Here is a 144,179-nt window from a genome sequence, read left to right as displayed (position 1 = left end):
GTGTTGCGTTTATATTTTTGTTGAGTGTATTATGGACTGTAGATGATGGAATTCCTAAATTTCTTGCAATTGAACTTTGAGAAACACTGGACTATTTTTTCATGCAGTTGTTCACAAAGTGGTGATCCTCGCCCCATGTTTGCTTGTGAATGGCTGGGCCTTTTGGGGAAGCTCCTTTATACCTAATCATGACACTTAACTGTTTCCGATCAACCTGTTCACCTGTGAAATGTTCCAAACAGGTGTTCTTTGAGCAGTGGTAAACATACCACTGTCCCAGCTTTTTTGAAACATGTTGCAGTCATCCATTTCAAAATGAGCAAATATTTGCACAAAACAATAACGTTTATCAGTTTGAACATTAAATATCTCGTCTTTGTGGTGTATTCGATTGAATACAGGTTGAAGAGGATTTGCAAATCATTGTATTGTTTTTATTTACATTTTACACAACATCCCAACTTCACTAGAATTGGGGTTGTACTTTAGTGTTAGAATATGTCTGTCTCTTCACGGTGAGATTGTGAGAAACGTCTTTTGATTCCTTTCTGATACATCTGAAGAAATTGACAATAAAGCTGACTTTGAATTTGAAGTTGTTGAGAGATACAGTATCTTGATCAAGTACGCTCTGATATGCAGTGGATTTGGGAATTGATCCAACAACCTTTTGTGTAAGAGACAGCCTGTTCTCTCACTTGAATCTCTGTCACCACACAAATAGGGACTAAGCATTCAAAATTCCATTTATCCAGCCATTAATTGACAAGGTGGGACTGGACCCTATGCAGTGTACAAATTATAAACGTACTGTAAATGTAATTATTTATTAAACACAAATGAATTTAAAAAAAAATACCATAAAATAGGATTTACATAAAGAAATTTTACTGTTAGGTGCTTTTCTCAGGATTCGTAGGATGAAACAGATGAGAGTCTATAACTCCTCCTGGATGAGATGCCAGTCCATCACAGGTTACGTCCCCAGGCAAAACATTCAAACCTGGATCTACATATTGGTCACCAAACTCCATATCCAATGAGTTACCTGGTGATAGAACAGGTTGTCCATAAACTAAAAGGTTGTTGGATTAATCCCGGTTATCCTGTATAATAATTTCTCCAAGAGCAAGACAATAAACAAATTACTCATGGTCCCAACACAGAGCTTCAGGGGGCGGATGAGCTTAAAGCAGTTGCATTTTTTTTTAGACTACGCAGTATCATAATGTTTTTTCTTTTTCAAGCAAACTTGTTACTTTAAATACAATGAATTTGAGACAGTGAATTGCACTGGACAGGAATTTTTAAATTTAGCAAATGAACATAATTACTTTGAGGAAACTTGTAATCCTTAGTTAACATAATTAATGTTCTTAACTTGATTAAATTAAAAAATTTGTACATCTTCTCAGTGTCTTCTTTTTACAGCATAGCTTAAGGACCATCATGGCCACATTTGGATGGTCGAAGATTATTAAGCAACCAGCGCGGTGTGCCCGCCACAGGAAAAACACCTCCGTTGGAAGCCTTAAGGACAAGTTGGAACATGCCCTGTTGTTAAACAATTTCTCAGATACTCAACTGAAAGCCACCAAAAGCCGCCTGGATTTTACAAATGGTTATCAACACGGAGGTGTTTTTCCTGTGGCGGGTGTGCCGCGCCCCCTGCGAGCCGACGCGCCAATCCGGCCGCACGTCTTTCATTAAAAAATTCTCCTTTAACAGTGGAATGTCCAGATAAACTGCTGATTCCGACCTCTTCTGAAAGTTCTCTGTTCTCTCTGTTGTGAAAGTGTAGGAACACGGACCCACAACAGGGGGCGCAAATGAACGGACAATGGAGGAATCAAATGACACTGTTTTTACTGTTGTGAAAACAGGCACAACAACACAGCCGATTACAATATTGAGACTGAGTCCAATAACAACGGTGTCGTGTGGGCAGGCTCGACGATAGGAGACGTCTGTCCAAGTCGAACCGGAACCAACCCGATTTCCTCTGCCACCGAACCCCGGGAATACTGGAGCCGCCAAGTCCCGAATCCCCAGGTGGCCACTGCCTCCGCTTGTCGGATCCGGTACTGCTGGCAAGGAACAAAAACAGTCAGGTGTGGATGCGGCTGCACCCAGTAACACGGAGGGTGGAGAGTCCACCTCCACCTCTCGTTAACAACGATACAGGAGTGTAGGAAGGTGAGTACTTATCCAAAAGTTGTTCAGTAGTCAGCTGTCCTACAAATGCTCCACAAGAAATACAACAATGGTTAGTTATATGTATGGGCAGAGATTGTTACCTCTTTGGTCAGGCGATATCTCGGCAAATGAGGTGGAGATGCCGTCCTGCTGATATACCTCCGTGTTGATTGGGATCAGCTGTCTCCAGTGATGGATGACAGCTGTCGTCCTGGCTGCTCCCGTAAGGCGGCAGCGCCCTCCGGTGCCTGGAGCCCGCACTCCAGGCAGGGCGCCCTCTAGTGGTGGTGGGCCAGCAGTACCTCCTCTTCAGCGGCCCACACAACAGGACCCCCCCCTCAACGGGCGCCTCCTGGCGCACGACCGGGTTTGTCAGGGTGGCGACGGTAGAAGTCGGCCAGGAGGGCCGGGTCCAGGATGAAGCCCTTCTTCACCCAGGAGCGTTCTTCGGGGCCGTACCCCTCCCAGTCCACCAGATACTGAAAACCCCGGCCCATTCGTCGGACGTCGAGGAGCCGGCGCACGGTCCAAGCCGGCTCTCCGTCGATGATCCGGGCAGGAGGTGGTGCCGGACCCGGAGTGCAGAGGGGTGAGGTGTGATGGGGTTTAATCCTGGAGACGTGGAATACTGGATGAATCCGCAGTGAGGCCGGAAGCTGGAGCCTCACTGCGGCGGGATTGATGACCTTGAGTATCTTGTAAGGGCCGATGTATCGTTCTTGCAGTTTTGGGGAGTCCACTTGAAGGGGGAATGTCCTTGGTGGACAACCACACTTCCTGCCAGGACGATACGTGGGAGCCGGGGCCCGCCGCCGGTCTGCATGGTTCTTCGCCCTCGTCCGGGCCTTTAACAAAGCAGAACGGGCGGCACGCCACACCCGACGGCACTTCCGTAGGTGGGCCTGGACCGAGGGCACACCGACCTCCCCCTCAACCACCGGAAACAACAGGTGGTTGATACCCCAAGCACACCTCGAAAGGGGAGAGGCCGGTGGCTGACGACACTTGACTGTTGTGGGCGTACTCGATCCAGGCCAGGTGGGTACTCCAGGCCGTCGGGTGCGCAGCTGTCACACAGCGTAGGGTCTGCTCCATCTCCTGGTTGGCCCGTTCTGCTTGTCCGTTGGTCTGGGGGTGATACCCAGACGAGAGACTGACCGTGGCCCCCAGTTCACGGCAAAAGCTCCTCCAAACATGCGAGGAGAACTGGGGACCGCGATTGGAGACGATGTCTGATGGTATCCCATGCAGACGGACGACGTGGAGGACTAGGAGGTCCGCTGTCTCCTGGGCCGTTGGTAGCTTCGGGAGGGCCACGAAGTGGGCCGCCTTGGAGAATCGGTCCACTATCGTGAGAATGACGGTGTTTCCCTGGGACGGCGGGAGACCCGTGACAAAATCCAGGCCGATGTGAGACCAGGGGCGATGAGGCACGGGCAGCGGCTGTAGCAATCCCGATGTCTTGCGGTGGTCGGCCTTGCCCCTGGCGCAGGTGGTACAGGCCTGGATGTAACCCCGGACGTCGGCCTCCAGGGACGCCCACCAGAAGCGCTGCCGGACGACTGCCACGGTTCTTCGCACCCCAGGATAACAGGAGAGCTTAGAACCGTGACAGAAGTCCAGAACTGCAGCCCTGGCTTCTGGTGGGACGTAGAGTTTGTTCTTCAGTCCGGTTCCGGGGTCCGGGTCTCGTGTCAGAGCCTCCCGGACGGTCTTCTCCACGTCCCAGGTGAGGGCGGCCACGATAGCGGACTCCGGGATGATGGGATCCGGGGGATCCGACGACTCCGTTTTGACCTCATCTTCATGTACCCGGGACAAAGCATCCGATCTTTGGTTTTTGGTCCCGGGACGGTAGGTGATCTGGAAGTCAAAACGGCCGAAGAACAGTGACCAGCGGGCTTGCCTGGGATTCAGCCGCTTGGCGGTCCTGATATACTCCAGGTTCCGGTGGTCAGTGAAAACCGTGAATGGCACAGACGTTCCCTCCAACAGATGTCTCCACTCCTCAAGAGCCTCTTTCACCGCAAGGAGCTCTCGATTGCCGACGTCATAGTTCCGTTCGGCTGGGGTCAACCTGCAGGAAAAATAGGCACACGGGTGAAGGACCTTATCGGTCTTCCCGCTCTGGGACAGCACGGCTCCTATCCCTGAGTCCGAGGCGTCCACTTGAACCACTAACTGGCGACTAGGATCGGGCTGCACCAGAACAGGTGCAGACGAGAAGCGCCGTTTCAAACTCCTTGAATGCGGCATCGCACCGATCCGACCAGGTGAAGGGGACTTTTGGTGAGGTCAGGGGCTGTCAGGGGGCTAACTACCTGACTGTAGCCCTTAATGAACCTCCTGTAAAAATTAGCAAAGCCTAGGAACTGTTGCAACTTCCTACGGCTTGTGGGTTGGGGCCAGTCTCTCACCGCCGCAACCTTGGCCGGATCAGGAGCGACGGAGTTGGAGGAGATAATGAACCCCAAGAAGGACAAAGACGTGCGGTGGAACTCACACTTCTCGCCCTTCACAAACAGCCGGTTCTCCAACAACCGCTGCAGGACCTGACGTACATGCCGGACATGAGTCTCAGGATCCGGAGAAAAGATGAGTATATCGTCTAGATATACGAAGACGAACCGGTGCAGGAAATCCCGCAAGACATCATTAACTAATGCTTGGAACGTCGCGGGGGCATTTGTGAGGCCGAACGGCATGACCAGGTACTCAAAGTGACCTAAGGGGGTGTTAAATGCCGTTTTCCACTCGTCTCCCTTCCGGATCCAAACCAGATGATACGCATTCCTAAGATCGAGCTTGGTGAAGATTTGGGCTCCATGCAGGGGTGTGAACACCGAATCCAACAGGGGCAACGGGTATCGGTTGCGAACCGTGATTTCGTTCAGCCCCCTATAATCAATGCATGGACGAAGTCCGCCGTCTTTTTTACCACAAAAAGAAACCTGCGCCCATCGGGGAGGTGGAATTCCGGATCAACCCGGCAGCTAATGAGTCCCGATGTAGGTCTCCATTGATTCGCGCTCAGGCCGTGAGAGGTTGTACAGCCTACTGGACGGGAACTCACTGCCCGGAACCAAATCAATGGCACAATCATACGGACGGTGGGGGGGAAGTGTGAGAGCCAGATCCTTGCTGAACACGTCGACAAGGTCGTGGTACTCCACCGGCACCGTCCCCAGATTGGGCGGGACTCTGACCTCCTCCTTAGCTTGGGAGCCGGGAGGAACCGAGGAACCTAGACACACCCGATGGCAGGTCTCGCTCCACTGAACCACTACCCCGGACGGCCAATCGATCCGGGGATTGTGCTTCAACATCCAGGGAAATCCTAAAACCACACGGGAGGTGGCCTGAGTCACAAAAAACTCGATCACCTCCCGGTGATTTCCTAACACCACCAGAGTTACAGGTGGTGTCTTATGCGTGATCGGAGGGAGTAGGGAGCCATCTAGTGCCCCGAACCTGTACAGGCGAGGTAAGCGCCACCGAGGGAGCCCTATCTCCCTGGCCCATCTGCTGTCCAACAGATTCCCCTCAGAGCCCGTGTCCACCAGTGCTGGGGCCTTCAGGGTTGAGTCCTCATAAAGGATCGTAACTGGGAGTCGTGTGGCAATGTGGGTGTGTCCCACGTGAATGTCTCGGCCCACCCCTAGCCCAGTTTCTAGGGGGCGGGCGTTGGAGTTTAACCGCTCGGGGCAGTCTCTCATATGGTGCTCTATTGCACCACAAACAAAACAAGCTCCGTGGGCCCGTCTCCTCTGTGCAATCTGGTGCCCTAAATGTTGCCCTACTCGTGTCCATAGCTTCATCAGCAGGGGGAGCTGTGGCCCCACGGAGCGCAGGGGCCGTGGAGCATGGGGAAGGCGGAGCGCGGTCGGAACCGGAAGGGAGAGGGACGGCGCGTGCCCGGCCACGCCCTTCGTCTCGTTCCCGCCGACGTTCTTCTAACCGATTGTCTAACCGTATGACAAGATTGATGAGCTCATCTAAATCCCGCGGTTCGTCCTTAGCCACCAGGTGCTCCTTAAGAACCAAAGACAGTCCGTTTACAAAGGCGGCGCGGAGGGCAGTGCTATTCCAGCCGGACCTCGCAGCCGCAATGCGGAAGTCGACTGCATAGGCAGCTGCGCTCCGACGCCCCTGTCTCATTGACAGTAGCACGGTTGAAGCGGTTTCTCCTCTATTAGGGTGATCGAACACGGTTCTGAGCTCCCTTACAAACCCATCATATGTCAGAAGGAGCTGTGAATTCTGCTCCCAGAGCGCTGTAGCCCAAGCGCGTGCCTCACCGCGAAGCAGGTTTATTACATAAGCTACTTTGCTAGCATCAGTCGCGTACATGACGGGACGCTGTGCGAAGACGAGCGAGCACTGCATAAGAAAATCTGCGCACGTCTCCACACAGCCTCCGTACGGTTCTGGCGGGCTTATGTAAGCTTCAGGGGAAGGTGGGTGGGGTCGTTGAACGACCAGTGGAACATCGCTGTTACGCACAGGGTCGACGGGAGGGAGAGCCGCAGCGGCGCCCGGGGGGCGCGCTTCCACTTGTGCGGCGAGAGCCTCCACCCTGCGGTTCAGGAGGACGTTCTGCTCGGTCATTAAATCCATCCGAGTCGTGAAAGCGTGAGGATCCGCTGCAACTCACCGATCACCCCTCCCGAGGACGCCTGCGCGTCCTGTTCTTCCATTGGCCGTTCAACAGCCGGTTGACGCCCCTCGGGATCCATGACAATGGCCGAGATATCCTGTTGTGAAAGTGTAGGAACACGACCCACAACAGGGGGCGCAAATGAACGGACAATGGAGGAATCAATAACACTGTTTTTACTGTTGTGAAAACAGGCACAACAACACAGCCGATTACAATATTGAGACTGAGTCCAATAACAACGGTGTCGTGTGGGCAGGCTCGACGATAGGAGACGTCTGTCCAAGTCGAACCGAACCACCCGATTTCCTCTGCCACCGAACCCCGAGAATACTGGAGCCGCCAAGTCCCGAATCCCCAGGTGGCCACTGCCTCCGCTCGTCGGATCCGGTACTGCTGGCAAGGAACAGAAACAGTCAGGTGTGGATGCGGCTGCACCCAGTAACACGGAGGGTGGAGAGTCCACCTCCACCTCTCGTTAACAACGATACAGGAGTGTAGGAAGGTGAGTACTTATCCAAAAGTTGTTCAGTAGTCAGCTGTCCTACAAATGCTCCACAAGAAATACAACAATGGTTAGTTATATGTATGGGCAGAGATTGTTACCTCTTTGGTCAGGCGATATCTCGGCAAATGAGGTGGAGATGCCGTCCTGCTGATATACCTCCGTGTTGATTGGGATCAGCTGTCTCCAGTGATGGATGACAGCTGTCGTCCTGGCTGCTCCCGTAAGGCGGCAGCGCCCTCCGGTGCCTGGAGCCCGCACTCCAGGCAGGGCGCCCTCTAGTGGTGGTGGGCCAGCAGTACCTCCTCTTCAGCGGCCCACACAACACTCTCACGACGTCCTGGGTCAACAGAGGCTTAAATTTGGAGGTTTTCAGCTTGAAACAGGATGACGACGTCGCCTCGGAGCGCTGCGCGACGTCCTGCTCCGTGGGAAGTCCTTACAGCGATAGAAACAATCCAAAATCTCTCATCAGCCGTTAAAATTTTCACGGAAAACCAGCTGAATTTCTCGAATGGTATCCACTTGGATGTGCCTCACAGTTTCTGAAAAGATTTTGATGAAGCACAGCACCAGTCTCTCAGCAATTTCTCAGACAATGAAAATCCGACGAGGGGGCTGGACCACTCCTCCCACAAGGCTTGCTCACAGGCGAATGACGTCACCGAGAGGCGTGGAAAAACTCACGCATGCGCACAAAGGTTCAAGCTTGGCTGACGTAAAAACATATGAATCAAACCCATATAGTTTTTTAAAAAATAAAACGGTCGGTTTCTTTTCTAATAGACCTCGTATTTGAAGAGTTTCAGTCAGGTTTCAGAATTTATCATAGCACAGAAACAGCATTAGTGAAGGTTAAAAATGATGATCTTGTGGCCTCAGACAGTGGACTCATCTCTGTGCTTGTCCTGTTAGACCTCAGTGCAGCTTTTGATACTGTTGACCATAAAATTTTATTACAGAGATTAGAGCATGCCATAGGTATTAAAGGCACTGGGCTGCAGTGGTTTGAATCATATTTATCTAATAGATTACAATTTGTTCATGTAAATGGGGAGTCTTCTTCACAGACTAAGGTTAATTATGGAGTTCCACAAGGTTCTGTGCTAGGACCAATTTTATTCACTTTATACATGCTTCCCTTAGGCAGTATTATTAGAAATCATTGCTTAAATTTTCATTGTTACGCAGATGACACCCAGCTTTATCTGTCCATGAAGCCAGAGGACACACACCAATTAGTTAAACTGCAGGAATGTCTTTCAGACATAAAGACATGGATGACCTCTAATTTCCTGCTTTTAAATTCAGATAAAACTGAAGTTATTGTACTTGGCTCCACAAATCTTAGAAACATGGTGTCTAACCAGATCCTTACTCCAGTAATACTGTGAGAAATCTTGGAGTCATTTTTGATCAGGATATGTCCTTCAATGCGCATATTAAGCAAATATGTAGGACTGCTTTTTTACATTTGTGCAATATCTCTAAAATTAGAAAGGTCTTGTCTCAGAGTGATGCTGAAAAACTAATTCATGCATTTATTTCCTCTAGGATGGACTATTGTAATTCATTATTATGAGGTTGTCCTAAAAGTTCCCTGAAAAGCCTTCAGTTAATTCAAAATGCTGCAGCTAGAGTACTGACGGTGACTAGAAGGAGAGAGCATATTTCACCCATATTGACCTGTCTTCATTGGCTTCCTGTTAATTCTAGAATACAATTTAAAATTCTTCTTCTTACTTATAAGGTTTTGAATAATCAGGTCCCATCTTATCTTAGGGACCTCTTAGTACCATATCACCCCAATAGAGCGCTTCGCTCTCAGACTGCAGGCTTACTTGTAGTTCCTAGGGTTTTAAGAGTAGAATGGAAGGCAGAGCCTTCAGCTTTCAGGCTCCTCTCCTGTGGAACCAGCTCCCAATTCGGATCAGGGACACAGGCACCCTCTCTACTTTTAAGATTAGGCTTAAAACTTTCCTTTTTGCTAAAGCTTATAGTTAGGGCTGGATCAGGTGACCTTGAACCATCCCTTAGTTATGCTGCTATAGACTTAGACTGCTGGGGGGTTCTCGTGATGCACTGAGTGTTCCTTTCTCTTTTTGCTCTGTATGCACCACTCTGCATTTAATCATTAGTGATTGATCTCTGCTCCCCTCCACAGCATGTCCATCCATCCATCCATTTTCTTCCGCTTTATCCGGAGTCGGGTCGCGGGGGCAGCAGCTCAAGCAAAGCCGCCCAGACCTCCCGACCCACACACACCTCCTCCAGCTCCTCCGGGGGAACCCCAAGGCGTTCCCAAGCCAGCCGAGAGATGTAGTCCCTCCAGCGTGTCCTGGGTCTTCCCCGGGGCTTCCTCCCAGTGGGACGTGCCCGGAACACCTCTCCAGCGAGGCGTCCAGGGGCATCCGGAAAAGATGCCCGAGCCACCTCAACTGACTCCTTTCGACGTGGAGGAGCAGCGGCTCGACTCCGAGCTCCTCCTCCGAGCTCCTCCCCTCACCCTATCTCTAAGGGAGCGCCCAGCCACCCTGCGGAGGAAACTCATCTTGGCCGCTTGTACTCGCGATCTCGTTCTTTCGGTCATGAGCCAAATCTCATGACCATAGGTGAGGATCGTAACGTAGATCGATCGGTAAATCGAGAGCTTTGCCCCCCTACTCAGCTCTCTCTTCACCACGACGGTCCGATACAGCGACCGCATCACTGCAGATGCTGCACCGATCCGTCTATCGATCTCACGCTCCAGCCGTCCCTCACTCGTGAACAAGACCCTGAGATACTTAAACTCCTCCACTTGAGGCAAGGACACTCCACCGACCTCAAGAGGGAGCACCTTTGTCCGTCGAGAACCATGGCCTCAGATTTGGAGGTGCTGATTTTCATCCCGGACGCTTCACACTCGGCTGCAAACCGCCCCAGTGCATGCTGAAGGTCCTGATTTGATGAAGCCAACAGAACCACATCGTCCGCAAACAGCAGAGACGAGATTCTGTGGTTCCCAAACCAGACCCCCTCTACACCCTGGCTGCGTCTAGAAATTCTGTCCATAAAAATAATGAACAGAACCGGTGACAAAGGGCAGCCCTGGCGGAGGCCAACGTGCACTGGAAACAGGTTTGACTTACTACCGGCAATGCGAACCAAGCTCCTGCTGCGGTCGTACAGGGACCGGATAGCCCTTAGCAAAAGACCCTGGACCCCGTACTCCTGGAGCACTCCCCACAGGGTGCGCCGAGGGACACGGTCGAATGCCTTCTCCAGATCCACAAAACACATGTGGACTGGTTGGGCAAACTCCCATGAAGCCTCGAGCACCCGATGGAGCGTGTAGAGCTGGTCCAGTGTGCCGCGACCAGGACGAAAACCACACTGCTCCTCCTGAATCTGAGGTTCAACCATCGGTCGAATTCTCCTCTCCAGTACTCTGGAATAGACCTTACCGGGGAGGCTGAGGAGTGTGATCCCCCTATAGTTGGAACACACCCTCCGGTCCCCCTTCTTAAACAGAGGGACCACCACCCCGGTCTGCCAATCCAGAGGCACTGTCCCCGATCGCCACGCGATGTTGCAGAGGCATGTCAGCCAAGACAGCCCCACAACATCCAGAGACTTAAGGTACTCAGGACGGATTTCATCCACCCCAGGAGCCTTGCCACCGAGGAGCTTTCTAACCACCTCGGTGACTTCGGCCTGGGTAATGGATGAGTCCGCCTCCGAGTCCCCAGTCTCTGCTTCCTCTTCGGAAGATGTGACGATGGGATTGAGGAGATCCTCGAAGTACTCCTTCCACTGCCCTACAACATCCCCAGTCAGGGTCAACAGCTCCCCACCCGCACCGTAAACAGTGCTGGTGGAGAGCTGCTTCCGCCTCCTGAGGCGTAGGACGGTTTGCCAGAATCTCTTCGAGGCCGACCGATAGTCCTCCTCCATAGCCTCCCCGAACTCCTCCCAGACCCGAGTTTTTGCCTCTGCGACCGCACGGGCTGCGGCACGCTTGGCCTGCCGGTACCTGTCAGCTGCCTCTGGGGTCCCACCTACCAACAAAGATAAGTAGGACTCCTTCTTCAGCTTGATGGCATCCCTTACTTCCGGTGTCCACCACCGGGTTCGGGGACTGCCGCCGCGACAGGCACCAGAGACCTTGCGACCACAGTTACGAGCAGCCGCATCGACAATGGAGGTGGAGAACATGGTCCACTCGGACTGCATGTCTCCAACCTCCCCCGGGATCTGGGAGAAGCTCTCCCGGAGGTGGGAGTTGAAGACCTCGCTGACAGAGGGTTCCACCAGTCGTTCCCAGCAGACCCTCACGATACGTTTGGGCCTGCCAGGTCTTACCGCCTTCCTACCCTCCCAGCGGATCCAACTCACCACCAGGTGATGATCAGTCGACAGCTCTGCCCCTCTCTTCACTCGAGTGTCCGAGACACGTGGCCGAAGGTCAGATGATACGACTACAAAGTCGATCATCGACCTCCGGCTCAGGGTGTCCTGGTGCCACGTGCACTTATGGACACCCTTGTGCTCGAACATGGTGTTTGTGATGGACAAACTGTGACTAGCACAGAAGTCCAACAACTGAACACCACTCGGGTTCAGATCGGGGAGGCCGTGCTTCCCGATCACCCCCCTCCAGGTCTCACTGTCGCCGCCCACGTGGGCGTTGAAATCCAGCAGGAGAACAATGGAGTCCCCAGTCGGAGCGTTATCTAGTACCCCTCCCAGGGACTCCAGGAAGGTCAGGTACTCTGCACTGCTGCTCGGCCCGTAGGCCGAGACAACAGTGAGAGACCTGTCCCCGACCCGAAGGCGTAGGGACGCGACCCTCTCGTTCACCGGAGTGAACTCCAACATTTGGCGACTGAGCTGGGGAGCAATAAGCAATGCGACCCCAGCTCTCCGCCTCTCCCCGTGGGCGACGCCAGAAAAATGAAGCGTCCAGCCCCTCTCCAGGAGTTGGGTACCAGAGCCCAAGCTGTGCGTGGAGGTGAGCCCGACTATCTCTAGCCGGTATCTCTCAACCTCCTGCACAAGCTCAGGCTCCTTCCCCCCTAGCGAGGTGACATTCCACGTCCCAACAGCCAGGAGCTGTGAGCATGGACCGGGCCGCTGGGCCACCCGCCCTCGACCGCCACCCAATCCTCTCTGCACCCGACCCCCATGGCCCCCTCTGCAGGTGGTGAACCCACAGCATGTCTTTTCCTGATTCTTTCCCCTCAGCCCCAACCAGTCCCAGCAGAAGACTGCCCCTCCCTGAGCCTGGTTCTGCTGGAGGTTTCTTCCTGTTAAAAGGGAGTTTTTCCTTCCCACTGTCGCCAAGTGCTTGCTCATAGGGGGTCGTTTGGACCATCAGGGTTTTTCTGTAATTATTGTATGGATTTTGCCTTGCAATATAAAGCGCCTTGGGGCAACTGTTGTTGTGATTTGGCGCTATATAAATAAAATTGATTTGATTTGAACAACAGCTGTTTCAGAAATAGGGCTGCAGTACAGATGGGAAATCTTTCACCTTTCTTGGTTTTAATTTGTCCTGGAGATCGTACTGGCCAATGCCTTTGTAGCTGATTCCAAGCCACCATGGGATCCCTTGTTTGTCCTGTGGGAGGAGACAACAGGCATTAAAGAGTGACAAGTGCACAGTGATTTCACTTTAACCACAACAGAAAACTTACCTTAACTTCATAATAATGAACACCATATGTGGGCAACGATTCCACCAATGTCAAATACCTGCAATCAAAACATTCTTATTGAATACACCAGCTGTTTTTGTTTTATTGTTCACATGTACATATAGTTTATCTTACAACTTGATAACAGTCAGAATATGATCTCTGCCCAGATTGTACAAATGAAAAAACCTGGCAAAACTAAAAATTTCAAGGTAACGTATACCAATATATTTTTAAGTTTTAAACAAAACTCAAATTAAGTTTTTTGTGTCCTAAATACAATGGTAGGCTGAAAAGTTCTAAGGCTCACTATGATACAGTTAATCAGAATCAGAATCAGAAGAAGTTTATTGCCATTGCCAGTGAACAGGATTCACAGACTAGGAATTTGCTTCGGTACAATGGTGCAACATTAAGAAGAGATAAAATGCTAGGATAAAATAAAATATAACATATGTGTCAAAATAAGATAAAATCTAAGATTAAAAAAAAGAAATATGAAATATGAAAGGCTGTGTGCAACAGAAAAACAGAGAAACAGAAAAAACAGTGCAGTGGGAGGAGTGCAATTAAAAACCAAAGTACACTGTCTAAAGTGACCCGTGATAAGATGATAAAGTGACAGAGTTAAGCTTAAGGTGACTGAGTTATGAGGAGTTCATGAGTCTAATGGCAGAGGGGAAGAAACTGTTCTTATGGCGGGAGGTTCTGGTCCGGATGGACCGTAGCCTCCTGCCCGAGGGGAGTGATTTGAACAGACCGTGTGCAGGGTGAGAAGGGTCAGCTGTGATCCGACCTGCTCGGCCCAGAGTCCTGGAGATGTGTAGGTCGTGGAGAGATGGAAGGCTACAGCCGATAACCTTCTCAGCAGAGGCCACAATGCGCTGCAGTCTGTGTCTGTCCCTGGCTGTGGCCCCGGCGTACCACACCATGATGGAGGAGCAGAGGATGGACTCGATGATGGCCGTGTAGAACTGCACCATCAGCTGTACAGGCAGCTTGGCCTTCTTCAGCTGCCGCAGGAAGTACATCCTCTGCTGGGTCTTCTTGATGAGGGAGCTGATGGTTGACTCCCACTTGAGGTCCTGGGTGATGGTGGTGCCGAGGAAGCGGTGACAGACCACGGTGGTGATGGGGCTGTTGGTGAGGGCGAGGGAGGGCGGGGGGGCTGTGGCTTTCCTGAAGTCCACGATCATCTCCACTGTTTTCTGGGCGTTGAGCTCCAAGTTGTTGCTGCTGCACCAGGTCACCAGCCGGTCCACCTCCCTCCTGTAGGCAGACTCATCCCCATCCGAAATGAGTCCAATGAGGGTGGTGTTGTCCGCAAACTTGATGAGCTTTACAGAGTCATGGCTGGAGGTGCAGCAGTTAGTGTAGAGGGAGAAAAGCAGAGGGGAAAGGACGCAGCCCTGTGGAGATCCTGTGCTGAGAACCCGAGTGTTCGAGACATTTTTTCCCAGCCTCACACGCTGACTCCGGTCCGTCAGGAAGTCTGTGATCCACCTGCAGGTGGAGTTGGGCATGTGGAGCAGAGAAAGCTTGTCCTGGAGCAAAGCTGGAAGGATGGTGTTGAATGCAGAGCTGAAGTCCACAAACAGGATCCTAGCGTAGGTTCCTGGGGAGTCCAGGTGCTGCAGGATGGAGTGCAGGGCCAGGTTTATGGCGTCATCTACAGACCTGTTGGCTCTGTAGGCAAACTGCAGGGGGACCAGGAGGGGGTCGGTGATGGACTTCAGGTGGGATAAAACCAGGCGTTTGAAGGTCTTCATGACTACAGACGTGAGAGCCACAGGCCTGCAGTCATTAAGTCCAGTGATGCGTGGTTTCTTGGGGACTGGAACTGTGATTGAGGACTTGAAACAGACTGGAACATGGCATGACTCCAGGGAGGTGTTGAAGATCCCCGTGAAGACTGGGGCCAGCTCAGCAGCACAGTGTCTCAGGGTGGCAGGAGAGACACAGTGTGGGTCCGGGGCCTTACGTGGATTCAGCCTTTTGAAATGTCTCCTCATGTCCTCCTCTTGGACCGAGAGGGCAACAGGGGGAGTGGGTAGGGCAGCAGTGAGAGGGGGGAGGTCCAGAGTGTTTGAATATCCAGTTGTGTGGGGGGTGGGGAGGTGTGAGTCCTTGTCTTCAAACCGTGAATAGAAGACGTTCAGGTCGTTGGCCAGCTTGAGGTCGTCAATAGAACGAGGTGCTTTGGGCTAATTTATTAACTGCATCATAGTGAGCCTTAGAACTTTTCAGCCTATCCTCGGAAAGTATTGAATAAAGTACTGAGTTTAAGAAGTTTTACCAACAGCTGAACAGTCTGTTCAGATAACTTACTTTCATTCTTTGGACAAATTTTAAAGTTAGATATGCTAAATAGAAATTCTACATTTCTGAAATTGTTCAGTAAACTCGTAAAGTAAGTTAGAATTATTAACTTAAATTTCTAAGTTAAGGTTAGCGACACTTTAAATTACAACTCAAAGAAAGACAACACCAGTTTATAGCTGATTCATTATTATTCACACTCTAATTCATCCTCCAATTAAGGGTCACGGGGGGTTCTGGAGCCTACCCCAGCAGTCATAGGGCATGAGGCGGGGTGCACCCTGGACAGGACGCCAGTCTGTCGCAGGGCCACATAGAGACAAACACATTCACACCCGCTTGCACACCTACGGACAGTTTAAATTTTCCAATCCCCCTAACCTGCATGTCTTTGGATGTGTGAGGAAGCCGGAGCACCTGAAGGTAACCCACGCAATCACGGACAGAACATCTAAAGTCCACACAGAAAGGCCACAGGGACTTGATTCCATGACCTTCTTGCTGTGAGGCAACAGTGCTAACAATTAAGCCACCCATTATTCATTTATTTATTCATTTAACCCTGGGTCCAAGTGCAGGACAAGGTTTCCCCACGGGTGTGACCATCACAACAATGGCCACGCATGGGAAACCAATTTAGAAGATTAAAGTCCTGCAAATTTTATGTGGAAATCACATGTCAACCAACGCATCAAGGTGCAGAATGGATTTGTCCAGGCCGCACATGATGTACCTTTGTGCTCAAAAGTTTACATACCCTGGCAGAAGTATAGTTTTTCTTGGCTATTTTTCAGAGAATATGAATGATCACACAAAAACTTTGTTTCACTCATGGTTAGTGGTTGGGTGAAGCCATTTATTGTCAAACAACTGTTTACTCTTTTGAAATCATGACAACACAAACTACCCAAATGACCCTGATCAAAAGTTTACATACTCCTTTTCTTAATACCATGTATTAATAAAACATGCACACGTTTTCCTCGTTGTGATAATTCGTGCGCATGTTTTCCTGTAATTGGGCCCTTGAATTAATAAAACGTACGCACATTTTCCTTTAATTGAGCCCTCGAATTAATAAAACGGGCACACATTTTCGTTCAAAATGAACTCCATAGTATGACATAAACTGTCATACTCATGACGGGGAGACACCTTGCCCTCAGCATCCTTTTTAATGTGCTTAAACTCCAGATGATGCCATGCTGGGCAGCTTGTTCTCTATATGCCCTTGAGCAACCAAACCATGATATACTCTGACCAGATCCATTTGTAATGGGGAAATGTATTACACTGTCTCCTGGTTTGTTGACTAATAGCCAACATTTATGTGTCAAGACAATATTGAGTAATTGAGTGCACGTTTTACAAATTGTGGCCATGTTTAAGTAATGCTTAAAACGTGCGCACAATTTAATAAAATGAGCGCACAATATAATAAAATGAGCGCACAATATAATAAAACATGCACACAATATAATAAAATGAGCGCACAATTTAATAAAACCTGCACACATTCTCTCCACATGCAAAACATTTTGCGATGACACTTCCAGGGCTCTGTAGGAAAGTCATGCCAGAGAAAAAAAAAAGAGGGCTTATTGACATTAATTCTTGAATTACTGGTAATGAACGAACAAGCTCCAGCAAGTATAATTTTACATTCACTTTACTCACTGCACAATGGCCTGTCCTCGTGTGAATCCCTTCAGCTGTTTGTAATACTCAATCACTCGATCCTCACTAGAATATCCAATAAAAAAAAGAACATTAACACTATTTAAATAACTCCACATCATCATTTATGTACAATCTATCTTCTGTGGGTCAAGTCAACATGCTATAATTTCATTAAACATACCAATATGCAAGTGAAGGGTGTTCCTTTAGCACTTTGGTGGGAAGAGTTGGAAGTTTCTTCAAGTTAGCTCTTGTGTTTTCATCACTAAAAGAGGAAAATTGGTTAGTCAGAAGCACTGGTTTAAATTCTTGAGAAATATCAGTTATCGACCCCTTGAAACTGATGTGTTTTACTTTTAAATCTAGACTGCAGCATTGAGAGAGTGCATGTTGCTGCCAAGACTGAGCAATCTTCAATTTCCTTTCACCAATATTAACAATGTTATTGTCTGTGTGCAGCCTTATTTGTATTAACACAACACATTCATTAGAATCATCACAGTGTGCATTTATATTTAACCCCTTAACACCCAAATTTATATAGCTGTATATAAAAAAAATGTTTTGTGTGTGTTTTTGCCTTTAAGTAGATGGTAAATAATGTTGAGATTATTAATTTCACTTTTGCACAAAAACTAGATAGTAATATTGGGTATTCTGGTAATGACTTTATGTTATAATGTTATAATAATAATGATGGTATGTTGCAAATTTGCGACAACGGCATACAGGTCAATTTGGTAAGTTGCATATTTGAGTCAGAGATTGTAGCATATATGCGACGATGGGCGTTAAGGGGTTAATGGTAACAGAACTGAGTCTCCCCATGAGCCTAACAAAAGGCCTTAATTGCACAGTGTGATAGAAGAAGAACTCCTATATGTTGCTGTTATTAACCTCAGATTCTGTATCACGGGTTACTTCTCCAGTCAAAACCAGTACCCATTTACAGCTGGGTGGACTTGGACAATGCAGATGAAGTGCATCAACTGTTACCTATCACAAGGATGATCACCGCACAAAAATTATCCAAATCTATCCATTATTTTTGGAATGTCTTGCACACCAACACAAAAACTAGGCTGATTCCATACAGTAATCTTCTGCCATGGATGGTGATGTTAACAATGTTATGTTTGGCCAAATGCAGAAGACAATATTATAATTATTTTACTGCGCTGAACAAAGATGGCATGGTATTTATCCTAACCCAACTCCATCCACTAGGTGGTCAAAGTCAGGTGGTGAGAAGCACAAACAGCCGTCATTTGCCTTCTCTCAGCCCTGTGAGATTCATTAGCTTCTCAAGACTGGCAAACTTCTTAATACTCCTACTGATTTTTGTCTGAACAAATGGCCTGTTGAAAATCTTTGCCAGACATTCACTAACAGCTTGGGATGCTGCTATGAAGCACATCTTATATGGCAAACGAGATGCTCTTACCTGGTGTAGTCTCCCTTAGCCTCCTGGTGAAGAAAGCATAATACATATGACATGATTTTATATGAGTTCAGACACTGCACAATATTTATGCACATTTACATCAATATATATTTGGAAATTTAACAAATTTTGTTATTTTGGCAGTCTATCATAGCATAATAGAGTTTGAAGCAAATAAAAAACATGAGTTTTCCCTACTGCTGGGGTCCCCAGCAGTGAAGTATCTGTGTGCTGGATCAGAGATAACATTCCTTCACAGTGCAAGTAGTATAGTTCATCTTAGTCTCCCTTATGCAGCTCTCACACCTGGCTAAGTTTGGTGCTGAGTTTCCCTGAATCGTGCCACGGAAGAAGGGGTCTGGGAAGGTCCATTAAACTTTTACTAATTTTGAACAAGTTCAAAATTATCAGGAGCTCAGTCAGACACCTAACTTGTGCTCATCTTGGACTGGCAAAACTCAGCACCCAGTTTTTGCACCAAGCACAGAAACAGTTACCCCAAGCTTTTCAGAGGTGAGTATGAATTCACCGGGAGTAAACACTAACTTCGCCCGGACCTGCACCAAGTTGTGTGGGGATTATCCCAGGCTGTCCTGAGTTCAGTGTGGGTTGGTCCAATGTGTTTGTGAGTTTGACAGGGTTCTGGAAAAAAAGACTCCACGATTTGTCCCAAGCTGTGCCAGTTGTTGTTGTTGTTGTGCATGATCGGGTGGTACCATGCCAAATGCAACCAGGTGACAGTTACTTGGGGGAAATCAAGCCAAGTGTGCCAGCACAGTACAGTATGTAACAGTGATGTTCTCAGCCAGTTGTGAAAGTTGCTACAATTACAACTCCTCTGACACAAAGTCATTCCAAAGGTACCCAAGAATTGTCTGGTGAGACCTAATACTAAAGAACACAGTCACTCCCCTAAGTTACTGCTTAGATTCCAAGTCTCCCAACGACACATCTGATAATCTGGACACTGAAGACTTGGACCTCTAACCAGCAATCTCATGACTTCCACGTGGTCTTTCCAGGCATCTCTCAATCTCAAAGACCGGCCAAGATCCCAGAGACATGAATGTCACTTCTGAAGTAAGTGAATCTAACAGTTTTTATATTTTCACCACATGTAGATACATTTCTGACGACTGAGTCCAAGAAGTCATTGAAAGCCTTCATCTTCACTAACCCAGAAACTGTGACTCCTCACTTTTTGGTGTCAAGTGCTGCAGTCAGAGCATCATTTGATTCCACATAAATAACACAGCACTGTCTGCAAAGTCAAGATAAGCGAACCTTTCCTTACCAATAAAGGCACCTAAGTTGCTGGACTCAATGGCTTCACCCAACACCCAGTACATGCAGGCACTGAACCGAGTAGAAGCCAGAACAAAACCCCAATGAACACCCAAATTCACTGAGAAGAAGTCAGAGAGTCAGCCTCCACAGAGGCAGATCCACAGATTCCAACAATTCGCTGAGGATTCCTGTGAGTTTTCAAGATATATCCCATAAAGCAGACCAATCAAACGCTTTGTGAAAATCAACCAAGGCCATGAAGACACCCTGCCAATATTCACCGTTGCATTCATTGTGGTCGATGGTTGAATTCTCGGGTATGAAGCCAGATTGTTGTGATCACAGAGCAGCAAGCAGCTGCCACTGCATCCTAATGAGAAATACTCTCGCAAATACTGAAAGCAGTGCAATGCTCCTGTAGTTGAGGCAATCCAGGAGATCATCTTTTCATTTCCAAAGAAGGACAACAACTGTGGACAACCCCATGAGAGCTAAAATAACAAAATATTATAAATGTTCAAATACATATGGACCCAGCTTCATAATAAAAACACTAACCTGCAAAGCATTTGCAGCTAGTTTGAAGACATTGTCACTTTCCACTTCGATGACTCCCTGAGAAATGAAGCATTAACAAAACAATTAAAAATGTAACATGAGGAGAAACTTTCAAAACAAAATACTGGCTATGTTTTATCCTATAATAACTTCTGCTTATTCTATAAACCTGGCCTTGTTGAGTTTGTCTTATTTCTTTCCCTGACTGTCTCAAATTCCAGGCAGCAGAGTGGGAAAACTATGCCCTGGAGCAAATGTCTGCTGAGCTGAGGTGCAACAAGGGTCCAGAGACGATGAATCATCGAGGACTCTGAGCTGCTGAGAAACAATCAGATCCAAGAAAAACAAGAAACTCACACTGTACACTGCAGATTTTGCATTCAGGAAGAATAACTCCACCGTTATGATGTCCTTAAGCTGTGTGATATTTTCAACATAAAACCTGCAAAGGATAAAAACAGACATATGAGCAGCATGAGGTGTTGGGAACGGGGAAGGTGGATTTGAGAGAGGGACTGGAAACACTGACTGCATCAACAAACTGCTTTGGACGTATGTTTTCAGCTGAAATATATCATACTCTCGTTCAACATCCATGACTGCCCCCTGCTGGAGAGAGCATCTGTTTGGCATGATGAAGTGGAGCATTACCTGACCAGGAAGTTCAGGGCAATGGGTCCGTGCTTCTTTGAAAAGTTATGTTCAAGAACTCTGCGGTCCATCTGCAACCACTTACACTGACCACTGCAAAATAAAGCAGGTTGAATAGTTGAAAAGCACCCAGATTCACACACACACACACACACACACACACGTGTCAATATGTAAATACATACTTGTCATCAACAAATGACAGTCCAAAAAACTCCTTCTCTTTGAGGCTGAAATGGGAGGACACCAAGTCGAGGAGTTCATACGACAGGAGCTTCGGCTGTGAAAAAGTTTTCATATTTAGCATCGGCTTTAGTGCAAAAGGGCCCCTTCACACATAATTCGAATGTGGTCAAATTGTGTATGAAGCAGGTTGTATGCAATACGTGTAAAATCGTAGCTGTCTCGTACACCTGTTGGCACAACTATTTGCACACACCAGCGGCTGAAAGACAGCGTGTGCCCTATGAGAGCCCATCAAACCTTCTCACGGCAAGTGTCGGCCAAATTCCAGGTGACACGCACGAACATCTAACACCGCTCACTTGGCACTTAGAAAATGTGTGGCCATTCGCGCTGTCAACACGAAAACAGTAAGCAATCACGTTTGAGCTGGCGGTGAAATATGTCTAAGTGCCCCCACGAGTGTGGCTTTGCAAAACAGCAACACACGTGAGGTGCCAGAGTGTCGGCTCCCCCTGCACACACATGTGCCGTGCATGTGAATCGCGCATATGTTGCGCTTCTCCTGCCCCATCTGTAAACATGTGGTGTGCTGGGGTGGATCTACAGATGGTGCGTTGGTGTGTGCGCTGGACTGACAGGGGGTGTGTCCGCCAACAGCTGCAGTTGTTGAGATCTCTGGTTCTGGACGTCACAGCTGCAGAACATGTACTGTGTTTTGATGGACACGCATGTGTGTGTGTGCTTGGTGTCCTCACGTGGAAATACATAAAAACATATATCGCTTTTGCGACGGGCTGGAGAAACAGACCGTCAGTTCATGTATACATGCAGCAGGCGATGTGAATGTCACGTTTGTCTGACACGACACGTGCGCGGGCCCAGCCAGACATGCGTGTCCTGTGAGTGGCACAGGACTACAGTGGGGCAAAAAAGTATTTAGTCAGCCCCTGATTGTGCAAGTTCTCCGACTTAGAAAGATGAGAGAGGTCTGTAATTTTTATCATAGGTACACTTCAACTATGAGAGACAAAATGAGAAAAAAAAATCCAGGAAATCAAATTATAGGATTTTTAAAGAATTAATTTGTAAATTATGGTGGAAAATAAGTATTTGGTCACCCAAAAACAAGCAAGATTTCTGGCTCTCACAGACCTGTAACTTCTTCTTTAAGAAGCTCTTCTGTCCTCCACCTGTTACCTGTATTAATGGCACCTGTTGGAACTTGTTATCTGTATAAAAGACACCTGCCCACAGCCTCAAACAGTCAGACTCCAAACTCAACCATGGTCAAGACCAAAGAGCTGTTGAAGGACACCAGGAAGAAAATTGTAGACCTGCACAAGGCTGGGAAGAGTGAATCTACAATAGTCAAGCAGGTTGGTGTGAATAAATCAACTGTGGGAGCAATTGTAAGAAAATGGAAGACATACAAGACCATTGATAATCTCCCTCGATCTGGGGCTCCACGCAAGATCTCATCCCATGGGGTCAAAATTATCATGAGAACGGTGAGCAAAAATCCCAGAACTACACGGAGGGACCTGATGAATGACCTGCAGAGAGCTGGGACCAAAGTAACAAAGGGTACACAGTACTGTTTTTCTGCAAAGGGGACAGGATGTCTGATCTGTGTTAAGGGAAAAATGAACAGGGCCATGTATTGTGAGATTTTAAGCCAAAACCTCCTTCCATCAGTGAGAGCATTGAAGATGTAATGTGGCTGGGTCTTCATCATGACAATGATCCCAAACACACCGCTCGGCAACAAAGGAGTGGCTCCGTAAAAAGCATTTCAAGGTCCTGGAGGGGCCAAGCCAGTCTCCAGATGTCAACCCCATAGAAAATTTGTTGAGGGAGTTGAAAGTCCGTGTTGCCCAGCGACAGCCCCAAAACATCACTGCTCTAGAGATCTGCATGGAGGAATGGGCCAAAATACCAGCTACAGTGTGTGCAAACCTGGTGAAGACATACAGGAAACGTTTGACCTCTGTCATTGCCAACAAAGGATATGTTATGAAGTAATGAGTTGAACTTTTGTTATTGAACAAATACTTATTTTCCACCATATTTTACAAATAAATTCTTTAAAAATCCTACAATGTTATTTCCTAAATTTTTTTTCTCATTTTGTCTCTCATAGTTGAAGTGTACCTATGTTGAAAATTACAGACCTCTCTCATCTTTCTAAGTAGGAGAACTTGCACACTTAGGGACTGACTAAATACTTTTTACCCCACTGTATATGACAAGCTAACAGTGCAACAAATACGCCACTTTCAGTCATGTATCAGGAGAAACACGCCTTAGCAAACGCTGTTTGGTCAATTATCACAGTGTTCTTTTCTCTTTCTTAAAAAAAAAAAAAAATGAATCTCTTTGTTGATTTTAGCAATTTCACACTCCTGTTATAAGACAGTGATTTGAGTGCAGTGGTAAAGTTTTGTTCTGGTAATCAGAGCTTTTGTAAATTGCAGGTTCAAATCCCGTGAGTGGCATTTATTTTTTAATTAACCAGGGTTATTTAACCGCGGGGTTCTGTATTGCGTCCCCTTTTATTTATTATTCATTAGAGCCTAACTGATATGGATTTTTTTAGGCCCATGCCGATAACGATATTTGGATAAAAAAATGCCGATAATCGATAAATTGGCTTTTTTTTTTAAATGAATAAAATTTTCTTTTTTGGACCCTTAACAAAAAGGGTATGAGCTAAAAGCTGAAACTTTGTCCTCATATTGATTAACTTTATAACAGAGAAGAATTTTCAAGTTCAAAAAATGCAAAAATGCAATTGGAGCAGTTAGGGAGCTATTCAAATGGGCCAACTAGTAAGATATCACTCCTGAAAATGATCTTTGCCATATCACGTGAGGTAAATCTGCCCTACAATTGGATTTGGATTGGATTTTGGAAAACCATGTGACGGAGAACCAATTCTGATTGGACAATCACATTGCGCACGTCATCACACATCTTCTATGAGGAGTACCAAGATGGCCGATGGTGGATCGAAAGTCCACAGAGTTAACTTTTCAGAAAAAAAGAATAAGTTTCTATCTCATATCATTAAAAAGTTATTTAGAATTTAGTAAAGCTTGGTCCCAGCCATCGTATACGAAGGCATCGGCCCCAGAGGATTAATGGCAAACGGCAGTAATTCCCAGAACCCTTCCAGATGACCAGTGAATCTGAATGTTTCAACCTCTTAGCAGTAAACGAAAGCTTTTCATGCTAGAAATGAGGTCTATAAGTGGGCTTAATAAAAAGCGTGACCGACACAGTGAAGCACATTTGACACATTACCACATAAACTGAGTTAATCAAACTGAGTTGAACTGAAACGGGAGAAATGTGGGGTGAATGTAATCACAAAGTTATTACAAACAACATCCTTATAAACTTACTTGTATGCTTTTGTCAGCCGATCAGTGCAGTGTGATGGCAAACTACGGGGGCCAGTAATGAACACATTTAAGCAGGGGTGTAAGCAGCTCTCAGTTAAATGGAGTCAGAGCTCCATCTACTGGACAAACAGTGCAAGGACATTTTACATTGCCGACACAAACATTATTTCAGTATCTGTTCTGTTTATGAGAAATGATCAGTGTTCTACCGGCAAAATTTCGGCCGATAGTGAGTACTTTGAAAAGGGCTTATATCGGCCGATAATATCGGCCGGCCGATATATCAGTCGGGCTCTATTATTTATATCAACCCACTGATATTCACTCATTATACAGCTGATCTTTATTTTATTGTTCTCCACATCAGAGGCGTGATGTGGTGCAACACGTTCCAGATGCTGGCACTGTGTTCCTGCTTGCACGACACTGTTGCATGCACGACACCGGCACATGCGCGACACCGTCGCATGCACGACACCGGCACATGCACGACATCGTCACATGCACGACACCATCGCAGTGGGTTCGTTCATGCCTGCCCGTCAGCTCAATGTTTTCGTGGTTTGCTCATACGAGCTGTTCTGCCGTGATTCGCCCTGATTTGTATTTATTCGTACTATGTGTGAAGGGTCCCTTACATTTATTCAAGGGAACTACATAATCAATTTTTCAAAGTATATTCAACCAACCAGCATGAGAATCTGTAGAATGATCAGTCTCATCTAGAGGAACGACACCTTAAATTTAGGTGGTTATCATAATCCAAATGTGGATCCTTGAACAGGATCTCTTGTTTTAATACAGACTGACATTTTGAGACATTCCAATTAATTCTGTAATAAACTAGGACACATTAGAACCCAAGACCTGCATGACTGTCACAGCGAAGCCCTAGTTCAATAAGAAACAGCTTCAAAATATAACAACAATAATAAGCAGAATCATGTTAATCTTAATGCAAAATTGCATGTGGTCTGAATACCTGATACTGATCTTGAGGAAACTCTACGTTTCTGATATTTTTCAGACTGAACATTCATGAAAATAAATGACAGACAATAAAAACAATCTTCACTTGCTTCTAAGAAATGTTTGCATTAATTTTCCAGTGCATACAACTGCAGTATGTTTCCAGATGTTTTGAACGCCTCCTCCAGAAACATTCATACCTGAACCAGCAGCTCCAGCTTCCTGTCATCCAGCAGCAGCACTTGGCACAACCTTCCTTCTGTCATCTGGAGGAAGAAAAAGGGAAAGTTCAACACTTGTGACACACATTACATACTTTTCGTCATTGCTGCAGACAATCATCAAGTGGGTTGGGTTTTTTTGTTTTTTTTTTGTTCAAGATGGAGACAAGTGAGGGAAGCCACCGAGACGCCCATGACAGCGCTGAAAGAGTTACAGGCTTCTGTGGCTGTGATTGGTGCATCTGTGCATTGTGGAACTTTTGTGTGGCTTATCACCAACTACAGTTTCAAGATGGAGTGAAACAAAAGCATTTTCATACAAGGAAACAAATCAAACCTCAGCTCAAGAATTTCATGCATTCATGTTAAGAAAACCATTCTCTGTTCCAGTTTTTTTAAAATTTATTTTGTTGTGAAAAAAATGTATACAAGCTCAAGGTTTTTCAAACCTTTCATGCCACTATACACTATATAAGACTGGTTAAGTCTTTCTTTTTTTGACATTTAAAACACACACACACACACACACACACACACACACACACACACACACACACACACACACACACACACACACACACACACACACACACACACACACACACACACATCTTGTATCAATGAGAGGTCTATGATAAGATTTACTTATTAGCAAATGCAATAATCCTTCTTTAAAAAACCATGACATTGTTAACAACAATATATCCCCTGTCAAAAGGATTTTAAACAAAGCAGTTTTTATTTTTTTTCTTTGAAGCTCTTCAAGTCATTTTTTCAGTATTTGAGTAAATACTTCACAAATCTTTCACCAAACAGAGTAAAACATTCATGCACTGACTTCCCAGCAGAATAACTCAGCATTAGTTTCAGATAAAGCTCTGAATCCAGTTTTAACTGGAAGAGGCAAACATAAGTTTTCTCTCTTGCTATGACAAAATCACTGTGACCTACCAGGACACGGCAGATGCCCGTTCCAAGCGATAAATCAAATTTATTCAGCAGATGACGGATTCAGGTTACCTACAGCAAAATCTGGTTACAAGCTAAAGATCCATCAGGTAGATCCAAGAGTTTCCTTATGTGACAGAATGAGGCTGAACTTCTAACGGCTGGACTGAACTGAGCAGCTGCTGTACCTGATAAACCTCCTCAAAGAGAGAGCAGGTGTGGATGCATCCCTGGCCAGACCTCACATCCCAAAATAAAACCCTCTTCTTGCATTCAAAATCATAACTTTGCTTTGAGCAGCACCAGCTGATCAGGATTAAGCAGCAGCTTGTTCCAGCCGGGTTAGGTGGGTCCAGGACTGAACCATTTCAGAGACGGCGTGTGGCTCAGACTCTGAACTGTGGTAGAACGTTGTTATTATTACAACCCCAAAACAGAAAAAGTTGGGGTGGTATGGAAAGTGCAAATGTGAAATAACAAATAAAATAAAATAAATAAATAAATTTCATTAGTTAATTTACATTCGAGGTGGAACGATGATAACTGTATCATGCCGCCTGTATCAAATTGTATCCTGTATAAAAAACAAGTATCATGAAAAGTTTACAACTGCATGGAAGAAATAATGATCTGTTGCAGAAGGAACATAAATGATTTTTAAAATACAAAATAACAAATCGACAACATCAGGTATTACAATTGATACTTAAGAGCATTTATATAATGTTTAACACAAATAAATAAATAAATAAATATTGTGCACAGCAATGTAATTGGGTACAGTGATATGTGTCGAATCGCAACAGGTATGTTGTGATATGTATCAAATAATGGAGCAGTTGTATCATTACATCTGCTCCATTCCTGCATTTAAAGCCTGAAACATGTTCCAGAAAAAGTTGAGAAACTAAAACGTTTATCACTGAGGATGTTTAATATTATTATTATCGTCATTCGCATTATTATTATTATTATGATTAATTCACAGGATGAACGTATAAGTGACATTATGTACAAGTGTTGTTTAAGTTACACACACACACACACACACACACACACACACATATATATACTGCGTACATATACATACATACACACACACACACACACACACACATGCAGTTATTTTGAAGCCTACTTTTCATTTAGATACTGCAGTTTGAATCAGATTGGTTTTTTGTGATTTTTAGTATTTATGTATTTAATATTTGTTGTTTTGTATAAATAATAGTCATATCTGAAGAAAGTAAGTGTAACATATCAACGAGGCTGTCATTGTTTAATGAACTAATCTGCTTCATGAAGTACACGCCCTGTCACTTCTAAAAATTATACCACTTCTATCATTTTGACAGGCACTTTGTCAATTAAAGTCCCTGAATAATGGGTATTTGTGATTACCACAGCCATAATTTTTTTCTTGTGATCTAAATTAAAAGTGCACATTCAATAAATCCAATTAATTTTGAGTGTGTCTCTTTATGATAACCATAAAGAGTATAATTATATTGATTTAATTTTGATTTACTTATGACAGAATCATGGTGACACAATTATTTTCCAGTAATAAAGTGGCAGTATTCCATACTGACATGTTAAGGTTCTAACCAGTAGATGGTGCAATGATTTTTATGAGGAAAAGGATCATCGGGGGAAATGCAAGCACCACATTGCAATTTTCATAAGAAGTCATTAGCTCAACAAATCAGGATAAAGTCCAGATGAGATGACTTATCTTTATGCGATATGGATGAAGTGAGATAAAGGAGGAGCTGTGATTTTTCAGAATTTGCACCATTACTCATGTGAGAACTGCAATCACTTTTAGAAGTGCTATTTATATTTCACCAGACAGTCCAGATGTCCTGACTAACCCTCCGGCTTCTCAGTGGTAAAAACCAGATTTAAAAAAGTCTTGCTGCACAACCGGTGGAAGAACCAGCAATTACTTGCAGTAACTTATAATTCATCTGTCCATGTGTGTGCTTCTGTGGACATTATGCTATATCTGAAGAATCGCTGCTCAGATAGTCTTAACTTTGGGAGCAAAGTATTTGCAAGACACAGATTTTTGGCTATGATGGAACACTCAGAAACTGAAGCATATTTTCATCTACTACTTCGTGAGTAGAAGGAGCAGATTTTGGCCTTAAATTATCCAAAGACCCCAAGTTTTTCTTTGTTCTGACTGAACAGTTTTCCTGAAAATGACCAGAAATGCTGGTTTTGATCTTTGTCCCCAATTACCCCTTGTTGTATCCTAGTAACCATTACTTAGGGCCCCTTCACACATAACACAAAAGAGCCAGAAACTGGAAGAAAATCTGCAACCCAAACAAGAAATGGGGAACCACGAACATCCACCTGCTGTCATGAGGAATGCACGATCGCACAGGCACGCACAACACATCGGCAACGGTTTCGTGCACGCTAGAACACAAACACAGTGTGAGCAGCTGGAACGTGTTGCACCACATCGTGCCGATGATGTGGAGAAAAATAAAATAAAAAACAGCTGTATAATGAGTGAAAATCACTGGGTTGCTATCAATAATAAGTAAAAGGGGACACAATACAGAACCCTGCGGCTAAATAACCCTGGTTAAATAAAAAATGAATGCACTCATAGGACTCAAACCTGCAATTTACAAAAGCTTAGAATACCAGATGGGAACTTTACCACTGCACTACAATCACTGTCTTATAACAGGAGTGTAAAATCCCTAAAATCAACAAGAAGATGAACGTATTTTTGTAATAAAGAGAAAAAAGCACTGTAATAACTGACAAACTGACGTTTGTTACGGCGTATTTTTGGTGATACATGACTGAAAGTGGCATATTTGTGGCACTGTTGGTTTGTCATATTGTCTTAGACAAATTTTACAGCCAGCTCGAAAGTGATCGCCTGCTGTTTTCATGCTAACAGCGCAAATGGAAACACATTTTCTAAGTGCTTCTAAGTTGGATGTTCGTGTGTGTCACCTGGAATTTGGCTGACACCTGCTGCGAGAGGGATCAAATGAGCTCTCACAGTTCACACTCTGTCTTTCAGCCGCTGGTGTGTGAATAATTGTAGCGACAGGTGTATGAGGCGTTGGAGGCAACTCTGATTTTTCATGAATTGCATGCAATTCCTCCGTGCGCTAGTCGGCTTCAATTGTGTTATATGTGAAGGGGTCCTAAAGCCATACAGCAGGTTTTAAGTTTCAATCGCACAGACAAACTCTAAGTTGCTCCAATGAAAAATTGTTCTGAAAATTACTGTTAAGACCAGTGACCCAGATTAAATCATCCCTCATGGTTTTTCAGTAATCACTGAATCCAGAGAGCAGATTTGAAGCTTTCGTTACTCAGTGACCCCAAGATTTGATTCACCAATAAAACTTTTGTTTTCCTTAAAATAAGCAGCAATGCCTCTTTTGAACTTCTTCCCCAATTCTCCCAACTGCATATAGGAAAACTCGACCCAGAATGCACAGCACTGTCAGCATTGTCAATTATGCACTATCTTCACCACTTGCCATCATCGAGAAGTGTAAAAATTTCAGAAATTGACGGCACCATCAATGAAAAAAATGTTTCTCTGTAAGCGGTGTTCCCTGCAGTTTAAAACTACACCAGGAGCCTCGCGGACAAAACTGCACATCAGAGCAGCACCAGACAGCATAATGATATCTACATGGCTGTTGTGTGCAAACATGGAAGAAGTAAATCTGAGGGATGCAGCTATTTCAGGGTATGTATTTATTACTACAGTGTTTGTGGTTAGGGCAACACAGTGGATTAATGGTTAGCACTGTTGACTCACTACAAGAAAGTCATGGGATCGATTGCCTCCTTTGGTATGAAGTTTGCATGTTCTCCCCATGTTTGCGTCAGCTCCCTAGAGGTGCTCTGTGCTTCCTCCCAATGGCATGCAAATTTGGTGGATTGGAAATTTTAAATTGTGCATGCAGGTGTGAAAGTTGTTTGTCTATTTGTGGCCCTGCGACAGACTGGCGTCCTGTCCAGGGTGTACCCCGCCTCACACCCTATAACTGCTGAGATAGGCTCCAGTCCATGACCCTTAAATAGAGTAAGCGGTTGAAGATGTGTTTGTGGTTAGCAATTTTATTTACACATATTTGATGTTTGTTTTTTTTTTCTGAATACACTGGTTTCTGAATACACGGGTTACAAAGGAACCAGAGCTGGAAACACATTGGTCGGCCAACCTTGGAAAATTCAGGCATAAACAAATATTGCGCCTCCTATGGCAGTACGTAAGTACCTATATGCAGTCGAGGCAATTAAATCACCCTTTGCTGTAACCACTGAAGTTAAGAGACCTGAGTTTGATCTTAAATCACCCAAAGACCCTAAGGTTTCTATATGCTGAAATTTAAGATTTTTCTTGCAACTGAGTGGAAATTTCTGTTTTATTTTTTTGTTTGTTTTTACTTCTGACCCAGAATAAATTACTCCTCACTGTATTTCAATAACAGATCAACAAACCTGCACCTCTGAACATGATTGGAAAGAATCACAGTTGAACACCTATATTTTACTTTATGATGTCATAATTAAGAGAAATGATTTTGTGTGAATAATTTCGACTAAAATCAGGACTGTATAATCACGTCTTTCCTGACACAGAGCGGGTAGCTCAATGGACAAGGAGCTGGGCTACTAATCTGTAGACCTGGGCTTGAATCCTGCTCATGCTACCTCTCTGTATCCTTGAACAAGATGCTTAAGCTACAATGACTACGTTTACATGCCGTTAAAATTCGGGTTAAGGTCAACATTCCGGTTTCTGAATCATTAGGAATAACCCATTTACGAGGTCTGTTAGAAAAGAATCCGACCTTTTTATTTTTTTCAAAAACCATATGGATTTGAATCACGTGTGATTGCATCAGCCAAGCTTGAACCTTTGTGCTCATGCGTGAGTTTTTTCACGCCTGTCGGTTGCGTCATTCGCCTGTGAGCAGGCTTTGTGTGAGCAGTGGTCCACCCCTCTTGTCACATTTTTATTGCGAATAAATGTCTGAACGATTTGGAGCTTTGCTGCATCAAATTTTTCCAGAAACTGTGAGAGACCTCCAGCTGGACACCATTTGGAAAATTCAGATGGCTTTCAGGGACGATTTTATGGGGATTACACAGATTAAGGAGTGCTCCAGCCAGTTTAAAGACCGCCCACAGCTGCTGAGAGCGCGTCGCGCTCCGATCGACAGGTTGAATCAACCAGATCATTTCCAACGTGAAGGCTTTGTTGATCCGGGACGTCGTCTGACTTACACAAAAATGGCAGGAGACGTGGACATCAGTACTTTTTCGGCACATTCCACTGTTACAGGAGTTTTTTTCATGGAAAGAGAAGAGGAGGGATGCACCACCGTGCCGCTCATGGCGCGGCACAAAACCACCTCCGTGTTGGTATCACAGGACGGCTTTGAGATGGATTTCAGACGGCTTTCAGTGGTTTTTCAGTCGTGTGACTATCCGAGAAACTGTGGATGAGCCTGGACATGCCAGAACATGTCCTGTGAGGCTTCATCACGGCGTTGCTTTGCGCCATGCGGCACCGCCGTGACATGCGGAATTCCTCCGCTCCTCTTTCCATGACAAAAACTCCTGTAACAGTGGAATGTGCCGTTCATTTCCACACTGGACGCTGTGTTTTATCCTGGATGTCGTCTGACTAGCACAGGAATTGCGGAAGACGTGGACATCAGCACATCGGCACATTGCGACAGACGTGCGGCGGAATTCCGCGCGTCGCGGCGATGCCGCACGGCGCAAAGCAAAGCCGTGATGAAGCCTCACAGGACATGTTGTAGCATGTCCAGGCTCATCCACAATTTCTCAGATAGTCACATGACTGAAAAACCACCAAAAGCCGTCTGAAATCCATCTCAAAGCCGTCCTGTGAGACCAACACGGAGGTGGTTTTGTGCCGTGCCATGAGCGGCACGGTGGCGCATCCCTCCGCTTCTCTTTCCATGAAAAAAACTCCTGTAACAGTGGAATGTGCCGAAAAAGTACTGATGTCCACGTCTCCTGCCATTTTTGTGTAAGTCAGACGACGTCCCGGATCAACAAGGCCTTCACGTTGGAAATGATCTGGTTGATTCAGCCTGTCAATCGGCGCTCTCAGACGCTGTGGGCGGTCTTTAAACCGGCTGGAGCACTCCTTAATCTGTGTAATCCCCATAAAATGGTCCCTGAAAGCCATGTGAATTTTTCGAATGGTGTCCACCTGGAGGTCTCTCACAGTTTCTGGAAAAAATTGATGCAGCAAAGCTCCAAATCATTCAGACATGTTATTTGCAAAAAAAATCTGATGAGAGAGGTGGACCACTGCTCACACAAAGCCTGCTCACAGGCGAATGACGCAACCGACAGGCGTGAAAAAACTCACGCATGCGCACGAAGGTTCACGCTTGGCTGATGCAATCACACATGATTCAAATCCATATGGTTTTTGAAAAAATAAAAAGGTCGGATACCTTTCTAACAGACCTCGTACATGCTTAAGCAGACAGAGTTACTCCTGTATACATGGTCACTGGTATCATTTGGAATATCCCCATCTGAACAGCGATGCATGGACAGTGTCCAGACTAAAGCCCGACCTATGGGATTTTTTGAGGCTGAATGGCGATAACGATATTTGGATGAAAAAAATGCCGATAATCAATAAATCGGCTGCTTTGCCGATAGCCAATAAATCAGCCAATAGTGAATCTGAATGTTTCAACCTCTTAGCAGTAAACAAAAGTTAATCATGCTACAAATAAGGTCTACACAACGTGGGCTTATTAAAAGCATGACCGATGCAATGAAGCACATTTGACACATTACTACATAAACTGAGTTAATCAAACTGAGTTTGTGGGGTGAATGTAATCGCAAAGTTATTACCAACAACATCCTTATAAACTAACTTGTATGCTTTTGTCAGCCGATCAGTGCGGTGTGACGGCGAACTATGGGGGCCGGTGATGAACACATTTAAGCAGGGGTGTAAGCAGCTCTCAGTTGAATGGCATCAGAGCTCCATCTACTGGAGAAACGGTGCAAGGACATTTTACATAGCTGACACAAACATTATTTCAGTAACTGTTCTATTTATGAGAAATTATCGGCGTTCTATCTGCAAAATTTCGGCCGATAGTGAGTACTTTGAAAAGGACTTATATCGGCCGATAATATCGCCCGGCCGATATATCGGTCGGGCTCTAGTCCAGACGCACGGAGAACATCATGACGCAAATATGCATCATTTCCGTCAATAAAAGACATTATATTCATGTCTTTCATGATACTAATGAAGTATTTGGTTTCCTCCTCGCTCCAAAAGTGTGGTGCTGTGCTGCCGCATCTGGATTTCTCCATACTTGTTTACCTCTGCTTCTGTGGTGTCCTGTGGGTTGCGCGCGCCGCATACAAGTAGTCGCCGTACTCAAAAGACCAAGATTCCTTGCGGATAGGACATGCGCAGAACACAAAATAATGTTGCTTTCTATGGGGATATTCTGATCCGCGTTTATATGACCTGATATTCGGGTTAGAAAAGGAGTAGCCAGGGGTCATATTCGGGTTTTTTAAAAACTGGGATATGAGCATATTCGGGTTTTTGCGGGTGTTTACATGGCTGTGCGCAACCAGGTATTGCTAATATTCTGAAAGGGTTATTGGCTGCATGTAATCAATCAATCAACTTTTTTCTTATATAGCGCCAAATCACAACAAACAGTTGCCCCAAGGCGCTCCATATTGTAAGGCAGGCCATACAATAATTATGAAAAACCCCAACGGTCAAAACGGACCCCCTATGAGCAAGCACTTGGCCACAGTGGGAAGGAAAACTCCCTTTAACAGGAAGAAACCTCCAGCAGAACCAGGCTCAGGGAGGGGCAGTCTTCCGCTGAGACTGGTTGGGGCTGAGGGAAAGAACCAGGAAAAAGACATGCCGTGAAGGGGGGCAGAGATCGATCACTAATGATTAAATGCAGAGTGATGCATACGGAGCAAAAAGAGAAAGAAACAGTGCATCATGGGAACCCCCCACAGTCTACGTCTAAAGCAGCATAACCAAGGGATGGGTCCAGGGTCACCCAATCCGAGCTCTAACTATAAGCCTTAGCGAAAGGAAAGTTTTTAAGCCTAATCTTAAAAGTAGAGAGGGTATCTGTCTCCCTGATCTGAATTGGGAGCTGGTTCCACAGGAGAGGAGCCGGAAAGCTGAAGGCTCTGCCTCCCATTCTACCCTTACAAACCCTAGGAACTACAAGTAAGCCCGCAGTCTGAGAGCGAAGCGCTCTAATGGGGTAATATGGTACTACGAGGTCCCTAAGATAAGATGGGACCTGATTATTCAAAACCTTATAAGTAAGAAGAAGAATTTTAAATTCTATTCTAGAATTAACAGGAAGCCAATGAAGAGAGGCCAACACGGGTGAGATATGCTCTCTCCTGCTAGTCCCCGTCAGTACTCTAGCTGCAGCATTCTGAACCAACTGAAGGCTTTTTAGGGAACTTTTAGGACAACCTGATAATAATGAATTACAATAGTCAGCCTAGAGGGAAATAAATGCATGAATTAGTTTTTCAGCATCACTCTGAGACAAGACCTTTCTGATTTAGAGATATTGCGTAAATGCAAAAAGGCAGTCCTCCATATTTGTTTAATATGCGCTTGTGAATGACATATCCTGATCAAAAATGACTCCAAGATTTCTCACAGTATACTAGAGATCAGGGAAATGCCATCCAGAGTAACGATCTGGTTAGACACCATGCTTTCTAGGATTTGTGGGGCCCAAGTACAATAACTTCAGTTTTATCTGAGTTTAAAAGCAGGAATTAGAGGTCATCCATGTCTTTAGTCTGTAAGACAATCCTGCAGTTTAGCTAATTGGTGTGTATCCTCTGCCTTCATGGATAGATAAAGCTGGGTATCATCTGCGTACAATGAAAATTTAAGCAATACCGTCTAATAATACTGCCTAAGGGAAGCATGTATAAAGTGAATAAAATTGGTCCTAGCACAGAACCTTGTGGAACTCCATAATTAACTTTAGTCTGTGAAGAAGATTCCCCATTTACATGAACAAACTGTAATCTATTAGACAAATATGATTCAAACCACCGCAGCGCAGTGCCTTTAATACCTATGACATGCTCTAATCTCTGTAATAAAATTTTATGGTCAACAGTATCAAAAGCAGCACTGAGGTCCAACAGAACAAGCACAGAGATAAGTCCACTGTCCGAAGCCATAAGAAGATCATTTGTAACCTTCACTAATGCTGTTTCTGTACTATGATGAATTCTAAAACCTGACTGAAACTCTTCAAATAGACCATTCCTCTGCAGGTGATCAGTTAGCTGTTTTACAACTACCCTCTCAAGAATCTTTGAGAGAAAAGGAAGGTTGGAGATTGGCCTATAATTAGCTAAGATAGCTGGGTCAAGTGATGGCTTTTTAAGTAATGGTTTAATTACTGCCACCTTAAAGGCCTGTGGTACATAACCAACTAACAAAGATAGATTGATCATATTTAAGATTGAAGCATTAAATAATGGTAGGACTTCCTTGAGCAGCCTGGCAGGAATGGGGTCTAAATGTAGTCACTGTCTCTGTTCACCAGCTGTAAATGGGTATCGGCCTTGGCAGGGGAAGTAACCTGTGCCCGACTTGTGCCTCGTCCAGGGGCAGCACCAAGGTGCCTCGGGACCTGTTCGCTGTTTCGCAGTTGTGAATCTCGTGCCATCACGCGGTCCGTGACTCATGCGAGAGGTCGGTTTTAGCAGAGTTCCAGTTCAGGGCACAATGTAAACACACCTCGTGAAGTATGGACAACAAGACAACAGCGGACCAGCAGACGTTTATCACAGTGCTACACCTCCTCTAGATAACTCTCTCAACTTGAGAGAACATGTCATCATCATAATCGCTCGTGAGCTCGCTGAATCTGCCCCATCCACATCCTTGCTTTGCCGTTGTTTACAAGCGCTGTGAGACGCCGGAACGCTGCTGGTGCCGCAGTGCATTTTGGGAAGCGCAGGGGGATTATGGGAAACATTAAAATACCGAATAAAGGAATTACTCTTGACACACCACAGTGAACAGAACATGTTTTTGATGTTGAGGAAAAAAATGCAAATTCCAAACAGAAAAAAAAAAAAAAAAAACCCTGGGCTTTGGAAGACTTCAAGCCAAGACCTTCTTGCTGTGATGGAAGTGTGCTAACCACTGCACCACCCTGACACACTGCTATTACCAAAGCTTTTGTTTTTCTTCAAAACAAACAGACTGCTACTTAATCATCAGCATTAATAAAAAGCCTTCATTTTTTACCCGCTGGGATAAAACAGGCATTAAATCTTCAAAGAAGGATGAAAGAAATGTCAACCTTTGTGTTGGTGTCTCCAGAGACTGGACAAATGCTTTTGGAGTGGTGGCTACAGGCTGTGGGTATGTCTACACCCTGCGGTTGGCACACTGACAGCTTGTTATACTACAGTGAAATATGCAGCCAAGAGATGTGGGAGGTGCAGATGTAGCCTCCTTCTCATATGATGCTAACACAGGTGTCTACATGCATCTCTGATAGGGGGAAAAAAAAAACACGTTTCCAAAAGTACAATTTAGTCTTCCCAGATGGTGTGTAGATATAAATCCGGATGAAACAAGCACATACAAAATATATTCTATAACATCTTTTTCCAGTTTGTGTTTCCTGTGTTAACTGAATGTTAAATGTCATGTCCAGACTGCAGGCTGTCTTATCTCAGTCTCCCATTTTCATGCATTATGGAGGAAGGCTAGTGTCTGCTCTCTGTGCTTAGACGTTCATCTGAAGACACCCACCGCAAACATACAAACCCACAAATGTATGTTCTTATTCCAAAACTATTCATGTGATCATTTATGAATAAACCCTCTGCGGAATAATTCGATTCAACAGAATCAGCAACGTCATGTTATAGATTCATCTAAATACACAAAGAAGGCCGAAAGCAACCTTAAATAAAGCTTCTGCTTAAATTATACCTTATTATTAGAAATAGACTAGCCAAGGAAAAAACTGATACCCTTTGAAGCAATGACACACTTGGGTATACACTGACCAAATCACTGGGTGTAGCTGGTGTAACTCTGATATCTGATCCTGACTGGCGATGGCACAGAGAGCTGTCGTGGTGTCATTGGTTTGTGTCCAATCAACTCATTTCATAGCTGTAAATTAAAGGGCTCATATTTTATTAAAAAAAAAAAAAACCTAGAGTACCCAACTCACACAGTGCAAACCTCTGGCAACACTAGTTTCCAATTCCACAAAATTTTACCTTGGAAGCATTTTTCAAGGTCAAAGTCTTGTTAGAAGTGGCTTTTAATAAGCTAAATTAGATGTGATCAAATCTCAGGAGTATGTATTGAGTTCAAGTTTTTTTGTTGTTGTCATGTTTTTGTTTTGTTTTTGTTTCAGCTTTTTTGGTTTGTGAATTCTTTTTCAGATAATTTTCACAGAACATTGGTTATCTCTGCTATGCACAATTTGTCACTGCTTTTTGGCACTTGGTTTCTGACTGATAACTGGAAGATAGACAGGCATAAAACTGGAACCTCCATTCAATTGTGGTGGTGTAGGTGAAACCATAACAGAAACATGAGAGTAACTGAGGCACTTTTGAGTGACATTTATAATGCAAAATGTACACCAAATGGGCTTTTCACTATTAAATTCAAATGACCACAAAATAAACAATCTGGAACAGATCCGGATCAAACTTTGTGAGGCGCTAGTGAGTGCCAGTCTGCACCTCACTTTCAAATATGAGAGGGATTGGGGCACGTTTGATTAAGATACAGTTGTATTTAAAAGTTTGGGCACCCCTGATGATTTCCATGATTTTCCTTTATAAATCATTGATAGTTTGGATCGGCAATTGCAGTTAAATATATCATATAGCAGACAAACACAATGATATTTGAGAAGTGAAATGAAGTTTATAGGATTTACAGAAAGTGTGCAATAATTCTTTAAACAAAATTAAGCAGGTGCATAAATTTGGGCACCCCAAAAGAAAAAATACAAAAATATTTAGGAGATCCTCCTTTTACAGAAATAACAGCCTCTAAACACTTCCTACAGCTTCCAATGAGAGTCTGGATTCTGGTTGAAGGGATTGTTCGACCATTCTTCTTTACAAAACATCTCCAGGTCAGTCAGGTTTGTTGGTCTCCGAGCATGGACAGCCCACTTAAAATCACACCACAGATTTTCAATAATATTCAGGTCTTGGGACTGAGATGGCCATTCCAGAATGTTGTACTTGTTCCTCTGCATGAATGCCTTAGTAGATTTTGAGCAGTGTTTAGGGTCACTGTCTTGTTGAAAGATCCAGCCCCGGCGCAACTTCAACTTTGTCACTGATTCATGAACATTGTTCTCAAGAATCTGCTGATATTGACTAGAATCCATGTGACCCTCAACTTTAACAAGATTCCCAGTACCTGCACTGGCCACACAGCCACACAGCATGATGGAACCACCTCCAAATTTTTACTGTAGGTAGCAAGTGTTTTTCTTGGAATGTTGTCTTCTTTTTCTGCCATGTATTCTGCCGCTTCTTATGTCCAAATAACTCTGTTTTAGTTTCATCAGTCCACAGCCCCTTATTCCAATGCCGCTTCTTATGTCCAAATAACTCTGTTTTAGTTTCATCAGTCCACAGCCCCTTATTCCAAAATGAAGCTGGCTTGTCCAAATGTGCTTTAGCATACCTCAAGCGACTGCGTGTACGCAGAAAAGGGTTCCGTTGCATCACTCTCCCATACAGCATCTCCTTGTGCAAGGTACACTGTGTAGTTGAACAATGCACAGAGACACTATCTGCAGCAAGATCATGTTGTAGGTCTTTGGAGCAGGTCTGTGGGTTGACTATGACTGTTCTCACCATGCTTGGGTTCAATTTATTTGACATTTTTCTTGGCCTGCCACTTCAGGCCTTAACTAGTAATGTGCCTACACTCTTCCATTTCCTCACTATGTTCCTCACAGTGGAAACTGACAGCTGAAATCTCTGAGATAGCTTGTTGTATCCTTCTCCTAAACCATGATGTTGAACAAACTTTGTTTTCAGGTCATTTGAGAGTTGTTTAGAGGCTCCCATGTTGTCACTCATTAGAAGAGATGCAAAGAGGAGAAACATTTGCAAATGGCCACCTTAAATACCCTTTCTCATGATTGGATTCACCTGTGTAAGGAGGTCAAGGGTCAGTGAGCTTACCAAACCAATTTTATGGTCCAATAATTAGTGCTAAATGTATTCAAATCAATAAAATGACAAGGGTGCCCAAATTTATGCACCTGCCTAATTTTGTTTAAATAATTATTGCAACTTTCTGTAAATACTAGAAACTTCATTTCACTTCTCAAATACCAGTGTGTTCATCTGCTATATGATATATTTAACTGAAATTTCTGATCCAGACAACCAATGATTTATAAAGGAAATCATGAAAATTATCAGGGGTGCCCAAACTTTTACATACAAAGGTATAATGTAAAATATACATTAAATGGGTTTTTCAATGTTAAATTTAACTGGCCACAGAATCTGTCATCTGGATCAGATCCAGATTAAACTTTGTCAGGCAATAAAGGATCCCACTCTACATAATCCTCTCAAATATGAAAGACAATTGATCTTTTATGACAGAGTTATGACTTTTTGAATATTCGTTCAATGTTAACGATAGGGATTTTTTCCAATTTTCCAAGATTTTTCATGACTTTGACCTTTGACCATGAACATTGAATCAGTTCTTGCCTATCAGGATTGAATCTTCAGTAAAAATTTCATAATGATATATGAAAAATTGTGGGGCTCCAGGCTCTTCACAAACAAACAAACAAACAGACAAACAAACAGGGGTGAAAATATAACCTCCTCCAACTTCGTTGGCAGAGGTAAAAATGCATATTCCATAACAAGTGTCAGTCCGTGTGGGAATTTTCCCCTGTCCACTGACAAAAAGCAGCAAACCAGACCCTCTAGACTCCCTGCTGGTGGTAGGCCCACAAGGAGGTGACACTGTGTTGTTTCTTTGGGCTGAGCTCGATCGATAACACATAAGTCCTTTAGGTGATGTTATCAAATGTTGTAAAAAAAAATAACAAATGCTTTACTAGCATATCTGCACTCTATGCTTAAAATTACAATCTGAAAGTAATATGCTGATGCCAAATAAAAGCAGTAAACTGATGAGGTACAGTGCCATGTTTGCAGAGACGGTGGGCTGAATATTAAAATGTAGCTTCGGGGTGACCTGATATTTCATCATGACTCATGCATCAGCGATCAAATGGTGTCTGTCTGCCATCATCTCCCAAAGAGAAGTAACATGGCTGTGAAAGCTACAATTAATGAACACCACAATGCCCCGACTGTTTGAAAAATTAGCACACGGTTGAAATGTTAATTCAGTGTTCCTAATGCAGTACCAGTCTGAAACAACAGGACGGCTACCTCATCACAGTGATTCATGCGAATGATGTCATCATGCAGCGGACGTTCGTGTTCCCACTCCGAAAAGGACGTCCACTGACATGATGTGGAGCATAACAGACTGTCACTTACTGCAGGTGAAATTATAGCACATTCAGTGCATATAGTACAACACACTACAAAAAACTGTTTCCTTTCACAAAATGTTCTCCAGCTAATTCTCCATAAAATACTGTTCATTATAGTGGAATATAAAATGCTTTTAGTTTTAATCTAAATAACTAATACATTATATACTTATACCATAGGTTTGTAAGAATTGTGTTTTTTACCCACTTATAACATAAGCCGCCATTGCAGCTGTATAATTTCTCATTAATGTAAATTCAAAGTGGAAGCCCTACTTTTTCAAGACCTACCTATTCAATCATATAAAGACCCAAGATGGACTGCTCTTTGATTTCAGTTAAAGGCTCTGTTTCTTCTGTTTTTGTAAATGGAGTGCATTTATGTAGCGCTTTCCATCTGCATCAGACACTCAAAGCGCTTTACAATAATACAGCACCCCGATGTCAGGGTGCTGCCATACAAGGTACTCACTACACACTGGGAGCAACTAGGGGATTAAGGACCTTCCCAAGGGCGCTTAGTGATTTTCCGGTCAGACTGGGATTTGAACCGAGGATCCTCTGGTCTCAAGCCACTGCCTCTGGTCTCAAGCTTAACCACTAGACCATCACCTGCCCTTGTTAAGAAATTCTTGTAAAATTTGTAAAAAAAACAAAAACAAAAAAACAACAAAAAAAAAAAACCTTGTAACTGTTAGACTGGCCAGCTGTTAGACCCAGCTCTCCACAATTTCTCTTATACTCACTTGACTGGTAAGCCACTGAAAGCTGAGATAGGCATGTCCCAACTTGTCCTCTGACACTCCAAAATGGAGGCGTTCTTTGTCTCGCTCCATCAGCGAAGCCGTCTTGACGCGCGAAGCCTCTGCGTGGCTTTCCATGACAAAATCTCTTGTTAAAAGTGAAATCTACCGGAAAATGGCTGATGTCCAGCTCTTGTGATAACCAGAGAAATTGCACACGATGGTCCCGGATCCATAAAGCCATCCGTTTAGAAATGAAATTGTCATTTCTGCCTGTCAATTGCGGCTCGAAGCGCGGCGCGCCATGCGCCATTATGGGCCGTCCTTAAAGCGGTAGTAACACTCCTTAATCTCTGTGAAGCCCAGAAAATTTTCACCGAAAGCCATGTGAATTTTCCGAATGGTTTCCAGCTGCCTGTCACTAACAGTTTCTGAAAAAATTCTGATGGAACAAAGCCCAAATCATTCCGCCATTTCCTCGCAATGAAAAAAAACGATGAGAGGGGTGGACCAGTGCTCACTCAAAGCCTGCCCACAGGCGAATGACGCAACCGACAGGCGTGAAAAAACTCACGCATGCGCACGAAGGTTCAAGCTTGGCTGACGTAAAAACATATGAATCAAATCCATATATTTTTTGCATAAAATAAAAAGGTCGGATACTTTTCTCACAGACCTCGTATAACGGATTTTGTATAATGGATTTTTCACTCACATCGGATAAAATGTCCTATCTGATTGCAATGTATTTCCATTAAAAACTCCTCACATGTGGGACCAGAGTCATTTCCCTGATGAAAAGCCAGACCGTTTATTTTTTTCAAACCGTGCTCAGACATGGATCCACAGCCTGCCACGCACCTGTTAAATCAGACATTGCAAAAGGCTGTGATTTGACACTTTTCTGCTTTCACTCCTTCATCTGCCATCATATTTTTATAGTTTTTGCAGTGCACACGCTGATTACATTTCGGGATCACATACATTTGTCAGAAAAGTCTGCCACTTTACAACATGGAGTTGGAAAAAGAGGGAATTGTACAACTTATCTTTGATTTGGAGGTGATGACTGTAGAAAGAAAAGCTTATTGAGGGTCAAATTAATCCATAATAAAGCATAATCCAGCATCGGAGAACTTTAAAACTGTCACGCACGTCATTGCATGACACGGAGTTACAGAAGCGTAAATCAGGCTTTAAATTAATAACATAAATAATCATAAATCGTTAATTTATGTCAATTTGATAGCTTAACTATTTTTAGATTTATTTTGATAGTACCTGTACCTGAATGTGTTGCTGTATGTGGTTAACTCATTTAAAAAAATGTTGAAAACATAAAACGTTCATTCAGTAGTTCAGGCCAGTTGGCCCAAAAATGGCGCCATGCTCTCAAATGACACTCTCTGAATAAAGGGACGCTATTTAATATGAAAGTGCAATGTTAACATTTTGTCACAGTAACAGGAAAAAAAAGGTATCACAGAAAAATAACACCACCTTTAAAAATCAAGGTCTTTTTTTTTATTTAGTTTTAACTAAATTTAAATTTAGCTTCATTTCACCAGTCATTTTAACAAATCTATATGCTATATGTTATCGCCAGTAATACTGACTGTGAGTGCCTTTTCAATGCGACGACAATAATGTTAAAGTGTGTATATTATCACTCACGTTTTCAGTGCATTTCCTACATAACAAAGACAAGGCATTGCTCAAAGATGGGCTACTTTTAAACTATTGTCAATAATTTTATGATTTGGCTTTGTGGGTAGCACTGTTGCCTGACAGCGAGAAGGTCCTGGGTTTGAATCTGATGTGTCCGTATGTACATATGAGTGAGCGTGTGAATGAGTTTGTTTATGTGTCACCAAAACAACACTGGCAGCGTGTGCAGGATGTGCCAACCCAAGTGACCCTGAACAGGAATCAAAAAGTAAATCACTGAATAATTTTATAATTTAACCAGTATAACACAAAATGTTTATATCAACAACAGACATGTTGGACATTTTTTGCTGTTAACAGCTTTTTACAAAAAGTCCTTGAACCAGTAATTAATGTCAGTAGAAGTATGTATCACATTCACTTTGTGGTTGTAAAATTAATAAGCCCAATAAACACAACTCTCCCAAGGCTGTTAGGTATTAAAAGCTCTGCAACCTCTTTTGATTGCATCACTTTTTCTTTCTTGTCCTGTTTGAGCCTTAAGGAGTCTGATTATTCAAACATGACTGAAACTGTAAAACAGTGCTGCTGCTGCTAACCCCTCAAGGCTTTGTATTATTGTACTTCACAATGCCAAAGTGGTGGACACTGTAGCCACTGAAGCTGCAAATGTTCAGCAGGAGGAAAGAACACTGATATTTCAAGTGAAAAAGTGGGAATGTTGGCCTGACAATGGCACGAGAAAGGGCAAGAGGTCAACAAGACTATCAGAAATCATAGCACACATCAAGTGTCAGTAGGTTTTAGCAGTGTGTTGTCTGCCAAAGTATCAGGTAGATGGATGGGCAATGCTGAACCAAACTACATGACATGAATACATTAAATACGCTCCAACATTATTGATCATATTGGTTTTTTCCACAGATATTCAAAGTTTGCCCCAATTCCAAATAGTCACTAAAGGCCCGAGTTACTAAAATCCCAGAGAATGAGTGCTAAATTTACATGGGCAATCCAACCTTTTATGTCTTAGGTTAGAGACAGTTTTGCGATTGACTTACGAAGACTAACTGGGCAAATGATATTGGAAACATGACATACAGTAGACATCAGTATGTAAATGAGGATTTTGCATGTGTTAATGGCTGTAATTAAATGAGCCCCTTGCAGGTATGGATCTTGTGCTTCGTTAGTCATGAACTCTGCCACGTAACTGACTGTGTTCACACGCTGGCAATAATAAAATATAATCCAATGCTAAAATACCTTTGGCTGTATGAGCCTTGTGTTCTTTATGATTTGCAGTTAAAATGTTTAATTATTATTAAGATCCTGTTGTCTTATATACAATTTGTACATGTTCAATGAAGCCCCTCTATTAATCAGCCAATCAAAAGGAATATTTACATTTAAACAGCATCTGCAGGAGGCTTTGCATGTGCGTGTACATGAGCTTTTGACGAAAGCGGAAGTTATGCAAATCAAGGAATATTTGTAGATCACCCTTTGTGCATTTGCTGGTATTAATGAGACAAATTTAACTCCATGGGAAGTTCAGCTTTGAGTTAGCGGAAGTTAGCGTGCATGCTAACGACGCAAAATGTGTTATCCGGTTACAAAAAGAGCGTTTTCCATTTTAGAAGTATTTATTTCTCACTATCTTTTACATAATATATGACAAAGAGGATATATTTACACACAAACAAAACAGACTTTTGCAGCTAGCTACCAGCCTGTAACGCCACCATGCTAACATCCGGGAAATAAGTTCAGAGGTGTTATTAAGCTCCAAAATGGCCTTTTCGCTTTTAGAAGTGTTCATTTCTCGCTAGCTTTTACATAAAAGCGGAGCGTCGCACAGCAACTTCACATAATTAATATTAATTTACATCTACAAAAAAAAAATGCTTAACGTGGCAGGGGGTTAACAGGGCTGTAAGGGGGTCAGCTGAAAAGCAAAAAAAAAAATGCTTATAAAGGTGGAGAGTATGGGGACAGAGCCCCTCCAGAAGCTGAAAGGCAAAATAAGGAAAATGCTTAAAAAGGCGGGGCGTCTGGGGGGCGGATCCCCCAGAAGCTAAAAGGTTTTAGTCATTCTCATGCTCCCAAGAACCATTTTACTGAAAAAAAGTCTGAAAGACCTAAAGGACATGGTTAGATGGCGAGGAGCTTTTCCAAGTATGTGAAAGGCAAATAAAGAAAAATGCTTAAAAAGGTGGGGGGGTCTGGGGCTGAAAGGTTTTTACCATGCTAATGCTCCCCTGAAGCATTTAAACAAAATAAATCAATCAATCAAGTTTATTTCTAGAGCCCTTTACAACACTCAAAGTGACCAAAGTGCTTTACAACAAAATTTAAAAACAAAACATGGTAAAAACAAATATCCAGCAGTAAAACCATTACAAAAACAATTAAATAAAATATGCATAAAAACATTTAATAACATAAAATAAAGCGCCATCATGCTACTTAGTGTTAAATGCCAGCCTGAACAAATACGTCTTGAGCCTGGACTTAAAAAGCTCCAAGTCAGAGATGATTCTCATTTCAGGGGGCAATTTATTCCAAAGTTTGGGCCCAGCAACAGACCTCAAAGACCTGTTTGAGACACGAGGACGCAAAAGCTCAGTCAAATAAGGAGGGGCCAGGCCATTAAGGGCTTTAAAGACAAACATCAAAATTTTAAAATCAACCCTAAAAGAGACTGGAAGCCAGTGCAAATTAAAAAGAACCGGGGTGATGTGCTGACGTCTTGATATGTTTGTTAAAAATTGGGCTGCAGCATTTTGTACCAGCTGGAGACGACTCAGAGATGTCTGAGGAACTCCAACATAATTTAATTTAATTTTATTAATTTATATAGCGCCAAATCACGACAAAGTCGCACCAAGGCGCTTCACATAATTCACAACAACACAAATTAATCTAAACATAAAGGGCATTACAATAGTCAAGTCTAGAGCTGATAAAAGCGTGGATAGTTTTTTCAAGGTCAGTGTGGTTTAAAAATGGTTTAACCTTAGATAAAAGACGCAACTGATAGAAACTTGTTCTTACCACGCTGTCAATTTGTTTGTCAAATCTAAAAGAATTGTCAAATACCACCCCAAGATTTCTTACTATAGGTTTCAAAGACGCAGACAACAAACCAGAACCTAGAAGAGCAGGGTCACCAAACAAAATGTAATCAGTTTTGTCCTCGTTCAAATGGAGAAAATTTTGCTGTAACCACAGCTTTATATCAGCCATGCAGTCTGACAAACGTCTGATAGCGTCATTTGTATTTGTCTGAGTTATTTTCATTAGTTACTTCATCCAAACCATCAACATGTTTATTAGACCCCATTCCTACCAGGCTGCTCAAGGAAGCCCTACCATTATTTAATGCTTTGATCTTAAATATGATCAATCTATCTTTGTTAGTTGGCTATGTACCACAGGCTTTTAAGGTGGCAGTAATTAAACCATTACTTAAAAAGCCATCACTTGACCCAGCTATCTTAGCTAATTATAGGCCAATCTCCAACCTTCCTTTTCTCTCAAAAATTCTTGAAAGGGTAGTTGTAAAACAGCTAACTGATCATCTGCAGAGGAATGGTCTATTTGAAGAGTTTCAGTCAGGTTTTAGAATTCATCATAGTACAGAAACAGCATTAGTGAAGGTTACAAATGATCTTCTTATGGCCTCGGACAGTGGACTCATCTCTGTGCTTGTTCTGTTAGACCTCAGTGCTGCTTTTGATACTGTTGACCATAAAATTTTATTACAGAGATTAGAGCATGCCATAGGTATTAAAGGCACTGCGCTGCGGTGGTTTGAATCATATTTGTCTAATAGATTACAATTTCTTAATGTAAATGGGGAATCTTCTTCACAGACTAAAGTTAATTATGGAGTTCCACAAGGTTCTGTGCTAGGACCAATTTTATTCACTTTATACATGCTTCCCTTAGGCAGTATTATTAGACGGTATTGCTTAAATTTTCATTGTTACGCAGATGATACCCAGCTTTATCTATCCATGAAGCCAGAGGACACACACCAATTAGCTAAACTGCAGGATTGTCTTACAGACATAAAGACATGGATGACCTCTAATTTCCTGCTTTTAAACTCAGATAAAACTGAAGTTATTGTACTTGGCCCCACAAATCTTAGAAACATGGTGTCTAACCAGATCCTTACTGTGGATGGCATTACCCTGACCTCTAGTAATACTGTGAGAAATCTTGGAGTCATTTTTGATCAGGATATGTCATTCAAAGCGCATATTAAACAAATATGTAGGACTGCTTTTTTGCATTTACGCAATATCTCTAAAATCAGAAAGGTCTTGTCTCAGAGTGATGCTGAAAAACTAATTCATGCATTTATTTCCTCTAGGCTGGACTATTGTAATTCATTATTATCAGGTTGTCCTAAAAGTTCCCTAAAAAGCCTTCAGTTAATTCAAAATGCTGCAGCTAGAGTACTGACGGGGACTAGAAGGAGAGAGCATATCTCACCCATATTGGCCTCTCTTCATTGGCTTCCTGTTAATTCTAGAATAGAATTTAAAATTCTTCTTCTTACTTATAAGGTTTTGAATAATCAGGTCCCATCTTATCTTAGGGACCTCGTAGTACCATATCACCCCAATAGAGCGCTTCGCTCTCAGACTGCAGGCTTACTTGTAGTTCCTAGGGTTTGTAAGAGTAGAATGGGAGGCAGAGCCTTCAGCTTTCAGGCTCCTCTCCTGTGGAACCAGCTCCCAATTCAGATCAGGGAGACAGACACCCTCTCTACTTTTAAGATTAGGCTTAAAACTTTCCTTTTTGCTAAAGCTTATAGTTAGGGCTGGATCAGGTGACCCTGAACCATCCCTTAGTTATGCTGCTATAGACGTAGACTGCTGGGGGGTTCCCATGATGCACTGTTTCTTTCTCTTTTTGCTCTGTATGCACCACTCTGCATTTAATCATTAGTGATCGATCTCTGCTCCCCTCCACAGCATGTCTTTTTCCTGGTTCTCTCCCTCAGCCCCAACCAGTCCCAGCAGAAGACTGCCCCTCCCTGAGCCTGGTTCTGCTGGAGGTTTCTTCCTGTTAAAAGGGAGTTTTTCCTTCCCACTGTAGCCAAGTGCTTGCTCACAGGGGGTCGTTTTGACCGTTGGGGTTTTACATAATTATTGTATGGCCTTGCCTTACAATATAAAGCGCCTTGGGGCAACTGTTTGTTGTGATTTGGCGCTATATAAAAAAACTGATTGATTGATTGATTGATTGATTGAAGACACTGGCAGATAAATCTGCAGGTCATCTGCATAGCAATGAAAAGACATGTTATGTCTCTCCATAATGGAGCCCAGTGGTAACATATAAAGACAAAACAAAATGGGGCCCAAAATGGAACCCTGGGGTACTCCACAAGACAAGGTTGCAACAGAGGAGGACAAGTCACCTATCATGACAGAAAATGTTCTGTTCATTAGATAGGAACTAAACCACTTTAATGCTGTGCCACAAATGCCAACATGGTGCTTTAAACGAGACAAGAGAATCCTGTGATCAACAATATCAATTGCTGCTGTCAAATCAATAAGCACTAAAAGAACTGGACATTTAGCATCAAGCGACAGAGTCACATCATTGTGGACTTTGAGGAGTGCAGATTCTGTGCTGTGCCTTGTTCTGAACCCTGACTGAAATTTTTCAAGAATAAAATTACTATCTAAGAACACTTGCAACTGTTTAAAAACAGCTTTTTCAATAATTTTTTGAAATAAAAGACAAATTTGACACAGGTCTAAAATTAGATAGAACAGAAGTGTCAAGGTGTGGTTTTTTAAGCAATGGTCTCACCACAGCATGTTTGAAAGCATCAGGAAAACATCCTGAACTTAAAGACATATTAATTAAAATCAAAAGGGAAGGGCCAACAGTGGTGAACACTTCTTTCAGTAATTTAGCAGGAAGAAAATCTAAAGGGCAGTTAGTGACCCTCATGCATTTAACAATGTCAGTGAGGGATCTCAAAGTGATGGGATCAAAATGATCAAACACTGCAGAGTGCACAGTAGTAACAGACTCCTCCAGATTGATACTGCAGCTTCTCAGTGCTCTCACTGACATCACCTTATCCACAAGAAAGTGTAAGAAGTCCTCACAGGTAGAAACACTGGCATTTTCAAAATGAGGGGTGCAGGGGTTCACAACCGAATTAATTGTGTTGAACAACACACGAGGGCTATGTCCATTTGTGGAAATAATGTCAGACAGATACTGGGATTTAGCTTCCTTCACTGCCCTCTGATACTGAGCAAGATTGTCCTTAAGAATCTCCAATGACACATGTAGTCTGTCCTTCTTCCAGCGACGTTCTGCCTGTCTGCAGCGCTGCCTGATTCCACGAGTAGTGTCATTTAGCCAGGGGTCAGCCCTTGGTTTAGAAGACCTGCACCTAAAAGGAGCAATTTTGTCAAGGATCCCAGTACAGGTGGTATGGAAAAACAATAAAAGGCTATCTAGGCCTTGAGGGAGAGACTCTTCATAATAAGTAGAAATCTCCATATTCACAAAAGCAGTTGCAAATTCCCCAGCAGTTGAAGAAGTAATAATCCTGGGGCGAGAAGGTGGGGCGGGAGGCTTACTGACAGGTGGAGGAGCAAGAACGTGAAAAAGAATTGAGAAATAATCTGAAATGGGAGTGTCTGATATTTCTGTAAGAGACACTATGAGCCCATGAGTGATAATCAAGTCCAAAGTGTGTCCAGCATTGTGGGTTGGTTTATCCACAATCTGAGTTAAATCAAAAGATGTCAGAAGACATTTAAAGTCAGTGGCCACCTGATCGGACTGGTAACAAACGTGGATATTAAAAACTCCACAGATTAGAATGTGATCATATTTGGGGGCCAACTCAGCTAAGAACTCAGAGAACTCCTGAATAAAGTCCTTATTATATTTAGGTGGACGATAGACCACAGCACATAATATTGGACAAGAAAAATCCATCAGGAACAGCTGTACTTCAAAAGAGGAATAATTATTTGCATGTAAAGACTTGCATGCAAATTTATCCTTGAAGACGGTGGCAACTCCGCCTCCCCGACCAGATGCACGAGGTGAACAGAGGAAAGAGCAGTGAGGGGGGAGGAGCTCCGTGAAGGCGCTGTAGTCACCTGGTTTAATCCACGTTTCCGTCAACATGAGGATATCCAGCCCACGTGAGGAAAAGAAGTCGTTCAGAATAAAAGTTTTGTGAGAGACCTCGCATTTATAAGAGCGAAGTGCACCGGTGTGTGGTCCACATTTCCTGAGCCACGTGTGATAGGACAGAGATAAAGAAAATAAAGTCTGAAGAACCTAAATGACATGGTGAGATGCTGACGAGCTTCACTCTTTCATGTCTGCAACATATGTATATTATATGGGAGACACAAAGCAGAGCGGTTTTAAAGAGACCAGCCACTGACATCACGGTGCAGCTCTACTCTGATTGGCTGTCATCCCCCGCTATCAAAAAACAAAGCAGAAGGGATTCAAACAGAATGTGACTTTTTAACCTCTTAAAATACGTCTTAGAATATGTCAAGGTTAGCCATCTTTGAACTTGTCCAAGGTCTGTGTCCCAAGAATGTTCCCTGTGAATCTGAAGACTGTGGTAGTAAGGGCCCCTTCAAATATAACACGAAAGACGCAGAAACCAGAAGATAATTCATGAACCAAACATAAACATTCAATATTTGTGTAATATGCACTTATTAGATGCTGTCATTGTTATTAGATGCTGTCATTGTTATGCACTGTTCACAATTCAGCATGCTGCTGGATTTGCAAGTTCATTGGTGTTTGTGCATGTGTTTACACCTGCAAACCTTTCGTAAATCAGGCACTAAGTCTTTTTGGGAGTATTTCCACTGGCTGACCTCATACTATAGCATATGCTATCTATGCCGTTTGACAGTCCTGATATCATGAACTGCAGAGTTTCATTACAAAGCACTGCAGTGAGTTTCTGCAGAGAACAGAGACAAGGTGCTGAGAGAATTGAGAAAAAAAGCAAATTACATTATCTTCACCCGAGATATCTATACCACTAAAAAAATCTCCATATTAATATGGAAGGAGGTGTAATCAATAGTTACTTCATCTTAAGTGACACTTAAAAATGGTGATTAAAATGTTTAATTAGTCCATCTCTACCGATTATAAGAGCAGCTGCACAAAAGGTGATGCTGGTTTCATTTCACCAGTCCTGCACTGTGATAGGTTTTCACCAGTAGATTTATTCCCTCTCTGCTAAGTGTATGAATATAAGATTACTTGTCTATCCATAAATAGATCTCCACCTCTCAGTCGTTAACACGGATCTCAGGAAACGCTGAGGAGCCTTTGATTTTCCTCTATGAAAAGGTTCCAGCTGAATTGTTCACCACCTCAAAATGGATAGAGGAGCATCTCTGCCTCGTTTAACTGTCATACGAGAGAAGACACGCAGGAGAAAAATTACACAGGGTTTTTATGCCATTTGTTCAGCTGATTTGCTTTAATGTGTTGAAGAAGTTGGTTTAAGTCTGAAACTTGTGTTAGTCAGAACATACGTATGTGTTCTGGGCTGACAAATGATACAGGATATCCTCTCCAGCAAATCGCAACAAGGTTTCACATGTCACCAACAATTCCTGTTTACAAGCTTTAAATACAGACAGACATGTGCCTCTTCCTTCAAATCTGCGATAACACTATCGCTCAGTGTCAAACTTTAGTTTCCGCTGCTTGTTTTTTTTTTTTTTTTTAATGAGGAGCAAAAAAAAAAAAGAAGAAGAAAAAAAAAAACAGAAATCCTGAAGAAACCCACAAAATTAAAAATAAATGCATAAGCTGAGGAGTTTGTCTCTCTCTCTCTCTCTCTCTAAAAACAAAACAAAACACAGAACTAAATGAGACATTATATACACTGGACAAAAAATATAAATGCAACACTTTTGTTTTTGCCCCCATTTTTCATGAGCGGAACTCAAGGATCTAAAACATTTTCTATGTACATAAGCACTTCTCCTTTGCTGAGATAATCCATCCCACCTCACAGGTGTGGCATATCAAGATGCTGATTAGACAGCATGATTATTGCACGTGTGCCTTAGGCTGGCCACAATAAAAGGCCAAAAACCCAACAAGGCCATACACCTTTAACTGGACCATCATCAAGCTACTGATACTAAATGTGCTAAGGCCACTAGTGTATAAAAGTAAAGAACATGAAAATCTCATATAATGGAAACAATGGAGCAGAGATTTCTTAGATGATCTGCTAGAACAATTAACTGCACATCAAGCTTTATTATTTTTACATTTTGCCATTATTTAACCAGGTTAGTCCTTTTGAGATCTCTTTTACAAGGGAGACCTGGACAGTTAAAAAGTTTACAATTCACCTACCCTACATATCTTTGGATGTGGAACCCACACAAACACGGGGAGAACATGCAAACTCCACACAGAAAGGTAACAGAAGGAATCAATCCCATGACCTTCTTGCTGTGAGGCAACAGCGCTATCCACTAAGCCACCATGCCGCCCGCACTGCCATATTATTACAGATATTTGTGAAATAAAATGCTCAGAAATGACTGGCAGTCATCCACTGTAGCTAGTTGCCACAGCTACAGGTGTCTGTCTGCGATGGGAGCTGACTCGGCTCAGTGGCACACATTGCCTGTCACTCAAAGTGACCACACCCTTAATTATGCAGCCTTTTATGGCTGAAAACATATTTAATGAGTTATTTAAAAAAATCACCCCATATAGTTGTCACGGAGGAGGAAACTAGCTATGGAGACCAAAACCATTTTTGTTTTTGTGGGAGGCTGTAAACATGTTTATTTCTCTTCTCAAGTTGGATATTTTAACATGTGCTTCTATGGTAATGTGCACACTTTAGAACCCAGCCTCAAACAGCCATTCAAGGAGCTGCAAATTTTTCCCTATTGGGTGTATTGAAAATGGATGGATGGAGTTTGGGAGATTCATATTAAAGGAATGACTTATTTCAGTGCCTGTTGTTTTAAATAGAAACAAACTTCTGCTTGCCACGCCCTCTCTTAAAAAAGCGTTTCCCCATCTGTCTCCCATATTTCGTGTGAGCGGGTCAAAGACAGGAAACAGACTTTAGTGGTACAGCTTAGCTAAAATTTCCATAAAAATTGTTCATTTTGTGATAAAAGCATGGAATTTGGCACACATATTCTAAATTAACTAATGTTTATTTTCAAATATGGAGGCATCCTGGAGCTGACCTCTAATGAGCTACAGAAGTCAATAAACAATTACACAGGGGTCAAAATTTAAAAATGCTCCAATCATGTTGAAAACTTTTTCTGATCATAAGGATCCCAAAAAGGCATAGTTTGGAGTATCTATGACTGAATGTTCTCGAGTTATAGGGTAAAAACAGCAAAAAGGCCAGTTTCAGTTTTTACTGGGGTCAAAAGTTAAAGCTGCTCCAATTTTGGTATGAAATGATGCAAATTATTGGTTGAGTTAATAGCATTTTGAAAAGGAATAGTTTGCACCATCTGTCATGCTTAGTTATCATGTTACGGGGTACGTCATATGTCATAGAATCCAATGGACGACCTTGTTTGACCTTTACTTTGGAGACCAAGCATTCAACACAGTCAAAAGTATTCCATTTATTAATCCTTTTATTTCAACCAATAATTTCCATCACTTTGGCTTCATTTTTCTTTTGTTCGTCTCGGTTTTCCTTTTGTTCTTTTATGCACTCTGCACTTGCAGGCTTTTCGGTGAGTGCCGGCTCATTCGTTCACTTTTTCTCAGCGGTTTGTGGCTTTGTCACTTTTTACTTCGCTCAGCTAATGCAATGTGACCAGGCCCTTAAGCTTGGTCAGCCTCGGCGGAGGAAGGTGTCGCAGACCTAATGGTCCGCCCCTAAAAATTGGTCCGCCTTTTGCATCTGCGTCATTTCGGACCACAGCAGCACGTCTGAGACGGCGTCTCTTCACCCAAAGCAATCAAATGGATTAATGGGGTTATTAACCATCAGATGATGAGGGTAAAACCTCTTAAATCATTCTAAAGTCAGTTTTAAGCAGAAACTAGCGCGTTTTAGCAGAAACTCTGCAAAATTCCATGACGCTTTGAAATGACCGAAGCGCAGTGAACGCCATCAGCTAGCAGCTCGTTTAGCCACAGCGCTCTGATTGCTTCATCTGTCTTTTATGATGAAATAATGCTGAATTTATTTGGAAATGATTGTTGTACAAAAGACGATGACTGGACTTCAGTTTGAATCTGTGAACTGCAGCTAATGACGCATGCGCAGATGCAAAAGGCAACCAATTTTTAAGGGGGACCGTTCGGTCAGCAACAAAGGTGCTCAGGGAGTGCCATTCTTGTTTAAACTGCTTTGAATTCATATGACACACATTATAACCCAAATGAAGCAGCATAAATGCCGTTTAAAAAAAAACATTTGCAACTCCAAACAAGACTGGTGGAAATTAATTTTTCAAACACTGCTTAAAATAATCTGAATTTTAATCAGAAATGTGATGTATGTGAGAGAGCAGGCACAAAGTGATTTTAAAAGTGTTTCCATATATACATGATTCGAAATTATTTTAAAAAAAATAATAAATAATAACTGTTGCATCCCTGAAACGTAGAATAAAGACGACAGTGAACACTGATATCAGACTGTAATGAAAAAAAAAGCTTTTGCTTCTTCTCGCAGGCACAGACAGAGAACAATGAGAGGGTGGAAACCACCTGATCACCGGGAGTCTAATAAAGAACAGACTTATTTTAGCGGCGGTGAACGGGACAAATCACACACACACACACGCTGTCATTTTCACTGACGCGCTCCCATCACGCGCCGGTCTACTTTTGTCTCCTCTCAGCTCGCCGAGGCGGCGTCAGTCTGCTCCATCCGCTCGCATCCGCGCTCGTCTTCTTACCTTTGCGCTCCTGACGCTCGTATCCCTCTTTGGGTGTCGATAAGGTAGCCGTTCGCCTACATATTGGCCGGTTATCGGCTTTATGCCGTGCCGTTCGCCCCGCGTCGAGCCGCGCTCACCACGCCTTTAGCCGCCGACTATTATGTGAACAAACCCCGCATCTCCTCCCGCCCTCCCTGCGTCTCCCATCCATCCAGCAGCTGCCGGCGTCTTCACACTTCAAGTGTCCGCGATAATGACGTGTGGGGCAGCGGCACACAATGAGCTTTAATTTCACCGCTGGTCTTAAGGGTTTCTACCGAAATTTTCAGTTGAATATTGTATTTGAGAGTGGGGGAAAAAAAAACATCTGTTTTACTCCTGTATAGTTCTAATATGCAGAAATAATGCAGAATTGGAATACAGGAGTCAGCAAATAAATCACCACACTTGCATGCATTGTTAAAAATAAAGAGGCCATTTTCAGATCTCGAAATGCAGTTTTTTTGTCTGTCACCACCGATGTCTTGAAACGATAACACAATTTGTAGGACAAAAATGCACGACAAATATTGACATGATGTAGAGGTGGGCGATACCGGGAATTTTGGTATTGATCCGATACCAAGTAAATACAGGCCCAGTATCGCCGATATCGATACTGATACCGATATTTTCATATTTAAGCTTCATAGATCCAAAGGATCCAAAAGACCTAGGATAGAATTTCGCCTAACATTGTACGTGACAACAAAATACTTTATTATCACAATCAACATTTTTGTTTAAAAAAATATCACTCAACACAACTTAAAATCTCCTGAGGTAGAGGGCTGATTCGAAGAGAGCGCTGAGTGGGCGGGCCAGGCTGAGCCTACCTGCATGGCTGTTGGGTGGCGCCGCTGAGCCACATGATGGCGCAACAACAAAAGACTAGAGGGGGGAGGGTGCGCTGCTCCTTGTGTGACGCAGCGCTGCTCTTACAGACAGAGAGTAGACTTTGATGAATCTGCGTGCACAGCAGTCAGTCCGTGCGGGAGAGAAAAAAAGCTTGAGTATCGATCTTTATACACGAGGATCGTTCAATATCAATACCAGCATTGGTATCAATATTATCAATATTAGGATCAATCCGCCCACCTCTAGTCCTCACACTTCAAGTGTCCGCGATAATGACGTGTGGGGCAGCGGCACACAATGAGCTTTAATTTCACCGCTGGTCTTAAGGGTTTCTACCGATATTTTCAGTTGAATATTGTATTTGAGAGTGGGGAAAAAAAACATCTGTTTTACTCCTGTATAGTTCTAATATGCAGAAATAATGCAGAATTGGAATACAGGAGTCAGCAAATAAATCACCACACTTGCATGCATTGTTAAAAATAAAGAGGCCATTTTCAGATCTTGAAATGCAGGTTTTTTTTGTCTGTCACCACCGATGTCTTGAAATGATAACACAATTTATAGGACAAAAATGCACCACAAATATTGACATGATGTAGAGGTGGGCGATACCGGGAATTTTGGTATTGATCCGATACCAAGTAAATACAGGCCCAGTATCGCCGATATCGATACTGATACCGATTTTTTCATATTTAAGCTTCATAGATCTCAAAATGCATTTTTTTTTTTTTTTTGTCTGTTATCACCGATGTCTTGAAATGATAACACAATTTGTAGGACAAAAACACACCACACCACAAATATTGACATGATGTATTCTTTGTGAAGTACAGTGTCAAAGAAGTTGCTTGTTTCAATGTTTATGTGCTTTAACTGGAAAGGATGCACTGTGAAAATACTGTATCAAGCCGCAACCCCGGTGCTGAAAAATGAAGCCAACACGGAAGTGTCACTTGCAGTTCCTTGAATGGCCACTTGAGGCTGGCTCCACAAGCGAGTCAATCCCAACCTGATCTAACGCCAACTTCGTGATAGCATCGCACAGAGTGATTTAATTAGTTTGTGATGGTATCCAAAATTTTGGGGTGTCATGGGGTGGGGGAGCATTAGGGTTTGGGTTAGGGTTAAAAATAGTGACTGAAACTTGACCATGTCACCGAAAATGTGACACATTTCATGTCTGTATTACAAAAAAAACAAAACAAACAAGAGTCTGGCTGTCAATCCCCGTACAGCTCCATGTTAAAATGTCTAGCATTACAACACAACGTGTACAGCCTGATACACCCTATGAGAAGTGTATGAGGGGAGATTTTTTCTTGTATAAACTATACATTTTAGCTATTTTAACTCATGGATAATGAAAGAATTAAAAATGAATATGATAATTTTAAAAAAAATGGTCATTTTGAGTAACCGCTAGTATGTGTGGGGTCAAGGGCCCTGTTAGAAGTGGTTGCTAGTTGCTGTGGACTCGACTGTGTTTGTCCTTTCTGAGCATTTTATGACAAATAGTTGAGATAATATGGCTTTTTCTTCATTCATTGTAGAGCTGCATCAGGAAGGGCATCCAGCTTAAAGCTTGTGCCACATCAGCATGCAGATCTACGTTGGATCTGCTGTGAAAACAAAGGAGCAACCAAAGAGACTTACAGTTGACATGATATGGCTTACTGTTTGGTTTGTACTTTCAGACCATCTAAGAAGTTGACGCAACAGTAATTTGAGTGACATTTTTGTATTATTTAATTTGTATGTTAGCACTAATTAGCATGTACTGATAGCTTGGCGATGTTAGCTCAACTCATGGTGCCATGGCTACTGAAGCAATAACCCATTCACAGTTTTTAATACCCGCACCCAAGTAACTCACTGTGCAAAAACATTCATTAGTGAAACACCAAAACCAATGTTAGCGTGCTAGCAAGACAACAGCTTCTCTCTCTCTCTCTCCCTCCCTCTCTCAGCAATGAAAAATTAATCAAATTGCTGCTACCCAGCTTCACCTCAGGGAGCTTCGGTGGTGGCTGTCAGCTGTGCACTCTGACAGGTTGACACTAATCCATTAAGGTACCAAAAATGTTTTCACTTGCATCTGCTTTCTCAATACCGCAGCACTATGCCCCTGGCACACCCAAAAAGTACAGATACCACTCTGATCGGTTGATATCATGTTTAGACTACAATACGCCCCTGTCTAGTGAGCGCAATAATTCCAACTTCTTTGCACCCCGTGCCAAAATTTTTGAAGGTATTTCCCACCATTTGGACATGCTCCAAATGCACTTGTGCCCTCTGCACAAGGGGTGGTGATGGTCTAATGGTTAAGTGTTGGGCTTGAGACCAGAGGATCCTCGATTCAAATCCTAGCCTGACTGGAAAATCACTAAGGGCCCTTGGGCAAGGTCCTTAATCCCCGAGTTGTTCCCGGTGTATAGTGGGCACCTTGCATGGCAGCAGCCTGGCATCGGGGTGAATGTGAGGCATTGATGTGTAAAGCACTTTGAGCATCTGATGCAGATGGAAAAGCGCTATATACGCAGTCCAATCATGCACAACTTCGTTTTGCATCTGCTGTCAAAATAGGGCCCTTTGTGTCCCGAGCTTGAATTGTGAGCCAGAAAGACATTATATGAGGATAATTTAAGAAAAGTAATGTTGTGTTTCTCAGGAGAATTACTCCCTGAGTAACATTACAGACAGCAATGAATATTTTAGGAGAGCTGGTACCCTGAGCAGGAATGAATATTGCATGTGAACTCCACACCAGTAATCTGGTTCAGCAGTCTGACTTTTGATCTGTAGTGAGCAATGATCAGTTTTAGAAAACTGACTGACGAGGGATTTAGTTTCACAGGTGGTGCTGACATGGCTTCATTCAAGCATGGTTTGAAAGGAAAACATAGATGCTGATAGGTAGGATATACACAGAAGAGAAAAAGAAAACATCTGCAGCAAAGTTCACAGTGTGCACACAGCATGAATGTAGATTAAAGTACAGTTACACAGAGAATGAGCACTTAAGGAGAGAATAAGCACTTTTCCCACTTACCTTAAAATGTACCTGCAAGTGACAGGCTGCAGTACCTTCTGGAATTTTCCCATGAGGTCCATCCCAAAGGTTGAAACAGCTGCAACTTGGTCAGTGAACTAAATTTTCATACATAGCAGTAGATGCCACCGGTATTAATCCACCGGTCACTGTAACATTCAGCGTTATGTCTCTACTTTCTGCTGATTGCACGCACCCGTGTTGTGCACGCAAATCTGTTTCCTCATCAGAATTCCACTCACTTCTGCATTAATCCCCTGAATAGCAATAACAGCATATCTAGGCCTTGGTTGGTTTTATGATATGCCTGCAAAACACGCTTTAATAAACTGGAGCATTAACCAACCCACCACCTTGGATTGCATTTATATTTCATTCCACTTAAATAGCCGTATGCATTCAGATAACACCCCAAATAGATTTGCTGTCATCTGCGCCACAAGCTTTCCACCTGCCTTCAAGTGGATAATGACCGCTGAAATCAGGACTAGGGTGTACTTGCAGTCTATAGTATGCGGGTCCTCCCCACCTTGCCTGTGCTCTTGAATTACTGACATCAGGCGTGAGTAAGTATTTCATTAAGATTCCCCCTCAAACCATCTGTCCGGTGAGTCTCCTCCTTACAGGAAAATGCTCCCATAAAAAGAAGACATCCGCATTAGAAATTAAATTCTTTATATAGACGGTGAAAGCTGCTATGTTAACATATTTTAACACAATAAGAACACTGCAGGAATAAATATGTTACATAACATTTTATTTAGTTTCTATTTCAACTGAAATACACGCAATTTAGGTTCTTTTCATTTGCATTTTATTCCACTTTGAATGTTTGGTTATTGTTCTAAAAAGGTTTCCTTTATGCACTTTATAGTCCATGAGCCAAGCAGGTTTTCGGTTAGGGATGTCCCGATACCGAGTCTCGATCCGATACTTTAAAAAACTGAATGAACAATGAACAAATGCTAAATATATAATAATTTCATTTTAATCACCTTATTTTATTATTTATCACTTAAACAGTGCACTTCTCCTTGAGGTAGCTTGAACAATCAAGTAATAATCTACCAGACTTAAAAAATGTACAAATTCCCATGTTATTTTATTTGTCTAAAAATAAATGTCCAAGGTTCCTTATGTTAAACAAGAAATTATCTAATGTGAAATAACAGGTGGTTTTAATTTACAGATGAAAGGTTTCTAAAGAACCATTTATTGATTTAGCTATTTTAATTACAAGTGTTCTAAACTTTTTTTAAATAGTAATCAGAAATTTTGAGGTAGCAAACAACAACAACAAAAAACATTTCCAAGGATTTTTCTTCAGAAAACTGCTCTATAAATGACCAGTCCTGTGACACGTTTCTGTTTTGTACAGATCAGTGGTTTCTACACCGATCTGTTTTGTACAGATCAGTGGTTTCTGCCACTAGTCTTCGGTGTTTTGGCCTGACTCGTCGTTCCTATTGGACAGCGCAAAGCTACGTCAGAGCTCAGAGCGTCAAAAGTTGGACTGGGTTGAACTTATGTTTTTTTCTTTTGTTCAATAAAAAAAGATTGGGTTGAACTTTGACCGCATCAGCCTGCTGATAAGCGGCAATGCGCGCTCCTGTCAGAAGCGTCCCTTTAGCTCAGCTTTTGACGTGATGCTTCTGACGCCTCTAAAACGCAATGCGTCTCATTTAAAATAATGCTTTTTAGACCGATTCTTGACACCCCTGACGCTTCTGACGCGTGAAAGGCCCATTCATCTGCAATAATGAGCTTGAAATAACGCTGATCAAAATAATGAGGATAAAATCTATATCGGATTCCTGATTGGGATGCAACATCCGATTTCGATCAAGTCTGAAACCACGTGATCGGGCCCGATTTCTGATCACGTGATCAGATCGGGACATCCCTATTTTCGCTACCACTTAAGGTGACTAAACAACATTTTGAATCCAGCCTCAGTGTATCATGGCCTACACAAAAATATATGATAGCCATCCCAGGGTGGTAGCTGTAGCCAGCTATGGCTCAATGAAGAATTACACAGAGGTCAAAATTTAAAAATGCTCCAATCACACTGAAAACTATATCACATAATTTGTCTGATCATAACAATTCCAACAAAGTATAGTTTGGACTATCTATGATAGAATGTTCTGGAGTTATGGGGTAAAAACAGCAACAATGGTGACAAAGGTCAGTTTCAGTTTGTACAGGGGTCAAAAGTTGAAGTTGCTCCAATTTCAGTAAAAAAAAAAAGATGCAAATTATTGTTTGGGTTAATATGATTCTAAAAAGGAATAGTTTGCGCCATTTGTCATGCTTAGTTATCATGTTACAGGGTAACATATGTCACATGTCATTGAATTCAATGGACATCGACATTGTATGACCTTTACTTTGGAGGCAAAACATTCAACACAGCCAAAACTATTCCATTTATTAATCCTTTTATTTCAACCAATAATTTGCCTCATTTTTTACTGAAATTGGAGCAACTTCAACTTTTGACCCCTGTACAAACTGAAACTGACCTTGGTCACCATTGTTGCTGTTTTTACCCCATAACCCCAGAACATTCCATCATAGATAGTCCAAAGTATACTTTGTTGGAATTGTTATGATCATACAAATTATGTGATATAGTTTTCAATGTGATTGGAGCATTTATAAATTTTGACCTCTGTGTACTTCTTTATTGAGCCATCGCTGGCTACAGCTACCACCCTGGGATGGTTATCATACATTTTTGTATAGGCCATGGTACACTGAGGCTGGATTCTAAGGGTCATTTAGTCACCTTAAGTGGTACCAACTAGGTCAAAATTGATGACTGGCTCATGGACTATTATGTCTTCTTTTCAAACAGTGGAATCAGGTGTCAAAAATGAATTCATAGTGCATTCATCACTATGTTTAATCTGATACACTGCCTGAGTAAAAGTGTAATATGTACTTGCAATAAGTGCGACATGTGAATGCATAATTAATTGTGATGACGTTGTGGAAAGGGGTTTGAATGTTTAATGGGTGAGTACTGAATGAGCTTGCAAACACTTTTACAGTTCTTCCAACACTACAACTGGTAGATATTTTATGTAGCTCAACCCACAGCATGAATTACTATGGTTGAAGTCTTTGGAAAGAAAAAACCTAAATCTTGCATCTTTTCCTTCTGTTAATGCGTCACAAGTAACACTGGCCACCAGGACACTGTGATTAGCAGCAAGACTTCATATGGAGCATCCAGAATGTATTCACAGCGCTGCACTTTTTCCATATTTTTTATGTTACAGCCTTATTCCAAAATGGATGAAATTTTTCCCCCTCAAAATTCTACACACAATACCCCATAACGACATTGTGGGGGGGGAAAAAAAGGTTTTTGGTTGTGTTTTGTTTTGTAAATTAAAAAAAAAAAAAAAAAAAAACTAAGAAATCACATGTACATAAGTATTCACAGTCTTGGCCATGAAGCTCAAAATTGAGCTCAATTGCATCCTGTTTCCACTGGTCATGCTTGAGATATTTCTACAACTTAATTGGAGTCCACCTGGGGTAAATTCAGTTGATTGGACATAATTTGGAAAGGCACGCACCTGCCTCCATATAAGGTCCCACAGCTGACAGTGTATGTCAGAGCACAAACCAAGCATGAAGACCTCCGAGACAGGATTGTCTGAATGCACAAATCTGAGGAAGGGTACAGAAACATTTGTTTGATCATTCCCCAAAGTTTCAGTTATTTTGGTCGTTTTGGTTAAAAGTCATGTTCTTTCAAAATTATGCTCTGTATGGTATGATTTATTGGCGAAATAGGCCTCCAGGCAAAATGTATTTTCCTTGGTTAACCAAAGATTTATTATAATTTTTATGGGTTTTGTGTTTTTTTTTTTGGGGGGGGGGGGGGGGGGGGGTGTCACCCTGTACATTAGAAAATACTGTGTTTCATTTTCTTGCTTCAATCAAAATTGTGATTAAAGGTTTAGTTGCAGCCACAGATGATTTTTAGATTTCAAAGTGGGCTATGAAGTTCTTAATTTTGGGTATGGCCGCATTTATTGTTATTAATTTGAACTACAGTCTTTCTGTACATTTCTGGTTGGGATTTGTTTTCACTTATATGTTATCAATATAGGAGATCTTTAGAAATGTCAATAATATGGGTCAACAGAAGTTGCTAAATCATCCTGCCGTATTCACTTTGAGTGAGATTGGAGATTTTTGTCACCATGGTGATTAATCTCTAAGAGGCCAGCGGGGCCTCACCGTGACAGTTTGCTGGCACAACAATCTGATCAGTGACTGTCAACATGGGCCTGCAGTAATATCCTGCAGCACCCGGACAACGTTGGCTCACAGTCAAGATTCTTGTTTTGAATCTAGCATGTGGTGGCAAACGACCACTGCTGTGTGTTGATCGGCTCCTGGCGGCTTGCCACCAAACACCAGGCGAGATAAGCAAAGTAACAAGAAGAGACCCTACACCCCGGAGCTGAAACTTTCCTCTCCGCGATGGCCTCGATTCCAGTTCAGCTTCTGTGCTCCAAACCACCGGTGTTTGCACTATCATTGGCCATTAAATCTGCACCACTGTGTAAACTATGAGGTGTTAACCTTTATGTTGCTGGACACTGGCGGGCCTCACTGGATATTTATATGCCTGCACCTGTATGCTGCCTCTCAACACATTCATGCATTGTGACTGTGAATATACAAAGATATGGGCTCTGTGCACAGGAGGTTTTCAACACAGCAACAGTTGAGAGGTGAATTTTAGACACAACCCCCCCACCCCCCAAGCACACTGTAAACCCCAACAAGTTAGCAGAACTCAAAAATATTGAGGCAATCAATCGGGTAGTGCAGTATCATTTGAGGGTGGGCACTAAAGGGGTAAAATATGACGCATATGATGTAATTTCTCTACTTCCGGGGACAGAAACGCAGCACTTTTTCTGAGTTTTTGGGCAAATTACACACAATGTAAAAATGCAAAGAAAAGTGATGTTGCGGTGGAAAGTGGACATGTGTGCCGGCTTGTTTATGACCCAGTGTCACAGACCAAATGGTTTCCCCCCCCAAAACTTGGTCAGCCCTGCCTCCTCTGTGCATGCATCATTTTGGAGCTGTGAATTGTTCTGTAATTTATGTCTGTAGCATGGCTCAAGCAGAGGGTCACCCCTTTGAGTCTGGTCTGCTTGAGATTTCTTCCTCAGAGGGAGTTTTTTCTTACCACTGCTGCTTTGGGAGTTGGTAAGGTTAGACCTTACCTGTGTGAAGCGCCTTGAGGCAACTCTGTTGTGATATGGTGCTATATAAATGAAAATAAATCCATCCATCCGTCCATTTTCTTCCGCTTTATCCTGAGTCGGGTCGCGGGGGCAGCAGCTCAAGCAAAGCCGCCCAGACCTCCAGATCCACACACACACCTCCCCCAGCTCCTCCAGGGGAACCCCAAGGCGTTCCCAAGCCAGCCGAGAGATGTAGTCCTTCCAGCGTGTCCTGGGTCTTCCCCGGGGCTTCCTCCCAATGGGACGTGCCCGGAACACCTCTCCAGCGAGGCGTCCAGGGGGCATCCGGAAAAGATGCCCGAGCCACCTCAACTGACTCCTTTCGACGTGGAGGAGCAGCGGCTCGACTCCAAGCTCCTCCTGACTGACCGTGCTCCTCACCCTATCTCTAAGGGAGTGCCCAGCCACCCTGCGGAGGAAACTCATCTCGGCCTCTTGTACTCGCGATCTCGTTCTTTCGGTCATGAGCCAAATCCCATGACCATAGGTGAGGATTGGAACGTAGATCGATCGGTAAATCAAGAGCTTTGCCCCCCTACTCAGCTCTCTCTTCACCACGACGGTACGATACAGCGACCGCATCACTGCAGATGCTGCACCGATCCATCTATCGATCTCACGCTCCATCCGTCCCTCACTCGTGAACAAGACCCCAAGATACTTAAACTCCTCCACTTGAGGCAAGGACACTCCACCGACCTGAAGAGGGCAAAGCACCTTTTTCCGGTCGAGAACCATGGCCTTGGATTTGGAGGTGCTGATTTTCATCCCGGATGCCCCACACTCGGCTGCAAACCGCCCCAGTGCACGCTGAAGGTCCTGATTTGACGAAGCCAACAGAACCACATCGTTCGCAAACAGCAGAGACGAGATTCTGTGGTTCCCAAACCAGACCCCCTCTACACCCTAGAAATTCTGTCCATAAAAATAATGAACAGAACCGGTGACAAAGGGCAGCCCTGGCGGAGGCCAACGTGCACTGGAAACAGGTTTGACTTACTATTGGCAATGCGACCCAAGCTCCTGCTGTGGTCGTACAGGGACCGGATAGCCCTTAGCAAAGGCCCCCGGACCCCGTACTCCCGGAGCACCCTCCACAGGGTGCCCCGAGGGACACGGTCGAACGCCTTCTCCAGATCCACAAATCACATGTGGACTGGTTGGGCGAACTCCCATGAACCCTCGGGCACCTGATGGAGCGTGTAGAGCTGGTCCAGTGTGCCGCGACCAGGACGAAAACCACACTGCTCCTCCTGAATCCGAGGTTCGAACATTGGTCGAATTCTCCTCTCCAGTACTCTGGAATAGACCTTACCGGGGAGGCTGAGGAGTGTGATCCCCCTATAGTTGAAACACACCCTCAGGTCCCCCTTCTTAAACAGAGGGACCACCACCCCGGTCTGCCAATCCAGAGGCACTGTCCCCGATCGCCACGCGATGTTGCAGAGGCGTGTCAGCCAAGACAGTCCCACAACATCCAGAGAGTTAAGGTACTCAGGACGGATTTCATCCACCCTAGGAGCCTTGCCAACGAGGAGCTTTCTAACCACCTTGGTGACTTCGGCCTGGGTAATGGATAAGTCCGCCTCTGAGTCCCCAGTCTCTGCTTCCTCTTTGGAAGATGTGACGATAGGATTGAGGAGATCCTCAAAGCATTCCTTCCACCGCCCAACAACATCCCCAGTCAGGGTCAGCAGCTCCCCACCCGCACCGTAAACAGTGCTGGTGGAGAGCTGCTTCCACCTCCCGAGGCGTCGGATGGTTTGCCAGAATCTCCTCAAGGCCGACCGATAGTCCTCCTCCATGGCCTCCCCGAACTCCTCCCAGACCTGAGTTTTTGCCTCTGTGACCACACGGGCTGCAGCACGCTTGGCCTGCCGATACCTGTCAGCTGCCTCCGGGGTCCCACCTACCAACAAAGATAAGTAGGACTCCTTCTTCAGCTTGACGGCATCCCTTACTTCCGGTGTCCACCACCGGGTTCGGGGATTGCCACCCCGACAGGCACCAGAGACCTTGTGACCACAGCTACGAGCGGCCACATCGACAATGGAGGTGGAGAACATGGTCCACTCGGACTCCATGTCTCCAACCTCCCCCGGGATCTGGGAGAAGCTCTCCCGGAGGTGGGAGTTGAAGACCTCGCTGACAGAGGGTTCCGCCAGTCGTTCCCAGCAGACCCTCACAATACATTTGGGCCTGCCAGGTCTGAGCAGCTTCCTCTCCTCCCAGCGGATCCAAAGCACAGCAGATCTGAGATGGATTTGCATGTTGATTTGCCACAAGTTTCACACCGGGAGCCCTTCCTGGCACAACTCCACATTAAATGAAGAAATGTGGCAGGCGTGGGGTTTAAACCTGGAAACTACTGCACCAAAACCAAGCGCACTAACCACTTGGTCACCACCCCTGCTAAATGATTCATTAAGTCTACTAAAATATTTTCATATATAATTACTTAATTCTTTTAAGTTGTGCTTAGGTTATGCTTTGAAGTTTTGCTTACTTAATATATAATCAGTTCAAGTCAATCAAAAATTCTGAGTTTAATTTATTCAAAAAGTAAGACCATGTTACACAAACTTGAAATATCTAAGTAAGTAGAACGTTTTCTTAAAACTTCAAGTTTACACTACGTAATCTTTTTAATTAATTTGAACATTCATGTTTACAGTGCATAGTTTACAGTGATGACAGAAAATGGGCTTTCTGATACTCTGAATTAAATTATCTAAGTGATCCTGAAAAATTGTTGACTATCTTTTTAAATCCTAGGAAAAAAATTTCTGAGATAATTTCAAAATAATTATTTTGAAATGCTCAAAACAATAAATGACACAACTGACTGCTTTTTTTTGCATTCAATTTTAAAATGTTCAAAATACTAAATGAAACAATTGCTTCAGAAATTGATTCACTGTTTTAAAAAGAGCTTGTAACACTATGATGGATGTCTGTTGGATAGTGGGATTTTGGTTGCTTTTTATTTATTTATTTATTTTTTACTGTTTTGAAACACTTAAAAAAGTAAAAGTTAACTTAAAGTTTCAGAAAACAGCTTGCTGATTACAGTTGAAAAATTAAATTAAAACAGTTGCTTCAACAAAGTCCTCAATTACTAAAACCCAGAAATACTAAATGAAACATTCCAGCGTTTATAAGAATCAATCACATTTGATTACATTATGCAAATGATGCAGTTTCCATTTTGAAAAACACAGTATGACATAATTGCTTCAGAAAATAATTATTTTGAAATGAAACAAATAACTTTTTTTTTTTTATTCAGTGTTTTTAAATGTTCAAAATACCAAATAAAGCAATTGCTTCAGAAAATAATTCATTGTTTTGAAGGGAACTTGAAACACTGTGATGGTGACATCTGGTGGATAGTGGGAATTTCCTTGCTGTTTTGAAACACTTTAAAAAGTAAAAGTAAATTCAATTAATGATTCATAAATCAGTTTGCTGATTAAATACAAATAATTTACTGTTGCAAAACACTTGAAAATTTCAATTATAACAGTTGATTCAGCAAAACCAGTCTTTAAAACCCTAGAAATATTAAATGAACCATGTCAATGTTTCTAAGAAGTAAAACATTTACTTGATTACATTATGCAAATGATGCAGTGTTTCAATTTTTAAAAACACATGCTTCAGAAAATAATTGTTTGGCAATGCTAAAAAAAAAAGGTAAATTAAATAACTGCTTCACAAAATGGTCAATTGTTCCAAACTGTCTGAATAAATAAACAACTGCTCCAAGAAATTGGTTCTGCATTTTGAAATCCTGGGAATACCACAACAACAAATTGCTCAAGCAAAAGATGTTTCAAAAAACTCAGTGGCCCCTGTTCCAAATGAACTCATGACTCTTCCCCTGGTTATCAGTTACCAGACAAACAAGCATTTTGATATCAGGGTTTTGTTATCACATTTATAGCCCAGATTACAGATCTACATATTACAGTCAGTGATACGAACTGTGTGTTTTCTTGAAAAAAATCACTTTGTCTTAAATAATTCATATTATTGCTGTGCTTTTAAGACCTTACTTCAGAGCTTCTTTATTTTTGGTGTCATCGTCACCACAAAGTAATTACGATGCATTAAGTCTCCAGGGCTGTTCGAATTGTGCAAAAACTTACATCAATGTGCAAAACTAGCCCCAACAAAAGAAAATGTTCAAATATTTATATACTATAACCACTTGCAAAGGTTATTGTAGTGAACACACTGTGTGGCCCTCTTTTTTACCCCATTGCAGTGTTGAGAATGTGGGCTGTCAGCTCTGCTGTGCATCAGTTTGCATCACATCTTCTATTATGCCTCAGTTTAGTTTTGACATGCCACTGATTGCACCAGTTATTTTGACAATATGAACCACAAATATTTAGGAATCTTGCAAATGATTGTGTTTCTGTTCTGTTTTTTTTTTTTTTTTTTTTTTAACATTATCTCTTTAATCATATACACCTTTTTCTCCCTAGTTTTTAGCTCTGCACTTTGCAGAATATTTTCATTTGCATCATATTTGCATGGGTAAAGTGCAGCCTTAAACCAGTTGGGCAGGATGACGTGAATGCAAATACTGATCTTGTGTTTCCAGTCTGTAATAGAAAGTGGCCCCCTGTGGGCACGCGCCTGTGGCTTTCCTAGATATATACTGCCCCCGTGTGGTGAGTGGGAGACAGCGAACGGGACCGACACCTGGCGATCACAGCAGACTGGGCTGACAGGAACCCTGTGATCCTGCACAGGAAGCAGACGGAACCACGCAGAAATGAGGATCGACGGAGTCTCCAGGTTTGTCCGAATTAGTGCGCAAAAGCTTGCATGCGTTATTCTTTAGCAATGTGCATTTTTAATCACTGTCAGATGATTTTATGATTTCAAATTACATTTGATTCATTCTTCATCAGCACACATAATGCCAAAGTGATCAAACTGCTGTTTGATGAACAGCTTGTATTATCGGTTGTTGATGATGCTGATTATTTTTGACAATTGTTGCATTATTTAGTTAATAGTTTTAAAAGTTTAAAAGTCACAATGTCTTCTAGTAATTTGTTTTAACAAATCAACAGTCTAAATTTAATTTTTGACTAGTTTGCACGAATGTATCAAGTTTAACTAAATTTGTCATTAATTTATGCTGCGCTTAAACGAGACTTAACCTTTTTATTTGTCCTACCTTTGACACAGATCTGCTAAATCTGGTTTGATCTGATCAAATTTTGGACTACTCGTATTTGCATATTATGATCCAAGATCAGATTCACATCTGATTTTCTTTTTCTCTTTTTCTTTGTGATTTGGCATACATACATATGATTCTGTGTGACCTTGACATATGTTCAAAACTTAACCACTTGACTAAAACACAACTCTTCCACCATGGTTAACCCTTATTGGCTCCAAACTGAGGTCACATATCTTCTGACCAATAGAAAGGTAATCCATCATTTCGTATTAGTGTTTAATAGTAACCACAGATGCATCTTTAACAAATTCCTTGAAATAGCCTATCCAGATATTTCCTGTGGCTTAAAAATTCTGTCATTGGCCTGTAACCTTGACTTTTAACCTGCTCCCACCTCAAAATCAAATCCATTTGTCCTTGGTTGGCCCTTAGTCATTTTACCAAGTATTTATCCAAATTGAAGTTATTTTGTTCACACACGGACGGACAAACATACAATCCCGAAAACAGTATCACCGCAACTGCTATCAATGTGCTCAGGTGTAATAAAAAATTTAATAAAACAAACATCTCATTCTGACTAATTTTCAGCATGATTCACACCATTCTTCTTTATCCATCCATCCATCCATCCATTTTCTTCTGCTTTATCTGGAGTCAGGTCGCGGGGGCAGCAGCTCAAGCAAAGCCGCCCAGACCTCCCGATCCACACACACCTCTCCCAGCTCCTCCGGGGGAACCCCAAGGCCTTCCCAAGCCAGCCAAGAGATGTAGTCCCTCCAGCCTGTCCTGGGTCTTCCCCGGGGCCTCCTCCCAATGGGACGTGCCCAGAACACCTCTCCAGCGAGGCGTCCAGGGGCCATCCGGAAAAGATGCCCAAGCCACCTCAACCGACTCCTTTCGATGTGGAAGAGCAGCGGCTCCACTCCGAGCTCCTCCTGAGTGACCGAGCTCCTCACCCTATCTCCAAGGGAGCGCCCAGCCACCCTGCGGAGGAAACTTATCTCTGCCGCTTGTACTCGCGATCTCGTTCTTTCGGTCATGAGCCAAATCTCATGACCATAGGTGAGGATTGGAACGTAGATCGATCGGTAAATCGAGAGCTTTGCCCCCCTACTCAACTCTCTCTTCACCACGACGGTCCGATACAGCAACCGCATCACTGCAGATGCTGCACCGATCCGTCTATCGATCTCACGCTCCATCCGTCCCTCACTCGTGAACAAGACCCCAAGATACTTAAACTCCTCCACTTGAAGCAAGGACACTCCACCGACCTGAAGAGGGTAAAGCACCTTTTTCCGGTCGAGAACCATGGCCTCAGATTTGGAGGTGTTGATTTTCATCCCGGACGCTTCACACTCAGCTGCAAACCGCCCCAGTGCACGCTGAAGGTCCTGATTTGACGAAGCCAACAGAACCACATCGTCCGTAAACAGCAGAGACGAGATTCTGTGGTTCCCAAACCAGACCCCCTCTACACCCTGGCTGCGCCTAGAAATTCTGTCCTTAAAAATAATGAACAGAACGGGTTCACGTTCCAGTGCACGTTGGCGGAGGCCAATGTGCACTGGAAACAGGTTTGACTTACTACCGGCAATGTGAACCAAGCTCCTGCTGCGGTCGTACAGGGACCGGATAGCCCTTAGCAAAGGACCCCGGACCTCGTACTCCTGGAGCACTCCCCACAGGGTGCCCCGAGGGACACGGTCGAACGCCTTCTCCAGATCCACAAAACACATGTGGACTGGTTGGGCGAACTCCCATGTACCCTCGAGCACCTGATGGAACGTGTAGAGCTGGTCCAGTGTGCCGCGACTAGGACGAAAACCACACTGCTCCTCCTGAATCCGAGGTTCGACCATCGGTCGAATTCTCCTCTCCAGTACTCTGGAATAGACCTTCTTTATTCTATTGACCTTCTAGATTCTTCTTTATACCAATCTTAAATTCATCAGGGATTATCTTCATTCCGACTAAATGTTTAAACTATGATATGAATTTTATGCTTTCCTAAAGTGATGTCACTTGTATTTTGTATGAATTGTCACCTTAAGGAGATTAAGCAAGTTCTTGGATGATGCAATCGTCTCCTGGTAATAAAAACGGGTTAAATATTGTGCATTTTGGAAGGATGCGTTTCAAAACAACAAATTATTAAGTATTAGTAAATTATTTCTAATAAATGTAGTTAAATAACAGTAAATTATTTTAAGAAACACTTTCGATTCGTTATGAGAAGGTTGTAAAACCACGCGGCTGTTCCAGCCAATGAAAACAGTGCTGACATTGACAGCCGCGGTGCATGCCGGTCCTTGTAGTCTTTGTGCTGCGGGCAGCCAGTTAACGGCAGCGCTTACGCTGGCGTGGAGAACTACACAGCAGTCCGTCCTGGGCAGAGGCTGCTTGTCTTTTACGCCGCTGTTTTCTGAGCCCCTAAAACAAAAAACAAAAAAAAAGAGGTGTTTTTGACTTTTCAGAAAGTTGACAGCTGCAACTATGCAGTCCGAATCGGGAATAGTTCCCGACTTCGATGTCGCGGAGGAGTTTCAAGAGGAACCCAAAACGTATTACGAACTAAAGAGTCAGCCGCTAAAAAACAGGTCAGTTGTTTGGTTGTGGAGTGGACAGTTGTGTTCCCCACGCTGAAGTGCTTTTGGTGTTCAGGTGATAACCGTGCTGCAGACTTTGTGCTGTGTGAAGGTGTTGCGGTGATGTTGGAAGAGCTGAGCCCTGTCATTATGCTTTTTTTTCTGCTGCTAGTTATGCAACGTTGGGTGTTGTCAACATCCAACTTCAAATATTAGCTCGTGGAGGAGCAGACGGATCACAGTTTGGAGGGGATGCTGCAGATCACTGTCTCAAGAAATGATTTTGCATGAAAAAAAATCACTGACGTGTGGTCAGGCAGTATAAATTGTGTTTGAATATTTTCTGCAGCATTTCTGGAATTAATTGTAATTAATTTCTGGAATTAATTGGAAAAAAGTGCTGATGATATTTTGAAAATATGTTTTCCCCATGCAACTTGATGATCTCTGACAGAATCTTAGTATTAACTTCTCACTCACTGCAGGTATTGCTCCTCCTTTATAATTGTGATGGTAAGACGTTTCATTAGTTCCAGGCTTACTGGCAAATTACACACCTGTTTATATTTGAAAATGATTGAGAAAGCGATCGATGACCAAATTCTGTTATATCTGTTAGAGAATGAATTTTTGAACCTCTACAATCAACTTTTGGAGCTCACCATTGCACTTTGCAATTGCACTTACGGAAATGGTGAACAATCTTGCTGGCTGGAGATGGAGACTGCTTCCCTGTTACTGCTCTTAGAATTGAGTGCTGTATTTGATACAGTGGATCACTTTGTTTTGCTAGACAGAACTGACAACTAGCTTGGTATTTCTGGTAAAGTGCTTATATGTCAGAGAGTTTACCTGTCTGTTCAATTGCAAGACATTTTTTACAACAATATTATGTTAAATGAAGTTTGGGGTACCCCAGGGATCAATTCTAGGTCCATTGTTATTCTTTGTTGATGTTTCACCTCTTGGTCAGATTATACATAGTCATGGGATTAATTTTCGCTGCTAGTAATGTGCCCCTTATTCAGAATAGGAGAAGAGTTGGATGTCATCTGATTTTTTAAACTTATGAATTCAGGGATGATTGTTATTCATCCTATTAGACATATACTTCTATATGATCATTTAATACTATATCACTGTACATAGAGATATTATCATAAATAGTGCAAGTATGGTAGTATTATGAGACTACATAGTGAAAGAGATGGGAATCTTGGTGTGATATTTGACCAGTCTATCCTATGAAAATACTGCATAATAATGCCAAATACCACCGCCAGACCAATGGAATTCTAAGTAAAGTGTTGTGAAATGCCATCATCAGAATGCAGTGCTTTCAAATGCCACCAGTTGTAATATAAATAATAAAAATCATAACAAATAAATATACCTGTACTGTATTTTGCACAGTGCTTCAAATTTCCCTCAAAATATTCAATTTTACAAACTATATCATTTTTGAATGGTCTATTAAAGAGTAAAAATGGAAGGAAATCAATTGTAAGGCCTGAAAGAAGTTTCTGTAGGAAGTATTTTAGCCATAAAGTCAAGTGAGAGAGGGGGAACTGTTGGCTTTTAAAGTACTTGAAACACACAAGACTCATCGAGAGGATTTATTACTCCTATAATGGATGAATGTAGAAGGTGGCATCAGTGCAACAATAATCAATCAATCAACTTTTTTCTTATATAGCGCCAAATCACAACAAACAGTTGCCCCAAGGCGCTCCATATTGTAAGGCAAGGCCATACAATAATTATGAAAAACCCCAACGGTCAAAACGACCCCCTATGAGCAAGCACTTGGCAACAGTGGGAAGGAAAAACTCCCTTTTAACAGGAAGAAACCTCCAGCAGAACCAGGCTCAGGGAGGGGCAGTCTTCTGCTGAGACTGGTTGGGGCTGAGGGAAAAAAACAGGAAAAAGACATGCCGTGAAGGGGGGCAAAGATCGATCACTAATGATTAAATGCAGAGTGATGCATACGGAGCAAAAAGAGAAAGAAACAGTGCATCATGGGAACCCCCCCACAATCTACGTCTAAAGCAGCATAACCAAGGGATGGTCCAGGGTCACCCGATCCAGCCCTAACTATAAGCCTTAGCGAAAAGGAAAGTTTTAAGCCTAATCTTAAAAGTAGAGAGGGTATCTGTCTCCCTGATCTGAATTGGGAGCTGGTTCCACAGGAGAGGAGCCTGAAAGCTCCTCTCCTGTGGAAAGCAATAAGACTGCCGGCTGCCATTAAACGCCATAGAAGAAGAAAGGGTGCGCTTGATTTTATCCACAGGGTCACATTTTGAGAGGAGCATGTTTCATTTCAAAATAAAGCCACAAAAAAAATCTATTTTTTTTAAGTTAGCCGTGTTACATGATGAAATAAATGAAACATGGAAACAAATTTTGACGGAAATCCGAATACAAACGGAGGTCTTGCAGGACAGAGACTGATACTAATGTTACACTGTCAGAATAAAGGTTTAATGTCAAAATAAAGGTTTTGAAAATGAATCCCCAAATTTTTCATAATAAAGGATGCACATCATCATGCCATGAGCAAGCCATATCCGAAAGCGGAGGTCAATCTGACAAACAGTCATAGAGCTATGTGAGCCACATACTCACACACCCACACACAGACATTTCTTGGTCTATAGATAGAAAATGCCTTGTGATAATTTCTCAATTATTTTCTTGTTCATTTAGTAATCTGCAAAAGTAAGACCCGTAATTGTTTATGTACATGTGCCATAAACAAGCCCAAGAAGGTTTCGGGTATCAGTTACAAGATTCTAATTGTGTATCAGACTGCAGTGAACTCAGTGGGATGCCGGATTACTAGGAAAAAAAGGTTTTCAATTTTACCAGTAACAAACCATGCATACACCATAATTCTATGTATCATTTCTTTGCAGCAGTATGTGAACACATCTAGTACAGAAACATATCTTAATTACAATTCACATTTCTATTGCATGGAACAATAGATAATTTGAGTTACCTCTTTAAAAAAAGGCTGCGATGGCTTGCCTATCCTAAGAAGGTTCTGTCTCTCAGCAACTTCATTTTAACAGCATACCAGAAAGAAACTGAACTCAGAAAAGGAAGGAAAAATATTTTTTAATTTCACTATCTCATTTATTTGTGTTGAAACTTTTTTCCAGCAATGAAATCTGTTTTAAAATTCTATTACAGTGGACACAAACATTGCTGATCTGGTACGGTCGTTATTGTTGATGTCCACCAGTAAATTGTTGAAACTTAGAGTTCCTGTGGTGTATCAGCACATCTACAGTACCACTGAGTATCTGCAATACTGATTAAATAGGAAGCTTTTACGAGGCCTCTCCAAACAATCATCTTTGAGCTGAGTTGGTGCGGTGAGGTCTGATTTGACCTTTCACCTTCATTTTTCTGGGAGTGCTACAGAGTGCCTGTGTTTTGTGATGTTCAGTAGGCGATATGATGTTATCTTTGCAGTCACATTAATAGACATCTGTCTAGGGAGTGAATAGGCAGGGCTGCGCGCTCTTAGCAATTAATCTGCTGACTGTTTTGCTTTCTGATGAGTATAGAGCTCAGTAGTGCAGTTATAGAAGTAACCGGACTGGCACCCTGCCTCTCGCCCAGTGACCCCTGGGATAGGTTCCAGCTCCCCTGTGATCCTTAATTGGACTAAATGGCTATAGACAATGAATGATTGAATATTATAGGAATTGAGATTATGTGCCAAAAAGTTGTAATCCTCCAAAATAGACTCACTAAGAGCTACAGTGTTGTGCAATGATTGTATGTTCTCCTGTAGAAGCCATAACTCTGTATGGTATTAGCCTTGTTTGAATAACAACATGTTTTATTTGGACTGAAAAGAACTACACTAGCCACAATCCTGAACTGAACCGGCAAGGTTTCTGATGGGTGGGTATTGCTGTTACTAGGTACATGATTTTTATTTTTTATTTTTTAACTCCACGAACTTCAGGGTAAACATTTGTTTTGCTGCTGGTGACTCACTCAGTTAATAAGACACGGGAAATCCTGCTTAAGTAAGTAGCACAGTGTCTTTCCATTGCATGAATGAAAAAAAAAATATATTTGTTTTATGTAACACCTAGCAATCCTGACGATGTAGTCCGTACCTGATGCCATGTATTGACGTCTTCATGTACAGACTACCATCTGCTTTCCTCAGTCCAGTGAAAAATCGCTACAGAAATTTGTAGAGCTCTTAATCCGACAGCGCTTGTACTTCAGATAGAGACGTCCCAGTGAATACTGCAAATGCCTCCAGACGGCTTACTGCATACTCGATTTGTTTTGTGTGTGTGTTGTGTGTGTGTGTGTGTACAAGAACAAGCGTTAATAAAGCAAACCCCACCATGTTTGTTTTTAAGATAAGGGCCGTTGCTGCTAGTGTGAGCACGCACGGTGGTGATGCCGTACAATGGTACAAAACATATGGAACTAAATTTGCACGGTCAATGGCAAATGGGGCGAATGATCCATATCACGTGACATACAAAGCACCATTCAAATGACAAAGATCTATTTAGGCATTATATAAATGTCCTTGTACTGAATCCAGCTTGACAGGATTTTGCCGGATTTCCTTTTTTTTTTTGTTATATATTTTTGTTGTTTGTTGGTTTTAACATCTTTTGTCATGGGTGGCTTTAATTTACTGCTTGCTAAATGATTATATTCACTGTAGGAGATGTGCTATGCAACTGGTCAGTGACCAGAAATGTATTTGTGAGTGCGTGAAGAATTAGCTGACAGATGTCGCTGCTGTCAGGTAAACTCAAGACCAGCACTGGTGAATGCCCAGGTGGTGATGACTGTCAGGGACGAAGCGCTGTACCATATCAATAACTAGGCTATATTTTACTATACATACAACATAAATTACAAACTATATATAAAACTCTAATTATACGCTATGATTAACCATATAAACACTACGATAATAAAAAGGATTCAAAGAAGGTTGAGAAGAAGATCAAGAAGGCTGGAAGTCATTTCCTATGGATTCTGGAATCCAAATCAAATATTTTTATGGTCATGGTTAATCTTGTAGCTGATTGGCTTGGTTCATCTCTTTCAATTTCAAATTATTTTCATTTATATAGCGCCAAATCACAACAAAGTTGCCTCAAGGCGCTTCACATAAGTAAGGTCTAATCTTACTAACCCCAAGAGCAAGCACACAGGTGACAGTGGTAAGGAAAAACTCCCTCTAATGATTTGAGGAAGAAATCTCAAGCAGATCAGACTCAAAGGGGTGACCCTCTGCTTGGGCCATGCATCTGACACAATTTACAGAAAAATTCACAAAACAAAAATGCAGGAAATATTGCCGGTGCACAGGACAGGAGGGTACAGAAACAGAAAACAGACACCACGCCCATCTCTGAATGGAGTCGCACCTCAAACAGAGAGAGAAAAAAAACAGAATCAGGCATCAAAAAGACAGTAAATACAGTATAATTTGTCAGCATTAAGCAACAACAAAAACAAAGGAAATACTAAGGTGATCGCCGACCACTAGCCCTAAGCTTCACTAAAAGACCCAGAATTTAGATAAAGTTGAGGCCACAACATGCTCTGCTTCCTAATAAAATTAATTAAAAGACTAAAAAGCATAGCAACATACTGTGCCAGTATGCTAGCCATACAAAATGGAAAATAACTGTGTCTTAAGTCTGGACTTGAAAGTCTCTACAGAATCTGACGATTTTATTGACGCAGGGAGATCATTGCACAGAACAGGTGCACAATAAGAGAAAGCTCTTAAAACTCCTAAAATGCTAATTGGAATAATTACCTATAGTAATATCATGATTTTTCTGAAAATGAGTGGGATTTTTACTTCCGGAACCAGAGCCCTTAAAAAAGTGGTTGGTGACTGTTGAGCTCTATTCTTCTTCCCTGCACATATCATCACCACTCACCTGCAGTGACGCAATATTAATATGATGGTGTATAATAGCCAGTGTTGGGGATAAATGCGTAGGAGAAGGGAAAAAAAATAAAATAAACAAATTTTATGAGATGTCGCGCTCTCTCTCTCTCTCCCAGACCGACAACATTGTATGGCTAAAATACACCATGGAAGTGGACTGAAAACAGCTATTAAATGAAATAAGAAAAGACACTGACAACTGCTTCAGCTCAGGAAGCTTTGGTGGCCACTGAGCACTCCAGATGTTTGGCACTGATTTATTAACAAACCAGAAGTCCTTTTATTTCCATCTGCTGTTTCATAACCATGGAGCTGCGCACTCTGATTGGCTCCTATTATGTTTGGACTACAATGAACACAGTAAATCCAGCCAATCTGTGCCCATCACCTGGCTTTGTGCTGCTATTTCTCACTGCCTAAATACTGTAGTAAAGTGCGGTTAGACACACACCAAATCAAAATAGGGCCCTTTGCCTTCTTGTTGTTTTGTTGTTGTTGTTTATAATTGTTTTTTGTTGATCACAGTGGGTGTGTTTCTACTTTATTGTATTATCCTCAGCAATTCCAGTGTATGTTCTGTCCATGAATCATTTTCTGTCCCAGCCATGAATCAACTAATTGTTTGTGCTCCGAGGGAGTGATACGCTGCTCTTCAGAGTGACTTTGCGGCAAACTACAAACACACACACACACACACACACACACACACACACACACAAAAAGTGATGCATTGACGCTTCACTTCCAAAATGCGTGTTGACAAATTTAGAGAAGACCTATGCTAGTTGTTTATAAGGGTTATGCTATTAAATCTGAAATGTCGAGACGATGTGAGTGATGTGACGGTTTTCTTCATATGATGAGAAGACGGCGGAGCTGTGACACAATTGGGAAGAGTGTGAATCTGCCACTGTGCCTCTGTGACGACGGTGATGATGTTGATGATGGTGACAGTGTATTTGTTAGCAGATTCTGTCTGAACATGTGGACCGTGTCGATTTTTCTCTCTTGTTTTGCACGGTGTTCGTAATGCGTGGCCTCATTGTCAGAGACAGCGGCAGACAGAGGACAGTGCGCTACTGTGTTGAGACAGAGCTCCTATTGGAGACCTTTGGTTTGCTCCAGTTATTTTTCCCCCTCAGGATCTCAGTATTTTACTGCATTCTGTAGTTTATTCATTTTTTTTCTTCCACCACTGTTGACAGCCCTGAAGCTGAAGCCACATGAGCAATTTGGAAACAGAGTTCTCATTTATTTAAATGTCGGTAGGCTGCAGCACATATAGACGGCTGAAGCTCACCAGCACTGTGCTGTGGCAGGTGTGACAGGCATGACAGGCAGCCACGGCAGTAACTGAAACATCACGGCTGATTTTGGACAGTCACAGATTTGGTTGGATTCGATGTTACTTGTGGTGGTTTTCTATGAAGTTGTGTGAGAAGATGTTTTGATTTAACTTCCTCGTTGGTTTTCCATCACATGATAGTGACCTCGCACAGCACTGCTCACGATGACTCTGTGTGTGTGTGTGTGTGTGTGTGTGTGTGTGTGTGTGTGTGTGTGTGTGTGTGTGTGTGTGTGTGTGTGTGTGTGTGTGTGTGTGTCTGTGACACATTGCACAGAAATATCTGGATTGATTATGGGCCAGTTTGCCTCATTGGTTTCTATATTTTAACACTCAGTTTAACAGTATCTTAACTTTAGGATATTTTGTAAATATCTCACTGTCAGTTTGACGCGGCACTCAGTCTGCCAGATTTTTTTTTTTTTTGGTACCAAAAATAAATGTGAGACAGGCAGTGAAACAAGTTTTTTTATGCAGTGTAAATAAGCTTCAAATTTAGAAGTGTTGTATCTCAAGCTGTGAAACTTGGGGGGTGTTTTTTGCATGTGTACTTTGGATGCAAATTAACATCAAATATTTTTTGCTGTTGGGGAATTCAGCTGAAAGCCTTGAACGAATTTCTCATGACAAACTTCTCAAGTGTGCTGTTGTATAATACTGTATGATGCTATATCTTGTTCAAGGCCTTTGCTTGAATAAATATGTAACATAAAATTAAAACAATTGGGATTTAAATCTGAAATATGATATATTTGGTGCAAACTGAATAATTTTTAAATTCAGGGTTGTCAGTCTGTACAAAATCTGTCGAGGTTCAGTATTCATTCATAGCAGTCAAGTTTCCCTTTGGTCATCCTTACACCAAGAGAATGATGTAAGTAAGTTGTATACATGCGTCCGATGCCCTTTGGGCCAATGCTTATCCCTGGATGTCGTAGCGGTAAAGTGGATGAAGATCTCCACTGACTAGGATGCCATTCCATTGCAGGTTACTTCCCCAGCTATATCAGGTACTTATTTGCAGCTGCTTGGACAGGGACAATGCACATGAAATCTCTGAAGAACATACCTGGAAACAAACCCTGCTCTGTATAGGGTTCTCACCAGGATTTTTCACAGCATAAGGCAGGGCATAGCTGCGCGACAAGCGTTGCAATTGCAAATATTGTAGGGGGTCCGGGGGCATTCCCCCGAGAAAATTTTGAAATTTATAAGCCTTTTAAATACTATTTCCTGCATTTTGAGTGCCACTTTTTGTTGCTAACTGGGACGTTAAATAGTGCTCAACTGCGCTGGCGAGAACCCTGCTGTATATATTTGTAGTCCTATTCCTATCCCACAGATCTAATGATGTATAACATTTAAATATTGAAATGTGTCAGAAGGCAAGACTCTCAATTTATCAGTTGATTTACACTCCTATCCTCACCTATGGTCCCTGAGGTTTGGGTAATGACCGAAAGAACGAGGTCACAGATATAAGGAGCAGAAATGAGGTTCCTGGGTCAAGTATCTGGGCTTGCACTCAGGGACAGGATAAGAAGCTTGAACATCCGTGGTGGACACGGAGTAAAGCCACTGCTTCTTCACATTGAAAGTTGCTAGTTGAAGTGGTACGGGCATTTGGTGAGGATGTGCTCTCAGGGAGGTCTTACAGGTACATCCAACTGAGAGGAGGTCCTGTAGAAGACCCCAGCACATGCTGGAGGGATTTTATTTCCCAGATGGCTTGGGAACGCTTTGGGATCCCCTAGGAGCAGTTAGAGGACTTGGCTGAGGATAGGGAAGTGTGGGATGAGCTGCTTGGTTTACTGCCTCCGCAACCCGAACCTGGATAAGAGGCAGAAAATTAATGAGTGAAATGGGAGAGTGCAGAGTGAGACAAATCTCATCTCTGTGTGACAGAGACTCAGACATGGAAAAAAATTAATAAAAAATGTCAAGAAGAGTTCGCCTGCCTGATGCTCTGTGGCAGACATCATTATACACCAACTAAGTAGAAATTCTCCAACCCTATGACAAAATATTTTTCCCACTTTGTGCTGATAACCTGTTAATATTCCAAAATATGCATTACAGTATCGCCCCAGTCCTTGTTTTCTTTTTCAGGGTAGACTCAAACGTCTGTCAGTTGGTTGATTTTTTTTTTAGTTATCTTACTTACAAACAGTTACACAAAAGCACAAAACGCATAAGCTTCTTGACTGAGGTGAATATTGAGCATTTAATGAAGCTCATCACTTCATGCCATGATAACTAGGTTTGTGGATATGATGGGATTAGAATAGCATGGAATATAAAATAGAATACATTCAACATATTGAAGCAGGGAAAGCTGAGCTGTTTGTGAAAGAAGACCAGGGTGACAGTTTGAGGACCTTGCAGGAATGGTACACAGAGCAGCCTGTGCTTTTGGAGTATCCCAGAAAGAGATACCAGAGAGACCAAAGAGTTTCCTTCATGATCCTAGAGGGGAGGGGGGCAAAGGGTTAAGTGACACAGACAGGTGTTGTGGCTGCGAGGGTAATGACTTGTTCTGCAGCCACCATCACACTGCTGCATCTTCACCTTTTGAGTTATCCTCTCTAGCATTGAAATCCTAAGCATGCTTTTTTATTTCTGGACGATTTTGCAGTGTGTTTGCTGCTTCAGTAATGTTAATAGGTTGTTTTTGTCAACATCTGTTGGTGACCAGTAGGAACTGCAACAATAGTAAATGCGTTCAGTATCGTCTCATAATAGGTGACAGGTGCAACAGCTGATCAGCAAAAAGCGATGAATTCAGCCATTATATTCATTGACAAAATGTTCTCTATGAATTGGATCAGTGTTGTGGAGAGGGAAGCAAACTAAACAACAAAAACTTTGTTTTAAGCTCTTCCAGAACGCACTTGACTGTAAAATATGCAGAACTGGCATGGATGATGGCTACTTTTTCTTGGACAATATCTTGAGCCATAAATAACTGTGATTAAATTATGTTACGATCATTTTAACACTATGTTATGCCACCATTCATTAAGTACACTCTTTCACAGTGAGCGAAACAGTGAAACATGTTTCATCATATTTTTTCTAAAAGCCTCACTCATTATTCTGGTATCATGCAGCTAAAAGTTTGATGACATTCTTATGTAAACAAATGCACACATAAGCATGACGAACAATATCGAGGCCAACCAAAGTTCTAAAGTCCTTGTCGATATATCATATGACAAGTCGAAATCGTAATTAATGTGATAGGTCGAGCAGTTTGAAGCATAATTAACTCTTGCTCACTTCAGCAATAAAAAAAAATATTATTATGAGGCTATATAATGATGAAAAAGTTGCTGAATAATTGTGAGTTTTAAAAACCTGATTACGTGATTGATCACATGAATCACAAAGCAACACAATGAGTCAGACTGTTACAGGGGAAGCAGTGAGAAATAGCAGAAAAAGACATGCACATTGATTACAAAAGAGGAAACCAGTAAAAACAAAACAAAAACATGTTGGTTTGTTGAGGTATTGGGTGTCAGCAAAATTAGGTTACATTTCATGAAACAGTGTTTCCAAAACAATAAATATGTTAGGATCAGCATGGAATAGAAACTGTTAGATTTAGGTACAGTGGGAGCCAAAAAGTATTTAGTCAGCCCCTGATTGTGCAAGTTGTCCTACTTAGAAAGATGAGAGAGGTCTGTAATTTTCAACATAGGTACACTTCAACTATGAGAGACAAAATGTGAAAAAAATCCAGGAAATCACATTGTAGGATTTTTAAAGAATTTATTTGTAAATTATGGTGGAAGATAAATATTTGGTCACCCAGAAACAAGCAAGATTTCTGGCTCTCACAGACCTGTAACTTCTTCTTTAAGAAGCTCTTCTGTCCTCCACCTGTTACCTGTATTAATGGCATCTGTTGGAACTCGTTATCTGTATAAAAGACACCTATTCACAGCCTCAAACAGTCAGACTCCAAACTCAACCATGGCCAAGACCAAAGAGCTATCGAAGGACACCAGGAAGAAAATTGTAAATGTGCACCAGGCTGGGAAGAGTGAATCTACAATAGTCAAGCAGGTTCGTTTGAATAAATCAACTGTGGGAGCAGTTGTAAGAAAATAGAAGACATACAAGACCATTGATAATCTCCCTCAATCTGGGGCTTCATTCAAGATGTCATCCCGTGGGGTCAAAATGATCATGAGAACGGTGAACAAAAATCCCAGAACTACACGAAGGGACCTGATGAATGACCTGCAGAGAGCTGGGACCAAAGTAACAAAGGCTACACACTACGCACAGAGGGACTCAGATCCTGCAGTGCCAGGCGTATCCCCCTGCTTCAGCCAGTACATGAAAATTTAGTAAGGTATATCTTATATATTATATTCCAATTCTAAGGTGGAACTATGCCAGTATACAAAGGTATATCTAAAAAGGAAGAGTAAAATAGGAGAGTAGAAAGAGTAGAGTAGAGCCACTTAGGTGCCATGTCCAGGCCCGTCTGAAGTTTGCCAGAGAGCATATGGATGATCCAGAAGAGGACTGGGAGAATATCATGTGGTCAGATGAAACCAAAATAGAACATTTTGGTAAAAACTCAACTCGTCATGTTTGGAGGAAGACGAAAGCTGAATTGCATCCCAAGAACACCATATCTACTGTGATGCATGGGGGTGGAAACAACATGCTTTGGGGCTGTTTTTCTGCAAAGGGGACAGGACGACTGATCCGTGTTAAGGGAAGAATGAACAGGGCCATGTATCGTGAGATTTTAAGACAAAACCTCCTTCCGTCAGTGAGAGCATTGAAGATGCAAGGTCACTGGGTCTTCCAGCATGACAATGATCCCAAACACACCACTCAGGCAACGAAGGAGTGGCTCCGTAAAAAGCATTTTAAGGTCCTGGACTGGTCAAGCTAGTCTCCTGATCTCAACCCCATAGAAAATTTGTGGAGGGAGTTAAAAGTCCATGTTGCCCAGCGACAGCCCCAAAACATCGCTGCTCTGGAGGAGATCTGCATGGAAGAATGGGCCAAAATACCAGCTATAGTGTGTGCAAACCTGGTGAAGACTTACAGGAAACATTTGACCTCTGTTATTGCCAAGAAAGATTATGTTACAAAGTATTGAGTTGAACTTTTGTTATTGACCAAATAATTATTTTCCACCATAATTTACAAATAATTTTTTTAAAAATCCTACAATGTGATTTCCTGGATTTTTTTTCCTCATTTTGTCTCTCACAGTTGAAGTGTACCTATGATGAAAATTACAGACCTCTCTCATCTTTCTAAGTAGGAGAACTTGCACAATCAGGGACTGACTAAATAGTTTTTGGCCCCACTGTATAGAGTCATCCAGAGGGCGTAAGTGTTGTTGTATCATGTTTTTACTGAACCCATATGGTGAAAAGGTTGGGCCTGGTCTTGAGTAGATGACATCAAATTTTGAGGTGACTCAATAAAGGAGTGTAACCAGGAAATCCAAAGACAAATGAATCTTCTGCAAGGTCTCTGAAAGCCCTTGTGGGTAATTTATTGATTTATTGGTTTTTAGGATTACTTACATTTTAAATGACTGATTTTAACTAAACTTGGTGACAAAGTTGAAATGCTTCAGAAACAATTCACCAGAGGTGGGACGAAGTCACTCTCAAGTCATCAGTGTGCAAGTCCCAAGTCAAGTCTCAAGTCAGCTTGCAAACAATTGGTGGTCATTATGACTTGCAACTTAACTTGGGACTTGCTGTTTCATGACTTGAGAGTGACTTGATAGTGACTTCGTCCCACCTCTGCAATTCACACAAAAGGGGAAATTATTGGTACATTTGGAAAAGATTTTTTTTTTTAAGGATTCCTTTTTAGGTAAGAAATGGGACATTTTGTATGTTGAATGGTATATGGGCTTTAAGGAGTCCCCTTATAGTTCAGGTATTTGTGAGTCCTTAACACTGCTGTTTAAGGAGGTTTTGTTGGATTGTCAGAGACTATTTCACCAATGAATTTGGTAAACTAGTTTAGCCTGGTCTGATGTTAAATAAGGCATTTTGGGCTGAGGTATCAACTCTAACAAGCGCCATTGTGGGTGCCAGTGTTGCAGTACAATGTGAGAATGTGCTGTCTGTTGTTGCCGCCTTCTGCACAGTGAGAATCAGTTAGGAATGATGTGAGCTATGAGAAGCTGCTGTGCTGTGTTCCTGTAACATCAGCCTACATTATGAACTTGACGACTTCATTCACACGCTGTAGGGAAGTAAAATGGTAAATGGACTGCATTTATATGGCGCTTTTCCATCTGCATCAGATGCTCAAAGCGCTTTACACATAATGCCTCACATTCACCCCGATGTCAGGCTGCTGCCATACAAGGCGCTCACTACACACTGGCAGCAACTAGGGGATTAAGGACCTTGCCCAAGGGCCCTTAGTGATTTTCCAGTCAGGCTGGGATTTGAACTGAGGATCCTCTGGTCTCAAGCCCAATGCTTTAACCACCCCTGATAATAAAGTGTAGGAGTTTGTCCTCCTCAATGTCCTTGGATGCTCTGCATTTGCCTGGTCATAGCACAGAGGGAAGAGGGGGAATTATGAAGGGCGTGATACCTTCATTACAGAAATAGTACTGCACTCAGCAAGTTGACATTATCCTAGCTGACCTGATTTCCTGAAAGTACCACTCCAAAAGAATTTGATTATTTCTTTGGGTGCTTTCTTTCTATTTTGTTTGGATCTGGCCTGCCACACTTAGTGACATTAATTTCTTGTGAGAATGCATCTTCACCAATAATCGATAAGTTGTTTTTTGTTTTTTTTCATTTAATCTGCATTATGAGGAAGTGACATGACAAGACTACATCAAGTGCACCATATATCAGGTGAAACTTGGGTTATCTTTGGCCTTTTCCAGTTGCTAATGTCCTTAACACTGAGGCACCGGTGTGCGAGATTGTGTCCACAGAAAAGCATCACATGGCCAAAATGATGTTCCCTCACAGTGCATGTGATCATCATTGTTCAGATAAAATAAAACTACAAAAGAATGAAAAAATATTACTTTAGGACCCGTGACGCTGGAAAGAACTTAAGCTCACTATGGGTTATACAACCCCAAATCAGAAAAAGTGTGTACACAGTGATCTCTACCTTGACTTTGGCTTCTATTTCATTGCAGACAGTATGAGCCAAAGATATTTCATGTTATGTGTGGCCAACATCATTTCACTTGTTAATATACATCCATTCCTACATTTCGGACCATTTGGTGTTTCGCAGTTGTGATTCTCACACTGTCTGGCGGTCGGTGACTCACGCGAGAAGTCACTTTCAGCAGAGCTCCTGTGTCAGGAGCTCAGCACTCACAGTGTAAACACATCTCGTGAAGTATGGACAATAATACAACATCAGGACACGGCAGAAGTCCATCACAGGTGCTGCACCTCCTCTAGATAACCCTCTCAACTTGGGAGAACATATAATCATCACAATCACCTGTGAACTCGCTAAATTAACACCATCCACATCCTCGCTTCTGTTTCCCGATGTTAAAGTGTCTGACACATCTCTGTGCTGCTCACATTAAAGATACTGTGTGTAGATTTTTGAACACAACAGCAAATGCAGTATCCACCCAATATCAAAATAGTTTTTTCTCATTTTTTACATTATTTATGACTAATATATAACAAATGGCATGAAATCTATCTATCTATCTATCTATCTATCTATCTATCTATCTATCTATCTATCTATCTATCTATCTATCTATCTATCTATCTATCTATCTATCTATCTATCTATCTATCTATCTATCTATCTATCTATCTATCTATCTATCTATCTATCTATCTATCTATCTATCTATCTATCTATCTATCTATCTATCTATCTATCTATCTATCTATCTATCTATCTATCTATCTATCTATCTATCTATCTATCTATCTATCTATCTATACACTCAACAAAAATATAAACGCAACACTTTTGTTTTTGCTCCCATTTTGTATGAGATGAACTCAAAGGTGTGCCTTAGACTACCCACAATAAAAGGCCACTCTGAAAGGTGCAGTTTTATCACACAGCACAATGCCACAGATGTCGCAAGATTTGAGGGAACGTGCAATTGGCATGCTGACAGCAGGAATGTCAACCAGAGCTGTTGCTCGTGTATTGAATGTTCATTTCTCTACCATAAGCCGTCTCCAAAGGCGTTTCAGAGAATTTGGCAGTACATCCAACCAGCCTCACAACCGCAGACCACATGTAACCACACCAGCCCAGGAACTCCACATCCAGCATGTTCACCTCCAAGATCGTCTGAGACCAGCCACTCGGACAGCTGCTGAAACAATCGGTTTGCATAACCAAAGAATTTCTGCACAAACTGTCAGAAACCATCTCAGGGAAGCTCATCTGCATGCTCGTTGTCCTCATCAGGGTCTCGACCTGACTCCAGTTCATCGTCGTAACTGACTTGAGTGGGCAAATGCTCACATTCACTGGCGTTTGGCACGTTGGAGAGGTGTTCTCTTCACGGATGAATCCCGGTTCACACTGTTCAGGGCAGATGGCAGACAGCGTGTGTGGCGTCGTGTGGGTGAGTGGTTTTCTGATGTCAGTGTTGTGGATCGAGTGGCCCATGGTAGCGGTGGGGTTATGGTATGGGCAGGCGTCTGTTATGGACGAAGAACACAGGTGCATTTCATTGATGGCATTTTGAATGCACAGAGATACTGTGACGAGATCCTGAGGCCCATTGTTGTGCCATACATCCAAGAACATCACCTCATATTGCAGCAGGATAATGCACGGCCCCATGTTGCAAGGATCTGTACACAATTCTTGGAAGCTGAAAATGTCCCAGTTCTTGCATGGCCGGCATACTCACCGGACATGTCACCCATTGAGCATGTTTGGGATGCTCTGGACCGGCGTATACGACAGCTTGTACCAGTTCCTGCCAATATCCAGCAACTTCGCACAGCCATTGAAGAGGAGTGGACCAACATTCCACAGGCCACAATTGACAACCTGATCAACTCTATGCGAAGGAGATTTGTTGCACTGCATGAGGCAAATGGTGGTCACACCAGATACTGACTGGTATCCCCCCCCCCCCCCCCCCCAATAAAACAAAACTGCACCTTTCAGAGTGGCCTTTTATTGTGGGCAGTCTAAGGCACACCTGTGCACTAATCATGGTGTCTAATCAGCATCTTGATATGGCACACCTGTGAGGTGGGATGGATTATCTCAGCAAAGGAGAAGTGCTCACTATCACAGATTTAGACTGGTTTGTGAACAATATTTGAGGGAAATGGTGATATTGTGTATGTGGAAAAAGTTTTAGATCTTTGAGTTCATCTCATACAAAATGGAAGCAAAACCAAAAGTGTTGCGTTTATATTTTTGTTGAGTGTGTGTGTATATGTATATGTATATATATGTATATATGTATATATATATATATGTATATGTATATATGTATATATATATGCGTGAGTTTTTCCACGCCTGTCGGTGACGTCATTCGCCTGTGAGCACGCCTTGTGGAAGGAGTGGTCCCGCCCCCTCGTCGGATTTTCATTGTCTGGAAATGGCGGAATGAGAAGGACTTTTTTTCCATCAAAATTTTTTCAGAAGCTGTTAGAGACTGGCACCTGAAAACCATTCGAAAAATTTATCTGGCTTTCGGTGAAAATTTTACGGGCTTCACAGAGAATAAGGACTTTTACTACAGCTTTCAGGACTGCTTTAAGGACGGTTGGTGCGCCGCGCTCTGAGCTGCGACGACGAGGCACAAACCACTGGATCATTTCCAAGCTGATGGCTCTGTGGATACGAGACCGTCGTGTGCTCTTTCTCTGGTTATCACAAGAGCTGGACATTAGCCATTTTCCGGCAGATTTCACTTTTAACAAGAGATTTTGTCATGGAAAGCCGCGCGGAGGCTTCGCGCGTCACGACCGATTTGCATGTCCAAACTTGTCCTCTAACACTCTGAAACGGAGCTGTTCCTTTGTCTCTCTTCATCAGTGAATTGGTCGTGACGCGCGAAGCCTCCGCGTGGCTTTCAATGACAAAATCTCTTTTCGAATGGTTTCCAGGTGCCAGTCTCTAACAGTTTCTGAAAAAATCTGATGGAAAACCAGTCCAAATCATTCCGCCATTTCCAGACAATGAAAATCCGACGAGGGGGCAGGACCACTCCTTCCCAAGGCGTGCTCACAGGCGAATGACGTCACCAACAGGCGTGGAAAAACTCACGCATGCGCACGAGGGTTCAAGCATGTCTGACATAAAAACATTTGAATGAAATCCATATAGTTTTTGAAAAAATGAAAAAGGTACGATACTTTGACAGACCTCGTGTATATATATATATATATATATATATATATATATATATATATATATATATATATATATATATATATATATATATATATATATATATATATGCCCTTCATTAAGTGCCGTGTGACTGGGCCATAATAGGATTAATAAATGGAATAGTCTGTGTTGAATGCTTGTTCTCCAAAGTAAAGGTCAAACAATGTCGACATCCATTGGATTCTACGACATATGATGTATGTTACCCCGTAATGTGACAACTAAGCATGATATTTGTGGTGTGAACTATTCCTTTTTAAAACCCTTTTAACTCGACAAATAATTTGCATCACTTTTTACCAAAATTGGAGCAGTTTTAACTTTTGACCCCTGTACAAACTGAAACCGACCTTTGTCACCATTCTTACTGCTTTTACCCCATAACTTCATAACATTCAGTCTTAGATAGTCCAAACTATACCTTTTTGGATAGTCCAGACTTTGCAGTAGCAGGCTATATCAGTGATGTGCATGCTGACTCTAAGACTTGATGTCTTAGTGTTCTGATCAGTTGGGCTGTGGATCTATGCACTGTTGTACAAGAACATAAGCTCACGTCTATTCCAGCATTGAGACTGTGTGACCTGCCAAGATGTCATGGGCTCGTGTGAATACGACACCTGCAGTGTGGTACTCAAACAGAAATGGAGCTGTGATTAGCAGCTATATTTTAGAACAGTTTATTTATTTATTGCAGTACAGATTCTTGGCTGTTGTTTAACATGAGATCTCACTAATGTACTATATATCCATTTTCAACATTTTTCGCATGCCCAATATAGCTATGTGATAAACACAACATATAACTTCACTGGTATACGGTGGAATTAATTATCCGTATTTTTATAGTGTCTCATAGTGTTGGAGATTGTAGCAAATATGCTTTGTGAAATGTCTTTACAAGTTCGGTTTGCCTAATTACAATGTTCTACAAAGGTGAATATTGTCATATTTTGGTCATTTACTAAGTCAAGTCTGAAAGCATGTTCTGGAGCTACATGTCACCGCATCCACCACATCGTCCACACATGAAACTTTGGTCTTCAGCCTCATCAGCTCAGTGTTAAGACACATTGACACTTGCACAAACTTAATCCTTGCACTGGCACGCAATCTTGCGTGTCAGTGAGTAAACCCATCGTAACCTGTTGTGAACTATGCACGGCTGAGTGCCAATGCGCAAAGAAAATTGTCATTGCACACAGCGCATCTGAACGATTATGTTACATCTAAAATAAACATAATTATACAGATACATTATCTAACTCATAAGAAGGAATGAAAATGCAACTGTTTTACCAATCCATCACTCTCTCTCTCTCTCTCTCTCTCTCTCTCTCTCTCTCTCTCTCTCTCTCTCTCTCTCTCTCTATATATATATAGATATAGATATATAGATATATATAGATATATAGATATAGAGATATATATATAGATATAGAGATATATAGATATATATATATATATATATATATAGATATATAGATATAGAGATATATATATAGATATAGAGATATAGAGATATATATATAGAGATATATATATAGAGATATATATATAGATATAGAGATATATAGAGATATATAGATATATATAGATATATAGACAACCTGCAGCTGTAGCTAGGGCTGTCACGATTAGGAATTTCTGGAGACGATTAATTGTCAGACAAATAATTGCGATTGACGAATATATTGTCTATTTTTTTCTTTTTTTTCCGCTTCTTTATATTCTGCTATCGTAGTATAATTACACAACTCTGGAAGAACGTTTGGCTTCTGTGAGTGGAGAAACTGGGAATGGTGCAACATTTTTATTTTTATCTTCATTTTACATACAGTCCCAACGTTTTCTGATTTGTGGTTGTTTCTGTTGCATTTCTGAAATTGTTTCTCCTCATCAGTCACGTTTTGTGCTTAAACACTGCATTAAGCTCAAGATTGAACAAATAAATACCTTTGGAAAATAACAGCTGTTAAAGTTGAGTTCTCACCTGCTTTTTGTGATCTGTGCATCTGAACATTGTTTTTTTTTTTGTGGCTCAGTTCATTCATATATTCTCATTTTTTAAATATGTTTTTAAAGATATTTGACCGTTTATTTCATCTCATGATCTCATAAATTCAGCATACGATGCGCACATGGTGTGAACAGGACGGTAACGGCAGAATCACACCTTTAGAGAAAGTTCATAGAGAAGTAAAGGCAGCTTCACGATTTGGTTTTGTTAACATGTTCACTCGGGTTAAAATCCTCTCTCTGCTCCGCGCTCGCTGTGCACTGAACGTGTCGCGCTTGCATTCAGGAATCTCCCTCACCCACCCCTTCCCTCGCAGTCTGCAGCCTGTTAACTCTGCGCACGTGCACAGACACACACACACACACACCGACAGCTCCGCATTTTAGAGGGCTTTTGAAGAAGACGGCACTGTTTTAATCGGCCGTCAGCCTCCTTGTTATTGTCCCGCCTTAAGACGAGAGCGAAGCTGCAGCACAATAATGTCAGAATCTGAGTCGTTTTATGCTTTGTGGATAAAATTAATAATTCACGGTAATCGCGAATATGAAAAATAATCGTGATTGACGAATATTGTAATAATTGTTACAGCCCTAGCTGTAGCTGTGATTGTGGGAGCGATGAGAGAATGGTTTCATCAGCCAAGTTCTGAGAGCAAATGCGTCATCGGCTACGAAATTATTATTTTACATAGCTTGGAGTCAAGCGGGACAAAGCTGGACGCATTGGCACGACGAATAACGTGGCAGTGCGGGGATCAAATTCATGCAACATTCAAGTGTTTGAGTGTTTTCTTGAGTGTTTTTTTTTTTTGTAAATATCCAAATTCTTTGATTTTAGTTTCTTAAGTGTGAATATTTTAGTCATTTGTAGTTTCCTGTCTGGCACTAAACTGAGTATCTTTGGGTTGTAGACAAAATAAGACATTTGAAAGGTATCATTTTGAGCTGGGGAAAACACTGATCTACATTTTTCACCATTTTTTTGACATTTTATAGATCAGACAACTAATCAGTTAATTTAACATTTATTTCCTTGATTATTTGGTTGGGAAAAAAAAGCTTGCAGCCTCAGAAGAATTTTGCACTGTTCGTGTTAACTGTTATATTCTGCCTTACGGGTCAGATTGACACAAAGTGCAAGGCGTGTTGCTCTTGGTGAAACAAAATCTGTGTGGGGTTTTAAATCACTGCGTGGATGGACAGCGTGCCCTCTCGTCTGCTCTGGGCTGGTCCACTGCGACTCTGTGCGGCGATTGGAGATTCCAGACCGGGCCCTGGAGCCTCCCACCTCTGACACACTTTCAGCGCCACACCGCCAGCATGACTTTCACTGCTCCCCAAGGGCGGGTGGTGTACCTTCAGAAAAACAAACAGATATGGAGACCGTAGGAGTGCAAGTGTACAGACCCTGCTCATTTGACTGTCTGTGAGTATGCCACCTCAGAGCGTGAGATAGTATGAACGTGCAAGATTGTGGAAAGTACTGGTGTGTATAAAATACTGCATGAACAATGTGAAGGACACTATTCACTCAGCTAAGTGGGATGTGACTCTAATCATAGTTATTGGCAGATTTGTCCCTCTAATGTTTATTTTCTCTCTTAATTTCTTTCTCTCTCGCTTGTCTTTTTTTCTTTTACCGTTTCTGGCAAGTAACAAAATCCATCATTAATAATGACACTCACCATTTTGATGAATTTGTTCATCAAAATTACTGAGTGGGTTGTTGTCAGAAGCAGCTGGCCACCAGGGGGCGATACAGCACCCACATTCTTGGAAAAAGTGTTATTTGAAATTACTTTTAAGACAATATTTTTGTTAATATTTTGCTATTTGCGTATGTGAAATGTGATTAATGCTGTGATTTGATTAAAAAAAATCACACCTAAGGGAAAAAACTTATCACAGCACAACAGCAGGTTGCTTCCTGTTTCCCACTTCTTCATATGTGTGGGCTTTGTTTTTAAGCAAGTGATTTTTATTTTATTTTTTATTAATTTATTTATTCATTCCATTATCTACACCCTTGGGCTTTTACACATTTTAATTTCTTTATGCCATTTAAAAAATAATCATGATTCTGTATTAGATAGACTGCAAATTTCTAAAATTATCTGCAAACAATTTCAATTTCAATTTAGTCAATTTATAAAAGCACCAGCTCACGACAGCGTCGCCCCAAGATGCCTCACACAAAACAGTTCAAGAACAATTTTAAATGAATTAACAACAACAAATTTAAAAAACACAATTAAAAGATAAATAAAATATCTACAATTGATATAAATTAAATAAAAATCACAATGCCAAAGTGATGGGCTGTAGAAGGAATGGCAGTGATACCCTTTAATGGAGTGGCTCCCAAATCTTTTGGGCAAGAATATTTTTGACCATCCCCCACTCAGACACGCACACACACACACACACACACACACACACACACACACACACACACACACACACACACACACACACACACACACACACACACACACACACACACACACACACACACACACACACACACACACACACACACACACACACACACACACAACTGTATTGCTTCCAAATATTCACTGGAATTTTTTAAAACCATTGTAATTTATACAAAGCTGTGGTTGCCAGAATAATTTAGTAAAAAAATACAATAAAAGTACTGTATTTTCTGGAGTATAAGTCACATTGTTTTCACTAGTTTGGGAGACCCTGTGACTTATACTCCGGTGTGACTTATGCAATTCACAAGTTTGTTAATAATAGTAATTATAATGACTATTTATATAGAATTTTCACAAGAATCAAAACATTAAAGTAAACTATAATAATAAAAGAATCAATGCTGGTAATAAAGAAAATACACTACAACAATGCACAAAAATCCCAAATTAAAGCGCTCATAACACAGAAAAAGGTGTGACTTATTGTCCGGTGAAACTTATCCTCCAGAAAATATGGTATTTAAATATGTTTTACAGAAAATATTATATATTTTACAGTATAAAACTCTTGTAATTTAGGGAAAAAATAATAAAAGGAAAATGGGGTACAAGCTGCCTTGAACTGGGCATATTCTGTTTGGGGAGCAAGCACACTAGGTGCTTTTTTGTCACCATTTTGACACTCACGCTCACTCATCTTCAACTGTTTACTCCAATAAAGGGTCGCGGGGGGCTGGAGCCTATCCCAGCAGTCATAGGGTGTGAGGCGGGCTACACCCTGGACAGGATGCCAGTCTGTCGCAGTACACCATTTTGACACATGGTCTGCAAATATAATGAAATGCAGAATCTGTTTTTGCTACTGATTTAAAGGCTACTCAATGCTAAATAGATGACATGATTTTTGTCAGGACCTCTCATATAAATGGTAAATGGCAATATTAACATAGTTTGTACAAATACAGTAAAAAATGCATTAATACCCAATCAATTATATTTTTAGAGTAGTTCCTATTGTGTGACAGCACAGTGATGTGAATAATCAGTATGCTTGTCTTCCAAGCAAAATATCCTAGTTTTATGGCTACCTATGACCCGTTCTCCTTATACATTTGGCTACATTGGAAAAAGCAGATCAACATGTGGATTCCATGCCAAACTCTCTGTGGTGGCCCTGACCAAAACGGGAGCCGTACCACAAAATTTTATTGAATGAGGGAAATAATTAGAAACAACATTAAAACATTAAAAACAGCATGATAATGTTAATTTAGCAACAAACAAAACAAATAACTTGATACAATTACAGCAACTTGATACTGTTTTTAACCGTGTAGTACAACATGATTAAACAATCACTTTTACAGACAGTTTTCTTTAGGCAAGTCAGGGGATGGATACATAAACATTTCTAAGTCACTGACAGTGTCTTTGGATTCATTTATATCTGTCATTAAAAAATACAAATAGTGTAGAACTGTATGGTAAATCTGTTTGAAGTGGGCAGTTCTCACAAATTGGGTGACTGTGCTTGGAGACGGGTGATGGTTATCGCCAAGACACACGTGATAACTCTGAAGGGTGTGATGTTTTTCAGTCATTAATAATAACATGAAAGAGTAAGCCATAACTACTGAATTATTGATGCAGAATGAAGGTGTGAGCGATTTTAGAAGAATTATGAGTTGGGTTTGTGGTAGTCTTCAAGACTGTATGTAGCTATTGTTGGTGTGTGTGTGTGTGTTTTTAAGATACCCACAGACACGAGTGCACACACACACAACCTTAGCAACAAAAGCGCTTTTGTATATGATCCAGTGGTGCATTTGGCCACAGTCCACCTAATAGATGAAAGGAAGGAAAAGAGAGCATTTGTATGGAGTTTCTGGTCATTCAACCAGAAACGTCAGTCTGATAATCAGGAAAGTACTGAAGTGTTGAAGGGTTTCCACACTCAAGACATCACAGACATCAATCACAAATGTGTGGATGGCTGCAGTGTGCAAGTTCAGGTGACACTGTCGGATGATTTGTTTGACCTTCTTCTGAGATCTGTAACAGTAGATCTCGATTAGTACTTGGCTGGGGGAGTGTTTGGGATCACCAGGAGCTGTGAGCATGTTTCTCCATGTAGAAATGGAGTTGCACCAGGAAGGTCATCCGGTGTAGAACTTGTGCCAAACCAGGTCTGCTATGGGAACCTGGCTGCTAACAGGAAGAATTTTTTTTTTTTTCTTGTACAAATACTACATCAAATCCTTTTTAGACAGATGCAAATATTATGTGCTTGAGATGTTTTGCAAAACATTCGTTGTCTGTCCTGGTTAGACTATGAAGTCCTGTTCCAGTCATTTATGCCTACATATCCATAGTGTCAACACGGTGAGACAACCGTATCCCATTGCCTTATGGGATAGAGCTAGGATGTGCATTGTAACCTATAAGTGGCCATATTTTAACTACAACTAATAACTCATATAAATGATTTAATAAGAGGCAGTCATGATGTCGGTTTTTTCTTTTACTCCTGAATGTCACATAAGGAGAGGTTCTGTAGGATTTAAATGATGGAGTCAGTGTAACCTCAAACAGATGTTGAAGTAATTCAATACACCATGTTATGTGTATAATCACACAGTGTGAGGAATTGTTGTATCTGATTTATGAAACTGTAACAGCGTTACAACGTGTTACGGTTTATATGGTTCAAGAACACAGCTATGAAGATACACTCTTTCTTCCTTCCATCACCTATGAGCAAATGTCCCGAAATGACACAGTAGGCCGCCTACTGTTCCCATGAATCCATGTGTTTGTCTGTCTGTGTTTTCTTAAGTTCCACATCTTTTTAGGCTGAGACAAAATTTGATGCATCCTCTCACATGCCCCAAAGTGCTGCTGCACCACTTGGCTGCTGTTGTGCTCTCTGAAATTTATATTTTTATTTTATTTTATTTGTCTAAAATTCTTCTGTGGGTGTGAAGAACATTCAGTCAAAGTGTTCCATGACTACTGAAGTTGAGAAAATATTTAAGTTTGGTCTGGTTGATAAAATGATAACGTGTTTGCCTTAATAACGATGACACGCTTTCCACATTTAAATTTGACATGAATATACACACACCAGCCACTTTATTAGGTACACCTGTTTATTGCTTGTTAACACAAATAGCTAAGGGCCCAGTCCCACTGGCGTTTAGGAGGATTTGCATATGGATTGCGCACAAAATTGGCTCATATTCGTTAAACATCTGCAAATCCGTGAAACATGCTTGTAACATGCTTGTATGAGTTGGCAGATATCTGCACATGTCCGCAAGTATCCGCAGAGGCATGTTTTTCCATTGCCAGGATTTTTGAGCTGCACAAAATTGTGGTTGCAGATGATATCCCCCTTACATACTAAATCTATGCGCTGTATATCCGCCGTTATCCGCTGATATCCGCAACTGTTTGCAGCTTGGCAGCGGACTGGGACAGTCTGTAAAACGGATATATTGCATGCCTATCATGTCCACATCACAAACTAAAATAAGTTGTAGTGAATGCATACAGACTGGCCACGGATAAAGCGTTTGTATTACGTCTGCTTTGCATCTGATTTGCGGACAGTCTGCGAATACATAACAAACACGTCACGTAAACCCAAAGTACTACGAGTATATGTATATGTGGCAGAAATCGACATACCTGCCAGTCAGTGCCAGTCCAGCTGTGGAGAAGTACAGATGTAGTTATGGACCTCCAAAAACATAGTGCGGTAGCTGCTGCCATCCAACAACATACTGTAAAACCCCAGCTGCAGAGAAGTCAGCCGTGGACCTCGGTTCTCTTTCAGAACATTTATTTAACTCCAACAAAAGGAAGAGTTGCTGTTACAGCCGCAACTTACGTTGAACTCTCTCTTTTTGAAAAAAAAACACAATCTCACAACCCTGAGCGGCTTCCCCCCCTCTCGGTCCTCAAACTCATGAACAGTTAACCCTTGCATGACAACATGAACATCAACTCTATGATCATTACAATATCGATCAACTTGTCCGAGTCCAGCAATTGCTCCAGAGGCTGTGGTGTTGGTGTGAATAGTGATGCTGAAAGGCGCTTCTGTTATGACTGCAATGCAGATGCCGCGCACGCGCAACACGTGCACAGTGCATTAACAATACAGCCGTAATACTGCCATGCGTCCAGTCCGTTTCCTCAATACATGTTATACAACCGTGATTGTTCGTCATATATTCGCTATATATTATTAATATATCCGTAATTCATACTGGGACATTTGTCATTTTTGGCCAATTTTGTTACGTACGACAACGAACACCCGTAATTTGTATACTCAATTCATGCGCAATTAATCTTCTCCCCAGTGGGACGGGGCCTTAAGCAGCCAATTACATGGCAGAAACTCAATGCATTTAGGCATTGAGACGTGGTGAAGACGACGTGTTGAAATTCAGACTGAGCATCAGAATGGAGAAGAAAGGAGATTTAAGTAACTTTGAATGTGGCATGTTGGTGCCAGATGGGCTGGTCTGAGTATTTCAGAAACTGCTGATCTACTGGGATTTTCACATACAGCTATCTGTAGAGTTTACAGAGTATGGTCCAAAAAAGAGAACAGTGAGCGGCAGTTGTGTGAACAAAAAGGCCTTGTTGATGTCAGAGGTCAGAGTAGAATGCGCAGACTGGTTGAATGGCCGACTGCGTGATGCCGTCCTGTCAATATAGACCAACATATCTGAGGACTGGGGCCATTATTGTAGCAAAAGTATTCCCAAATGCATATATTGATCTGTGTGTGTGTAAACAGATCCACAAATGCATATACCAATCTGTGTGTGCGTATTTTGATCTGTGCGTGTGTATCCGTGTGTCTGAAAATCGGGCCACTCAATTGGATGTGTTCTTACACGTGACTTTTGCTACAGTTCTGCTGCGTTAGATCTGTAAATGCGTGCAGCAATTTGTGTGCATGTGTAGAGACTTGTCTGTGTGCCTCCACCAGAGGGCACAAGCACCAATGACATCGCTGATGGCTGTCATTTTAAGCCTGGCTGGTCCCTCGAAGATATTAAAATACAGATTTGCAAATACCTTTCCTACAATAATGGCCCTGTAAATGTCCAGAAGACAAATGTTGGGCTGGAGAAAACGAGACAATTTTCCAAGTCAACGATGTAACAGTGTGTCGTTTATGCTGGACACACAGCATAAAAAACACACTGCTTTGTTTCCGCCCCTGCTATACGCATTTGTGGATCTGTTTACACACACACACACAGATCAAACTATGCATTTGCAAATACTTTTGCTACAATAATGGCTCCATATGTTTCTAACACCTTGTTGAATCTATGTCACGAAGGATTAAGATTAAGTTCTGAAGGCAAAAGGGGCTCCAACCTGCTACTAGCAAGGTGTACCTAATAAAGTGGCTGGTGAGTTTACCGTAGATTTTAACAGCTTGATGACACACTACACATAAATGTGAGAACAGTGTCTGTAGTTTTTAGCTTTCACGCCAAAGCCCACAACCATTTCATCCTGCAGTCTTGTTTGAGCCGACCTGCCAACCGGTACACATTTTTCATACCAAGCACACATTTTGCATCAGAGTACACTGATACAATTTATCACTAAAAAGAATGCAAAAAGGCTCAAGTAAAAATCAATTACAGTGCCACAGTCTATCGCCGCAGCTATTGTGGCGGGTAACTGTGTCCAAAACAAAACTATTAAGCCGCGTTCACACTGGGCAGGACGCGAGCGACGGCGGTGACAGGTTGCCATGTAATCCCTGTTGAAGGACGCGTTGTGGCGCCAAACCACGCAACGCGACGCCATGGACGCGAATGAAGCGACGTGAATGAAGCGATTGGCGCATTTGTGGCGTGATATCGCATCACGTCACGTTGCCCTCCTCCCCAAGTTGAAAAAGCTGAACTTTTTTGTCTTGTCGCGCTGTGATGACCAATCAGGGACTGGATATGTAGTGATGTGGAGATGTCTGGAGTTTGACTGAAGATGTGAACATGTCCTGTCTCTGGTAGCAGCCTGTGAGCAGGACTTATGTCCCTTTTGTCCTTTATTTCACAATTATGACAGAGTTTTTGGGGGAAGAGTGGGCAGCGGCAGCGGACAGTTTTTTTTTTTTTTTTTTTTCACGTGCGCACACAAGCGAATCATCCATGAAGATTATTTTAGTTATTAACTACACAGATGTATAATAAAATAAATGGTGACTGGTTTATGAACACAATTATGACAGAGTTTTTGGGGGAAGAGCGAGCAGCAGCAGCGGCAGCGGACAGTTTTTGTCATTTCATGGGCGCGCGTGAGCGAATCGGCCATGAAGATTATTTTATTTATTAACTACACAGATGTATAATAAAACAAATGGTGACTGGTTTATGAACACAATTATGACAGAGAGGGAGCAGCAGCAGCGCAGCAATGGCAGCAGACAGTTTTTTTTTTTTTTTTTAATTGTTTACATGCGCACGTGTGAACGGGACAGGAGGTCCTAAAACTGGGTCTTGCAGAGGTGGAAGGACCACTGAAAGTGCCTGTCATCCAGACGCAGCTCCTGCAACATATAAAGATACTCCCTGAATTGGGAACTTCTCATGAGGATGTTGTGAACCCAGGGAGGCCCCGCTGGCGACGTTTGTCAGCTTTCCACAAAAAATAGAGCACAGCAACTCGCTCCGTGTGATCAAGGTGTTTTGTTAACTTGACTGACAACCGGAGCCGGTGAGCGTAATGGAAGCTCCTCCTATTTGATGACGCACTGGGGCGAATTTTCGCAGTGAAAGCAGAGCGACACACCAGGCGATGGTGGCAGACACAAATTTGTGGCGTCGCGCCCGGTGTGAACGCGGCATTACAACCACAAAGAGACCGCTAGCAGTTGCTGCGCTGACTTGCTGTGCTGTCAGTGGTGAAATTTTGGTGTGACATAATTTGTATAACAACATTAGCAGAAATTGGTAGCTTGGTGATATTAGCTCCACTGTTACACCATGGTAGTAAGTCCCTTCAGCTGCTCCCTTGTTTGCACTCGGGGTCGCCACAGCAAATCCAAGGTGGATCTGCATGTTGAATTGGCACAGGTTTTACGCCGTGCCCTTCCTGACGCAACTCCATATTACATGGAGAAATATGGCAGGGGTAGGATTTGAACCTTCTGCACTGAAACCAAGCGCATTAACCACTTGGCCACCACCCCTGCCATGTTATTGAGGTAATAAACCGGTCATAATTTTTAATACCTGCACCTAAGCCACCCGTTATAAAAACCACCGCCCAGTCCGCAAATATACATATACGTATATTAATAAAACACCTGAACTAAGGTTAGCCTGTTAGCTTTAGAGTGTTTGGTGAAAAGCCAAATCTGCCACTTACGAGGCTAAGCTTCAAAATGTAAGTGCAGCTAACACCAGAGCTCTTTTTTGTGGCAGTTAAGTAAAAGAAAAGCTGAAACTCCTGTATGGAGCATGTAAAAATAGTGAAATATTTTATTATAATTTTTTTCAAACTGAGAAAAACAGTTTCACTTATTTTGTTGCTATAGTTTATTTATTCATGGAACATTTTACTTCAGTTGACATTTCACTTTAAGTGACTGTATATGGCTTACTTTATTTTCAGGTGCACTCTCAGTCAGAAATTATTTTTCCTTCAAAGTCATGCTTAGTCAGAATTTCATTCAGTAAAGCTTTTTTGCAGGGATTGGCCAGAGCTACTGTTAAGTGGTTTAGGTACACTTATTTCTGACAATAAACTGGCTATTCAAAATATACTTTGTGTGTTTCTGTTTTAGGAGTTTCTGTTTTTGGCTGCACACACATATCAACTAGGCAGGCCTTATGTTGGCTAATCAGATTGGAAAGGCTTATGGGTGTAATTGTTGGCCTGAATCAGTAAAATTGTCAGAGATCGGAGGAGCGATTGAGAGGTTTTGAGCCTGCCCCAGAAAAATGGGGCATTTTTGCATTCTGAGAAACCAACATTGCACCCACTGAGTTAAAGCTTCACAGATTCTTGAGAATTGTGAGTTTCTTAGAATGGAAAAAAAGGAGAACCACCCCCTTCTCTTTTTGGGTCAGGCTCAAAACTTCCCAGTCGCCCTTTGTACCTCTTACCTTCAGCATCCACCAACTATGCAGCAGGTGGCAGTGTTCAGCAGGTGGCAGTGTTCAACAGATCTCAGACATGCCTATGCAGTGTTAGTTAAGCAAAATTATGTTGCTTTTTAGATTGATCTGGTGCATCAAGGTTTACCAAATCTTTTATCAGTTCATCCTCATTAAATGCCCTTGTAGTTTGAAGACCTACAAGAAGATTTATTGCTTTTGATTCATTATATTAAACTCAAGTGGATTCATTCATTCTTCCATCTAGTTATTCAGTGACTCAATGCATTGTAAAGGGTATGCTTATGTTTTTGCAAAGACTATGGAAATCTTCTTTTTGAAAGTTTGAGTGGATAGGTTACAACCCCAATTCCAATGAAGTTGGGACATTGTGTAAAAGGTAAATAAAAACAGAATACAATGATTTGCAAATCCTCTTCAACCTATATTCAGTTGAATACACCACAAAGACAAAGCTTTTTTGAAATGTGTTACAGGCATCCATTTCAAAATTTGCAAATATTTGCACAAAAACAAAAAAGTCTATCAGTTTGAATATTAAATATCTTGTCTTGTTTGTCGTATTTCCGCAGTACGCAACGTGTGCATTACAGATTTTACAAATAGTTTGATATTTTGATGGGGGAAAAAAATAGATTTACTCCATTTGGGAATAAGGCTGTAACATAACAAAATGTGAAAAAAGTGAAGCACTGTGAATACTTTCCAAATGCACTGTAAATAATCCAAAATTGGCTGAGCACTTCTTGTAGATATAATGTTATATGGTCAAAAATTATGGAGTTTATATTTAATTTTTATAGCGTATTTTAGGTATTGTGTAGGGTTTGCAAGTGTTTATGTGCAGGGCAGAATAATGGCGTGTTCGTGTGCAGCTGACACGCTGTCGACCGACTACCGCCTAATTAGTGCGATTACTGCACAGCTGGATTGGCCAGACATTTTACTGCGCTTTATCAAAAGAATGACTAACTCGAAGAAGCCGTCATGCCGACAACTTCTGCTTCAGCAGAGTCTCTCTATTTTAGGACTTGAGGACTGTGTCTGGGGAGTAGCAGTCTAAATATAAGAGAATGGGAAAACTGAAACAGCCTTTTATGAAAAATTGTTCCTCTTTTTCCTTCTTCTTCATTTCAGAGTTGTAAAAAGCTTTTTGACTTCAACTAATTTTTGCATCTCAAGTCATCCGAATCAGATTGTTCATATTTGATTACAAAGCACCTTGATAGTGATGTGGTTTAATTTTTTTTTTTTTTTATAAATGAAGCATTCCTTTTTTGTAAGAAAAATGTGTAAATAATTGGATGTTTTTTCATTCATATTTTCTTTTGTTACACGAAACCGTTTATTCCCAATGCCCTTCTCTATTTTTTTTATTTTCTACTCTGTGATCATCTTAATCTGGCTCTCGTCTCGTCTCTCTTGCTTGACTTCTCTTTCCTCGTCTGACCTTTTTCCACCCTCTCACTGTTATCACTTTTTTTCACCTCCCTTCACTACACTTTTGCACCCCTCTACCTCCTCTACCTCCTCCTCCTCCTCCTCTCTCTCCTCCATGCTCCATTCTCCATCTCTGCCGATTGATCTGGCATCTCTCTTCTCTCTGTACCAGCCCGTCAGACCAGCGCTGCTCCTCCAAACCCCCGCTGAACTCCTCCGGTGTGACATCTCGGATCCTCCTGCGGCAGCAGCTGATGCGGGACCAGCTTCAGGAGCAGGAGCGGCGGGAGCAGCAGAGACAACAGGCCTCGCATTACCCCCAAACTTCGGCAACCCAAACCCCTGCCATCAATGTCAATGTTCCGGTTAGTTTGCCGCCTGCTGCCCAGGTGCCAATGGAGGTACTGAAGGTAATCCATAACTTTCGCATTTATTTATTTATTTAAATACGACAGGCAGCTGTCTGTGCAGTTGCGGCGCAGTTTCCGCTTCTGGAAGTAGAAGTTGAATGTGTCACGGTTGCAGTGTGAAGAGTCCAGGCAGCGCTGTATTTATAGTCTATATTGACTGCTACTCATGTGGACAGTCAGACAATTGGGGTTTTACTACAGCCAGGTTTAAGAAGTGCAAGAGTGAGTTGAAGTGTGTTACAATGTGTATATGGGGATTATCTTTCCTGAGAGAATTCCTCTTTAATGCATGCTGTGCTCCCAGCCATTTGGATTTGGCCATCTTTAATCCTATTTGCTCAGCTACATTCACATCTTTTCATAGCTTTAATTCGCTGGCAGTCTGAGGGACGGGAGACTGTTAGGATTTCCTATACAATTAGAGACCACTGCGTTTGACGCAGTACAACTTCAAACTCCACGCAGGTGTGTTTAAACAAAGCAGTAAGTACGTTTCTGTATTATTTCTCAAATCTGTGTGTGATTTCGAAAGATTCAGGGGTTTTAGGATTGGACTTTTCTTGCCAAGTTTATTGCTCAACATTTTTGTGTGTGTGTGTGTGTGTGTTTTTTCCGTGCATTACATTTTAAACGGCTGTATAATTGTGGATGTTTCTTATGAAATTGTTCTGCACTAAAGGAAATGTTTTATAATGTATATTTATGTTCGAGCTGCATATTTTTCAGCATCATAATATTCATAACATTGGAATTAGTTGTTCCTCAAAAAATGTTACTGCTATTTTGTGCATTTAAAAAAAAATCAACAGGAACTATACGGCGCATCTGGAAAGTATTCACAGTGCTTCACTGTTACCACATTTTGTTACATTACTTCCAAAATGGATGAAATTCATTTATTCCCTAAACATTCTGCACACAATACCCCATAATGACAATGTGATAAAAGTTTTTTTTTGTTTTTGTTTTTTGTTGTTGGTTTTCTTTTTAGATTTTTGCAAATTGATTAAAAAAAAAAAAAAGGAAATCACATGTACCTAAGCATTCACAGCCTTTGCCATGAAGCTCAAAATTGAGCTCAGGTGCATCCTGCTTCTATTAGTCATCCTTGAGATGTTTCTACAGTTTAATTGGAGTCCACCTGGGGTAAATTCAGTTGATTGGACATGATTTGGAAAGACACACACCTGTTTACATATATGGTCCCACAGTTGACAGCGTGTCAGGGCACAAACCAAGCATGAAGTCAAAGAAATTGTCTGTAGATCTCTGAGACAAGATTGTCTTAAGACACAAATCTGGAGAAGGGTACAGAAACATTTCTGCTGCCTTGAAGGTCCCAGTGAGCACAGTGGTCTCCATCATCTGTAAATGGAAGAAGTTCAGATCCACCAGGACTCTTCCTAGAGCTGGCTGGCTGTATAAACTAAGCTATAGAAGGAGAAGGGCCTTAGTCAGGGAGGTGACCAAGAACCCAATGGTCACTCTGTCAGAGCTCTAACATTCTTCTGTTGAGAGAGGAGAACCTTCCAGAAGGACAACCATCTCTGCAGCAGAGTTTTCCAAAAGGCACCTGAAGGATTCTCAGACCATGAGAAATAATATTCTCTTGTCTGATGAGACAAAGACTGAACTCTTTGGTGTGAATGTCAGGCATCATGTTTGGACGAAATCAGGCACCATCCCTACAGTGAAGCATAGTGGTGGCAGCATCATGCTCTGGGCATTTTTTCAGTGGCAGGATCTCTGAGACTAGTCAGGATTGGGGGAAAATGTTGTCAAGTTGTTATTATGGGGTGTTGTGAGCAGAATTTTGAGGGGGAAAAAATGAATTTACTCCATTTTGTAATAAGGCTGCAACATAACAAAATGTGGAAAAGGTGAAGCTCTGTGAATACTTTCCGGATGTACTTTACATTGAAATCATGTAATAATGCCTGATAATGGGGCAAATCATAATTTATGTTAACCTTTGCTGTTACGTGGACGTTGCTGTTGTTGTTGGCAACAATTACTTTACGTGCCTGTATTGCCTGTATAGCAGAATAACAATGAAGTGGCATTAAAAAAAAAGTGGAAAATACGGTTAACGTCACTTTTTAAGTCAAGAGATTTTTTTTTTAATTTGCTTTGTTTGGACTATGATTTTAGAATGGCATTTACCCGTTTTGCATGTACGTTCTTATCAATGGTGGTAGTTTGGAGCCTTTGATGGAGAATAGTGCATGCACGAGTGTTTAATTTACACTGATACACCGCACACTGTGATGACTCATATCTGTGCACCGTACATTCATCACTATGGATGTGGAGCAATGGTAAAAGACAAATGCAGCATATCTGTTGAAAGCATCTCCTTCATCAAACAGCGTACACGTTGTTTACTCTTCATAATCTGCAGCTGTTTGAGAGGTTTACAGCCGACCCCATCCCACCCGCACCTAACCCTGTGTACAATACATGAAGTTGGAGTAATTTCTGCGGTTGGGCTCGAGCTTAGAGACATTCTTCATTGACTGAATTTGTCAACTGAAAAGGCCGATGCAGCTTGGCGCTGTTGAGCTGGGTTAACCTGCTCCCCTGTCTGTGGGTAGATTAGCTCGGAGGTACCAGGCAGAGCTGCTGGAACTCAAAAAGTGCAAACATTTAGCTTAGATGAGTTTATCGAAAGAGTGATTGGACCCTTAATTAACCAAGTGACCTCTGACCTTCTGCGGAATAAGTAAGGGATCAGTTTAGGGATCAAGACAAAGGCCTTGCCACACACTGAACGCTAATTCAGTGAAGAATGCTCATAATTAGCCCACAATGCTTTAATTCCGTGGCATACTTAGGAAAAAAAATAAAAAATAGAGCTTTGAAATTTACTGTTGGATAACTTCTTGAAAGGGTTAAAAAAAAAAAAGATCTGTGAATTTTTTTTTTTTTTTTTTTTTTGTATTATTATGGAAGGATTTATGGGGCCATTAAAAGTACAAAGTGCCTTTTGACTCTTAAAAATGGGCTTTTGGGGGAATTATACAATAATTCTAGCTCATGATCCCAGTGTATCACAGTGCAAAGATTGCCCACATGTGCAACACTATGGTTTTGTTGTTCATTTATAAAACAAAACAACTTATAGAAAGTCTTTATTCTGCATCAGAAATAATTATTCTTTTAGTCAATCAATAGCAAATTATTTCAAAACTGTCAAAATCATTGAATGGCAAGTTGTTGAATGGTAGAGAATCAAATCAGCCTGTGTTTCCAGCTTCTCAAAGGAAATTAGTGCTTTTTTGTTCTAAATTTCTTTATTTTAAATTGGTTTAATTCTAAATTAAATATATTTGTGTTCCTGATTATTGACTTTGCAGATTATTGGCTTCTGGGAAATATAACAGTCACTTACTGGTACAGTCAGGTTCATTATTATCTGGACAGTTACACAATTTCTGGAGTTTTGCCTCTGAACACCACCACAATGGCTTTGAAATAAAACTATCAAGTTATGCTTGTAGTGTAGACTTTCAACTTTCACATTTAATTCACAGTGCTTAAGAAAAATGTGCTATTAATCAGTTCAGAATTATGGGCATTTTTAAACACAGTCCATCCATTTACAGAGCCTATAAGTTATTGAAGAAGCTAAATACGCTGGCTCCCCCCCACCAAATTTAAATGTTTTCTGCTGACATATGGTCATGCACTTATCTGTGGTGTTCATTTATTCTTTCATTTTCTATAATGGCTTACTCCAGTTAAGGGTCACGGGCAGTGATGCCAGTAACACATTACTTAGTAACTTACTTAGTAACACGTTATGCTAATCTGACCATTTTTTCAGTAACGAGTCATCTAAGGCGTTGATCTTTCCAAATCAGTAATCAGACTGAAGTTACTTCTCCAAGTCACTGTGTGTTACTATTATTTTTGCATTGCGGGTCAATCGCAGCATTAAACTTGGCCCGTGGGCAGGGAGTCGGGGTTCGACTGAACTGCCCACTTTCAATGAGCTGCGAGCTTTCATCCACGGTTTTCAGCAGCCTCTGAGTTGAAAAAACAGTCGTCCTCTCTCAAAGCGCGGTGACAACAGCACACCTGTACTGAGCTTTACAAAGACATTTTTATGCTCTTTTTTCCCACTTTATTTAAAACTCTGAGCCGCTCTGTGTGTCCTCACTAAAAACAACTGATCCGCGATGCGTTAACAACTAACACTTTAATTCCACCCATATGCACCTAAACTCTTTCCTAGGACGACATGATGTCAAAAAAAATATTGATAAAATATTCTTACCTGTCAGTCTGGTCGAGTTTTCTGCATAAATAAAGGTTATCCATTCTTGCTGCTCAAATGGCAAAGCAGGGGCGAATCCAGACAGAAAGGGGGCGTGGAGCGGGGCAGGGATGTGGTCCTCCATAACACCCCTAGATTTAAGGTCCAGTTTTGAAGCCTTTTTTTTTTATTGCTGCTACTACTACTACCCACTGATACTACTTATAATAATAACAGTTCAACAACTAAAATGTTTAGAGAGAATTTAAATGTTAGAATGAATTTAATAATTACATTTATAAACAATGTAGATTAGAAATTGCAAGTTTTACCATTACAGTGCCGTCAACAGTTAAATATGAGGTTAAATATGAGGTCAAGAAAGATGTCTTTATCTTATTTTTTTATGAAACAAGTACTTATGTTCATTGAAGTCAAGAAAGGGTGACTATAAAGTGAGTATTGACAAAATGGGTTATCATTTTCATGTTGAGGTGGCGGGAGGGTGTTGTTGGCAGTTGCTGAAAGTAACTAGTAATTTAACTTAGTTACTTTTGAAACTGACTAATCAGTAAAGTAACTAAGTTACTCTTTCAAGGAGTAATCGGTAATCAGTAATTGAATTACTTTTTCAAAGTAACTGTGGCAACACTGGTCATGGGGGCCTGGAGCCTATCCCAGCAGCCACAGGGCATGAGGCAGCGTACACCCTGGACAGGACGCCAGTCTATTGTAGGGCTATCTATGTTGTTAAACTTCTTAAACCTTATGTGCCTTCTTGTGCCCCAGAGTTGCAGGATGTTGCCTTACTCTGTGTTCCCACTAGGGCTGAAACTAATGATTATTTTTATATTTGATTATTGTGTTGATTATTTGATTAGTTGTTTCCTCTATGAAGTGTCAGAAAATAGTTTAAAGTGTCTATCAGTGTTTCCCAAATCCCAAGATGATGCCCTTGGACATCTTCTTTGTTCACAACCCAAAGATATACAGGTTATTTGACAGAGAGGAGGAAAGAAACTAATCATGAATATGTGAATATTCACATTTAAGAAGCTGAAATGAAAGAATTTGGACTTCAAAAAAATGACTCAAAATTATGAATCGATTATGAAAATAGTTGGAAATTAAGTTAGTAGTTGATTACTTGTTGATTAGTCATTGATCGGTTAATCACTGCAGCTGTAGTTCCCAGGAGTAAAAAGAAGTCGGCTGCCTGGAGAGCCTGATCGTGCTCCTATTTTGTGAAACAATTTGCATGTTGACATTAAAAAGTGTCCTGGTGGCTTCCACAGTGAGGGAATCCACCAAGACGGGAATAGTACAACATAGTACAACATAGTACTGCATCTTGCGTCACCAGTCACAGCTTCATGGTGCAGCAGAACAGAGGAGGGATTTAAAACACACACACACACACACACACACACACACACACACACACACACACACACACACACACACACACACACACACACACACACACACACACACACACACACACACACACACACACACACACACAAAAACACCAGGCCAGATCTAGGCCTGGGTCTCTCATGTGCCTTCTGGCAAACTAGCTGAAATGTCATATCTTTATTTTCAACTACTATTTTTTACACTAATTAATGGAGAAATATATATTCAATTTTTCCATCAATTAAACTTTTGAAAAAGTTAAAATTTGTTTAGTCTGTCTGATGTTGACTCATGCAATGTTAATGAACAGTTGTAATGATTAGAAAAGTGATTATACTTAAACAGCTGCTAAATTTGTTCATGCCCAATGATGATTTAGGTTGAAGTAATTGCTTTTTAACCACAAAATAAAACATTCAAAAACATTGTAAAAGCTTTCTTATCTTTAATGGTTTCATGGATTCTAACAGAATCTAAAGAGAGTCATACAGTTGAGTTTTTTTGGGGTGATATTATAACACCTCCTGTTTATGTCAGAGGTACGAGCCACATGCAGACTTGCTGTGTTGTGTCTTTATTGTTACCGAGACATTTTCGCGTCAGACTTGTGTGCCCACATTGCACAGAGCACGTTAGCAGCTTAACTGTGAGACAAAGTGGCCTATTCTTCTAGTCTGCCTCACAAATGGAGCATGCTTGTTAATATATCCTGGTAGAACCATCATGGAATGCCCAAAGCATGCACGTCTTAAAAAAAATACAAATCCACATTTGTGATTTTCTGACAAGTACAGCGGCGGGCTTTGTGTGTCTGCAGATGCAAGCACTCCTGTTTGCTCTGTTTGCAGATGTTGGAGTTTCATGTTACATTTCCAAACGGTATATTTTGGAATGAGTGAAGTTTCGCAAAGACATGAAAATGCACTGATCTGCTGATGTGTTTGCAGTTTTTTTCCCACACTAACAAGCTGAATGTGTCGTACTATGTATAGATGTAACACTGGGAATTAACACTTGTACATTTCTATAATTGAGGCTTATCTGAGAGGTTTATTTAGGCTGATTAAACGTTATTACTCCCACCAAAGAGGTTATGCGAGCGCTAGTCTTTGTATGGTGGTTTGACTGATTGATAGGAGGATATCTCATAAAGATTGTACTTATATTCAGTGCCGTATGTCAATGCAGAATTCATCAGAATGTGATTTCAAATTATTTTATCTTACTTTTTCCTTTAGCAATACAGTGCAACGCCTGCATGGCAACACCTGCATGATAACATAGTTAAAGGGGTCATAGTACACTCGTCAACAGTTTTTCTTGCATGCAGGTTTATCAATGGATTTTGGGTCATTTGGGGGCACTGAATCCAAATCTGGTGTTAGTTTTTGCCAATTACATCACGTTTTTGAGATTCATTCATTCATTCATCTTCTACCGCTTAGTCCATTTAAGGGTCGCGGGGGGCTGGAGCCTATCCCAACAGCCATGGAGCGCGAGGTGGGGTACACCCAGGACAGGACGCCAGTCTGTCGCAGGGCCACAAACAGACAAACAAACACAGACACACCCACACACACACCTGTGGACAATTTGAAGATTCCAATCCACCTAACCCGCATGTCTTTGGATGTGGGAGGAAACCGGAGCACCCAGAGGAAACCCACGCAAACACGGGGAGAACATGCAATCTCCACACAGAAAGGCCACGGGAATTGAACCCATGACCTTCTCGCTGTGAGGCAACAGTGCTAACCACTAAGCCACCGTGCTGCCCGTTTTTGAGATATGAAATCATATTTCTCATATCAAGCATTGAAGCAAAAGCTGCATTCTCATACGACTCTTTGGCCCCATAAACAATATTACAGTTCTTGTTCACATTTTGTGAACCTGGTTTAAAAACTGTGCTTTTGAAGATCCTTTTGTGCATGATTAGTGGTGTCAAACTTCTGAGTGAGTGAGCAACTTTTGCATAATCTATCAATATGGAACATGCAGACTGCAAAAAAATATGACGTGATAGAGGAAGTATGAGCACAGATTCAGATTCAGGACCCGAAAATGATCTTAAATCAGTTTTCAAAGTCCATGCAAGAAAAAAAAAAGTTTCTGTTGACCAGTGTTATTCATCTTTTTGCCAAGCTGTTGTAAATCACCTGGTGCCTTAAGAAACAGGTAGCAAAGTTTGCAATAAAACCAAACCCCCTGAGGTGATGTATCGTAATGGTCCCTGTGAATAGATCTGTTTCTGTTCCTGGTGCTTTAACCATTTATGACCTGTAGTTGTTGTTGTTGTTTTTAGAATTTCCAGCTATACAACATACCCGAGCCTGAACATGTGATAATGGAGATATTTATTTTTGTGCACAAACTGGCAGAAAAGCTTTTTGAAATTTCAAGAAAATGAGTGTGTATCAAGTTTAGACATTCTCACATTCAACAACGATGATTAAAAATATTAAAATATTTCGGTGAAGAGACAGTTTTATGTCAAGTTGTAGATTTATCAAAATGGTCATTTCATATACACACCAAACCTGCTGCTCAGATTAAAGTCCAACTATTGAATGATTTAGAATTATTGAATAAACTAAAACAACAGCAAGAAGAACGTATGGCATTTGACACCAGGCTGATCACTGTTTTGACACAGAACTGACATGTGCCTGCTTCGTGCCAAATCATATTTTATTTTCTAGCCATTATACTGTAGAACTCAAAAAGACATGTTTAGCAAAAACAGATTTTAAAAAACAGGACTTTCACCCTTCCTGGCCTTGAAAACAGATATATTTTACTTTCGACTAAACCAGGACATTCTGAATCTGTGGTTCAGAGGTTGTTCCAGTAAAGTCTAAGATCAGTGCTGTGAAAAGGTTTTGTGCACCCTTGAGCTTTTACATGTTTGAAATTTTTCAGGACAAAAAAAAAAAAAAAAATCAGGCTTTTTATATTAAAATTTCTGAAATTATGCCATTTAAACTGAGTGAAAAGTAATCTCTATATCATGAATTAAAGAAATAAAAGCCAAAATGATGGTGTGAATAAGTAAGTGCATGCTTTAGTATAACACATATAAACCATCACTTTTACATCCAGTTTTCTTCAGACTGGATGTTTTCGTATTCTCAAAAACTAATGCATAAGAAGGAGACGAGTGAGGAAAGCCACCAAGACACCCAGACAACTCTGAAGAAGTTATAGGCTTCTGCAGGTGAAAGTGGAGAAATTGTGCACAATACAGATTTAGAATTTTGCATCACCACACATAGCTTCATAGTGGAGTGGAGCGGAGAATAATTTTCTTTCAACAAAACACATCAAATATAGGCTCGAATCTCCGATGTAGTAAGTCCCTTCGACTGCTCCCTTGTTTGCACTCGGGGTTGCCACAGCAAATCCAAGGTGGATCTGCATGTTGATTTGGCACAGGTTTTATGTGCCTTCTGGTAAATTGTAGCTGAACTTTCAAGTTTTAGTTTTTTAAAAATCCTCCTCTGTACCACTTCATCATGAAGCTGTACAACTGGTAATGCAAAATTAAAAAAGTGCATTATGCACAATTTCTCCAGTCGCAGCCAAAGAAACCTATAACTTCTTCAGGGGTGTCGGGGTGTCTTGGTGGCTTTCCTCACTCTTCTCCTTCTTGTACGGTCTCTTAGTTTTTGAAAACTGCCTGCTCCCCACAGATTTACCATAGAGTACCATACTGTATGTATTACTTCATAACTGATGGAAATAAAATCCATACATAATCAGTGTCTTGGAAATGTTCATGTGTTTGTCTCCTGACTTGTCTGAAGAAAACTGGATGACATAGTGATGGTGTGTGTGTTATACCGTACTTATTCACGCCATCTTTTTGGCTTTTAGATTTTTATTTCTCTTAATTCATGATGTAGAGATTAGTTTTCACTGTGAGTCTGAAAGGCATAATATTAAAAATTTTAATTGAAAAGCCTGATTTTTTTTTTTTTTTTTTAAGTCCAAAAAATGTTCCAAACGTAAAAGCTCAAGGGTGCACAAATGTTCTCACAGCACTGTATGATCAAAAATACAAAAAAAACAAGTTGTAGGTCTTCTGATTCTGCAAAATCAAAAATATCTTTCAGGTAAAATAAAGTCAGTTCAGTTTTGGGTTTTTTTTTGGGGGGGGGGGGGGTTAAAAAAGGAAGAAAAAGTTGTAAATGGTTAAGATGCTAGCACTGTTGCCTCACAGCAAGAAGGTCATGGGATCGATTCCCAGCTGTGGCCTTTCTGTGTGAAGTTTGCATGTTCTCCCCGTGTTTGCGTGGGTTTCCTCCAGGTGCTTCATTTTCCTCCCACATTTAAAGACATGCAGGTTAGGTGAATTGGAAACTTTATAATTGTCCAGGTCTCCTTTGCAAAAGAGAGCTTGATCTCAAAGGGACTTACCTGATTTTAGGTTAAATTAAATTAAATGGCTTTTTGTTTACCTTTGTGCACATAAGATCCTTAATTTCCTGTTTCATTCTGCTTTTGGGCAAGAAACAGACAGTTGTGGGACTTGTACTTTAATCCTTTGTTCAGTGTCTTTATTCTATTTTTAAACAGAAAAGTGCCTCTAACAGCCTCGTTAATGAGTGAATATACATGAAATGAACACTTAATAAGACATTGAGTTTTTGTGCCTGTGTAATGGAAATATTTCTGCACGTATAGAAAAACAACAAGCGGCTGGTCAGGATGAGGGGGGAGAAAAATAAGCAAAGAACATATCATATTTTACAGTGCAGAATAATATTTTCTTGCCAGGGGCCCACAATTCTGAGCAATATATTTAGAAATGCTCGAAGATCATGTAGCTCACTGAGACCAAAATTAATCTGATGAGTAATTTATCACATCCAACATTTAAATGATTTAAATCTGAGATAAGATAAGCCTACACATTGTTTGCCAGGGCAATTTACAACTCAGGAACTACATGAGAATGGCACTGGTTTTGTTGTCTGAATTACAGAGTTAAAATATTTGTTGGGCACATTCTATTCTTGTCAGATGTTTGTGTCCAAATGGCGCCTTCATCTCTGTTCGACAGTTCAAATGTGTCAGACGATGTACAGCATTTAGTGAGCCAGACAGGTAGCTCCCGAGTTAAAGAGTTTCTGGACCAGTCTTAAATTTAAAAGGCCTTTTTAAGTCTAAAAGTTTACATTTCAGCTTTTATTCGATTTACGTAGTCAGGAATAAAACTAATGGAGTCTAAAAGTGTCCATTTCAGTTTTCATTTATTGCCAACTAAAGAATGATTTGTTTGGCAGAAAGGCAGAAACAGTTCAAACAACATATCCAAGCCAAAAGCAGTAGTTTGATTATATTAATTCAGAACCGGCTCCTCAGCCTGTTTGGGAGTGTGTGACCCTGGTGCATAGAGCTCCTAGCAGCTGCACAAGTCTGACTGATATTATACAAAATAAGAAGGAAGCAAAGAAGAAGGTCTGTGAATTGATATGCAGAATTCTGTTATGTTCAGTAGTATTTTATTCACTGATTACTAACTTACCAGTGAGGTAGGACATGGTTTGGACCTCTAAATCACTGAGTGGACCAATAAGCAACAGATTCTGGTTTCTACTTGAAACATAAAAATGGGTACAGTCATGAAGCAAAAGCATGAAAGAACAAATACGCATACACTATCTTTAACAGAACTTTGACACCTACTTTGAGTTCCACCAGAGCTCCCTGAGGTGAAGCCTGCAGCATGGTGAGGTTTTGTATTTTTCCTGGAGGAGTTACTTTTATTTTCTTTAATAATGGGTGTTTTCAATTCACTTTCATCAGATATATTACGTACATATATGTCACCTGTTTCTGAGAGGTCTTGTAGAATACCACTTTTTTTCTCCCTTCTTCTGCTGTTTTTTTATTTATTTTTTTTTAAACCCCCTGCTCTGCCTGCAATGCCCATAATACTCAATGATATTAATATTACATTGCGGCCAGCTGAATGGCAACAATTTGTGTAGGGATGCAGAGTGTACATGCATTTTTGAACTCACTTATGGAAGACGTGTCTGACTGTTGCACTCTTTGCACAGCACAAGACAAAACTGGACTTTAGACCAGGTTTTAGTCGAGTAAGAGAGTGGTTTCAAAAAACAATAACCCAATAACACTAACCATTGCTGTGCAAGAAGTAGACCAGAGTTCACAAGGATTAGAATGAATAAATTCACGTTCATAGTTTACCATTTATGTGTTTAACAAGTTTACGGTCACTTCATGTAATATTTTGTTTCAAGAGTGAGAATGAGTTTTTTAAATAGAGCATCTTCAGTAAAATCAGATACCTATACCATTTATAATGGTTGTGAATATTAGTACAGAGTTACATATTGTAGGCTTCTAGTTGAAGTGTAAAATAATATGTAAAGACATATTTTCTTGGTTTTCACATATACATTCAGCCATCAGCTCAAGAAGGAAAACTATTCACCTTCCAAAAATGCATAATGCCCTTCAAACAAAAGCAACAACTAATTATAGGTATTCTGCCAAAATAGCAGATGTGAAAGCTGCCTTGTACCATGGGCCGGATGGAGCACCCAATTTTGGTCCGATAAAGAGTTTGCTTCAGGTCGAATGAATTTGAACCATGGTTCGGTGCGTTTGCAGTGTAAAAGCACTTTTTGGCAAGGCCACTCTCCATCTTTGCTTCTTGTCAAAGATAAAACAACATCTGTTTTGTCTTTTGCTGTGGCGGGCAGCAGTTGAAAATATTTCTCTTTTGACAGTATATGCTGTGAAATCACTCCAATCAATCCAAAAAAGGAAAATGTTTGAAATTCAGCGAAGTGCTCTTAAGTGATCGCCATATCAGCCAGAAAAAAAACTAAAATAAGAAAATCCAAACTAACCAGCCCAAATGTGCACAAACATGAACCTTCTGCCATTCCAAATTTTCTCTCATGCACCCCCTAGTGGCAGTCTGCGTGTTCCAGTTTGAGAAACCATGGTCTTTCAAGTGACAGATGATGCCAGTGCATCAGCTGTACACTCTGATCACATTTTCAGACCAACGCGCCCACATGTGCGCAAATGGTGTTGTGATTTAGAGGACATGGCTGCAGTGCATAAACGTGACAACTGCCTCAAAAAGTCAACATTATCAAAACTACTGTCTGACAAATGCATTTTCCAGGATACATCCACAACCAGTCAGGCCAGAGAGATGATATCAAGCTTATATCAATCAGCTAAGGATTTGTAATCAAATGGTATATTGTGACATGCCAAAGGGCAGCCCTTAAATCAGACAAAGTGGACAAAATCATCTTCCTGGCAAAAAACCTGTGACGGTCTTATTTTAGTTTTGTTTGGATGTAAGAATAAGAATTTTGTTTACATTATTGCTGCAGTGTTAGAACTGCTTGCACTATACTCTGCCTCTCTTGTCTTACTGTAGCAACAACAGTTTGCCTGTTTCATCAGCATTGCTGGACAAGTTAATGTTTTGCACAATACATTTGCACTAGTTAAAGCTGTATTTACCTACTTGTATGAGGATTATTTATTGTTTTTTATAGCTTGCACAGTACATGTTGCACTATTTTTGCGGTGGCATGTTAGTTTTTGTTTTTCAAGATTTTAAATGATATTAATGTACTGTTCAATATCATATTTTTTAAACTAAAGTAAGTTCATGTGTGCTTTCTGTTTTATTTTACTTTATTAGACAAGTCAAGATTTAAAATAGAATTGCACTTAAATACATTTACAATTTTTATTGATTTTAATGTTTTGAAAAACATTACTGTGACTTGTAATTGTTATATTCAGGCGTTTCATTGCATTTTTATATTCTGTGGTGTGAATTTACAACATAACTATGTTAGCACTGTGTTGATTATCCCTAATTTTAATAAATTAGTTTATTTATTAGTGTTTCTCTTCCTTTGTATGTAATTGAAGTTATGTATGAAATCGCAATAACATAATTAAAAAATCTTGATATTCTATTTCTGCCATATCGCCCAGCCCTAGGTTTGAGTAATGTTTTGATAATGTTATGAATCTGACGACAATTGTCAGAAAAACACATTCAGGAAGGTGCGACAACTAATAGAGCTAGATTGGCTTGTACCACTTAATCGTTAATCAGAAAAAAAAAAAAAATTTCACCACTATACAGTATGCTATACACTATACAGTGACATTTTGATGACGTCACTAAAATGTCAAGAAATTATGTCACTATAGTTCATACAACATGTGCGAAAACAGGATACGCTTCAACCCCCCGTTATATATATCCAGGAGTGACATGGATGAATAAACGGCACGGTTTTGTAGGTGTAAATGTCTCCTTTGCAGCCCTGTGATACGGATTTACAGCCTACGGTGGATTCAGTTACACCTGTGGGACACATGCTAGCATGACATGCTCTCATAGAACAGATGCTACTAAACGATGCAACAATCATATCCCTCCACAGAAAATGCACAGTTACAGGATTTGACTGCCACAGAGAGACTGGCCAGTCAATCAATTGATTATGTTATACTTAGAGCATCTATAATTGCACTGTGTGGAGCAGCCACAAGGCAGATAATTATCTTGATCTTGATCATCACTGTCAGCGCCACAGATTTTAAATGTTCCTACTCCACACAAGCCAGCGCTGTGTTTTATGACGAGGCACGAAATAAGCTGCTGCAGTCTGTAGATTTTTATGTCCATTCAGTGCCTTTTTCAGTAGCTAATGGCAGTGCCCAGTTTTCTCAGGAGCAGCCAACAGTGGAGGAAATGTCAGAGAGACCTAAAGTTCATCTGGATTCTATGACCTCCTCAGCTCTGCTAATGAACCCAAATCCACAGTGCTTAAGCTGAAACAAATCAACTTAAGAAATGACTGTTATTCGTCGCTGAGTAGGACTGTTGGCTTTGAGACAAGGTGTTCCTCTTATAACTGATTTTAAACTCATCATTGTGAGATGTGAAGACACACAGCTTGCGTACAAGTGAGGAAGTTTATGCATTTTATTCTTAGTGCAGAAGCACACAAATCATCCACGGGGTTATTAAAAAAAAAAATGGGGTTAAGGCAGTGCTGGCCTGAGGGGAGTGGCCTTATAAAACAAAGACACCAGCTGTTAGCATCACATCTTGATATCAAGTGATACACCAAAAGGAGTAAATTCAGATTTTTCATAAAACAACACAAATTTCAAAAGGCTCATTGTGTCCTACCAGTGAGGTTCGTTGACATGCACAGCTAATGACATTTCTTGCCTTTTAAAAGCTGAGCCGGATAGTTCTGCCTTCTCACTAATACGCTTATTTTTTCTGCTGGACTGACGAGGAAGCAGTTACAGTCCTTTAGATAGAATTAAAACAACATCTGGTTTTTAATTAATTCATGCTACAAGATGTTTGAGATGCCTGGATATCACCTTCATGAGGTAAGTTTAAAATAATGTGGGGGTTTTTTGTTCCTGCTGAAGAGGTGCGAAAGCAGGAATTAATGATACATGGCTTGAAATGTGACTTTGTGTCAGACTGTATTCAATCTGTTTATCATCTTAAAGCCATGACAGTATATATACAACAGTGTTAATGCACACATGATATGTATCTAAATTTGGCAATGCGTTATAAATGCTGCTTTTATTTTGTAAACTAGTCAGTCTTTGCATCAGAATACTCACACAAAGTACATGCAACTATTGAAATGTAATACTAAGAACATGCTACAGCCACACGGCATCTTTGAAGTTCATTGATTTTCTGTTGAAGGATGCAAAGAAAATTGATTTATAACCAGCGTAGCCATGGGCATGAACTGAATTCATAAAATGTGGAAGATGGGAGTAGAAAACCCATCCTCGTCTAAAGAATAAATCACAGAGACGTGTGTGTATTTAGTTTTGGAAATCTCTTTTTTTTTCTTTTTTTTTGCACATCACAGTTATTACAAGCAACACCAAGTTTCATTTTGTTTTGCAACAAAATGATTTTGTTTTCACTGTGCTGTGCTCAGCCAGAAACAAGAACTGTGTGTGTCTGTGTGTATGTGTATGTATGTATGTATATATATATATATATATATATATATATATATATATATATATATATATATATATATTAAAAAAATTAAAGGAACACTTTTTAATCAGTGTATATAACATGAAGTCAATTTAGCGTCTGGAATATTGATCTGGTCAGTTAAGTAGCAGAGGAGGTTGTTAATCGAATTCAGCTGCTTTGGTGTTAATGAAATTAACAACAGGTGCACGACGGGGCAAAAATGACAGGACATCCAAAACAGGAATGCTTTTACAAGTGGAGACCACTTGCATTTTTCCCCTCCACATTTTTCTGACTGATTTCTCACCACTAGTTTTGCTTTTGGCTAGGGTCAGTGTAACTGTTGGTATCATGGTGTGGTACCCGGACCCTACAGAGGTTGCACAGGTAGTACAATTCCTCCAGGATGGCACATCAATATGTGCCATCGCCAAATGGTTTGCTGTGTCTCCCAGCACAGTCTCAAGAGCTTGGAGGAGATTCCAGGAGACAGGCAGTTACTCTCGGAGAGCTAGGCAGGGCTGTAGAAAGTCTTTAACCCATCAGCGGGACCTGTATCTGCTCCTTTGTGTCTGTCAGAGCACTACAAAATGATCTCCAGCAGGCCACTGATGTGAATGTCTCTCACCAAACAATCCGAAAACAGATTTCATCAGGGTGGTCTGAGGGCCTGCCGTCTTGTGTGGGCCCTGTGCTCACTGGCCGGCACTGTGGAGCTCAATTGGCATTTGGCTTAGAACGCCAGAATTGGCAGGTCTGACACTGGCACCCTGTGATTTTCACAGATGAGAGCAGGTTCAACCTGAGCACACGCGACAGATGGGAAATGGCCTGGAGACACCGTGGGGAACATTATGCTGCCTGCAAACATCATTCAGTATGACCAGTTTGGTTGGTCTGGGGAGGCATATCCCTGGAAGAACCCACAAACCTATACAGGGTAGATAACGGTACCCTGACTGTGATTAGGTATCGGAATGAAATTCTTGGACCTATTGTCAAACCCTACAAGCAGTTCCTGGAGGATGAAGGAATTGATACCCTGGTCCCGATCTGGGGGGAGATCCCCAGGATACCATCCATCGTCTCATTAGGAGCATGACCGACATTATCAGGCATGCATGCAAGAATGTGGGGTCCATACAAACTATTGCATAGCATTTTGAGTTGCTGCAATGACATCTTGGCAGATAGATAGATACATACATACATACACACACAGGGGATAAAACATTAGAGATTGAGCAGCTTTTGTTTGTTTTTGAGTTTGAGGTATATCAGTTGTACCTTAAAGTGTGCAAAGTACTGTATTAACCCCTTCCCCAGCTGAGGCACATTTGTATTTTCCCATCTCTGCATTAATATTAATTCCTATTATTATTATCCTGCAGCCTTCCTTGTATTAATTAGCATATACTTTGTTTTGTTTCAGTTTTTTTTCACATCCTGCTCTTTCTCCTGTCCTCTCCTCTTTTAAAGGTCCAGACTCACTTGGAGAACCCAACCAAGTACCACATCAAGCGGTCCCAGCAGCAGCAGGTGAAGCGGTACCTGGGAAAGCTTGGGTCTCAGCCTTTGAGCTTGCCCTGCCCCAACCAGTCTTCTGAGCACGGGGGAATGCCGCCAGGGCCGGGCAATAGCGCCCCTAACAGCCCTATGGCCTTATTGACCCTTAACTCTAATTGTGAAAAAGAGGTACCGATAACTGCATTCAGAATGTTTCTTTGCAAATCAGAATTTATCCAAAAAAAATAAAACCTCAGTCACGATCTGTAATGATCTTGTTTTAGATGGACGATGTCATTGACGACATTATTAGTCTGGAGTCGAGTTACAGTGACGACATCCTTGGCATGATGGATCCTGGACTTCAGATGGCAAACACGGTATGTGTAGAGTTGGCAAGTATTTTTCTCAAGGATCACCACACACTAAGAAAAAGGCAATATGACTTGGGGCTCCTTCGCACAAATACGTACAACTCCAGGGCGACTCACGGTGGTAGAGCTTCTATGAGCGCACCAGGAAACATTGCGCCGATGGGCAGGCGTGCACAGCGCCGGTGCGATGGTTCGTGCACACAAGAACACAGTGCCAGCAGCTGCATGATATGTAACCGAGTTGTTCTAAAACCGAGGCTCCGCTGTATTAATTTCTAAAATGAGAGACCCGCTCCAAACATAACCTGTCATTCATGAAAACCTGTTGAATATAGCCAGAGACTAAATGAACCTGGTTTAAAATACAGATTAATGAGCAGCAGTCTGACATTACATTGATTCTAAGTCCTAATTAACTAATCAACCTGAAGATATATTAAGATATATTGTAGAAAAGGAATAAATATGAAGATATGAAGATGTTAATTTATCCAAGAAGCTTGAATCATGCACACTTCCTCCTCTGTGCACAGAGAAACTCCCTCGCTCACGCTCACTCGTGAATGCGTGCACACACACGTACTATGAAACCCTGCAAAATCACTAAATTATCTAATGCTAGTAAAGCACATTTAATATGCAAATAATTTACCATTGAGGATATGCCCGCTAAATACCCTAGAATTGTTGAAGGCAGTTCCTGTCTCCTGCTACATCATTGCTAATCATTTATCTCATCTTCCTGGTTCTGATGGAAATCTGTAGTACAAACTGTCCTTGTTTTGTCCGTGCCATTTGGAGGTGTGGCGGTATGCTTCGCATTAAACTACCATGTCTTCTTTGAGCAGAGAAGGTTGAAAATGAGAGAATTTTGAACGGGATTAATGATTTGCTTGTTGCAGCAAACAGAGCAATCCTTTCTTGCTCACCATGGCGATCACGCGATGTAATAACATCAGCTGCATGGAGACTACAAAGACATTCTAGGTCAAATAGAAGTACTTTCATGGATACTTTTGGTTTGATCAATGGATGTACAGATGTTTGTGAGCTACAGTGAATTGTAGTTGATAAAATATTGAATATGACACAGGAGCTCTCTGTGACACTGTCCACTTGTTTGTAGACAAGTTTTTCCTTACTGGATTTTATAGAAGAGGTGGTGCCATTCACCCTGTCAGTTCTCAGAATTCTCCCTCCAAGTGTCTGAATAGCAGCAAACGTCGTCAAGAGGGCAAACAAAATATACCTAAAAGATTACATATAATGGTGTAACATTTTTGATTTTGTCTTAGTTTGTTGATGTGATCTCAGAGGGGGCCAAGAACTGGGCCACAGGCCTTTTGGCAATTTGAGTTTGAGACTACTAGTATCCATGATATTTTTGGCTGCGTACTTTTGTATTTGTTTTAAAGACACCTGGTGACCTACATTACATTGCAGTAAAGGTGTATAATATGACCCTGTTAACAGTACCAATGCAGCAGAGGAGATCTGAGAACATCAATCAGGGGCAACGTAACAAGCCCTGCTTGGGGCTGGAACCAAACTATGATGGTTTCTGCTCGTAGGCAAATTCATCACATCTTGATCATAAGACCATCTCAAAAATGTGTTGTTGTACAAGCAATAGCACAACTTGAGGCATTTGTCTTACCATCAGAGCATTCCTTCTTTCACACAAAACACATTCCTAACAGAATGTCCAGTGCTACAAGATCCAGACCGAAGGCTGCGCGCAGTTACAGCATTTAGATCAGTAGTTGTACAGCACGCCTTCTGGACAGAGCTGCGCGCATTGAAGTTGTGATGAAAACCATTTGAGCCATGAGTTGTATCCATGGTTAAAACTACAGTGTGTGGAATTTAGGGGTGTTTGTGAGTGGAAATGCTAACCGTCGGTACAAATTGGTGTGTTTTTAATAAGCGTAGAATGAACCCTTCATAGGAGCGAGCCCTCACATGGAGATCACCGTTTTTACACCACCATACTGATACATCTGCCCATCGGGACAAACTTACTTTCACATACTGTACTTACATACGTGCAAGTTTGAGAACCCTCATTTTTGTGAAATGTCGCATGATAATGTTGCTCATCACAAGAAAAGACAAGGGAGCATGAATGCCTGTCATTAAAAAGCAAAAATGTAAAAACAAATCGAAACCCAGCAGCAGCATAATGCAGTCTGCAGCCTCACCACTAGAAGGCACTAGATCCTACACAGTGTAGCTTTAACGTAAGTGTACCCTTGTGACATTCTAACTGTACCAAAATCAGATGTTATTTTAGTGGTATTTTTCTATGTGATTAGTTTTTTTGCAGGCTAGTATTACTCATTTAGCGTTCCAGAGCTACATTAAGCTCTTTTCCAGGTGCTACTATTCTTGTTGTATGGGTTTGATGATTTGTTGTTAACCAGAGATCAGAGGCGATGGCTGGATCTCTCTGGTAGTTGGTTTCTTTGGATGATCCTTGGGTACTGCTGGAACAGGTTTGTGTTGAGCAGTTACTTGGGGAGACTCGGATGGCGCCTACTACCTGCATTGTGAGGGCAGGTCAGCTGCAACATCTTGGCCATGTGGCACTTTTGTGCTGGTCCACCGCAGGTGCCTCAGTGTTGAGAACTCCAACAGCAGAAGGTCAAGGGAATGCCCACGTTTCACCTAGCTGGAACATACAGATGGCAGCTTTATGGAGGTGGGGGTGGATTGTCTGCATGAGTGATAGGGATGGGAACTGATGAACCTTTAGCAATATTAATACCATTATTGATTGCAATTATCAGCCCAATTCTGTATTGATTCTCTTGTAAAAAAAAAAAAAGTAGATTTACACAGGTTTTCAGCATCAATGCAGCTGTTCTCCTTGTTGGTAGATGTTGAGTTTGGTGTCATGACACCATTGCTAAGTAGAAGTAATCACATCCAAGTCATTCTGATGGATTGAAAAATTTGGAACCGGTGCTCTATTCCCATCCCAAGTAGGCTGTGATCAATTCAGAGTCTGGGTGGTTCCATAGTGTGGTGGATGCGGTGGCACCAGTGCATCCTCCCAGCCCTGATTCAACCTTGTAATGCCTAGTCCACATGAACACAGGTATTTTTGAAAATGTGGATAATCTGCCTTTGGTTTTAAAATATCTCTGTACTTATGAAAACACAAAAGACACTGGGCCTCATGTATCAATGTTGCGTACGGCGATATTTGAGCGTATATGGGGTGTACGCCAAAACGGCTGCGCTACTTGGCATTCATCAATGTGGTTGTTGGCGTACTGTGCGCTGAAAATATACACCAAGTCGAGAGGTGGTGTAAATTATACACCAAAATGAACCAGCACTGGAATCCACATAAAAATGAAAATGATCAACATGATAAACAGTGCCATCATACAAATCAATGCATATGTTACATAAATAACACTTTCTTGATTATGCTACATAATAATTAATACAAATCCCGCTTTTGCAGGATTGTTGGTCTCGAGCACGATCCGTGGCCACAGCGCTGACCGCAAAGAAAGCGCTGCTCGCCTTTTTCTCCAGACTTCGAGCCTGGAGCCAGAGCAGCGCTGAGCTTAACTTTATGTGGTGTGATGGTTTTAGACAATGGAATTGATATTTACAACTGTAGTGTTGTCATTCCCTTCACCCGTGCTGCAATCAGGTTTTGTCTTCTACTATCGTTTGTTACAATAAAATAAATAAAGAAATACATTTTAAAAATAAAGAAATCTGAAAAATTAGGTGTGTCTTATTAATTGAGCTAATATCCACGTCAAGAATTATTGACGTGAAAAGAATACAGTGGTCCGTCGCTATAACGCGGTTCACCTTTTGCGTCCTCGCAGTTTCGCAGATTTTTTTTGTCCAATTTTCATGCTTTTTTTACAGTGCATTGTAGTCTGCATGTCTGTTTATAAGAATCTTCTCACCCAGAAGAAAAAAGAGCGCCAACAACTACCCATAACTATGTTCTTCACTCGGAAAAAGACACCTGCAGCGAGGTTTGACTCAGTGGAAAAAGGCGCGGCGTCAGGACGAAGAGGCGCGATCAGAGGAACTGTGAAATACTCAGTCACTATTAATAATTTCTTGTGTGTCCAACCTCGTATATTGATCGTTAAAATTAAATTTGTTAGTTCTAAAAGCCATCATAATTATTTATAGGAAAACGTTCTATTTTTATTTCTCAAACAAATGTTTGGCCCTGAAAACAGGTTGGTCTTATTTTTCTACTAAGGTTTGAACTTTGAGAGTGTTTACACACGAGAGAAAAGTGAGAAAATGTTCATGCCTGATTGAGTAAAGTCTACAAAGTGGTTTTACAGGGGTTTTACAGCTTTAAAATGTCTATAATAATTGTAAAAAAATAACGCTGACTACTTCGCGGACTTCGCTTTTTGCGGGCTATTTTTAGAACGTAACTCCCGTGATAAACGAGGGACCACTGTAACACTTTTTTGATTATACTACAAAACAATTAATACGACGGCCGTGTTGACGCTATATTGGCACGCGTCGTGATTGGTGGAGTTCTTTTTCTTTGCCGTCTTCCTGTCTTCCATGTCGTAAAATGAGGGTGTGTCTGAAGCGGAGTCTGAATATTTATGGGCGTGTTCATTATAATTACGATTGTTTTCGCCCGCTGCATTTATCAAGGTCACGTCAGGCATACGCTGGAAATGGGCAGGTGCGCACTGCTTGATACATGTCACGGCAACTTTGGTGTACTTCAAACCGTAAATTTACGCCACAAGTGCGCAACGTTGATACATGAGGCCCACTGTAACATGCTGTCAAGAGCATGCCAAAACAACATGTAGTGATAATGCATTCACATAACTTCAGAAAAGGTTTTTATTAAGCTGCCATCAGATCCAGGGCGTGCCGTGTTAATATAACACCGTGCCTATTCCTAAAACCGTTATATCTTTCAGTGAAGAATATTATTGTCCATGTCGTTAACAATGAAAAATGACCATGTCTTACATTCTCAGCGACATTCTGCCATTGCAAAGTTCTGCTATGATGGTTGGCATGACTGTTATTCCTATAGTCAGCATGTTAATGCAGCAGACTCGTATATAACCACATTGGCCAGTCAGAGGCCTGGAAAAAAGACAAAAAAAAATCAAAAAAAAAAAATCAAAATTTTCCTTTTCTACACACAAATACCGAGGTCAGCGTTTTCCAAAATCTTCTCTTTGGCTATCAAAGCTGTCGAGCTCTTTTGATATTTTTAAATCAAGATTAGAAACACACCTTTTCTTGGATGCTTGCAAATGATCTTGTGAGAAATGTTTGTTGTATAGTGTCATAATATTGTTTGCATGTAACTGATTTTAAATTATTTAACTTTTTTTTACGGTTGTGATAGTATTTTTTTTGTGGGCTAGTTTTTTGTTTGTTTTTTGGTTTGTGAAGCACTTTGTTGTTGTTAAAGTACTATACAAATAAAAATATTCATATTATTATATATTACTATGTATGTATGTATGTGTATATATATATATATATATATATATATATATATATATATATATATATGTATATATTACTCACTATTATCTGTGTTGTCAAGATGAGGTTGTTTATAATTTCTGTAAATTTATAAACATAACACAAGTTTGTCACCTTCACTCATGATTTAGTCTAGATCAGTGATTTTCAACCTTTTTTGAGCCGCGGCACCCTTTTTATATTTACAAAATCCTGCGGCACACCACCAACCAAAATAATGTTATAATGCTATTACCTCTGGTTTTGCGCAAAACCAATTATCGCAATAGAAAATCGATACAGAAAACACCGCATTTCGAAAATCCCCAAGCATTTTGCGCTCTGATCTCAAGTAGGGCTGTCACGATTAGGAATTTCTGGAGACGATTAATTGTCAGACAAATAATTGCGATTGACGAATATATTGTCTATTTTTTTTTCTTTTTTCCCCCTTCTTTATATTCTACTATTGTAGTATAATTACACAACTCTGGAAGAACGTTTGGCTTCTGTGAGTGGAGAAACTGGGAATGGTGCAACATTTTTATTTTTATCTTCATTTTACATACAGTCCCAACTTTTTCTGAATTATGGTTGTTTCTGTTGCATTTCTGAAATTGTTTCTCCTCATCGGTCACGTTTTGTGCTTAAACACTGCATTAAGCTCAAGATTGAACAAATAAATACTCGTACCTTTGGAAAATAACAGCTGTTAAAGTTCAGAGTTCTCACCTGCTTTTTGTGATCTCTGCGTCTGAACATTGTTTTTTTTTTTTTTTTTGTGGCTCAGTTCATTTATATATTCTCATTTTTTAAATATGTTTTTAAAGATATTTGACCGTTTATTTCATCTCATGATCTCATAAATTCAGCATACGATGCGCACATGGTGTGAACAGGATGGTAACGGCAGAATCACACCTTTAGAGAAAGTTCAGAGAGAAGTAAAGGCAGCTTCACGTTTCCGTTTTGTTAACGTTCACTCGGGTTAAAATCCTCTCTGCTCCGCGCTCGCTGCGCACTGAACGTGTCGCGCCTGCATTCAGGAATCTCCCTCACCCACCCCCTCCCTCACAGTCTGCAGTCTGTTAACTCCGCGCGCGCGCGCACACAGGCACAGACACACACACCGACAGCTCCGCATTTTAGACGGCTTTTGAAGGAGACGGCACTGTTTTAATCGGCCGTCAGCCTCCTTGTTATTGTCCCGCCTTAAGACGAGAGCGAGGCTGCAGCACGTTTGACGCTTTATGGATAAAATAAATAATTCACGGTAATCGCGAATATGAAAAATAATCGTGAATATGAAAAATACCCACGGCACCCCGACGATCGATCACGGCACCCTAGGGTGCCGCGGCACCCCGGTTGAGAATCACTGGTCTAGATGACAAAATAAGGCACCTTAACACTTGTAAGAATTTAATTTCCTCACTGGCACGCAATCTGACATGCCATTGAGTAAACTGGTTGTTAACCCGTGTAAACTGCACATGAACTGTACGCGGCTGTGAGCCAGTAAGCAAAGAAAACTTTGAAATGTTCAAAACCTGGCACGCATTCTTTTTGTGAACTAGTCGTGAACATTGCCCAACCTATTCGAAAACACTGTCACTGCTTGTCAACGTGTCTCATTGCAGCAGCGCATCTGAACAATTGCAAAGAGATGTTACATCTATAATAAACATAATTTTACATATAGAGTATCTACCTCATAAGAAGGAATAAAACTGTTTTACTAATCCATCACAATATATATATTATCAATAATCACCTTTAAGACAATTCCAAATGCATTCTCCACTGCACGATGCGCACAAGAGAAGCTGTAATTTCTCTGTGATCCTGGGAGCGATGACAGATGGTTTCATCGGCCAAGTTATGAGAGCAAATGCATCACTGGCTATGAATTGACTATTTTATATAATGTGGCATCAAATGGGACAAAGCACAGCATCCAGTGGGACAAAACGGGTCGCATTGGCAAGATGAATTGCACAGCAGTGTATGGATCAAACTCATGCAAGTGTCAAGGTGCATAGACACTCACTAATCCAATAGTTTTATGTAATTTGTCCTGCAACATAGACATAGATACAACCCTAATTCCAATGAAGTTGGGACATTGTGTAAAATGTAAATAAATACAGAATACAATGATTTGCCAATCCCCTTCAACATATATTCAATTGAATGCACCACAATGACAAGATATTTAATGTTCAAACTGATAAACTTTATTGTTTTGTGCAAATATTTGCTAATTTTGAAATGGATGACTGCAACACGTTTCAAAAAAGATGGGACAGTGGTATGTTTACCACTGTGTTACATCATCTTTCCTTCTAACAACACTCAACAAGCTTTGTGACACGAATTTGAGTGTCATGATTGGGTATAAAAAGAGCATCCCCAAAAGGCTCAGCCGTTCACAAGCAAAGATGGGGCGAGGATCACCACTTTGTCAACAACTGCATGAAAAATGTTTCTCAAAATTCAGTTGCAAGGAATTTAGGGATTCCATCATCTACAGTCCATAATATAATCAGAAAATTCAGAGAATCTGGAGAACTTTCTACATGTAAGCGGCAAGGCCTAAAACCAACATTGAATGCCCGTGACCTTTGATCCCTCAGGCGGCACAGCATTAAAAAACGACATCATTGTGTAAAGGATCTTACCGCGTGGGCTCAGGAACACTTCAGAAAACCATTGTCAGTGAACACAGTTTGTCGCTACATCTACAAGTGCAAGTTAAAACTCTAATATGCAAAGCGAAAGCCATACATCAACAACATCCAGAAACGCCGCTGCCTTCTCTGGGCCTGAGCTCATTTGAAATGGACAGACATAAAGTGGAAAAGTGTGCTGTGGTCTGATGAGTCCACATTTCAAATTGTTTTTGGAAATCATGAACGTTGTGTCCTCCGGACAAAAAAAGGAAAAAGACCATCCAGAATGTTACCAGTGCAAAATTCAAAAGCCAGCATCTGTGATGGTATAGGGGTGTGTTAGTGTTCATGGCATGGGCAACGTACACATCTGTGATGGTACCATCAATGCTGAAAGGTACATCTAGGGTTTGGAGCAACACAAGCTGCCATCCAAGCAAGGTCTTTTTCAGGGACGTCCCTGCTTATTTCAGCAAGACAATGCCAAGCCACATTCTGCACGTGTTACAGCAGCGTGGCTTCGTAGTAAAAGAGTGCGGGTACTAGACTGGCCTGCCTGCAGTCCGGACCTGTCGTCTATTGAAAATGTGTGACACATTATGAAGCGCAGAATTGGACAGTGGACACCCCGGACTGTTGAACAACTGAAGTCGTACATCAAGCAAGAATGGGAAAGAATTCCATCTACAAAGCTTCAACAATTAATGTCCTCAGTTCCCAAATGCTTAAGAAGGAAAGGTGATGTAACACAGTGGTAAACATACCACTGTCCCAGCTTTTTTGAAACATGTTGCAGGCATCCATTTCAAAATGAGCAAATATTTGCTCAAGTTTATCAGTTTGAACATTAAATATCTTGTCTTTGTGGTGTATTCAACTGAATATAGGTTGAAGAGGATTTGCAGATCATTGTATTCTGTTTTTTACATTTTACACAACGTCCCAACTTCATTGGAATTGGGGTTGTACAAAGGAACACAAAATATCGTGTCATTGAAAGAGCTGGATTGATATGACACATATGAACTGGCACACGGGAAATATAACACATTTATTTTGTGTTTTTGTATTTATTCCAATCCTTTGTGTTACAATCCTGCCAGTGCGGTGTAGTCGTTTGGCCTGTAGTGATGATGTGTGAGGGTACAGTGGTGTGTTCTCTGCAGATTCTTGTCCCTGCTAACCCCATGGACATGTACGGTAATCAGGGAATGCCCCAGCAAGGTCTGCCCATCAGCAACTCCTGCCCCGCCAACCTGTCCAACATCAAAAGGGAATACTCCGGTGAGCGCCACAGCCACGCCACCCACTGCCGCAGACCCCACGCCAACATGCACTGACACACATTGTCACTGGCCTAGCTGCTGGTTTCAAAACTTTGAAATTACACTACTGCATCCAACACTGTACTGAAAGAGGTTTTACTCTCCAGGCCTTTTGGGTACGGGCGGCCTTGATCGGCTCTTTTGTAATTGGTCTAATTGCTTGTAAAGTTTCTGTGTGACGGCGTGTCGTCGACACTGCTGCTTATTATCTGAACAAGTTAATGAGTGTGTGTGTGTGCATTCTGGACATTGTGATATTGAAACCATTCTTTTTTTATCACACAGTCTCACAATCACCAGCCATCATGCACATGCTGGATAAATCTGGATCCTGTGGCAAATTTGACAACTATCAACGGCCTGAAGGCTTCCCAGTGGGTACGTCTGCTTATTTCCATTCAAAATCTCAAAATTAGCTGTTCTTGTAATTTTTCTTTGTTCCTGTAAAGTTGTTGCTCACTCAGATGTCTTTTTCCAGAGGCTGAAGTGAGAGCTCTGGCAAAGGAAAGACAGAAGAAGGATAACCACAATTTGAGTGAGTGTGAACTTCTTAATAAGAGGTGCTTCTGAAATGCAGACGTGGTTATTTGTGATATTATCAATTGTAAAATTAATAAATAATCCATACAATTGTCACTTGCTGTGATTTCAGTTTATTGCAATAATTGATGAAAAATGAAACAAAGAAATCATTATAAACTTTGATGCTGGTCCATTTTGTCCAAGACAGTTAGTTTTTATGTTTTCGGTCGCGTTTGTTTGTTTGTCTGTCTGTCTGTCTGTTTGTCAGCAGGATAACTCAAAAGGCTTTGAATGGATTTTGAAGAACTTTTGTGGAGTGGTTGGAAATGACAATAGGAACAAGTGATTCAATTTTAGTGGTGATCCCGATCACCATCCGGATCCCGATGCTAACGCGTTAGCATGTCTATGGCATTTTCAATGTTAAAAGTTAGCATTAAGCAGTTGCAGCTGTCATCACGTTCGGGTGCATTTGTTTTCAAATTGTAATATTTCTTAAATTTATTTCTGTTTATAGAAATTTTGTGGAGTAGTTGGAAATGACAACAGTGACCCTATGGCCTTGTTTAGACAAGTGTTTCAGAAATGTTAAAAAATTCATATATTTGCAGTTTAGTTGAATCAAGGGCGTAGGTTTGGTCTCAGCTTTGGTAGGGACAATACCAACACTGCACCGGAGCCACCCATCCTCTGCGCTCTGGGACCTCCCACTTGACAAATTAAGCACTGCCTGCCACGAGATGCGCTTTGTTTACGTCCATGTGAGAAGAACGTGAGGTAATGAAATTGCAACATGGGTAACCCTGTCACTCTGGCACGTCGAAAACACAAAACGTGACGACTAAAATTATAGTATCGAGTTCGCAAAAAAATAGTGAATGATTTTGTTATATAAAAAAATTCTAAATATTGGTAGGGACTATTTTGCCATCCCAAAATATTGGTTGTGACTTGTCCCTATGGTCCATATGCAAACCTACGCCCCTGAGTTGAATAATAAATTGAATTTTGTCTCTTATTTTTTTATTTTTTTATTTTTTTTGTCTGTAAGCACATGCAATATCAATATCAGTGCTCAGATGACAGCAGCTTCTGGGAAAGGTGCAAGTTGCAATAATCTGTGATGCCAAGCGCTAAGGATACATGCTATCCAGTCACAGCAGATGAAACTTTTTTTTTACTACTGAGCAAACATCATTGTTAGACTTTTTTAGGTTCAATGATTCCACAGCGTGTATGTGTTATGGCGTCAGTGACCCCATGGCCTTGGCGGAGGTTTGCACTCTCTGAGTGCTTCTAGTTTTATGTAATATATTTCTCTCCTGTTTTTCTTGTGTAGTTGAGAGAAGACGACGGTTTAACATCAATGATCGAATCAAAGAATTGGGGACCTTAATTCCAAAGTCGAATGACCCGTGAGTTAATTCATACTTTTTTCTTTTACAAATTCCTGTTTGAATTTTTGCTTATTTTATTTATATCCAAAACATGGCTCACCAATACATCTATCGAGTTAGTTATTTGGCTCTACATTCATATCGACTGGAGAGGCCTGGAAAATATTACATTTACTTGTGTAAAGATTACCAACAGACTTCCACTATCACAATGAAAGACTTTGTTTTATAAAATAACAATAATAATAATAATAAATTTAAAAAAACTACCTTTAAAGAATGCCCAGCTGTATACATATAAAAACACAAAAGCATTTCCTGTTGAGATATATATATATATATATATATATATATATATATATATATATATATATATATATATATATATATAACTAATTCATGCATTTATTTCCTCTAGGCTGGACTATTGTAATTCATTATTATCAGGTTGTCCTAAAAGTTCCCTAAAAAGCCTTCAGTTGGTTCAGAATGCTGCAGCTAGAGTACTGACGGGGACTAGCAGGAGAGAGCATATCTCACCCGTGTTGGCCTCTCTTCATTGGCTTCCTGTTAATTCTAGAATAGAATTTAAAATTCTTCTTCTTACTTATAGGGTTTTGAATAATCAGGTCCCATCTTATCTTAGGGACCTCATAGTACCATATTACCCCATTAGAGCGCTTCGCTCTCAGACTGCGGGCTTACTTGTAGTTCCTAGGGTTTGTAAGAGTAGAATGGGAGGCAGAGCCTTCAGCTTTCAGGCTCCTCTCCTGTGGAACCAGCTCCCAATTCAGATCAGGGAGACAGATACCCTCTCTACTTTTAAGATTAGGCTTAAAACTTTCCTTTTCGCTAAGGCTTATAGTTAGGGCTGGATCGGGTGACCCTGGACCATCCCTTGGTTATGCTGCTTTAGACGTAGATTGTGGGGGGTTCCCATGATGCACTGTTTCTTTCTCTTTTTGCTCCGTATGCATCACTCTGCATTTAATCATTAGTGATCGATCTCTGCCCCCCTTCACGGCATGTCTTTTTCCTGGTTTTTTCCCTCAGCCCCAACCAGTCTCAGCAGAAGACTGCCCCTCCCTGAGCCTGGTTCTGCTGGAGGTTTCTTCCTGTTAAAAGGGAGTTTTTCCTTCCCACTGTTGCCGGGTGCTTGCTCATAGGGGGTCGTTTTGACCGTTGGGGTTTTTTATAATTATTGTATGGCCTTGCCTTACAATATGGAGCGCCTTGGGGCAACTGTTTGTTGTGATTTGGCGCTATATAAGAAAAAAGTTGATTGATTGATTGATTGATATATATATATATATATATATATATATATATATATATATATATATATATATATAATCATAAGTCATAAAACAATAAAAAAATGTAAGTAAATTTCTTTGATAAAAATTTGACAAAATTTGAAAAATGAATCTATATTTTGAGTATAAGTCTCACTTGTCAAAAATGCCTCTTCAAGACCCAAAAATCATATATAAGTCGTACCGTAATATCAAGTTGCACCTTTTTTCTGTATTATCAGCTCTTTAATTTGTTTAATTTGTGCATTGTCGGACAGTAGTTTTTATTATTGACATTTACAGTGCGTCTGGAAAGTATTCAGAGCACTTCACTTTTTCCACATATTGCTATGTTACAGCCTTATTCCAGATTGAATGAAATTATTTTTTTCCTCAACATTCTACACACTATACACCATAATGACAATGTGAAAAGTTTTTTTTTTGTTTTTTTTTGCAAATTGATAAAAAAAAAAAAAAAAGGAAATCACATGTACATAAGCATTCACAGTCTTTGCCATGAAGCTCAAAATTAAGCTCAGGTGCATCCTGTTTCCACTGATCATCGTTAAGATATTTCTACGGCTTAATTGGAGTCCACCTAGGGCACCTTCAGTTGATTGGACATGATTTACAAAGGCACACACCTGTCTACATACGAGGGCTGTCAATAAAGTTACGGTCCTTTTTATTTTTTTCAAAAACTATATGGATTTCATTCATATGTTTTTACGTCAGACATGCTTGAACCCTCGTGCGCATGCGTGAGTTTTTCCACGCCTGTCGGTGACGTCATTCGCCTGTGAGCACTCCTTGTGGGAGGAGTCGTCCAGCCCCTCGTCGGAATTCCTTTGTCTGAGAAGTTGCTGAGAGACTGGCGCATTGTTTGATCAGAATTTTTTCTAAACCTGTGAGACACATCGAAGTGGACACGGTTCGAAAAATTAAGCTGGTTTTCAGTGAAAATTTTAACAGCTGATGAGAGATTTTGAGGTGATTCTGTCGCTTTAAGGACTTTTCACGGTGTGAGACGTCGCGCAGCGCTCTCAGGCGGCGTCATCAGCCTGTTCAAGCTGAAAACCTCCACATTTCAGGCTCTATTGATCCAGGACGTCGTGAGAGAACAGAGAAGTTTCAGAAGAAGTCGGTTTCAGCATTTTATCCGGATATTCCACTGTTAAAGGAGATTTTTTTAATGAAAGACGTGCGGACGGGTCCGCGCGTCGGGACGCAGCCGACACGGTGCGGCGGCACAGGAAAAACACCTCCGTGTTGATAACCATTTGTAAAATCCAGGTGGCTTTTGATGGCTTTCAGTGGAGTGAGTATATGAGAAATTGTTTAACAGGCAGGACATGTTCCAACTTGTCCTTAAGGCTTTCAACAGAGGTGTTTTTCCTGTGGCGGAGCGTCGCGGCGGCTGCGTCCCGACGCGCGGACCCGTCCGCACGTCTTTCATTAAAAAAATCTCCTTTAACAGTGGAATATCCGGATAAAATGCTGAAACCGACTTCTTCTGAAACTTCTCTGTTCTCTCACGACGTCCTGGATCAATAGAGCCTGAAATGTGGATGTTTTCAGCTTGAACAGGCTGACGACGCCGCCTGAGAGCGCAGCGCGACGTCTCGCACCGTGAAAAGTCCTTAAAGCGACAGAATCACCTCAAAATCTCTCATCAGCCGTTAAAATTTTCACTGAAAACCAGCTTAATTTTTCGAACCGTGTCCACTTCGATGCGTCTCACAGGTTTAGAAAAAATTTTGATCAAACAACGCGCCAGTCTCTCAGCAACTTCTCAGACAAAGGAATTCCGACGAGGGGCTGGACGACTCCTCCCACAAGGAGTGCTCACAGGCGAATGACGTCACCGACAGGCGTGGAAAAACTCACGCACGCGCACGAGGGTTCAAGCATGTCTGACGTAAAAACATATGAATGAAATCCATATAGTTTTTGAAAAAAATAAAAAGGACCGTAACTTTATTGACAGCCCTCGTATAAGGTCCCATAGTTGACAGCACATGTCAGAGTACAAGCCAAGCATGAAGTCAAAGGAATTGTCTGTAGACAATTTAGACAAGATTGTCTCGAAGTAACAAATCTGAGTAAGGGTACAGAAACATTTCTGCTGCCTTGAAGGCTCAGTGAGCACAGTGGCATCCATCATCTGAAAATGGATGAAGTTCAAATCCACCAGGACTCTTCCTAGAGCTGGCTGCCCATCTAAACTGAGCGATCAGGGGAGAAGAGCCTTAGTCAGGGAGGTGACCAAATACCTGATGGTCACTCTCTGAGAGCTCCAGCATTCCTCTGTGGAGGGAGGAGAACCTTCCAGAAGGACAGCCATCTCTGCAGCAATCCACCAAGGATTCTCTACCATACAGGCCTCTATGGTAGAGTGGCCAGACGGAAGCCACTCCTTAATAAAACGCACATGGCAGCCCACCTGGAGTTTGCCAAAAGGCACCTGAAGGACTCTCAGACCATGAGAAACAAAATTCTCTGGTCTGATGAGTCAAAGATTGAACTCTTTGGTGGCCAGGCACCGTATTTGGAGGAAACCAGGCACCATCCCTACAGTGAAGCATGGTGGTGGCAGCGTGATGCAGCTTGAGAGGTGCTGTAAAGAGGAATGGACAAAACTGCCCAAAGATAGGTGAACCAAGTTTGTGGCATCTTATTCAAGAAGACTTGAGGGTGCATCAACAAAGTATTGAGCACAGGCTGTGAATACTTACGGACACGTGATTTTCTTATTTTTAGTAAATTTGCATAACTTTAAAAAAAAATCATGTTGTCATTATGGGGTGTTGTGTGTAGAATTATGAAGGGAAAAAATGTATTTACTCCATTTTGGAATAAAGCTGTAAGATTGAAAAAAAAGGGGAGAAAGTGTGGAAAAGTGAAGTGCAGTGAATACTTTCCAGGATGCACTGTATTCTGTTATTACTAGAGATTCATTTGTTTAGTGCTTTGATTTGTGGGAACAGCTCACAGAAATAGTTATAATAATAATAATAGTAGTTGTTATTAATAACAAAAGTGAGATTTTTTGGTAGGATTGAAAGATGCAGTACCTCCCAAACTGGTGAAAAGCAAATGAACAAATAAACAAAAAGCAATTTATACTTCAGAAATAAGATATACAAGATTTTTCCAAGTGCCCACAAGTGTTACCAGTATTGGAGGGAAAATGGACTCCACATACTGTTTCTTTTTCTGTTCTGTCTTTCTGTCTCGACTGTGTCATTCCATTCTTTCCGTGCTCTTCTCTCTCTCCCAGCCTGCAGTTGAGTCAAAGTAGAGTGGTGTTCAAAAGTTCTATGTTTTTTTAATGTTGCTGTTGATGTCGGTCATTCAAGGTTTAACAGTTACACTGAGGATTGCAGAATTTTTGGTTTTCAACAGCATTTGGATGGAGAAAATTGTTTTTTTGGTGCATTTTTAAATGAGAAATGTAGAATAAAGCAGTTTGGATGAAAACTCATGTTTCAGTTTAGATTTAGATTATTTCATTTTATTTATTTATTTTTTTGGTGACAGAAGTGTTTGTTGAAAGTGGTTTGTTCAAAACCTCTTGGAATTTGAAAACCAGGCATATACAGTTGTATGTAAAAGTTTGGGCACTCCTGATGATTTCCATGATTTTCCTTTATAAATCATTGGTTGTTTGGATCAGCAATTTCAGTTAAATATATCATATAGCAGACAAACAGTGATAATTGAGAAGTGAAATAAAGTCTATAGGATTTACAGAATGTGTGCAATAATTCTTTAAACAAAATTAGGCTGGTGTATAAATTTGGGCACACCAACAGAAAAAAAAACAATATTTAGGAGATCCTCCTTTTGCAAAAATAACAGCCTCTAAATGCTTCCTATAGCTTCCAATGAGAGTCTGGATTATGGTTGAAGGTATTTTGGACCATTCTTCTTTACAGAACATCTCAGGTTTGTTGGTCTCCAAGCATGGACAGCCCGCTTAAAATCACACCATAGATTTTCAATAATATTCAGGTCTAGGGGCTGAGATGGCCATTCCAGAATGTTGTACTTGTTCCTCTGCATGAATGCCTTAGAAGATTTTGAGCTGTGTTTGAGGTCGTTGTCTTGTTGAAAGATCCAGCCCCGGCGCAACTTCAACTTTGTCACTGATTCTTGAACATTATTCTCAAGAATCTGCTGATATTGACTGTAATCCATGTGATCCTCAACTTTAATAAGATTCCCAGTACCTGCACTGGTCACACAGCCACACAGTATGATGTAGCCACCTCCAAATTTTACTGTAGGTAGCAAGTGTTTTTCTTGGAATGCTGTGTTCTTTTTCAGCCATGCATACCACCCTTGTTATGTCCAAATAACTCAATTTTACTTTCATCTGTCCACAGCACCTTATTCCAAAATGAAGCTGGTTTGTCCAAATGTGCTTTAGCATACCTTAAGCGACTCTGTTTGTGTTGTATATGCAGAAAAGGCTTCCTCTACATTACAGTATCATACAGCATTTCCTTGTCTAAAGTGCACTGTATAGTTGAACGATGCACAGAGACACTATCTGCAGCAAGATCATCTTGTAGGTCTTTGGAGCAGGTCTGTGGGTTGACTATGACTGTTCTCACCATCCTTCGCTTCAGCTTATCTGAGATTTTTCTTGGTCTGCCACTTCGGCCTTAACTAATACTGTGCCTGTCTTCCATTTCCTCACTATCTTCCTCACAGTGGAAACTGACAGCTGAAATCTCTGAGACAGTGTTTTGTATCCTACCCCTAAACTATGATGTTGAACAATCTTTGTTTTCAGGTCATTTGAGAGTTGTTTAGAGGCTCCCATGTTGCCACTCATTAGAAGAGATGCAAAGAGGAAAAATATTTGTAAATGGCCACCTTAAATACCCTTTCTCATGATTGGATTCACCTGTGTAAGGAGGTCAAGGGTCAATGAGCTTACCAAACCAATTTTGTGTTCCAATAATTAGTGCTAAATGTATTCAAATCAATAAAATGATAAGGGTGCCCAAATGTATGTACCTGCCTAATTTTGTTTAAACAATTATTGCACACTTTCCGTAAATACTAGAAACTTCATTTCACTTCTCAAATATCAGTGTGTTCATCTGCTATATGATATATTTAACTGAAATTTCTTATCCAGACAACCAATGATTTATAAAGGAAAATCATGAAAATTAGCAGCAGTGCCCAAACTTTACATACCACACTGTATGTATGTATGTATATATATATATATATATATATATATATATATATATATATATATATTACTGCTTTTGGCTGTGATAAATGGTGTAATTGTGGTTATTTAATCATTTGTTTAGTTATTTGTAAAAGGAAGGCTGGTTTAAAACCTTTCAGCAGGTTGCGGAACTCATGGATAATGGATAAATGTAGCTAAGTGAATAAAGTTAATTATGTGAACACAGAGGATTTATTGTTGATTAGATAAGCATGATAATCTAAAAATATATAAACTTTTGTTTTGAATTGAAATTTATCACAATAATTTCCATTTCCGTTTCAACAGTCAGGCTACACTATGAATAAAAATGGGTTTTCCCTTCAAAATTTCCAACCTTCAGTAAGTCAGTCACCTCACGATCATCCTCAAGACTGCTTTCTCACCTGGGACCTCAGACTCAGAACTGTTAGAGCAAACACTTCTCTTTATTTGTTGTCGTGACCTGAACAACTGCCTCTGTGATGCTGTAAGAACACGAATGTGACCAGTTGATTCCTAGCTGCCCACTTAGAATGTTAGATTTTCCCTGTGTTGAGGTCACTGTTTGATATTGGTCATCTGTGGTGTTCAGGGACATGCGCTGGAATAAAGGCACCATCCTAAAGGCTTCAGTGGACTACATCAGGAAGCTACAGCGGGAACAGCAAAGGGCCAAAGAGCTGGAGTGTCGTCAGAAGAAACTAGAACATGCCAATCGGCATTTGATGTTAAGGATACAGGTATGAAATGCTTGTCGAACCTATCAGCTTCATAGCAGAGGTGAAATGTGGGTTGCCTTAGATCACGATGGTGGGGGTGTTGGAACCTATCCCAGTGGTCATTTGATGAGAGGCAGGGTACACCCTGGACAGGCCGCCAGTCTATCACAGGGCCACATGTAGACAAACACATTCACTCTCTCACTCACATCTACAGTTCAATTAAAGTCACCACTTCATCAAACCCGGATGTCTTTGGAAGTGGTAGGAAGCAAATATGGGGACAACATGCAAATATGGGGACAACATGCCAACTCCACACAGAAAGGACCAGTTTGGACTGAAACTTGGGACCTTCTCACTGTCAGGCAACAGTGACTGCTAATCATTAAGCCCCTTCATGTGGAACCAGTACCTCCAAATGATTCTTCTGAGGTATTGTACTTTGCATGTGGTCTTAATTTTTAACTGATATTTCTCAAAAATTACATCATGTCCTCAGCTGACCCTCAGTCATTCCACCAATTTGGTCCAAATGATGTCAAAACTCTTCAAGCTAGTTTGTACACACACAAATGACTGAACACACAGGACCGAAACAATACCTCCACACGTGTGAGTCACACGTGGGATGGGTATCGATAAGATTTTATTGATATCAGTACCATTATCGATTCCCTTATCGATACCTCTTGTGAATTTTTTGTGTACTAAAAGTAGGCTTTACAGGTTTTCTATGTCAGCGGGTCAAAGAGCTTTTTCTTATTGTGCACCCGCTCTGTGGAATGGTCTTCCTGCGACCGTGAGGCAGTCGGAGTCCGTGGACATTTTTAAGTCAAGACTTAAAGCCTATTTTTATTCTCTTTCTTATGAATAGTTTTTATTTTTATCTGTTTTATTGTTTTACTTCTGTTTTTAATTATGTATTTGAATTTTTACATTTTTATTTATTTATTTTAATTTTTTACTGTTCTATGTGAGATGCCTTGAGACGGCTTCTGTTGTGATTTGGCGCTTTATAAGCTGATTAAATTGAATTGAAATTGAACAACATTTTATTGAGTCTTAAAGTAATAAATATGAAATTGGTCACTGGATCCATAAACTTTGGACATAATAAACTGTACATGATGGATCCTTGATCTCTGGACATAAATAGAAATAAACAAAATCTGTAGTTTTTTGTCAAAAGCTTTTCATTTCAGACATTATTGGCATTAATGTCTTTCCATATGTCTGAGCTGAGCTCTTGCAGCTGGCTGTGCTGCACGTCAGGATGTAATTCATAAAGAATACAGCACATCTCATTTTGGGAGGAAAAACATTTTAGTCTATTGTAGTTTCTTGTCTGTATTACAGCATTTGTAAAGAGGTGTCATTTTATTTAAAGCGGCGATTCGTTTTGAAGTTATTAATTCCGACTGGACTCTGTCTCGGCAGAGAGCCGCGCAGCGTTTGGAGCTGTGTCAACAGAACGGAGGAGAATTCTCGTTTCTTGACCATAACAAGACAAGAGTCCCAGTTAGTCACTTTAATACACACAAAAGGTGTGTCGCACTGCAGAAACGGTTGATTACAGACCCGCTGCAGGGTCTGTAATCAACATAGAGGAATGATCATTTTCCCGACAAACACCCTCAAAAACAACGGCTGCTCTGAAGGACCGATAAGGGAATCGTTAAGCAAAAAGGCTATTGATATCGGTGGATCGAATAATTTCTTAACAATACTCGAAAAGAACCGGTTCTCGATACCCAACCCTATGTGTGACCATACGCAGATATATAAAAAAAAAAATAAAAAATCAATGAGTGAAGATCCACTTGAGCCATCAGGATGTGATTGGCAGAAGATGTTTCCATAGATGTCAGATGAATCCAGCTTTAAAGCAGGGAACAGATGAGGGTCTGCAGTCATACTGAAGGTTCTTCACTGATGAAGAAACTTGTCTCTCTTTGATTTCAAGGAGTTAGAGATGCAGGCTCGGGCTCACGGACTCGCCATCGTGAATTCCACGCCGTGTTCCGCTGACCTCGGAGCCCGGACCATCAAACAGGAGCCCTCTATCGGAGACTGTCATCGGGACATGTACCAGCTCCACCCTTACCGCCAGCACCACCCTGGCTGCGCCTCAGATGCACCCAGCAGCCTGGAGCTAAACGAAGGCCACTATACCGTTCACGCCAAGGCGGAGTCCAAACTGGGTGACATCCTCATGGAGGACACCCTGTCGCCGGTGAGAGGGGGGGACCCGTTGCTCTCCTCCGTCTCCCCAGACACGTCACCTTACAGCAGCTGTAAGAGCAGCGTCAGCATGGATGAGAAGGAGCAGGGCTGTTAGCACCCGCTACTGGAACACGCCCCACCTGCATCTTCACCGTCTCCATTCTGCTTCCAGCGTTCACGTGAGCTGCTAATGCGCGCTGAGCTACTGGAGAAGCTTCTCTTCTTCATATTGTCAGTTTCCTTCTCCGTTTGTGTTTAATGTATTGCCTCATTATACCTTCAACCTTAATTTCAAGGACTGATTTTTAAAGTACCAGTTTGATTAGTTTAATCAATATGTTGGTGACAATGAGCTATAAAATAGATGTTTTTATATTTTAAAAAATATTCCTATGTATATCTTTAGACAGAGCTTCTGCTTATTTCTACTGATTCCAAAGAATCTTGGGAAGTTCAAAATCACAGTCAGAAATACAGATTCAAAGCTTTTTAAATCACTAGCAATAATAGAAGACATATATATAGTGCTTTACACTCCTTGTGTCTTAGGTAGAACTTGAATGTGCCAATGCCTTATTAAGACGTGTGCACAACATCAGTGTTGTTTTTGCTACGCACATTTTTTTTTTTTTTTTTGGTCAGTCTTTCAGTTGAACTTTCTTTTCTGACAAATATTAATCATTGTAGATTATGATTTTATTTCTGTATCGAGGTACCCGTGACTTTATGTACACATTCCCGTCAAATTATTTATTATTA

The 144,179-nt window shown here is 41.5% G+C and overlaps 2 protein-coding genes across 3 annotated transcripts in view; one reads left to right on the top strand and one right to left on the bottom strand.

The window, feature by feature from the left end:
• The window catches only part of frmd4bb (FERM domain containing 4Bb), a 119,753-nt gene extending 63,852 nt beyond the window's left edge, over nucleotides 1–55,901 (bottom strand). Inside the window, exons 1-11 of the mRNA XM_034172909.1 lie at nucleotides 55,717–55,901; nucleotides 25,735–25,800; nucleotides 21,161–21,255; nucleotides 20,976–21,068; nucleotides 20,682–20,766; nucleotides 20,325–20,381; nucleotides 18,480–18,502; nucleotides 17,217–17,300; nucleotides 17,033–17,098; nucleotides 13,037–13,094; nucleotides 12,874–12,960 (exon numbers count right to left, since the gene is read on the bottom strand). Of these exons, the coding sequence (XP_034028800.1) occupies nucleotides 12,874–12,960; nucleotides 13,037–13,094; nucleotides 17,033–17,098; nucleotides 17,217–17,300; nucleotides 18,480–18,502; nucleotides 20,325–20,381; nucleotides 20,682–20,766; nucleotides 20,976–21,068; nucleotides 21,161–21,255; nucleotides 25,735–25,800 (714 nt within the window). The 5' untranslated portion in view covers nucleotides 55,717–55,901. The remainder of the gene's footprint in view (nucleotides 1–12,873; nucleotides 12,961–13,036; nucleotides 13,095–17,032; nucleotides 17,099–17,216; nucleotides 17,301–18,479; nucleotides 18,503–20,324; nucleotides 20,382–20,681; nucleotides 20,767–20,975; nucleotides 21,069–21,160; nucleotides 21,256–25,734; nucleotides 25,801–55,716) is intronic.
• A 16,617-nt stretch (nucleotides 55,902–72,518) lies between these two features.
• mitfb (melanocyte inducing transcription factor b) lies at nucleotides 72,519–143,924 on the top strand. Of its 2 annotated transcripts, none has more exons than XM_034172904.1 (10): nucleotides 72,519–72,750; nucleotides 104,669–104,906; nucleotides 122,120–122,335; nucleotides 122,431–122,526; nucleotides 131,864–131,981; nucleotides 132,308–132,400; nucleotides 132,501–132,557; nucleotides 133,884–133,959; nucleotides 141,068–141,215; nucleotides 143,161–143,924. In XM_034172904.1, the coding sequence occupies exons 1-10, from the start codon at nucleotides 72,647–72,649 to the stop codon at nucleotides 143,533–143,535; spliced, it is 1,521 nt and encodes a 506-aa protein (XP_034028795.1). In that variant the 5' UTR covers nucleotides 72,519–72,646; the 3' UTR covers nucleotides 143,536–143,924. The 2 variants fall into 2 exon arrangements, with proteins under 2 accessions (XP_034028795.1, XP_034028794.1); XM_034172903.1 differs by having other exon boundaries at nucleotides 104,666–104,906.
• The last annotated feature ends 255 nt before the right edge of the window (nucleotides 143,925–144,179 follow it).

This window comes from Thalassophryne amazonica, chromosome 6, assembly GCF_902500255.1.
Source record: "Thalassophryne amazonica chromosome 6, fThaAma1.1, whole genome shotgun sequence".
Lineage (NCBI taxonomy): Eukaryota > Metazoa > Chordata > Actinopteri > Batrachoidiformes > Batrachoididae > Thalassophryne > Thalassophryne amazonica.
The sequence above is the reverse complement of the archived record's forward strand: the minus strand, read 5'-3'. Positions and strand labels throughout refer to the sequence as shown.

Bases quoted from the DNA above. Each gene is read 5' to 3' on its own strand.
- mitfb (XM_034172903.1), top strand. From the start codon at position 72,647: ATGCAGTCCGAATCGGGAATAGTTCCCGACTTCGATGTCGCGGAGGAG. The intron at 104,907-122,119 runs GTAATCCATAAC...CCTCTTTTAAAG, and splicing joins TGCCAATGGAGGTACTGAAG to GTCCAGACTCACTTGGAGAA. The intron at 132,558-133,883 runs GTGAGTGTGAAC...TTTCTTGTGTAG, and splicing joins GAAGGATAACCACAATTTGA to TTGAGAGAAGACGACGGTTT.